We start from the raw sequence: 144,179 nt of genomic DNA, 5'->3' as shown, positions 1-144,179 counted from the left end.
GCTGCGTCTTAGAAAAAATAATTTGTGTGAAGTGCTTGGCTGGATTTTTCTCAGGATGTGATACGACACTACAAAAATGCAAAATTTTTTGTTGCTTTTTGCAAGTATTTGACTTGCTCACCTGCATGCTTTGAATATGCTGATTGTTGGGAAGTGGGAAATGGGAGTTCCGTGAAGCCTTTGGGACACGGTCTGCTCACAGTCTAAAAATGAGAACAAATCATGTGCAGTGATGATTTGTCTTATACATAAATACGCAGAAGTTACAGTTAGGAACAGGTCATTCACCACAACCACTCTATGCTGCCTTTTACCCTCCATGTAAGAGTTCAAATCACATTTTGTTGAATTGCAGATAATGTAAGACAGAAGGAGGTTGTTGGTCCTAATGTGCATGTGCCATTTCTTTGAAAGACATATCCAATTGGTTCCATTGACCACTTATTTCTCATTACCCAACATTTTTTCTACTGCAAGTAATTATCCAATTTTCTGTTGGGAGTTATTACTGAATCTGCTTCCACTGCTCTTGCTGGTGTCCCTTCCTTTCCTGATATGATGGAAAACTTTCTATCATGTCACACCCATAATCTGTGTTATTCTAATGAAAGAAATCTACATTTTTCAATTCTTGTTATTTATATTTCTTCCTACCAGGCAGTGTCCTCGTGAATCTATGATTGATTGTTCTCTTCATTTATTGCCTAGTTGATGTGTTCCAACTCATAAGAGGGTTTCATCACTTAATTAAATCAGGCCACACAGATAAAAGCAGGTGAGGTAATCATATAGCCCATCTAATTCATCCTTCCACTGAAACCTGCAGATGCCCCATTACAGCAACAAACAACTATATCACCTTGCATTCATATTGCATCTTTATTGTAGAAAACTGTCCCAAGGGTTTCACAGAACTGTAATCAGACAAAAGTGACTGGCAAATCAAAGAGGGAGATATTATGATCTTTGGATCCTAATGAAGTCAATGGAAATAAAGATCAGGAGAGTTGTAAAACTGGCTGCTGACTTGCCAGTATCCATCCACACAATCACATAGTCAAAATGTAAGCTATCAATATTTAATCTGCAGACTGCAGCTGCCCTTGACGTTCATTGTAACCAGATTTCACCCATATAAAAACGTCAGGGAGAGCCCACACTGTGTGATTTGCACCAGGCTTCATATCCGCCCCTTAGGGACAGCACTGGCCACAGTCACAAAGCAAATGTTTCACCGCAGCTGAATCAAGCACATTTCTGTATCGGTTTCCCTAGCACTATGAGCAGGTTGATTTGGATGGGAATCAAGCCAGCACTATGATGATCCACAGGACATCAATTCATTTATTTATGGGATTCTTTAAAGAAGAAACTGAGAGAGGCATTAGCTGGTTCTCTTTGTAATCCTGTGGGAGATCAAAGTTTTCTTGTTAAATTGGCCCAGAGAAGGAGATTAACATTCCTCCAAATGGTTCGGAAATGAGCTTCATCTTCACAGATGGCTATCGATGAAGTCAAATTATTCAGTTTTTGAGAGAATTGGAGTAGGTATCAAATAATAAATTCCTTGCCCTTAGATCAGAAATTCAAAGATACAGACCACCAAAGGAGTATAATTGCTGTTTTGTTCAGGAAGCTTTCTTGAATCCAAAGTAGCAGGTCCATGAGAATAGGGACCAAATCATTCTCAGCCATATATTCACCCAGTAGTCTCACAATGTTGCATTCTACCAGCTCTTTTGCACTCATGACATGCTGCCATTCATGACTTGACTGCCTGTCTATTTGGGTGTCAGTTTTGGATTAGTCTCTTGTCAGAGTCAAAATGCTGCGGGTTCAAGTCCCACTCCCGAAACTTGAACACATAACCTAGGCCATCACTTCATTCGCCTACTAAAGACATTTTACACTGTCAGTGTTGCCAACTTTCAGATGAGATATTAAACTAATGCTCTAATTGTCTGCCCTCTCGGGTCAATGTAAAAGCTTCTGTGTTACTATTTGAAGAGCAAGGGAGTTTTCCTGGCCAACATTTAAACTTCAACTAATATCATTTAAACAGGTTATCTAGTCATTTACCCTATTGCTGCCTGTGGGATCAAAGTGCTCACAAATAGCCTCTCGATTTGCATTGGTCGAAATCTTCTGATCAGCATTGGAAACCCTGTGTCCAGTGCTGATCAGGTGGAAAGCTACCCACTAACCTGGATACATTGTAAAGGCTCCGGCTTCTGATCCAACATGCAGGAGAAACTCTGTCAGCACAGGAATCCTCACAGAATGCAGCAAAGATAATCAGTGCAGAAGACATACCCTGTGTTTATAGCACTAGCTGCTGTAAGGTAAATGCAAGTGTCCAGCATGAATGTTAGTGAATGGGTGAATGGGTGAGTGGGTACATGAGTGAATAGTAGGTAGGGAAGGTGGGTGAGGAAAGTGGGTAGGGTGGGTAAGGTAAATGGGTAAGTGGATAGGATGGCGGGTGGGTAAGGTGGCAGGGGTGTAGTTTGGCAGGTGGGTAGGGTGTCAAGATGGCAGGTGGGTAAGGCAGCAGGTGGCAGCTGAGTAGGGTAACAGATGGGCAGGGTAGCAGGTGGGTGAGATTATAGGGTGGCAGGTGGGTGAAGTGGTAAAGTGGCAAGTGGGTGGGATGGTTGGGTAGCAGATGGGTAGGGTCAACATCCTTGGGATTACCATTGACCAGAAACTGAAGTGGTCCAGTCATATAAATACTGTGGCCGCAAGTGCAGGTAAGAGGCTGGGAATCCTGTGGCAAGTAACTCACCTCCTGACACCCCAAAGCCTGTCCACCATCTATGAGGCACAAGTCAGGAGTGTGATGGAATACCCTCCACTTGCCTGGATGAGTGCAGCTCCCACAACACTCAAGAAGCTCATCACCATCCAGGGTAAAGCAGCCCACTTGACTGGCACCACACCCACAAACATTCACTCCCTCCACCACCAATACACAGTGGCAGCAGTGTGTACCATCTACAAAATGCACTGCAGCTACTCACCAAGGCTCCTTTGACATCACTTTCCAAATCTGCGACCTCTAGCATCAAGAAGGACAAGGGCAGCAGATAGATGGGAACACCACCACCTGGAAATTCCCCTCCAGTCACACACCATCCTGACTTGGAAATATATCGGCCGTTCCTTCACTGTCGCTGGGTAAAAATCCTAGAACTCCTCCCCTAACAGCAGTGTGGGTGTACTACACCACAGGGACTGCAGCGGTACAAGAAGGCAGCTCACCACCACCTTCTCAAGGGCAGTTAAATTTGGGCAATAAAAATGCTGGCTTAGCCAGCGATGCCCATACCTCGTGAAAGAATTAAAAAAAGGGTGGCAGATGAGTAGGGTGGTAGGTGGGTGAGGTGGTAGGTGGGTGACTGGGTAGTTGTGTCAGGGATAGTCAAGTTGGGTTCGGAGGGGTTGTCAGGTTGGGGGATAGTCAGGTCGGGTCGGTGGGGGGAGTCGTGTCAGGGCTAATTGGCAGGTCAGTGGTTTATATATTGGTGGGGGATAGTCAGATTGGGTTCGGAGGGGTTGTTAGGTTGGGGGGCTGTCGGTATTTTGGGAGGGGGGGGTCGGGCTGTGAGGCATAGTCAGGTTGGGTTGGGGGGGGTCAGGGGAGGAGTGGTGGGGGTTGGGGTGATAGTTGGATGGTGGGGCTCAGGCAGGTCAGGTCAGTGAGAGTCAGGGGTCGGGTGGAGACAATGGGGGTGGTGGGGGAGGGGTGGTGTTTGTCAGTTGATCAATTTGATCAAGGGGGGAGTCAGGTGGTCAGTGTAAGTGACTAGGGGTGCAGTTTCATAGATACTCGGGATTTTGACTAGGATTTTTCTGTCTAACATTTCATGGGTGACTGTCCAGGTAAGTAAATTGGAACTGCCTGAAGTCTCTGACTCGAACTCAGAGTCAGAGACATTTTTGGAAGGCTCTGGGGAGCAGGGCAATTGCTCATTGGAAGTTCAAACCTCCTGGACAATTGCAGAGTCAGTGAATTGGGAGTTCTGCAGGGTTCCAATTATTTACGTCAGGTCCCTGACAGTCCAGAGACCAGAGACCTGGGCTAATATCAACAGCGACTCTATTTCAGAAGCATTTCGTTGGCCATAAAGCGCTATGAGATGTTATGAAGGTCATTGTAAAATCTGAAGCTTGCTTTATTTTCTCCGCCTACTATCTGCTATACCGAAGTCTGATTAGTTGCACAGATTTATGAGAATTGATCATATCCACTTAGCTCACATGTCTACAATTAGACAGCATTCTGCTGTGCTTTAACTGATCTGATAGACTCACTAACCCTAGTATTTCTACAGAAGCAGGGAAGGAGGAGATGGTGTTGAGGTGGGGGGATGGGTGTAACTGGCGTCTGTGGTAACCAGGAAATTGGGAAATTCGGGTAATGTGGATATCCAGCCAAGTGGAGGACAGCAGATCCTCATTGGATTAGCTTTGTCTTCACTTCCCAGCTAGCAGCCAGCCAGATTTTAGAGGCCAACAAGCTCTGAAGTGGGAAGGCCTAGGGTGACAGGCTGGGATGGAGAAGTGGGAGGGAGAAGCCAGGTCTTGGGGCAGGGGAGGGGGAGTTGAAGTGATTGCGGGTCATGGGGGTATATTGGTTTGGCCGGGAGTCTGTTGAGGCGGTGGGGGAGAATGGGGATCATTGCAGGGGGAGGATCATGGATTCCATATGGAGAGCTGAGAGACTTCAGAATTGGAGGAGGAGACTGGGGGAAGGGAAGCCAATCAGTGTAGAGTAGCTTGAAAGTGCTCCTACTCTCCTTGGCCCACAAGAAGTGCTGGAAAGGCACTTGCTGGACCTGGCTGTTCTTGTCGCCTTCCAGATCGTTTTTCCCCCCACTTAGCCAGTGTTGTGTTCCCTGAGGCCTGGGAAGCCCCACCTGTGGCCATTAGGTGTAAATGTATTTTGTACTTTGAGGCCCGCAGCCTCATTATGTTGTGAAAATGTTTCACTTCATGATCCATGGGCAGGATTTTCGGGTCATCGGTCAGGCGCGACGGGTGGGCCCGAGAGCGGCCGGGAAACAGCCTGACACTCCCGGTCAGCCCCCACCCGCCGGTTTCACGCTGGCTGGCCAATCAGTGGCCACGTGTGCGTGGATGAGGTTTCCTAAAAAAATCCAAAGGCCGCCTGGCCGATTTGCCCGCCCGCCAACTGTAAGGTTGGACGGGCAGCGAAAAATGGCGGAGAATTGAAACTCGAACGGTATTAGTTGGCCTTTTAATCGTCGGCGGGCGCGCTGCCAACACTCGCAAGTGCCTGCAGACTGCAACAAATCGCAAAGTCGGGTGAGTGCGGGGTGATGTCGGGACGCTCGCCTGACATCACCGTGCGCTAAATCACGCTTGGGCAGGTCAGGTATGTGCTGAAAATCCTGCCCCATATGCTGCAGGAAGGTAACTTCTAGCTTTGAGAAACTTAAGCAAGGATCAGAAGTTGCCAAATCACATAAAGTGTTGACACATCAATGATTTTCCCTTGTGTACGGACAAGGTCAAAGTTAGATGTGTGAAAACGTTAAGCGATAGGCGCCCCTTTTGGAGTCTTGGTAGAGACAAGATGCCTACAGTTGACTTTGTAAAGGGTTTAATTTATTCCTGTGCTTACCAGCTCAAGGAAAAGTTGAAAGCAAAGTATAAATGATGAAGAATCTTCACGTCTCCATATACTTTCAGATCAAAAGGCAAGTTTGGAAATGGAAGTCAATGAATTGAAACCTCTACCTGGGACATCCCAAGTGTGCCAGGTTGCCGTGGAGATAGGTTGCAGAGAGATTTCTTGTGCTTTGGGTTTATCTGTGTGCTTTCTCACCGAAACCGTGGCTGGAATTTTCCTGCTCCCCCCATGCCCCCCGGTAGCAGATTTCCCTGTGGCCGAGCCAGCGAGATCTCACCGGCCTGAGGGGCTGGAAAATTCCGGTCCGTGAGTCAGCTTGGAAGGCTGGGAGAAAGCCGTTGTATATCTGCCACAACCAGAAAAAGAAGTAGAGAGGCCAATAGGAACCAGCGGTGTTCCTAAGTTGGAGTCACTAAGCAGAAATTGTGAGGTTTTTTTATTCATTCGCAGGATTTGGGTGTCGCTGGCTGGGCCAGCATTTATTGCCCATCTCTAATTGCCCTCGGGAAGGTGGTGGTGAGCTGCCTTCTTGAACCGCTGCAGTCCATGTGGTGTAGGTACACCCACAGTGCTGTTAGGGAGGGAGTTCCAAGATTTTGGCCCAGCGACAGTGAAGGAACGGCGATATATTTCCAAGCCAGGATGGTGAGTGGCTTGGAGGGGAACTTCCAGGTGGTGGTGTTCCCATGTGTCTGTTGCCCTTGTCCTTCTAGATGGTAGTTGTCATGGGTTTGGAAGGTGCTGTCTAAGGGGCCTTGGAGAATTTCTGCAGTGCATTTTGTAGATGGTACACACTGCTGCTACTGTGCGTCAGTGGTGGAGTGAGTGAATGTTTGTGGATGTGGAGCCCATCAAGCGGGCTGCTTTGTCCTGGATGGTGTTAAGCTTCTTGAGTGTTGTGGGAGTTGCACTCATCCAGGCAAGTGGGGAGTTTTCCATTACACTCCTGACTTGTGCCTTGTAGATGGTGGACAGGATGGGTGAGTGACTTGTTGTAGGATTCCTAGTGTGAATGTGAGCCAGAGTATTTATTATTTTTTTAATTCCTTCATGGGATGTGGGCACCATTGGCTAGGCCAGCAGTTATTGCCCATCCCTAATTGCCCTTGTTCAGAGGGCAGTTAAGAGTCAAGCACATTGCTGTGGGTCTGGAGTCACATGTAGGCCAGGTAAGGAAGGCAGATTTCCTTCCCTGAAGGGCATTAGTGAACCAGGTGGGTTTTTACAATAATAGTTTTGTGGTTATCATCAGATTATCAATTCCAGATTTTTACTGAATTCAAATTTCACCAGCTGCAATTTGAACCCGGGTCCCCAGACCATTACCCTGGGTCTCTGGATTACTAGTCCAGTCACAATGTCACGCTTCCCCCAGTTCAGTTTCTGGTCAATGGTAACCCCCAGGATGTTGATCGTGGGGGATTCAGTGATGGTAACGCCATTGAATGTCAAGGGGCGATGGTTAGATTCTCTCTTGTTGGAGATGGTCATTGCCTGGCACTTGTGTGGCGCAACTGTTACTTGCCACTTGTCAGCCCAAGTCTGGAATTAAAAACAGAAGGGGGAGTGGTCTATTTAATTTTTAAAAATGTTGTTTAATTCTTTTACCATAAAAGTTCTTGTTTAAAACACGAAATCTTGTGGTATTGCTCTTTCAGGTGATACCTGAGAGTTTTAATTTTTTTAAAAAAAGTTAATGATCTCTCTCGAGGTCATAACAACTAACTTAAAATAGTTACTAGTCCACCCCACCAGAGCAGGTTAATAGACCCAGCCATACCCCTCCCCCAGTGGGTTGAGGCAAAGTTTCAGATTTTAACACCTCCCTCTGATCCTGACCCCTTATCCTGGGGAGTTAAATTTCTCCAATATTAGGTGCCCACCTTTTTAAATAAGGACCAGCTTGACATGGTCCATTTTGCTTGGCCAGGCCTCACTGTGCCTCCCCTCCAATGACTTTTGACACACTTGTGGCTGTATTAGTTTCAGTGGGTGCTGTAGCAATCCTTTGTGTCCTATTTATGCTTCAAATCTTACAGGCCTTAAAACGTGAAGCTTGCAGATCTGTTTGTGTGGAGAGGTGAGGCACAATATTTTCTGGCTGAGGTGGAAAATTGTTGAAGCTAACTTGGAATTGAGCAAGTGATGTCTTGCTTATCCTGGGCCACTGGGACAGAAAAGGCTCAGCCAATGGGTATATATATTCATAGAGTAGTGAATGGAGCCAGTCTGCAATCTAACAATGCATATCAAAGGTGAGAGTGACCTTTGTAGTCTTTAATTTGGAGATAACCTAGCTATTCTATTGTTTCTCTGAGACAGTCTCACCTTTATTCATAAAAACAAAAAAACTGCGGATGCTGGAAATCCAAAACAAAAACAAAAACAGAATTACCTGGAAAAACTCAGCAGGTCTGGCAGCATCGGCGGAGAAGAAAAGAGTTGACGTTTCGAGTCCTCATGACCCTTCGACAGGTTTTTGTTTCTCACCTTTATTCATGTCAATACACAGACAAGAGCAGGATAAGAGGTGAGATTGGGAGGGCTGGGGGAAGGGTGGGATAGAGAGTGGTGGAGAGAGATGGGATTGGGAGAGGCGGTGAGAGATGCGTTTGGGTGAGGAGGAGTAGGGATGGGATTAGAAGTGGATTTGGGTTGGGGGCTGGGGAGATGGAGTCTGTGTGTTGACATGAATAAAGGTGAGACTGTCTCAGGGAAACAATAGAATAACTAGGTTGTCTTCACAGCTGGAGCAAGGACAGGAACAGGGAATGGGGCACAGTGACAGAATTGGGATAGCACATTGGGAGTCTAGCCTCAGTGCTCTGTTTTGCCAGAGAGGAAAAATGATTGGAAATTTTAACAACATCAACAGGTTGAGAACCAGAGGACACTGATTTAAGGTGAACGACAAAAAAAAAAACAAAGCCAACATGAGGAAAAGCTTTCTTATGCAGCGAGTGGTAAGGGTCTGGAATGCACTGCCTGAGAGTGCAGAGCCAATTGTAGCTTTCAAAAGGAAATTAGATAACTATCTGAAGAAAAAAATATTTCCAAGACTATGGGGAAAGGGTGGGGGAGTGGCACTAGCTGATTTATTCTTGCAGTGAGCTAGCACGAACATAACAGGGTGAATGGCCTCTTTCTGTGCTGTAACCATTCAATGATTCTACCAGAACATCCAATGCCTGTGCATTCAGAAAGACAGATAATGGCCCCATATTTCTTATAACGACTGCTTCGTTTTAATGACCATTTCAGAGCTATTTGTGAAATTGGAGAGACTCTTTGGAAGTGCTGAAGATACTTTGTTAATTGAGGTAACTTCCATTGTTGCTAAGTAAAGAAAACAGAAATGTAACATAAGAAAATTGCTTATATTCTGATTAGAAATTACATTGATGAGGGTTTCAGCAGGACGTGGGCTGAGAGAGGGTCAGAGACTGCTGATGTTATTGAGATGGAAGTAGGCAGATTTTGTGACGGGGGGATATGGGTTTTGAACCTCAGCTCAGGATCAGAGGCAATCCCGAGGTTGCGAGCGATATGGGTCAATCTGCGAATAAGTGGCAAGGGGATGAAGGGGACTGGAGATGGTGGTCTTTCCCAATATTCAAACCAGAGGATATTGTGTCACATCTGAGACTGGGTGTTGGACAGGTACCCTGATGAAACTGAGGCAGCGGAGGGATTGAAAGAGTTGGAGACAGAGTTGAATGCTGTCAGCATACACGTGGTTGGAAGGGGATAACAGGATGTGGGGTGCTAAGAGATCCAAGCGGTTAAAGATCAAGTTCTCAGGAGACGATATGAGATGATAAGGTCTGGGGAGTTGTGGTCAATTTGGATAACAGGTTATATGGAGGGGGAGGAGATGAAAGCGATGTAAATAAAGGAGAGATAGCAAGATGAGATGAAATGGAATAAAAACAGAAAATGCTGGTAAAAGTCAGCAGGTCTGGCAGTATCTGTGGAGAGATAAACAGAGTTAAGGCTTCAAGTCCATTTGAAGCTTCCTCAGAGCTAAAGATGCCACTCATTAGCTCTGAAGAAGAGTCACCAGACTCGAAACATGAACTGTTTCTGTTTTACTTCAGATTTCCAGCATCCGCAGTATTTGGCTTTTATCGGAGATGAAATGAAGTTGCTCCATGCAGAGGCCAAGGGAAGAAAGGAAGGTGCAAACCTGGGGAGGAGCTTGGTTGCTCTCACTCGCTTGTGCTGAGTGAATTATCATGTGCAAACTGCTCCAACTTACTATACTATTGGTCATCAGGAAGTGGGTGGCTGGGTGGGTGTGGGGTTGTGGCCTTTGCACTGATGCTTGCCATCATATGAGTGAGTGGCAGCAGATGTTCAGAAGGGCTTGCCTTCCCCTTCTATGTGGTCATAAAACTAAGGTATCAAAAGGACCTGGAAAAAGGGACAGCAACAAGTTAGGCAAGGGGAAGCTGTAACAGATGCAAGGAAATGCAATTAAGCCCCAGGGTACTAAGCTGTGCCTTGTATATGCTGAAGACCGAAGTAGAAAGAGGAAAAAGGAAAAATTGTCATCGTTCTTTAACCTTCAGTCTCACCATCTTGGATACTGTGTCTCCTCTCTGTTAATGATGCTGATTGTGTTATAATATAGGTTCTTTAGAACCCAGTATTGCTAACTTTTAACTATTTACAGATGACAGGTTAATGTCATGCATGATGCTGTTACCTTCATGCAGGCTGGTTCCAGGGTGTTCTTTCTAGGCTGTTCTATCAGTCTGTTGCCATGTGACTCTATACATCATACCATGGGTGGTTCTATTCCCCAGTCCCACATTAATCCTTTCCCTGCTGCGCACCTTTGCATTACAATGGCTTGAAGGCACAACATACAATAGATTGGACTGAGAGTTGGTGACGTGGCTACCCTTCTCTGAGTTCCACCCATTTCTACTCTGTGCCAGCTGGTCCTGGAAGAGGGGGAGTGGCTTCCTATGTCTCCCTATGTAAGAGGATTACAATGTGTGGGGCAGCTTAGCATAGTCTGAATGCTGAGTGAAGAAAGCAAAAGCGTTTGCAAGTGTGTCGTTGATTGAAAGAAAATGTGTGCAGTGCGAGATGTCAAAGAATTTATCAGAAATGTGAAACTTATCCAAGGCCCAAGAAAATAAAAGTAGAATGTCCTTCATGCTAATTTTGGAGACTGTGACAGGAATTGAGTATGAGTTTGAGCAGAAGGTGGAATGTCCAGTTATGTTTGGAGGAGGGGGACATGTAGTGATCCTGGCAAGCCGTCTGCGCATCTTAATATTTTTTAACTCCAAATTTGTGCACGGTAAACAGGAAGGAAAAGTAACATACGACATGAGTCCTGCAACTTCCGGCCATGCTTGCTAATTCCTTTTATTGGGTTGTAACTGATGACTTCTAATCCTTGTAGAAACAGATGATTTCTCTTTTGAAAGCTAACAGCTCAACAGATACAAACACAAAAAATAATAGTAACATTGACAGACAGTTATAAACCCTCTGGTTTATTCAGCCTGTTCCACACAACTGCGATGCCTGGTGCATTACAGTTGAAATTCTTTACCCACACGAGCTATGCATGCTCAGTTGTTGAACATATTCAGTGCTGAGATGATTGATTTTCGGGCAAAAGGAAAGCAAGGACTTTGGGGATAGCAGGGGAAAATGGAGTTGATTTGAAGGTTCAGCCATAAGCTTGTTGAATGCTGGAACAGACTCAAGCACTGAACGGACTACCCCAGCTCCAAATTCGTAAATTCTCATACCCTCTCCAACCTACTGAAAAGCCACATAACCTCCTGGGACTTTACTTCATTCAGAGGTACTCGAGCCTGGTTTGCTCTGCCACTGGTTTGTCTTAGTAATCCCAATTGGGCTTAGTAAAGTTTTATTGTAACAATTGCAGAATCAGTTATACATTCGGTATTCAGGCAAAAATGAACAGACTCAAGTCTGGTACCACTGGGTTTGAGCTTTGTCAGCAGTGCAGCCTGGTTGGTCTTGTACCAATCTGCTGTGCTTCATTCTGTTTGTGTTCATTTATTCATTCATTCATTCATACCCCTTCTATTATGGCACTGTTGTGCATGTGTACCATCCCCTGTATCAGCCACATCATTCTCTCATATGAATTATTATGTCCTATTTTGCTGGAAATTAGATGTGAGTTCCCTTCAATGAACTGTCAAAGGACCAGTAAGTTAATGAGTTTAAAGCCATCTAACAGTTAACAAGTCATCCTGAATGGGTGGCTCTATTCTGTCTAGATCCTATCTAGTCTCAACCATCTAGTAAATGAAGTATCATATCCATATGAGAGGGGGTGGTAGTAATGTCTCCGGACTAGTAATCCAGAGGCCCAGGCTAATGTTCTGGGGACATGGGTTCAAATCCCACCATGACAGCTGGTGGAATTTGAATTCAAGTAATAAATCTGGAATTGAAAAGCTAGTCTCGGTCTCAGTAATGATGACCATGAAATGGTCAATGGTTGTTGTAAAAGCCCACCTGGTTCACTAATGCCCCTTTAGGGAAAGAAATCTGCTGTCCTTACCTGGTCTGACCTACATATGACTCCAGACCCACAGCAATGTGATTGACTCTTAGCTGCCCTCTGCAATGGCCTAGCAAGCTAATCAGTTCAAGGGCAATTAGGGATGGGCAACAAATGCTGGCCTTGTCAGCCTCCCACAAAAGACTACATTTAAAAATAACTGGAAGTAATATTTTAACCAAGGCCTGACAGACCAAATCTGTTATATTATTTCCTCCTTTAATTTGTGACTGATGTAGGAGCCACAAAAATAGAAATAATATATGACAAATAAGTAGGTTATTTATTGTAAGTTGCACTGGAGCCTATACACACAGGAGCACATTTTACACACCTCTTACTCTGTCAGTCTACACCCACAATTCCTGGGGTCTTGTGAGAAATGACATCACTTTCTTCAGTGACTTCACTTTCAGTCTCTTAATGTGATCCCTCAACATTCCCCTTATTTCCAAAGATGAAAACATATCCCATTAGTCAGAAAACATATGTACAATGTACATTGGGATTCCAGTTCAAGTTAATTGTACAGAAATAAAATAAAATGAAGTTTACAATTGTACAAAACTAAGAATCTCACAAATGTAGAGGAGGCCTTCTTATATGACCAGATCTTGTGATTGTAAACCTCTGCTCAGAACTGTGATCATCATCACACCTCCTCTGATTCACTGATAATTCAGAACTTTTGTCAACCTGTTCTCCAACTGTACACATGGCATCCATGTCTTTGCCATCAAACCTTGTCATCTGACTTTGTCTGTGGCAGAACAGGGGTATGTGATGTGATAAAATTGTATAACTCTCTGAGTTGGCTTTGGTTCCATAATATGTGTGAGAGTTGAACCATCTAGTGTTTTGACCTCATACGACCTGGGTTGGTCACACACTCTAGCAACCTCTGCAGGATGTCAAGTTCCCAATGAATGATTGATAACTCTGGTCTCCTGTCTTACTTGCAATTGAGCCAATTATGGTCTTGCTTGCCTGTGATATGGTGCCTTCGCTTTCCCTTGTTTAGAAAGAAGTACATCTCATACTGTTGAAAATGTAGAAACGTGATGGCCAAGCAGATAGTTCTTACTTGCCTCCCAAACATCAGCTCTACAGGTGATGGTACACCCATGTCCAAAGGAGTAGCTTAGAGGTGTAGTGTTGGAACCTTAATATCTTGTCCTGTCTGCCTACACTTTAAAATTAATGACTTGATGGTATGAACCTTGTATTCAACCAGACCATTAGGCTTGGTTAATGTGGCGATGATGCCACGTGATGGACTCCCCACCTGGTACACCGGTCTTGAAAAGGCCTGCCAGCATTTTGCAGTCCTTTATTGGAGATAATTTGTCCTGGCACGCCAAATAAGCTGAAAAGAGCACTTGGTGTAGGAGATAACATATTGGTATGGATAGAAGATTGGCTAGCTAACAGGAAGCAGAGAGTAGGCATAAATGGGTCATTTTCTGGTTGGCAAGATGTAATGAATGGTGTGCCACAGGGATCAGTGCTGGGGCCTCAACTTTTTACAATTTATATAAATGACTTGAATGAAGGGACTGAAGGTACGGATGCTAAATTTCCTGATAAGTTGGGAAAGGGACATAAGGAGGTTACAAAGGGACAGGGATAGGTTAAGTGAGTGGGCAAATGTCTGGTTAGTGGAGTATAATGGGAAAATATGAAATTGTTCATTTTGCAGGAAGAATAAAAAAGAAGCATATTATCTAAATGGTGAGAGATTGCAGAGCTCTGAGATGCAGAGGTGCCTGTGTGTCCTAGTGTATGAATCGCAACAGGTCAGTCTGCAGGTATAGCAGGTAATTAGGAAAACTAACAGAATCTTATCAGTTATTGCGAGGGGAATTTAATACAAGAGTAGGGAGGTTATGCTTCAGTTTTACAGGGTATTGGTGAGACCACATTTGGAGTACAGTGTATGGTATTGGTCATCTTATTTAAGGATGTAAATGCATTGGAGGCAGTTCAGAGAAGTTTTACTAGACTAATGCTTGGAATGAGAAGGTTGTTTTATGAGAAAAGGTTGGACAACCTAGGCTTGTATCTGTTGGAGTTTAGAAGAGTAAGAGGCGACTTGATTGAAACACGTAAGATCCTAAAGGGACTTGACAGGGTGGATGTGAAAAGGATGTTTCTCCTCTTGTGGGAGAATTTAGAACTAGGGATTACTGTTGAAAAATAAGGGATCGCCCTTTTAAAACAGAGATTAGGAATTTATTTTCTCTCAGAGGGTTGTGAATCCTTGGAATTCTCTTCCTCAAAAGGCAGTGGAGGTAGATAGATTCTTGATAAATGAGAGGGTGAAAGGTTACCGGGGGTAGACGGGAATGTGGAGTTGAGGTTACAGTTAGATCAGCCATGATCTTATTGAATGACGGAACAGGCTTGAGGGGCTGAGTGGCCTACTCCTGCTCCTAATTCATATGTTTGTATGTATGTTCGTATGTATGTCCATAGAACATTGATATGTTTGTGAGGGTTAAAAGTGAATGTTAGTGCTGATCTGCCTAGTTTGGGTTATTGCTGTAAGTTAGCATTGGTGTCAATTTTCCAGTCCAATGGATTAATCCAAAGGGCCCAATGGATGCTTCTATTCATGTGAAAAGCAGAACAGCAGGCATTCTCCCTTCTGAAGAATGGGTGACCAACAATTCAAAATAAACTGGCTTTTATTAAAATATCCAGGGCAAAGGAAGATCCATTCCAGGATCAAAAACTTGGACTCTGCATATTACTAATGTGCTCTGAGGGCTTAGTCAACATTGTAATAATCACATAAGGTGATGCTGACCTCTGTATTCTTTCATTCTGAGACAACTTGAATCATGATTGTTCCACTGGATGAAATTATTATCATTTCCATCTAATCTTATCCCTCAACTGGACAAGGGTAGAATAGGCTTTGGATGTGACTGAATTGAGATCCTGGTTCAGCTCTAATACTTGCTTCTCCATTCACTCGAAACCTTGGCAAATAATTCCAAATAAATCACAAGACATAGAACAAGAAGGAAACAAGGGACTACTTTGTTGTCAACTAGACTTTCAACACCTGGGGTCTTCTGTTATTGAGGATACAAAAAACATCCCAGTAATAGCCGTGAATCAGGAGGTGGAAGGGAGAGGGGAACTTGGTAAAATTACAATCACCGGGGAAGCGGTACTGAGTGAACCAATGGAGCTGCCGGGTGACAAGTCTCCGGGTCCTGATGGACTTCATCCTAAGGCCTTAATAGAGGTGACTAATGAGGGAGGAGATGCGTTGGTGTTAACTTCCCAAAATTCCCTAGATTCTGGAAAAGTTCCATCAGGCTGTAAAATAGCAAATATAGCTCCTCTATTCAAGAAGGGAGGGAGGCAGAAAACAGGAAACTGTAGGCCAGTTAGCTTGATGTCTGTTGTAGGGAAGGTGTTAGAATCGATCATTAAGGAGGTTATAGCTGGGCTCTTAGAAAAACTCAAGCTAATCGGGAAAAGTCAGAAAGGAACATCAGGTTTAACCAAGTTATTGGAGTTCTTAGAAAGAACATATGCTGTAGATAAAAGGAGAGCCTATAGGTGTGCTGTACTTGGATATCCAGAAGGCATCTGATAAGGTGTCACATCAAAGGTTATTGTGAAAAAAAAGCTCATGGTGCAGGGGGTAACACATTAGTATGGATAAAAGATTGGCTGGCTGGCTGGCAGAAAGCTGAGTATGCATAAACCGGTCTTTTTCTGACTGGTAGGATGTGACTAGCTGAGTCCCACTGGGATTTGTGCACAGGGGTCTCAACTTTTTACAATTTATATTAATGACTTTGGTGGGAATGAAGGCATGATAGCTAAATTTGCAGATGACACAAAGGTGGGTAGTAAAGTATGTTGTGAAGAGGACATAAGGAGGTTGCAGACGGATATAGATAGGTTGAGTGAGTGGGCAAAAATCTGGCAGATGGAATATAATGTGGGAATGTCTGCAGGTACAGCAAGTAATAATATGGCAAGTACAGCAAGAAGGCTAATGGAATGCTATCCTTTATAACGAGAGGTATTAAATGTAAAAGTAAGGATGTTATACTTCAGTTATACAGGGCATATCTCGAATACTGTGTGCAGTTTCAGTCTCCTTATTTAAGAAAGGATGAAAATACATTGGAACGCTTCAGAGGAGGTTTACTAGATTGATACCTGGAACGAGGAAAGGTTGGACAGACTGGGCTTGTTTCCACTGGAGTTTAGAAGAGTGAAGGGTGACTTGATTGAAGTAAATAAGATCCTGAATGGTGTTGGCAAGGTGGATGTAGAAAGGATATTTCCTCTTTTGGGTGAATCCAGAACTAGGGGGCACTGTTTTAGGACAGAGAAGTGAAGAATTTTTTTCTCTTGGAGGGCTGTGTGTCCTTGGAACTCTCGGCCTCAGAAGGTGGTGGAGGCGGGGTCATTGTATATTTTTAAGGCGGAGGTAGATAGATTCTTGTTAGGCAAGGGAATCAAATGTAAACAGGGGTAGATGGAAATTCGGAATTCGAAACACAAACAGATTAGCCATGACCTTAATTAATGGTGAAGCAGGCTTGAGTGTCTGAATGGCCTACTTCTGCTCCTATTTCATATGTTCGAATGCAGAATCTCAATGTATCTTCCCAAGAGATAAGAGAACCTGTCCCTGGTTGGATAAGTCCGGTGGGGGGCATTAACCTGAGAGGCTGGCTACTCCTGGCTTTAAAAAAGTGGAGTGAACATCTTTACTGAGGGAACTCTAGTCACCCCTTAGAGGACTGCTGGTTAGATCATTGGTTAGACTGCTGACGGCAAGGGAATGAGCTATTGATAGACAGAGAATAAGGCTTTTTTTGTTCTTTCACAGGATGCGAGTGACGCTGGCTAGGCCAGCATTTTTATTGCCCGTCCCTAATTGCCCTTGAGAAGGTGGTGTTGAGCTGCCTTCTTGAACTGCTGCAGTCCATGTGGTGTACGTACACCCACAGTGCTGTTAGGGAGGGAGTTCCAGGATTTTGACCCAGCGACAGAGAAGGAACGGTGATATATTTCCAAGTCAGGTGTGGCTTGGAGGGAAACTTGCAGGTGCTAATGTTTCCATGGATCTGCTGTTCTTGTCCTTCTAGATGGTAGTGGTTGTGGATTTGGAAGGTGCTGTTGAAGGAAACATATAAAGGGAGCACACTTAGAGAGAGAGAGAGACACGCACATGCATATATTCAGAGTGAGAGTGAAAGGAGTTTTCATTTTCAAATATGGGTTGATTGGTAGGTAAGCATTTTTCAAATTTCACACCTGAACCCAAACCACCTCAAACCCAACCACTTTTGCTTTTAATGAAATGGGATATGGAGCAGGCAGCAAACCCACTCTCGGGAGGCAAGCTGGTCATTTAACTATTTCAAAGAGATGGTGTGACTCAGATTTGACCTGCATTTTAAATTAAACCCTGATCGGCTTTGTTTCCAGGAACTCAGGAAACTTGAAACAAACACAGAAAATGCTTGGAAAAACTCAGCAGGTCTGACAGCAGAGAGGAACAGAATTGACCTTTCAAGTCCATATGACGCTTCTCAGGAAACCCAGCAGCCAAAGTTACGATTTATGCTCGGAACAGGTACATTTCCAGCACTGCTAGTCAGTCAGGAGGAGCAGGATTGCTTTTTCCTGGCACACACTCTCCCCCTAAGCAAACTTGCTTCCCACCATACAATTGGACTCCGCCCACAAATCTGCTATCACTGATCTACCATCGACCATCCCACCTCTACCCAAGATCTGTCTCTGATATCCCCCCATGATCACACTCTAACCCTACAAGCCTCTTTGTACGTACACCCCATCCTTCATGATCTCTATGAACTGGTGTGTGTGTGTATGTGTGTGCCTGTGTGTGTGTGTGTGTGTGTGTGTGTGTGTGTGTGTGTCTGTGTGTGTGTCTGTGTGTATGTGTCTGTGTCTGCGTCTGTGTGTGTGTGTCTGTGTGTGTGTCTGTGTATGTGTCTGTGTGTCTGTATCTGTGTGTGTGTGTCTGTGTGTGTGTGTGTGTATGAGTGTCTGTGTGTCTGTGTCTGTGTCTGTGTGTGTGTGTCTGTGTGTCTGTCTGTGTCTATCTGTGTCTGTGTGTGTATGTAGTTGCCATGACCATCCCCCAGCCTTGAATGTATGAGTAAACAATACTCCTGATTTAATGCTAAAGAGAGTTTGATGCAAGTCAATTCAAAATTGACTTCACAAACAGGGGCTTTGGGGAAACACGCCACAGTCTATTTCAAAAATTAAAACACCTCTGCTTATGGGCAGACGGTGAGGTAAATAAAAGCGTTCAGTTTGCCTCATTGCCCTGTCCAGAACAGGCACATGGATTGATACCATGATCCACCTGCTCTGCATACCTCTGGTAGAAGCTAATTATGCACATTCACTAATGCCCTCACCAAGGTGGCATCCACCACAAGCTGCAGCAAAGTGTACATGTGTGCATCAGGCACCATTTTGGTTCCCAGATGGCACCAGTTCCACCCAAACAATGAGTGCTACTGAGCCAGGCTTCATGCCCAGCATATCTTAGTCCCAGTCCCTGCATAGTCGTATCTTGCATATCTCTGTCTCACTTTTACTCTATTTGTGCCTGATTTCCTGGATAACTTTGTCTTACTGACTGTAGGTCTGGCCGTGCTTTTTACTGGGGCAGGTTTCCCAAGCAGGAGGGAGGAATTCTGGTCAGGAAAACTGGAAGGCTCAATTTCCCCAAATGCTGTGGGTTTTTGACACCAGATTGACAGGCTTGTCCCCCTGTTGGGAGGGGCTGCAGCAGAGGCTGCAGGCCAGGCACTGGGAAAGTAAGGACAACTTAGGCCGGAATTTTCTGGCCCCTCTCAATAGCAGGAAGCTTCAGCCGTCTCCAAGTCAATGGACGTTTGAATGACTCACCGCCCCGCACACGCAAGGAAGATAGGAAGGGAGACAGGAGTTTTACAACAAGGAAAAACTTAGAACAAAATAAACAAAGATCAGAATATTAATTCACATGAATGTTAGAGTCCACAATGTCAGAGTCCAGTGAGGTTTCCTTTACATAGGAGTTAAAGTTCAGGCGGGTTCAGCTAGCTGAAAGCAGGGAGTTGCCGAATTCCTTAAGAGTTGGTGCTGACGCAGCAGGATGAGATTGGTACACAGATACTTGGTCCGCTCTACAGAGATCCAAGCTTCGAAGTTTAGACTTGAGGCAGGCTTTTTTAACAGCCTGGAGTCCTGCTTTGGTGTTGACAGGCTGGATGTTAACAGCAGACGGCCCTGGGGTCCAAAAGTCAAAGGAGTTAGGTCACATGGTGTTGCCCACGTTGATGAGTCAGTTTCAGGCAAACAATCATTTTCTATGTCTCTGGTCAAAATCCATAGTTCACCTAAGGACAAAGATGGTGGCTATTCGGGCCTTTGCTGGTATAACAAGTTTCAGTGGCTCCCTTTCTTTGTTATAAGTCCAGACTGGGAAAACAGACCGTTTGCTACTAGCTTGTTTCATTGGTTGTAATGGGTCCACAAATGATAGGTACGAGATTCCACAAGGATGAAAGTTGACCTTTATCCTGCAATTACTGTTGGAAGTTTCCAGAACTGTAGCCAACTTGCAAATAGAGGAGGTGGTGGCTTAGTGGTATTGTCACTGGACTAGTAATCCAGAGGCCCAGGGTAATGCCCTGGGGACCTGGGTTCAAATCCCACCATGGCAAATAATCAATGCCCCATCATGTTGAACACCATTTGGAAGAAGCACTGAGGGTGGAAAGGGCACAGAATATACTCTGGGTGGGGGACTTCGATGTTCATCACCAAGGATGATTGGGTAGCACAACTACTGATTGAGCTGGGCTGAGTCCTAAATGACATAGCTGCTAGACTGGGTGTGAGGCAGGTGGTGAGGGAACTTAGAGGGAAAAACCTACTTGACCTCATCCTCACCAACCTGCCTGCCACAGATGCATCTGTCCATGGCAGGAGTGACCACCAGTCCTTGTGGAGATTGAAGGCCTGTCTTTACATTGAGGATACCCTCCATCATGTTGTGTAGCACAACCATTGTGCGAAATGGGATAAATTTTAAACAGATCCAGCAACTCAAGACTGGGCATCCATGAGGCGCTGTGGGTCATCAGCAGCAACAGAATTGTACTCAACCACAATCTGTAACCTCATGGCCCAGCATATCCCCCACTCTACCATTACCATCAAGCTAGGAGATCAACCCTGCTTCAATGAAGAGTGAGGTGGGCATGCCAGAAGCAGCACCAGGCAAACCTAAAAATGAGGTGTCAGCCTGTTGATGCTATAACACAGGATTACTTGGATGCCAAACAGAGAAAGCAGCAAGTGATAGGCAGAGCTAAATGATCCCACAACCAACAGCTCAGATCTAAGTTCTGCAGTCCTGCAACATCCAGTCATGAATCATGGTGGACAATTAAACAACTAGAGAAGGAGCCTCCACAAATATCCCCATCCTCAATGATGGGGGAGCCCAGCACATCAGTGCAAAAGATAAGGCTGAAGCATTTGCAACAATCTTCAGCCAGAAGTGCTGAGTGGATGATCCATCTTGGCCTCCTCCGGAGGTCCCCAGCATCATAGATGCCAGTCCTCAGCCAATTCAATTCACTCCATGTGATATCAAGAAAAGTCTGAAGGCACTGGATAGTGCAAAGGCAATGGGCCCCGACAATATTCCAACAATAGTACTGAAGACTTGTGCTCCAGAACTTGCTGTGCCCCTAGCCAAGCTGTTCCAGTACAGCTACAACACTGGCATCTACTCAGATATGTGGAAAATTGCCCAGGTATGTCCTGTACACAAAAAGCAGGACAAATTCAACCCGGCCAATTACCGCCCCATCAGTCTGCTCTTGATCATCAGTAAAGTAATGGAAGGGATCATGAACAGTGCTATTAAGTGGCACTTGCTTAGCAATAACCTAGTCACTGATGCTCCATTTGGACTCTGCCAGGGGTGAGGTGAGATGGCCAGAGGTGATGTGAGAGTTACTGCCCTGGACATCAAAGCCGTAGTTGACCAGGATTGGCATCAAGGAGCCCCAGCAAAACTGGAATCAGGGGGAAACTCTCCACTGGTTGGGGTCATACTGAGCACAAAGGAAGATGGTTACAGTTGTTGGAGGTCAGTCACCTCAGCTCCAGGACATCACTGCAGGAGTTCCTCAGGGTAGTGTCCTAGGCCCAACCATCTTCAGCTGCTTCATCAATGACCTCCACTTCCATCAGAAGGTCAGAAGTGGGGATGTTCGCTGATGTTTGCCCAATGTTCAGCACCATTTGCGACTCCTCAGATACTGAAGCAGTCCATGTCCAAATGCAGCAAGACCTGGACAATATCCAGGTTTGGGCTGACAAGTGGCAAGTAACATTCACGTCACACAAGCATCAGGCAATGGCCATCTCCAACAAGAGATAATCCAACCATCACCCCTTGACATTCAATGGCATTACCACCACTGAATCCCCACTATCAACATCCTGGGGACTTACCATTGACCAGAAACTGAACTGGACTAGCCATATAAATAATGTGGATACAAGAGCAGGTCAGAGGCTGGGAATCCTGTGGTGAGTAAGTCACCTCTTGATTCCCCAAAGCCTGTCCACCATTTACAAGGCACAAGTCAGGAGTGTGATGGAATACTCCCCACTTGCCTGGACGAGTGCAGCTCCCACAACACTCTAGAAGCTTGACACCATCCAGGGCAAAGCAGCCCGCTTGATAGGCACCCCATCCACAAACATTCACTCCCTCCACCACTGATGCACAGTAGCAGCAGTGTGTACCAGCTACAAGATGCACTGCAGGAACTCACCAAGGCTCCTTAGCAGCACCTTCCAAACAACTACCATCTAGAAGGGCAAGGGCAGCAGACGCATGGTAACACAACCACCTGGAAGTTCCCCTCCAAGCCACTCACCATCCTGACTTGGAAATATATCTCCATTCCTTCACTGTCACTGGGTCAAAATCCTGGAACTCCCTCCCTAACAGCACTGTGGGTGTACCTACACCACATGGACTGCAGCGGTTCAAGGTGACAGCTCACCACCACCTTCTCAAGGGCAATTAGGGATGGGCAATAAATGCTGGCCCAGCCAGTGACGACCTATGAGTAAATAAAAAAAGATAAAATATCATGTGACCTGCAGCAGCCATGTGTTTTGGTCCAGCAGAGTCCATTTTCAAAGAAGCAGAAAGTGAGGCTTGATTTAAACTGTTTATGATCTCTTTCATATCTTATGGAAATGACAGCGCCATGCTGCTTTGATGCCAGCTGTGCCATTTTGGAACTCCACACCTCCTGCCGCTGCCCTCTCTTAACCTCACACAGCTGAAAATGAATTAATCAGCCTGGAGGACCCTCCCCTTCCATCACCCCCACCACCACCAGTATTATTTAAAGGGATGACCACATGCTTACACATGACTTGCTGGGTGATTTCCTCTGGCTGTTGGCACAATTCTACAAGTGATTGGTGCTTTCCATAGTTACTTCAAGTTGCAAAAGTCTACAGGGAGTGGTGTGCCAGGAGATTCCTATGATTCCAAGGCTTCTGCACAAGCCAGTTACTCCCAGAGCAGCCCGCTATGGCTTCCTTGTGGCACTGTGCATGACTGGGAGAATGAGAAGAGGTCACGCAGAGCAGGACAAGCTGCTAGAAGAATGAAGAGGTGGGGGGGGTAAGGGCTCTCAGCAAGAGGCCACATCTACAGAAGGTCTTTGGAAAGCAGATCTGTTGAAGAATAGATTACAGGAGGGCTGTAATGTGCTTCAAGCCCTTTTCTACAGTGATATCCAGAGCCACAATGGCAGCAGTCAGATCTTCCACTCCAACACCCGGACCTTGGGGTGCTGATGATTGGGTAGCTGCTGCAATGGAAACAGAGCCATCGACCATCAGACGCTCCATCTCAGTTGGCTCTACCAGTTTGTTCATGGAGTTGGCCACTGCTTCCATGCTGGAAAGTATGTGCTCCAAGCGCCGCACAAATCTTGGTGTCAAATTGGTGTTGGACACCTCCCTGCTCCTTGACATTGAAGAAAGGCTTTCTGGCACCAAGCATTATGATGTGGCGTACACCCAGCAGCCTTGTCCTGTAGCTTGCCCCATCGACACGAGTCCGGTCTAGCTGAACTCATGTGTGACCTCACCCCTTGGTGAGCTGGCACCCAGGCTATCCTTGCCCCCTGGTCTGGCTGTAGGCCACATATGTCGGGTGTCTCATCACCTGCAGATCCCACTTCCAGTCTATCCGCTAAGACGCATGCAGTATCAGTGTCCGAGATGGTGGCTGTGAGTGTGAAATCATCATCGCTGTCTTCACCATCACTGTCTTCTTGGTGTTCCTTCCATGCCTGGCCAAGTTACACATCTTGAGCATCTGAAAGGAAAAAGGCACAAGGGTAAGGTTGCGGTGAGGGGAGTGGGGGAGGAAAGTAAGATTTGCATAGTTACCCCTTCTACAACGTGTAAGTCAGAAGAGTGTGTGTGGGGTGAGGGTGAGATGTGAGAAGGAGGATTAGCTATGGGGATACCATCATCTTCAATAGTTTCAGCCCTGCCGCTATGTCTCCACTGTGGGAGTTAGGATACCTAGGCATGTCTTGTACCCCTCTGTTGATTCCTACTACCTCCAGTTGGGCACAATCTTCTCCTGTAAGAGAGACGGAAGTTTGTCAATGTGTGTTGCAGACTCTGTTTGGGTGATGAAGCTGTCATGGTTGAATAGCTGGCAGTGGGTGCAAACTTTGAGATGTGAATTGAAGCAGCAGGTGAATTGAAGGTATGAATGTTAGCTATGTGTCCTGATTGATAGAGATTGTTAGTAGGTGAGTGATGGGTGTGTGATGGATTGAGGATTGTCCAAGGTTAGTGATGCACTTGGTAAAATATGGCTTCTGAAGTTGCATTGACTGCCCTTGGCCAGTCCATTGAGGACATTGCATTTTTTGCCTCAGCTTCCAGGTTCTTAGGGTTTGGCTCCTGGGCTCGGATTTTACGGGGCCTCAAGGACTGGGCCAAAAAATCGGGGGGGGATGGTGTGGTCATTGCCTTCGCACCACTGCTGACCTTTACCAGAGATGGGGAAGGTGGCAGACGGCTTTCCTGCCCAGAGGCCAACTGAGGTCCTTACGTTGCCTGTGAAGGCCTCTTCCCACCACCACTGACATTTTGCCAGTGGTGGGTGGGCACTCTGCCACTTAAACTCTGCCAGGTAAACCCAGGTGGTCTCCCTATGGGCTGGTGGGTGCAGTCCTGATCAGGCCTGTGATCCATGGAAGCCCCCCTCACAAACCCCTTGGCAATGACCACCTCCATGGCAACACCACCACACCCCCCCCACCCCTTCACCAACTACCACCCACCCTCACTCGCTGTGGGCCTGCCTGACTGGCCCCGATAACCCTGACCCCTCTTACCTTGGTCCCTACCTTGGGGAGGGTGGGGTGGGGCATCCATGCTGCATCTCCAGGCTGGCTGCAGTCCAATCGGTGACCACTGTTCCCAATGGTTCGTAGCTCTTGGGGTGGGGTTGGTCTGTTAGAAACCCACCCCTTTAAGGGGATGGGGGCCCCTGAAGCAGCTCATTAGCCACCTGATGGATGCAAAGTTCAGCCAGGGCTCCCAGAAACAGTCAGGGCAGGGTTGCATAGACAGGTCCACGTAAAATCCTGGCCCTAGCGCTGACTTCCACCACCTGCTCTCACTAGCTTCTCACGGTGTGTTTGGAGGATCTCGTGGGCCGATGTAGAACATTTGTCCTCTTTTCTACCTCCTCCACCAAGACCTCCAGCATTGGAAAACATTGGAACCCTTTTTCTCCCAATGTTAAATCATTCTTCACCATCTCCCAGCTAAGATTCACTTCCTTCACCACTACTGCTATCTGCTGCAGCCACATAAGTGCCTCCTCTTTAACAGTGACAGGCAAGTTAGTCTTTGGAATTCTGTTTGGCAGAGAACACTGGAGGCCGGGTCATTGAATATATTCAATGCTGAGTTAGACAGGTTTTCGATTGACAATGGCGTCACAAGTTATGGGGGTGGGGTGGGGGCAGGAAAGTGAAGTTAAGGCAACAATCAGATCAGCCATGATCTTATCGAATGGTGAAGCAGGCTTGATGGGCTGGAAGTCCCACTTTGGCTCCTATTTCTCAGGACCTTAAGCGTTGAGAAACTATGATTCTGGGCGCTCTGCCAATGCTTTCAGCCAATGAACAGCGCAGTTAGTGTTGGCAGCAAGTAGAAACTCTAATGAGCCAGTAGCCATGAGGTTGGAGTCCTGCCTGCGTTTCAATCAATGGGCGTGGGTTAATCACACATCATGATTCTTGCAGGCATTTTTTAGGGCTACACAAATTTAGCCCCTGCGGCACTTGGGACACAGATCATTCGGCCCATCAAGCCGATGGTAGCTCTTTGAAACAGCTGCCCAATTTTGTCCAGCTTTCTCCCCATTGCCCCACAATTTATTTATTTGCCACCACCTATTCAAATTGCCTTTTGAAAGTCCCCCTGGAACCTGATTCTGCCACGTTTTCAGTTGGTGAAATAATTTCTCGCTCTTTTGTCGATTATTTTAAGCCTACGATCTCTGGCTTTTGGCCTACTTGCAAGAGGAAACTGTTTCTCTTTCTTGCTCCATCAAAACCCCTCGCAATTTTTGGATAATTCCATTAGTTCTCCCCTTAAAAGATGCAGACAGTGAGCCAGAGAGGGATATTGCCAAATCAGCTGGTAGCACAGCTTTGAGCAGCGGGAATAAGGATCAGAAAATTGGGATTGCAGGGCAAAACTTATTTCTTGCAAGCCCTTGCGAGTCGGGTGCATTAGAATTATTTTCAAGGCCAGGCATGTCCTTGCTGAGCTGCTGAAAATGTTTAAATCTGCTAGTTTCTTGCTGGGAATGTGCCGAGTGCGCCCAAAACCTTTTCCGACTTCAGCTTCCCACGGGTCACCCAGTGCAGTTCGAGAGGTCATGGCAGATGTCAACACTCGACACTGGGTTTTTGACCCCCACCCCTGGAGTCACTGTTGGGATCATCGGTGTGATTAATGATGGGCTGGAATACTCACCGCTCCCTCAGTGTCAGCCTAGCTCTTGTGCACAAGCCTTTGGAGTGGGACTTGACCTGAGCAACCTCAGGGGTGAGAGTGTTACTAACTGAACCAAGGCTGACATTTTTTGGCCAGGAGTGCGCCTCATTAAAACTGCCGATCGCTACTCGCTACCGTTCATTCCCAAAATGGATGGCGCACTGCCTCTTGGGGTATGACTGGCATCATACTACATCTTAGAACGTGCAATTGGCATCACACTATCTCTTTTGGGTGTGACTGGCAATACATTTTTTCTTGGGGACTGGAATCGCATGGCCTGTTTGGGTGCGACTGGCATTCTTGTAGATCATTGCTCATTTAAGACAGAGGTGAGGAGAATTTTTTTCTCTCAGAGGGTTGTGAGTTTTTGGAACTCTCTTCCTCAAAAGGTGGTGGAAGCAGAGTCTTTGAATATTTTTAAGGCAGAGCTAGATAGATTCTTGATTAAAAAGGGGATGAAAGGTTATTGGGGGTAGGCGGGACTGTGGGGTTGAGGTTACAATCAGATTAGCCATGATCTAATTGAATGGTGGAACAGGCTCGAGGGGCCGAGTGGCCTACTCCCGCTCCGAGTCTGTATGTTCATATTTGCATTCCAATGTCACTGAAAGAACAATGTTTTGTGGTCCCTACACTCACTGGATTTGATGCACCACTGGCCCTTGTACCTGAATTTGCAAGTTGTGTCTGCAAAGCACACTGTCCTCAGAAGGGTACTCGCAGATTGGATGTTGAAGGATTCACTCAACGTCAGAACTCGGGTGTCAGTGTCTCTGCCTTTCAAAATTCCAACATCCATACATCTTACATCTGCTGACAGCTCTTTGATGGGCGCACTCCTCCTTTAAGACTCTACTTAAAACCCACCTCTTTGTCCAGGCATATGGCCACTCCTCCCACTATCTCCTTTTTGGCTCTGTACCTGTTGCCTTCTCATTACATCCCCCTGCAGCACCTTGGGATGTACTTCCATGTTAAAGGCTGTGCATAAGTGTAAGTGGCCAATCTGTATGGCTCTACCGTGACCTGACAAAACCGTTGTTTGACACGGCACCCACCCCCTGATTCCGTTCATGTGAAAGGAGCGCAGGCCTTCATACCAATTCATAAAGTAACTGCCAACATAGCACCCCTCTCATACAGCAGTCCATCTGGAGCCTTGGGTCTCTTTTGCTTCTCAGGTGAGGCAGGACCCAAAGGAGAGTTTCAGACATAAGGTTTCTCCCCCTTCCCATGCTCAGCCTCCACCGCCAATCAGTTTTTGCCCACCCGTGCTTTGTGAAACCTCTAGTGTGCCAACAGCTAGCCATGACTGAAGGGCTCCATCCGGGTGAAGGTATCTGAGTTGAAGCTTCGGTGAAGAGAGATCATTGACGCTGGGGGCTGGGGGGTGGGTAATAGGGCAGTTGCTTTGCAAAATTCTTTGTGCCTCCAGTCAGATAATGAAAAAAAGATGTCCCCGTGGTTGAATTGCCTGTAAGCCAAGCCACAAGAGAATTCGATCTGCATTCTCGTGCTGGTGTGTGCATGCAGTGAGTAAGTAAAGTGAGATCAGAGATGATAATTATGTACCTGTGTTCAACAGCCCATTCAGAAGGTACAGCTGATCTTTTCATTGACTTGGCCTCACACTTAGACCATAAGACCATAAGACATAGGAGCGGAAATTAGGCCATTCGGCCCATCGAGTCTGCTCCGCCATTCAATCATGGCTGATAAGTTTCTCAACCCCCATTCTCCCGCCTTCTCCCCGTAACCTTTGATCCCCTTACCAATCAAGAACCTATCTATCTCCGTCTTAAATACACTCAATGACTTGGCCTCCACAGCTTTCTGTGGCAATGAATTCCATAGATTCACCACTCTCTGGCTAAAGAAGTTTCTCCTCATCTCTGATCTAAAAGGTCTTCCCTTTACTCTGAAGCTGTGCCCTTGGGTCCTAGTCTCTCCCACTAATGGAAACACCTTCCCCACGTCCACTCTATCCAGGAACCAAACGGTTTCTGATGACTGCCCACAAGAACTGTCTGAATGTCACACACTGTTACTGAAATATTTCCTCCTGAGGGATTAGCAGTTAATGAGTTCATCTCCAGCTTGGGCATATGGTTTGTTTTTGGTTACCTACTTTGTCAGGGAGGGTGAGATTGTTGATAAAGACTACATTTACTGTTTCTCAGACAAAATCTTCCACCCAGTAGTTTATTGTTAGCCCTTTGGCCCCGCCAGTCTTCACAGGTTGATCATTATTAAGGAGCTTCGTATATAATTCCATAATGTGAGCTACTCTTAGCACGTCTGCAACTTTCTTAGGCTGAGGCCTTTCTCCCCTCAGTTCCCCTCCAAGCCACTCACATCCGGACTTGGAAATATATCGCTGTTCCTTTACTGTCACTGGGTCAAAATCCTGGAACTCCCTCCCTAACAGCACTGTGGGTGTACCTACACCACAGGGACTGTAGCGGTTCAAGAAGGCAGCTCACCACCAGCTTCTCAAGGGCAATTAGGGATGGGCAATAAATGCTGGCCCAGCCAGCGAAGCCCACATCCCTTGAATGGATAAAAAAAAAGATTTCACGTGGCTGGCTTGAACTTCAACACAACTCGATCATGAATCAGTGACTCTTTCCCTCTACCCAAATCAGGCATTCTCTGTATAGTTCTGAAACATTTTAATGCGGCTTCAGACACCAGGTTTTCTCATTGTTTTCGCACCAATTGATAACTCTTACTCCCTCTTCACCAATCCCCTCCAAACCTCTTGAATCCTTGAATTAAGTGCTCATGCATATGTAGTGTCTTCTCCTGCCCAATACAAATGATCAGGCCTTTCTGGAATTTATTGGAATCCTTCTCATAACTGTATGAGTTTCCCGCTTATTTCCAGCTGCCCTGCAGTTGCTCTGAGCAGTTGGGAGTCCTATATGAACCAATATCTGTTCTTTATATGCCTCATGTACAAGCTCATGTCATTTAATATTGAAGACAATGCAGCACATTTCTCACTTGACAATATGTGGGATCAATATGTGGGGTCATATTTTCCGATCACACCGGCAGGTGAAGAATAACAACTTGCCAGCCTAAGGCATAGAGATTAAATTACTGAGTCGGATTTATTTACGGATGAGAAAGTATACAGACATAAAATTAGCCAATGGGGTATAAACACAATGCAGTAACCCAAAGGTACACAATGCACAAACTCTTTAAAAAAAAAAATCCAAAGCTTTCCGATTTGTTTCCAGTAAGTTTTTTGTAACAGTATCAACTGCTGATCGTGAGAGGAGATCTTTCCGGGAGTTCAAATGCTGGCTAGATGACACTGAGGACTGACAAGGATGGAACTGCCCTACATTTCTATATGTTCTTCCTTTGAGGATCCAATGTAATGGAGAATTGGATGGGGGTATAAAACAGGGAGCCAATTGCTGTGCTGCATTTCCTATCTGACAGGACAAATTAATGTTGATCCCTATGAGTACTTTCTCCCACCTCAGATGAATTCCAAGGTTTAACTGCTGAAGATACATGTTTCCATTCTCCAACCCCACCCTGAATTCCAGTTCCTTTCAGATTGTGGTTTTCTGCTCGTTTCCAATTCCAGGAGGAAAACTTGCATTTCAGAAGAGTTCACGTTTACACAACACCTCAGGATGCCTCCAATGTACTTCACCACCAACGCAGCACTGAAGCACGGTCACTGCTGTAATTGAGAAAAACGTAGCAGCCAATCGGCGCACAGCAGTGAGTGATCTTGATTTCGGTTGTGGGTGAAATATTGGCTGGGCCGCTAGATTCATAGAACGTTACAGGCAGAAGGAGGCCATTTGGCCCGTTGTGCCTGTGCTGGCTGAGAGTTAGCTCCACCACTCTGCTCTTTCCCTATATACTCATGTAAACATATGAATTAGGGCCAGGAGTAGGCCACTCGGCCCCTCGAGCCTGTTCTGCCATTCAATAAGATCTTGGCTGATCTGATTGTAACCTCCCGCCTCCCCCTGATAACATTTCACCCCCTTGTTTATCAAGAATCTATCTACCTCTGCCTTAAAAATATTCAATTACTTTGCTTCCATTGCCTTTTGATGAAAGGGGTTCCAAAAACTTGCTGTCTCCTCTGAGAGAAAACATTTCTCCTCATCTCTGAATATTTTTTCAGAATATATTTTCTTTTCAAGTAAATATTTAATTCCCTGTAGAAGTTACTATTGAATCTGCTTCACAATCCTTTTACACAGTGCAATTCAGGTCATAACAACTCACTGCATTAAAATATTTCTCCTCATCTCTTCTGGTTGCTTGGCCAGTTACCTTGGATTCCTGTCCTTTGGTGACCTATCTTCCTGCCAGTGAAAACAATTTCTTTTTATTTATTTTGTCAAAAATCCTTCAAAGTTTGGAACGCCTCTATTAAATTTTACCTTAGCCTTCTCTGCTCTGAAGCTTCTCCGGTCTCTGCTTGTGAGTGAAGACCCACTTCCCCGGTACCATTTAACTAACTCTTTTCTGCATCTTTTCTAAAGCCTTGACATCCCTCCTAAAGTGTGGTGCCCAGAAATGGGCACAATGGTGCAGCTGAGACGTGACCACATTGGTCACAACTTCGAAAAAGCAAAATACTGCCGATGCTGGAAAGCCGAAATTAAAAAAAAACAGGAAATGCTGGAAAAACTCAGCAGGTCTGACAGCGTCTGTGGAGAGAGGAACAGAGTTAACGTTTCGAGTCCGTATGACTCTTCTTCAGAGCTGAAGCATCATACAGATTCGAAACGTTAACTGTTTCTCTCCCCACAGATGCTGTCAGACCTGCTGAGTTTCTCCAGCATTTCCTGTTTTTCTTCTTTTTTTTTAATTATTTGTCATAATTTCCTTCCTTTTGTGATCTTATGCTTCCATATACAAAGTTCAGGAGCCCTGCTGCTTTTTGACAGCCATACTAACTTGATCTGCAAACTTTGTCTATGTGAACCCCACTCCCCAAAATCCCCACCCCAGGTCTGTCTGTTTTTTACACCCCGTTTTAACATCGTATCATTTATTTTGGATTGTTTCTCCTCTTCTTTCCAAATGTATGTAAAATTTCATCTGCCATGTGTTCATTCATTTCCCCAGCCTATGTCCTCCTGAAGTCTGTACTATCCTCCCTAACTGTGTACTAGAGCTTTGTTTCATCTGCAAACTGTGGAATGTCCTACATTCCCAGGTCTGGGTGATCAATACATCAGTCTGGGGTAGTGGTGAACAATCCTTATCGACTGGCAGGAAGTAAACAGTGGTGACCCCTCAGGGTCAGTATTAGGGCCATTGCTCTTATTAATAGCAAGGGGGGGATGGTGGCATAGTAGTAATGTCACTGGGCTGTTAATCCAAAGGCCAAGGCTGATGCTCTGGGTGCATGGGCTCAAATCCCACTAGGGCAGCAGGTGAAATTTGAATCCAATTTTTAAATATATGGAATTTGAAAAAAAAACAGAACTAGTCTACTGGTGATCGTGAAACCATTGTTGATTGTTATAAAACCCATCTGGTTCACTAATGCCCTTTAGAGAGGGAAGTCTGACACCCTTACTGGTCTGACTTACATGTGACTCCAGACCCACAGTGATGTGGTTGACTCTAAACTGCCCTCTGAAATGGCCCTGCAAGCCACTCAGTTTAAGGGTAATTAGGGATGGGCAACAGATGCTGGCCTTGTCAGGTGTAGATGTGAAGGAGGGAGGCAAGAGTGTGTGAGAGAGGGATCAAGGTAAGGGGGAAGAGTCAGGGTGTAGGTGTTGTGGAGGGGGCTGGAGTGTGTGGGTGAGGGTGTGTTTGTGTGGTGGAGGAGGGGTGAGAGTGTGTTTGTGTGGTGGAGGAGAGGTGAGGGTGTGTTTGTGTGATGGAGGGGGCTGGATTGTGTGGGGGAAGGTTCAGGGTATGCTTGTTGGGGGGAGGGGGCAGGGTGTGGACATGGGCTGGATAGAGTTTACTTGTCTTCTTTGACGCTGCTGATTATTAGTATAAACATTAATAATAATGCGGATGAATAACTGACCATATCAAAACAGATTGTGAAAGAGGATTTCTTTTCTTGCAATCTCCATCTGCCATCTGATTTAGACTTTCAAAATTTCTGGATGTGAAACAAATCAAAAGAGGCAGAGCCCAACTTTCATTGGAAAATCCTTCCTGCTGAAGGGATTGAGGAACTTCCATGATTGGGCGCTGAACAGGAGTCCCAGTACAAAGAAAGATGTGAAAATTACACCTATTTGTCCTCAGAATAGCACAGATTATAGGTTAATTGGATAAAAGAGGTTAACATTGTGAAGGAAACTGGGTGGACTACAGCGAGTTGTTTCCAGTAGTTGAGGGATCTAGAGCAAACGGCGCGAAGCACAAGATTAAATGCATGGAGTTTGGAACAAGGGGGCAGGAGAAACTTCCCCACACAGAGAGTTGTGAGGTGGAACCTACGTCAACATTCAACTTTAGATGGTAGAAGTGGATGAAGGAAAATGAGGTTGTAGGGATATTGTGATCAGGACTGTTTGCTATGTGGAGGCTAAATGCCAACATGGAGTGGTTGGCCAGAATGGTCTATTCCCATGTTGTGATTCCTACTTATATTAATGTGTGATTCAATCCACTACCAATCACTGGATCCAAGACTCAGCCTATGGTCTCAATTACCTCCAGGCCAGGAAGGGGTGGAGGGTTGCAGGGGGGAAGAGGGATAAAATATCCTGGGTTTTCGCTGCTGATTGCCACCTATTGAACCCCTTCCTCCCTCTCCCCAACAACCCATGAAAATATTCCCCCTGGATGCAGACATGACAGGGATTGATTAATACAGGACTTAAGAGCAGGATATGATCTCAGAAGTTGCAATGGGCATTAGCACCTCTTTAGAGATAACAAGGTGTCTGCTGTTTCTGACGTCCAGGAATTCCTTTTGTGTGAGTCAGAGCCAGTCATGGCTTCAGTCATTTTAAAGCCTTTGTCCAGTTTGTTTTTTAAAATAATTTTACAGATTAGCCAGGATGATATATATTTTTAAATATTGTGTGAGGTCTTAGCCCCCTGACTCCTCCATAACCTTTGACTCCCTGATTGATCAAAATATAACTCAACCTTGAATATATTCATTGACCAAGCCTCCATTTGTCTCTGATTCTCTGAGTAAATAAATTTTCCCTCATCTCCACCTTAAATATCCCCATCTGAAGGCAGATTTGAGTGAGATGTACAAAATTATGAGGGGCCTGGATAGAGTGGATGGGAAGGGCCTTTTTACTTTAGCCAAGAGGTTAGTGACTTGGGGGCATAGATTTAAAGTGATTGGTAGAAGGATTAGGGGTGAGATGAGGAAAAATATTTCACCCAGAGAGTTGTAAGGGTCTGAAACTCACTGCCTGGAAGGGTGGTAGAGGCAGAAACACTCAATTCATTTAAAAGGTGTCTGGATGTGCACCTCAAGTACTGTAACCTGCAGGGCTACGCACCAAATGCTGGAAAGCGGGGTGAGGCTGGGTGACTTGTTTTTGACCAGCGTACCAGGTTGTATCCTCTTGACTGGTACTCTGTCACAGTGTACCAGGTTGTATCCTCGATGGGCCAAGTGACCTCTTTCTGTGCCCTAAACATTCTGTGATTCTATGAAACATTTTCCCAGCATCTACCCTGCCAAACCCCTTCGGAATATTATTTCAATAAAATCATCTCTCATTCTTGTAAACTCCAATGAGATTACACCCAAACTGCTCAAACTTTCTTCTTAAGAGAAATCCCTTGAGCCCAGGAATCAGCCTAGTGAACCTTCTCTGAAGTGCCTGCAATGCAACTATGTCCCTCCTTAAGTAAGGTGACCAGAACTGCACACAGTACTCCAGGTGTGGGTTCACCAATGTCCTGCACAGTTCATGCTACCCTGGTTGAAGGGCCCTTCCGAAATCTCCACACGCCCTCGCAGACATCCACCATCGGACAGCATTCCTGCTCCCCCAATGTTGGGTGTGAGTTGGCAGTGAAGACTGTGCCTATGAGTGGCTGACTGCACATTGAAGAGTAATGATAGTTAGGGTACAAGGGGATATGTAAAAAAAAATGGAACTTACTCCCTCAAAATGTCCCACAATGTTTCACAGCCAATGAGGTAATTTGGAACTGTGGCATTGTCGAAGTTGGAAAGGAGATGGATAATTTGTGCACAGCAAGCTCCCATAAACAGAAATATGACAATGGCCAGGTAATGTGGTTTTGCGAGTAAATATTGGCCAGAACACCAGGGATAACTTCGTTGCTCTTCTTCCAATAGTGCCAGGGGATCTTCTACCTCAGAGGGCAGACAATTTAAAGTCTCAACCCAAAGAATGCACCTCTGACTGTACAGCTCCCCTCAGTAGTGCAGTGGAGTGCCAACTGGATTATTTTCTGTGCATTTAAACCTACGACCTTCTGACTCGGTGGTGTGAGTGTAACCCACTTGACTAGTACCAGCTTTGTATGCTCCTCCTCTTGACTGGTACTCTGCCACTGTGTACCAGGTTGTATTCTCTTGACTGTTACTCTACCACAGTAAACCAAGTTGTATTCTCTTGACTGGTACTCTGCCACAGTATACCAGGTTGTATTCTCTTGACTGTTACTCTACCACAGTATACCAGGTTGTATTCTCTTGACTGGTACTCTGCCACAGTATACCAGGTTGTATTCTCTTGACTGTTACTCTACCACAGTATACCAGGTTGTATTCTCTTGACTGTTACTCTACCACAGTGTACCAGGTTGTATTCTCTTGACTGGTACTCTGCCACAGTATACCAGGTTGTATTCTCCTGACTGGTACTCTGCCACAGTGTGCCAGGTTGTATTCTCCTGACTGGTACTCTGCCACAGTGTACCAGGTTGTATTCTCCTGACTGGCATTCCGCCCTTCTACGGAAATTTCGTACCGTGCGGGGCGGGGTGGGCTGGTGACGGCCCCTCCCCTCTAAAATCCAGGATGTATCCCAGCAGTCGTATCACAGGCTCTTGGAGACCGATTTGAGAAGGGGGTGGGGGGGGCGGAGGCTGGACCACAATCGGACCAGGCGCCCGCCCCGCCCGTATTTAACCGCAGCCCCCGTAGAAACTGACGCCAGTGGGAGTTTCATTCATCACTTGGTGAGCTGTGCAGTGACTTTGTGCAAAATTCCCTCCCCTCTCTCTCTCTCTCTCTCTGTCCCTCCCTACCCACACCCCCCACCACCTCCCCCCTCCTCTCGGGGGTGGATCGAGTCATCACGATGCCTACAGAAAAGAAGGCATTTGAAATCCCAGAGTTGCACCGAATCTCTCGCCTGTTGATCTGAGGCTGATCTTGCCCGCCTTCGCCTATCTAGATCCCAATCTCTTTTGTGTGTGTGTGTGTGAGCGTGAGTGTTTAAAATCGATCTACTCCGGTGGAAGAGACAAGGGGACGTGTGATCTTTGCCGGAGTGGATGCAATGTGCAGCCCTTGGCTCCGGGTAGGTATCTATCCTAATGTACACATTCTCCTACACAGAGCTGAAATGGTAGAGAGGGGAAGGGGGAGGGGGGTTATTTCTGGAAGAGATGTTTCTAATGCTTTTTTTCTCTCTCTCTCTGTCTCTTCCCCCCCCCCCCCTCCCCACACACCAACATCCAGGAATTTTCTCTTTTTAAAAAAAAATATCCACAATCTGGTGGTCTTCAAAAGAAAAGGCTTCCTCGAACATAGGCTGGGATAAAAATATTGCAGCCGCAGGAACTATGTTGTGTCTGATGTGCTCTAAAGTTTTCTTTTTTTTTAAGCAGAGGAATAGAAGTTGTGGGAGATTTTCAAAGGATGTCTTGTTGGGAAAGGGGGTGCCTGGGTGGGGGGGATGGGTAGGAGCGGTTCTGTTAATCCGATTGTTGGTCCTGGTGTAACTTTTTGCTGTTCTGTCTTTTGCGGGAATGTTTTCTGTCTGGATACTTCCCTCGCTGTTGGGCAGATAAAGATAGCATCAAATAAGCCCCGTTATTGAACGTATCACTTTTATGTTTCAAGGCATAGGCACTGGGGGCGAGGGCAAGCTTCGTTTGAACGAGTTTGAGACAGTTCTGCCACAGAGAGAGAGAGAGGGTGGGGGAAGCCTGCCTTGGAAAAGGAGAGACTTCAATCTATAATGAGACGCGTATGTACTTGGATTACGCTTCATCAAAGGGTTTGTTTTATAGACTGTTTAACAGAGCAGGGATATTCTCGCAGCCCACATTTAGAGGTTTCAGCCGCTTTGAATTTTTTTTTGTGTTTCTCTCGGTTATTGTCCCAGGGAAGCCAGTAGATTCCAGAGAATTGAAGTTCAGCCCTTTTTAATTGGGGGGGGGGGGAAATTGTGTCTTTATTTTTCGTCGAACAAACTACATAATTGTTCCTATAAACTTTTGATTTACAGGCACTAAATCAAGTTATGTTTTTTTTAAATTAAATTGGATGCCTGGGTTTTTACTGGAGTTTTGGGCTGATTTAGCCTGTTTACAATCAGGTCAGCCTGTGGTAATTACAGCCCAATCTTATTTCCAGGGCATGAAATTGCTGGATTTTAACCAGTGTTCCAGGGCTCATGTTCAATGTCTCTGTCCTTTCTCCTTAAAAAGTGTAAATCAGTGATTTTCCACACCATCTGTCATCGCTTGTTCAGAGGTGAGGATGGCTTATTGCTGCAGTTTTTCCAACATAAGACTGTTTGAATATGTACAAAACAAATGCTCATTTGTGAAGCTGGACTTTGTGTAAGAGTTCACTGCCAAGAGGCAGGAGCCTCGTGATTAGTGTTGGTTTTTCTGCCTCCGTCAGGAGGTGCAGGGGTTAAACTACCCCCCCCCCCCCCACCTCGACTTCTAGGCAGTCCCATCGAGCGGAGACTGGGTCTGGCTCTGAATTCCATCTGACGTTCGGTGGGAAACCAATGGGTGAGGGTGCCCTCAGCCCCTCTCATTGCATGGGGTTGTGGGAGCCCATTAATCCCACTCACCAAGTAGAACAGACCCTCTATTGACTAGTATGAAGATGGTTATGGCCACAGAAGAAGCACTGGCATCTTATCATGTTGTCAATCTGTCTGCAAACCCTTCCACAGTTTTAGTTATAGCTCAGTTGTTAGTTCTCTTCCCTCTGAACTGTGGGTTCAAGCCCCACTCCATACACTTGAACATATAATCCAGACTTCTGGTGCATTACTGAGGGAGCGCAGCACTGTCAGAGGTGCCGTCTTTCAGATTAGATGTTAAACTGAGGCCCTATTTGCCCAGTCGGATGGACTTAAAATATCCCATGGCTCTGTTTCGAAGAGTCACTGGAAAATTTGACTCTGGTGTCCTGGCCAACATGACAAAATCCCTCAACCAACATGACAAAAATAGGTTGCCTGGCCAATGTCCCATAGCTGTTTGTGGGATCTTGCTGTGCGCAAATTGGCTGCCATGTCTCCTGCCTTGCAATGACAACACTTCAAAAGTGCTTCATTGGCTGTAAAGCGCTTTGGGATGTCATGGAAGATGCCATATAAAATGCAAGTATTTTCTATTTTCATTCTGTTGTCCAAGGGAAAGAGTGTGAAGCTTTGAAAAAAAAAGCACTGTCTGAACAGACTATTAATCGGTCTGCGGAGCCTTCCACTAATTCAGAATGACTGTGAAGATACGAAAACCAATAGTTGCTGCTTGGTCCCATGAATTGGGATCGTCTCTGGGATTCATGTGTAGATCTGTCACTATGGAGTAAATATTTGAAAAGCCTGTTCCTAATCCAGAACCTTGATTGAGGGGCCCTTAGAACTTTGAAGTAAAAACAATGTGCTGGAAAAACTCAGCGGGTCTGGCATTATCTGTGGAGAGAGAAACAGAGTTAAAGTTTTGAGTCGAATGTGACCCATTTTTTTGGAACCCAAACAGTCCTGAAGAAGACTCATTTTGGGCTTGAAATGTTAACTCTTTCTCTCTCCACCGATGCTGCCAGACCTGCTGAGTTTTTCCAACACTTTTTTTCTGTTTTTATTTCAGATTTCCAGCATCCGCAGTATTTTATTTTTATATTAGCGTAGAGCTTCGAGTTGGGTATGAAGGTCAGTCTGACTGAACTGAGATGCTGTAATTATTTGATGAGCTGTAAATGGGGAGTCATGTGATGGCATTGCCCAGAGGCAGGTTCTTGCCTCATTGTCTGATGGTGATTCATCTTGAGCCAGTTTATTGGTCCTCTTTGTCAGTGATGATTTTCCATTGTCTTCCACTCTCAAGGGAAAGGAGGCAAATTGCAAGTCTTTCTCATCTGGAACAGGGATTAAACCTGTACTGTTGACATGCTTTTGGACCGCTATGCACAAGCGTATGGGGACAAAGCAGGAGAATGGCACCAAGTCATGATGCTCATTTGGAGAGCCGGTGCAGGCGCAATGGGCTGAATGGCCTCATTTTGCGCTGTAATGATTCTGTGACATTAGCTAGCCATCTAGGCAAGTGAGCTAACTGTCGCCTTTAAAACCCGGGGCACTGTACTGCAAAGCAGGTGAGCTGACCTGTTGCTTGTTTTTCCAGTCTGTACTTTCCTTGACATGGGGGAGGTATGGGGTGGTGTACTCTCCAAAAATTCACCCTTATATCTAAGTCTGCCATGTTTCACTTTTGCTGGCTACGGTTGTCACTGCTTACTTTTTCAGTGGCCAGGTGACCATTAATTTCCTGCTCTGTAATTGTGTAATATACATGGCAGGAAAATCCCAGGCAATCTGTGCAATATTAAGGGGTGTGGCAATGCATTACTCCTCTGCACCACCAACACCCCCCCCCCCCCCCCCCCCCCCCCCCCCCCCAACTACCACCACCACCAAACTGTAGGATAGGAAGAAAATACAGCCTTTAAATAGCACCAAACGTGACTTCAGGGTGTTCAGGGTGTCCCAAAGCACTTTACAGCCAGTGAAGAACCTTTGAAGTGTCATCTCTGTTGCAATGTAGGAAACGAGGCAGCCGATTTGCACACAGCAAGCTCCCACAAACAGCAAGGAGATAAAATGATCAGGTTGCCCTGTTGGTTTAGCGATGTTGGTTGAGGGATGAATATTGGCCAGGGCATGGGATCAGCTCTTCTGCTCTCCTTCGAATAGTGCTCTGGGATGTGTTAATGTTTGGTTAGTTATGTTGTTAGATACACAGGCAGTGAAAAAGTCAAACTAGGCTTGCAAAGTGGGCAGTTGATAAAACTCGCTCCAAACTATTGTGTGTGGGTGGGCTCGATTTCAAATCCACAGTTACAGGGTTCAAGAGGCTGTGGCTTAATGGACCAGACTTCCAAATGACAGCCAAGTATTACAAAATAAGTGTAATGCGAAAAAGATAGTTATGCCCCTTAATTCCAATAGTAAACATTTTTGAATGTGTTGGCACCTCAGTTTAAAACGTCACCCGAAAGGCAATTGTGCAGTGCTCCTGCAGCACTGCACTGAGGTGTCCGGCTAGGCATTGTGCCTCAGCCTCTGGAACCTCCAGCCTTCTGACGCTGGGACGAGAGAGTAGCTGCTAAGCTGCAGCAGTGAGGACACAACTTGTGCTTAGACGTGACGCTGCGCATGGCATTACCGGCCTGCTGTGCACTGCCTCTGTACACAAGGACAGTGAGCACTTAAGCAGCATTCCCAAGACTTCAGGAGGAGGAAAGGGAAGGAAAGTGATGGGGTGGGGGGAGGGGGGTGTGTGCAAATGATTCCTGTGACTTGCCAAAACTGACTATCTACCGCGATCAAGCAAATACGAGCAGCTTGAGGTGGATCAATTAAATATTGCAATATCAGAATACAAAATTCTGGTCTTAGTACAGGAATTACCTGCACGTTCCTTCGACCTAACTCTCAAACTCCGAGCCCATGTTCGAGTTCTTTGGTAAGCAGCTGCCTCGCAGAATGGGGCGTATTTCCTTTAGAAATTTAAGACTGACGGAATTTGATAGAATAACTGCTTTAGTCCCAGGAAAGGCTGTTAATCGCGCCTTGGCTCCCAATCCAAGTCGCTTAGAACAGGGCTCTTGAACAAGCAGCCTTTTCTGAATTCTTTGCACCTTATGTGGAATGGGCTTAAAAGATGGAACAGGATCAGGCCATTCAGCCCCTTGAGCCTGCCCCACCATTCAATCAGATCATGACAGATCTCCACCTTAATTCCATTTATTGGCTTTTAATTCACAACTCTGGAAATCGATCTTTAGGATTGTTCCCCAACATACGCTGGATTTTTAGGGAGAGAATTTTAGGTTTCCACAATCCTTTGTGGGGAAAATGTGCTCCGTGCCTACATATTGTGTTCTTATATTGTGATTTATTGTCTATAAATCAAATGTTTTTTAAAAATTAAATCCCTGGATTTTTACTTGTGTTTGAGGCTCGTATTCCCTGAATTTGCTGGTTTACAATCAGGACAGGCCTGTGGTAATTAAAGTCAAATCTTATTTCTATGGCATGAAATTGCTGGATTTTTATCTGTGTTTTGGGGCTCGTGTTCAATGTCCCTGTCCTTCTCTCCCCCTAATAAGGTGTAAATCAGTGATTTTCCACAACATCTGTCACTGCGTGCTCAGAGGTTTTGGGGTTTTGCAGTTTCCCTGGGCAGATGGTTTATTACTGCAGCTTTTCCAACATAAGACGGTTTGAATATGTACAAAGCAAGTGCTCAGTTGTGAAGCTGGACTTTGTGGAAGAATTCACTGCAAGGAGATGTGAGGCTTGTGATCAGTATTGACTTGCCCTGCCTCCCAGGCAGAGTTATTTGTTGGGGTTGGGGAGGGGGCTCTGACACTGAGGCTGTTTTGGGGGTGTGAAACTTTACCTCTTTGGTGATGGCCGTGCGAGTTTGATAAAGGTGGTTACATCCTCGCGTGGCTGGAATGTAGATGTTCTGTTTATAAAACCGGACATTTTAAATAATTACGCAAAAGCAAATTTCTGCTACATCAGTGGCAAACATTTGCCTGTGTAATGCTCGCTGCACTCCACAAATAATTCATCGTGTGACGTGCCATGAGATGCTTTAATGTAACAGATGGCACTATAGAAATGCACAAATTAGTAATGTCATTAGTAACCTTCTCCCTTCCAAAATTGAGTTGTTCACTGAGGGGCTGAATGACCTCCCCTCTTCCTGTACCCACGTAGCTAGAGTTACATCTTTTAGATTTGTTATACATACAGTGCTAAGGATTCAGAAGAAGTTGCTGGTACTAGCTCACTGTGCTGAATAACTTAAACTGGGAGCCTGAGTACAGTTGGCATCCTTCCCTTAAAAACTAATTTCAATACATAGGAGCAGGAGTAGGCCATTCAGCCCCTCGAGCCTGCTCTGCCATTTAATAAGATCATGACTGATCTGATAGCAACCTTAAATCTGCATCTCACCTACCCCCGATAACCGATCATCCACTTGCTTACCAAGAATCTGTCCCCCCTGCCTTAAAAATGTTCAAAGACCCTGCTTCCACCACCTTTCCAGGAAGAGAGTTCCAAAGACTCACAACCCTCTGGGAGAAAAAAAATTCGCCTCATCTCTGCTTTAAATGGGCAACCCCTTATTTTTAAACAGTTGTAGATTCTCCCACAGGAGGAAACACCCCTCTCTACAGCCACCCTGTCAAGATCCCTCAGGATCTTATGTTTCAATCAAGTTGCTTCTTACTCTTCTAAACTCCAGTGGATACAAGCCTAGTCTGTCCAACCTTTCCTCATCAGACAACCCACCCTTTCCAGGTATTAGTCTAGTAAACTTGCATTTATATGGCACTTTTCATGATCGCCAGATGCCTCTAAGTGCTTTAAAGCTAGTGAAATACATTTGAAGTGTAGTCACTGTTGGAATGTAGGAAATGCAGCAGCCAATTTGCACACAGCAAGATCCCACAAACAGCAATGTGATAATAACTAGATAGGCCGTTTTTCTGATATTGATTGAGGGATAAATATTGGCCAGGATGCTGGGTTCACTCTCCTGCTCCTCTTTGAAGTAATGCCATGGGATCTTTTACATCCACCTGAGCAGGCCGCTGGGGCCTTGGTTTAACACCTCCTGTAAAAACCAGCACCTCCTACAGAGCTGCATTGGATTGTCAACCTTGGACTTTTACTTTGAGCAGTAAAACCCTGCAGTGGGGCTTGAACCTGGAATGTTGTGACACAGAAAGCATGAGAAATACCAACAAAGAAGGGGCGGCAATGGCATAGCGGTAATGTCACTGGGCTATTAATCCAAGTGCCAGGTTAATGCTTTGTGAATCTGCGTTCAAATCCCACCATGGCAGCTGATGGTATTTTAAATTCAATTAATTATTCTGGAATATAAAGCTAGTCCCGGTAATGGTGACCATGACAACTATCTTTTGATTGTCGTTAAACGCCCACCTAGTTTGGTAATGTCCCGTAGAGTTGGAAATTGGCCACCCTTACCCGGTCTGGCCTATTTGTGACTCCAGACCCACAGCACTGTGGCTGACTCTTAACTTCCCTCCGAAATGGCCTAGCAAGCCCCTCAGTTGTACCATACTGCTACAGAAAAGTAAGAAGGAAAGAAACCAGACTAACCACCTGACACCGGCATCGGAAATGACAATGGTGCACCCAGCCCTGTTGTCCCTGCAGAGTCCTTCTTGCTAACACCTGTGGGCTTGTGTCCTACCCCCAGCCATCATCTGCTTCACCAATGACCTCTCCATCATCAGGTCAGAAGTGTGAATGCTTGCTGATGATTGCACATTGTTCAGCACCGTTTGTGACTGCTCATACTGAAGCAGTCCATGTCCAAATGCAGCAAGACTTGGACAATATCCAGGCTTGGGCTGATAAATGTCAAGTAATATTTGCGCCACACAAGTGAGAGGCAATGACCATCTCCAACAAGAGAGAATCTAACCATCGCCCCATGACATTCAATGGCTTAACCATTGATGAGTACCACACTACCAATATCCTGGGGTTACCATTGACCAGAAACTGAACTGGATTAGCCATATAAATACTGTGTCTACAAGAGCAGGTCAGAGGCTAGGAACCCTGCTGTGAGTAACTCAACTTCTGACTCCCAAAGCCTGTCCATCATCTACAAGGCACAATTCAGGAGTGTGATGAAATACTCCCTACTTTCCAGGATGAGTGCAGCTCCTACAACACTCAAGAAGTTAAATCCCATCAAGGACAAAGCAGCCCACTTGATTAGCATCCCATTCACTTCCTTCAACATTCACTCCCTCCACCACTGACACACAGTTGCAGCAGTGTGTACCATCTACAAGATATATCGACATTCCTTCACTGTCGCTGGGTCAAAATCCTGGAACTCCCTCCCTAAAAGTGCTGTGAGTGTACCTACACCACAGGGTCGGCAGCAGTTCCTCACCACGTTCTTAAGGGCAATTAGAGGATGGGCAATAAATGCTGACCTAGCCAGTGATGCCTATAGCCTGTGAATGCATAAATAAAAGAAAAACTGAGCTACAACTGACACTGAGCAGGAGATGAGTATGGGGAACTACTTGTGAGTAAAGGCTGAATGTGAGTAAATGTCACTGGTTGTGGGGCTGAGCAGCTCAAGATGATAGAGTAAGAGTTCCATGTAAGATCATCTGCAGTACATTCAGATTCTGTGTATTCTTACACTCTTGTATAAATAATGGCATGGACCAGGTGGGCTGAATGGCCTGTTCCTGTGTTGTACGTTCTCTGTATATCTAAGTGCTTTTCCATTTAGTGTACTGATATCTAATATATTGCTACCAATAGATGGTCTCATGTCAGTGGTAGGGAAACTATTGGAGAAAGTTCTGAAGGAGAGTATCTATCTCCACTTGGAGAGGCAAGGTTTGATCAGGGATCGTCAGCATGCCTTTGTCAGAGGGAAGTTATGCCTAACAAATTTGATTGAATTTTTTGAGGAGGTGACCAGGTTTGTAGATGAGGGTGGTGCAGTTGATGTAGTTTATATGGATTTCAGCAAAGCCTTTGACAACGTCCCACATGGGAGACTTATAAAGAAGGCAAATGTACATGGGATACAGGGTAATTTGATAAGGTGGATTCAAAATTGGCTTAGTTGTAGGAGACAGAGGGTGATGACAGAAGGATGCTTTAGTGACTGGAAGCCAGTGTCCAGTAGCGTACCACAGGGATCTGTGCTGAGTCCCCTATTATTTGTCATTTATATAAACGACATAGATGACTATGTGGGGGGTAGGATTAGTAAATTTGTGGATGACACAAAGATTGGCCGGGTAGTTTACAGTGAGGTTGAGTGTCTTGGGCTGCAGGAAGATGTAGATGGGATGGTCAAATGGGCAGATAAGTGGCAGATGGAATTTAACCCTGAAAAGTGTGAGGTGATACACTTTGGAAGGAGTAATTTGACAAGGAAGTATTCAATGAACGGCATGACATAGGAAGTTCTGAGGAACAAAGGGACCTTGACATGTGTGTCCATAGATCTCTGAAGGCAGAGGGGCACATTAGTGGGGTGGTGAAAAAGGCATCTGGAACACTTGCCTTTATCAATCAAGGCATAAATTACAAAAGTAAGGAAGTCATGTTGGAGTTGTACAGAACCTTAGTGTGGCCACAGCTGGAGTACTGTGGGCAGTTCTGGTCGCCACATTATAGGAAGGATGTGATTGCACTGGATGGGGAGCAGAGGAGATTCACCAGGATGTTGCCTGGCATGAAACATTTAAGTTATTGGGTTAAGAGGTTGGATAGACTTGGGTTGTTTTTGTTGGAGCAGAGAAGACTGAGGGGCGACCTGATCGAGGTGTACAAGATTATGAGGGGCATGGACAGGGTGGGTAGGGAGCAGCTGTTCCCTTTAGTTGAAGGGTCAGTCACAAGGGGACATAAGTTCAAGGTGAGGGGCAGGAGTTTTAGGGGGGATGTGAGGAAAAACTTTTTACCCAGAAGGTGGTGACGGTCTGGAATGCGATGCCTGGGAGGATGGTGGAGGCGGGTTGCCTCACATCCTTTAAAAAGTACCCTAATGAGCACTTGGCACGTCATAACATTCAATGCTATGGGCCAAGTGCTGGTAAATGGGATTATGTAGGTAGGTCAGGTGTTTCTCACGTGTTGGTGCAGACTCGATGGGCCGAAGGGCCTCTTCTGCGCTGTGTGACTCTGTGAATATGCTAAATAAGCCTAGTGACCAAACTGCCTCAATTGGTTAGTTGGCACATTGCAGATTTCATCACCAGAGTGACCAGCCAGATTTTGGCAAAGGGAATGTTTATAGCCATGAAATCTTGCCTCACACAGCAGGCAGTGATTGCAGGCAGCAGCGCATTGAGAAATTATTTTGCGGCAACATAATTAGGAGAACATGTTCAAATCGCAGCAACAGAAGCAATAAACATTAAAACCAAATGCAGGCCGATTAAACGACACTGCAGTCCTAATTCCTCTCCAAGGAAATAACCAAATCACTTAATGTGTTGCTGGGCGTTTGTATAAATCAATTTGATATCTTTTTATCTGGTTTGATAAGCTTCCTTTTCTGGCTCCTCAGCCCAGATTAGCCCCGTTTCTGACAGACCTGAACCCACCGTTCACTTCAGGCCAGTGTATTCAATTCAGATCGATGTCTTCAGCTGCAACTTTCCCGACCAAGTTTGAAAGGACGGAGCTTGTAATTGTTAAAATGGGCGCAGTCCCAAAACCCCACCCCCCCTTCTCCTCACTGCAGTAGACTCGTACCAACATAGCCCGATTACGGAATGGCCACCCTCTGCTGGAGAGGGGCAGCACCTCACTGCTCCAGAGTTGCAGGGTGCTATCGACAGAGTAGATGGGCAGAAACTGTTCCCATCGGCAGAAGGGGCGAGAACCGGAAGAAAAAGATTTCAGGCGATTGGCAGAAGAATCTGAGGCGACATGAGGAAAAGGCTTTTACTTTTGCGCAGCAAGTGGTTAAGATCTGGAACGTAGCGCCTGAGAATGAGGTGGAGGCAGATTCCATTGTGGCTTTCAAAACAGAATTGGATAATTATCTGGAGAGAAAAAATAAACGCAGGGGTATGAGGAGAATGTGGTGGTGGGGGGAGGGTGGTTGGGATTACTTAAACTGCTCTTGTAGAGAGCTGGCACTGACATGATGGGATGAATGGCCTCCTTCGACTTTTCTTTTATTCAGTCATGGGATGTGGGCGTTGCTGGCTGAGCCATCATTTATTGCCCATCCCTAATTGCCGTTGAGAAGGTGGTGGTGAGCTGCCTTCTTGAACCGCTGCACTCGATGAGCTTGCTGCAACCATTCTGTGATTTTTACAGGAGTATGTTGGGGTCCGAGAGCAAACTCAAGATAGTCATTGAGATATCGATGAGGCTCCTTTTACTGAAGACCATGACCACAGGATGACAGTGAGTCCAAAGCTTGTCTTAGTGCATTGAATCAGGTCTTTGTGTGACACAGAAAGGGACGCCAATTATTATCACATGATTGGAGCCATGGAGTTAGATGCTTAATGACAAATGTTTGAAGAAAAGCTTCAGGGTATCTGGTTCTGATCTGGTCACCCCTGCAGCTGTGAGTCTTAAAAGAGTACAATAGGTTCAGTGTGAGACACAAGTAAGACACAGACACTGGTTCATATGCTTTCACAATATCAATTGTGCTATCAATGGTAGGTACTTCTGTCACTTTACTGACACACTGAGATGAAGCAGAATTCATGAGTCAGTATGATTCTGAGACCCAGCTTTTAGTGGGTCTTGAGATTAGAGATTGGCAGCATGGACATCCAGGTGGTCTGGTTACTGACCCTCAGTAACAGTCAATGTAAAAAAAAAAGGCTCCTTGTTAAGAGGCCTCTCTTGAGGTTTAGTGGCTCAGTGGGAGCACTCCTGAGTTAACAGGCTTGTGACTTCAAACCCCACTCCAGAGACTTGAACATAGAATTGATGCTGACACTCCTGGTGCAGTACTGAGGGAGTGCTGCACTGTTGGATGTGACGTCTTTCACAGGAGAGGTTAAATCGAGGCTCCCAGGCAGGCATAAAAATTCTTATCACACCATTTCGAAGATGAGCAGGGGAGTGTCCTGGCCAATGTTTATCCAAGAACCAATATCATTTAAAAAGAAGATGATCTGGTCATGATTGCGTTGTTTGGGGATCTTGCTGTGCGTAAATTGGCTTCTGCGTTTCCTGTCTTACAACAGTGACCTCACATCAAAAGCACTTTACTTTATCTAGAACACATCGGGTCCTGAGGTCAGGAAGGGCTTGATGTAAATTGGGGTTGTCTTCCTTGAGCGTAAAGGTGCCATTACACAGGGGCCGGAATCTTTCTCTCGTCGGGCGGGCTTAGCGGGAGTGGGCGGGGCAAGTCGGGAAGCCGACCACTGCCCACGATTGGCTCCGCCCTGCGATTTCACGCGAGCGGGTGGGCCAGTTAAGGCCGGCTCTGCGTGGATCGCGAGCGGCAGCACTGAACGCTACCTGTGCAGGGGGTGAGGGGGGGGGCTGGTGGGTGGGAGGAGGGAGAGTTGGGGCCTTGGGGCCTGCCGCGCAGTTCCCACTTGCGCGCGAGAGAGCGCCTCGATCTGCCCGAGGCACGGAGCCGCCTCAGGGAGATTCCAGCGCTTTTAAAAAAATTAATAAAGGCGTTAAAAAACGGAATGAAACGTGTCCCCTCGTGGGACTGTGTCATCTGAGGTGGGGCACGTTTTTAATTTCAAAATAATGTTTTCATTTAATTTGTAACAGCTTCAGGAAACCTCAGCCGGCTGGTGGAAGAGGTATCCTAAAAAAATGCAGAGGCGGTTTGGCCTGTTTGCCTGCCCTGCCAGCTGTAAGGTTGGACGGGCAGCGTAAATTTCAATTTAATTAGCTCGTTAACAGCCTCAATAGGCCTTTCGATTATCGGCGGGCCGCAGCCGACTCTGGTGCACACTCGACGAGCAAAATATGGCGTTGGGGTGCATGCCCGCATGCCAAACATAACATTCGGGCCATGACCTGTGTGGTTTTCTGCCCTGAAAATGTATTATTTCTCCATAGCGTGTGAACCCCTTTTTTTCCCCCAATGGCTCGGAGGTGGGTGAAAGAGTTGCTTAAATTGCTCCAGAGCTACGTAAGGTTGCACTGAAAGACTGTCTCCATTCCAATGGGAGTGGATCCAGGTTGACTACGCTCCCTTGGTGATTGCATTCAGCTCAGCCCATATTGAGAGTGATCTCCCTGGGGTTCTGTGCGGGGCAATATTAAATATCCAGGAGTGTGAACTGCTGCTGGTGTGAGCACAGAGCTACCCTTCCCCGTAGCAAATGGCCAGCAGCCTCTTTCAGTTTCTCATAGCGGCTTGAAACAAATCTGCTCCTTCTGGCTCTAATTTCCTGGTTGGATTTCCAGGAGAGTGTGCAGAGGAGTGCTTAATGGACCCTTTTGTACTGCAAGTACTGGTTGGAGACCAGAATTTATTTCAGTGCAGCCCTGAGCTGTACTGCTTGATTCATTTTTGGATGAGGTGGAATTCTGCACACGGATGTATGAATGCTGGCCTTGATTTTAAATCAATTATAGCAACAGCGGCTTGCATTTATATAGCACCTATTCATGAAGCAAAATGTCCCCAGTGTGTATGGCTGACATTGCCATTCTTAATTGTGCTCAAATTGAGAGGCTTGCTGGGCCATTTCAGAGGGCAGTTAAGAGTCAACCACCTTGCTGTGGGTCTGGAGTCATGTGTAGGCCAGACCAGGTAAGGACAGCAGATTTCCTTTCTTAAAGGACATTAGTGAACCAGATGGGTTTTTATAGATACAAACATATGAATTAGGAGCAGCCACTCAGCCCTGCTCCAGCATTCAACTATGGCTGACCTGATTTCAGCCTCAACTCCATATTCCTGCCTACTTCTGATAACCTTTCACCATGCTTATCAAGAATCTATTGCTGTCTGTCTTATACAAGCATAGGAATTAGGAGCAGGCCACTCCTGAGCCCTGATAGTTATCATGGTAACAATTACTGAGATAAAGCTTTCAATTTCAGTTTTATTAATTGAATTTCAATTCCACCAGGTGCCATGGTGGGATTTGAACCTGTGCCCTTAATGGATTAGCTTGGGCTTTTGGATTATTAGCCCCGAGACATTACCACTATGCCACCATCTCCCCCTAGTTGTACTAGTGGGTTTATTGTGGCTCTGAAGTCAGACAGTGATGTCAGACCATCTTCCCCCAGATGAACTTGCACAGCTTGTCAGAGTTGAATGCCATAACTCAACTTCACCTGTACCCATTAGTTGCCCTTCATTTAATATCAGTGGGGATGAATTTATATTGACTCAAAAGCCGCCGTGTGACATTTTGGAGAAGCTGGTTTATGCTGACTGACTAAGAGCATGGACCAAAAGCTGTGTTAACCTGTAAACAAGACGTAGGGAGAAAACATCCTTTTACTCATTCCGTTGATTCTTGCCTTTTGTTTCATTGCTTGTTTCGTTAAAGCTACAATTGAGTTACTTCCCCACTGCTGTTTGGACAGATTACAAAGTGTGGAATAAATGTATCTTGAACAGGTAATGGATGAAGTTTCATCCATAACCTTGACCATGAATGGACAACCACCTTCTGCTTTCCCTGGTCATATTGAGGAGCTAGGCTGACAGCAGCCTTGCAGGAGACCTGGATGGTTCAGTTCAACAGGGTTCAAACTACGGTCCCTGAGCACTGGTTTGCCCAGTTTGAGTTCTCTTGGGCCTTAAGGTTTGGCAAGGGCCGCTCTTAACATTGTTATCTCATTGATGGATAAATTGTAAACTAACATAGAGAGCAGTGAGACCGTGGATGTACGTGCCCCAAGGCTTCGTGGTGCAGTTCTCTACAACCCATGGAGACAAAGTTTGGACTGTCCACGTTGAAGTTGGGTGTGTACAATTTAGACAGTTTTCACAGACAAGACGAAAGCTCAGAGACTTTAGTTCAGCAGTTCAGGAGAATTAATATGTAACAAAAAGAAACAAACCAGACAGAAGTTTACAGGTCCCTACAGATTTTACTTTCCACCATGGCCATGGATGGTGGAGTACGCTTGGACTGATCATGTGGTTTTCAGTCACTTATGGTTTTGCACTGCGGTGAGGCTGTTCTTTGCGATGGTCTGTATCTCCGCTCCAGTGAGGGCTTTTCCACTCACTCCTTTTTATGCAATCTCCAGAGTCTGGTCTCCTTGGTGCGATTTGTCCTTGACGTGATTAAGTTAGTTAAGTTGCGTCTCGAGTGAAGTCCACCTAGCTTCTTGAGAATTACAGTTAAAATCAAGAGGCAGTGAGGTTTGCGGTCAGACTTTAGCAATTGTAGCTCAGACCGGTTCTTTGTCCTGAATTCGTTGTACAGACATGGGCTGTTACAACACCATTGGCGGGATCTTCCAATCCTGCCAGTCGGTGGGATTTACCGCCAAAGTCAATGGACTTTTGGTTGGCTCACCGCATCCGCTACCCTGGCCATAACATTAATCACCAGGAGAATCCTTGGTGGCCTCAGTATTTATAAAGTAATGTATGCTTAATATGGTTCTCAGTATTTGCAAAATGCAATGTTAACGTGATTAAACACCAACTAGAATTGAAGATCGACCCTTCGAATGTTAACACAATTAGTACAATTGAATACCAAGCATAATTCCCTTACAGGTGGGAGGAAACCTCTTCCTGACTATATCAGTAATTCCTACTTTGACAGTCAGATGTTTTTCCAGCTCAGTAAGGAGGAACAAGACGGCGCTGTTTGCTGTGTACACGTAGTAAGAAAGGATGTATTCATACAGCATCTTTCAGGACCTCAGCACATTCCCCGGCACTTTGTAACCCAGTTGCCACAGCAAGGTCCAACAAAGGTATAATGACTAGATTATCTGTTGGCTGGGGTAGATATATTGACCAGGTTACCAGGTAGAACCCCCTCTGCTCCTCAACGCAGAATGGTAAGGGATCTTGTACACCCAACCGACAGGGCAGAGAGGAGCCTTGGTGTAATGTCTCATCTGAAAGACAGCACCCGCGACAGTGCTGCACTGGAGTATCAGCCTGGATTTGGCGCTCAAATCTCTGGAGTGGGATCTTAAAACCCACAACCTTCTGACCCTGACGTTAGTGTGTTACCGGATGAGCCATGGCTAATACCTTGGAAGTGCAAGTGTAATGACTCTGTTAACCCTTCAGTTGCCTGCAGGTTAGGGGAGGTGGCGGTTTAGTGGTATTGTCACTGGGCTGGTATTTCAGTAAACCCAGGGTAATGTTCTAGGGACCTGTGTTCAAATCCCACCATGACAAATGGTGGAATTTAACTTCAATAAAAATCTAGAATTAAAATCCTCATGATGACCATGAAGCTATTGTTGGTAAAAGCCCATCTGGTTCACTTATCCCCCTTTAGGGAAGGAAACCTGCCATCCTTACTGTGGCCTAATGTGACTCCAGACCCACAGCAATGTGGCTGAGCCTTAACTGCCCTCTGAGCAAGGGCAATTAGGGAATGGGCTGGCCTAGCCAGCAATGCCCACACCCCATGAACGAATAGCAATAGTTTAGATTGGCACTTCCTGTGTAGTTCTGAGGGAGCGTGTTTTAGGTGAAATGTGAAACTAAGGCCCGGTTCATCATCTCAGGTGGTCATGAAAGATCCTCCAACACTATTCAAAGAAGGAGAGAGTCTTCCGAATGTCCTGGCCAACATTTATCCCTCGCCCAATACTTAAAGCTAAAGCAGCTCATGTATTTCATCACTGTTTTTGAGATCTCCCTCTGCACCAATTGGTTGCTGTGTTTCCTACATTAAAGCAGTGGTGGTGCTTCAAAAATACTTGATGGATTGGCAGTACTGGCCTACAGGACATCCTGCTGCCATGAGCGATGCTGCATTAATACATCTCTCTCTCTCTCTTTTTTCCCTTTCCTGGCTCTTCTGGTCTGAATTTCTTTGTTTCCAGCTCACTCACACAAACCAGGTTATCACCGATCAGGAAGCGCCAACCACAGGGTTAGCCCTAAGCTGCAGCTTAAACACCTAAAGAGCAGTTTAACATGCAAATTTAAAAAAAAAAGTGCCAATACTCACCAGCTCCTATCTTCTATTTCCTTCCTCATTCGCACTCTCGGTTTTTATTTGGTTATTTTTGTGCGTGGAAGTTTATAACAAAGAGGAAACTGTTTGGCCCATTGTGGTGGTTCTGGCTCTTTGCCAGAACACTTGAAACCTAATCCCATCGATCTGACCTCTGCCCCTTTTTTCTGCCTATTTAATCTCTATTCCTACTTGTTGTAACTTGTTTCTCTTATTTATTTTGTGAAATATTGAAATCATCTCTGTTCTTCTGCCTCCTAGTTCCTCATGTCCGTTTTGGTGATGGAGGTGTTGGAGGGGGTGGTGGAGGGGAAGGTAGGTATATTGAGATAGGGTTTTCATTGGCTAAAAGCCTGGCTGGTTTGTTAGCCAATGAAGAGCCAAAATTTGGAAGATTAGGGGTTGCGTCCAAGATGTGATCAGGTTCTTGGTGTGACAATTCCATTCAATCTGGAAGCTTTGCAAGGGAACTGACATGTCTGTAAATTGTGGGGTGCTTAGAGGTTGAGTTTTTAAAAAAAATTTACTCCTCGATGGGACGTGATGGTTTCTGGCAAGGCCAGCTTTTGTTGCCCATCTCCAATTGCTTTGAACTGAGTGGCTTGCTGGGCAGAGGGCAGTTAAGAGTCAACCACATTGCTGTGGATCTGGAGTCACATGTAGGCCAGACTGGGTAAGAGCAGCTGATTTCCTCTCCTCCCCCGAAAGGGCCTTAGTGAACCAGCTGGTATTTTTTTTCAAAACAGCAATTGGCTCATGGTAACCAATAGACTAGCTTTTAATTTCAGATTTATTATTTGAACCCACTGTGGTGGTGCAGTTTGAACCTGTGTCCCCACTATATTATCCTGGGCCTATTGGGTTACTAAAACACCATCTTTCCTAAAGGCTCTAGTTGTTCACTGCATTATGCTCCTTTCTCCTGAAAGGGATAATGTGCAGGCAAGAGTTAACGCTGCTAGAACCTTCCAGAGACTTAAATAATTTGTATCAGCTAGTTTGAAGTATTGGTCGAGTTTGAGGGACGGGATAATTACTGGAATACTTCCTTGAATCAGAACAATAGCACAGCACCAGTACACTTGCTTCCTGTTATATGGTGAACAGGTCAGGATTTCCCTGAGTCCCAGCGCTTCTGTCAGATGTGTGAAGCCTTGACAAGTCAGTGCTGGAAATAGGCTAATATTAGTCCAGAGATCATTTTGCAAGTTTGAGGAAACCAGCACTTATTTGCTACATTAATTTTACTGAAACATTTGATGGAGAGAGGGCACCTCTCCCTTGAAGCACCTTCTCTTTCTCTTACCTTCCAACCCAGACTGCTGCTCCTTTTAAACTGGAAGCCATCTGATTGGCCCTCCAGCTGCGAGAGTCCACCCACTGTCCTTCATTAGATGGCAAACCTGTCCTCTGGCTTCTAATTGGCTCCTCTGGGGCAAATTACAGGTTACTAGAGGCAGGTTCAGGACCCAGAAACAGTCCCGACCTTTCTTTCCCACCCAGAGGGAAAATCTAGCTTTTCTCTATAGTTAGCGACCGTGCCTTCTCAGTAAGGTTCCCAGCTGCCAGTCACCCCCTGTGATCTGAGAGGCAAAGTGTTTAGTGAGGGACTGTCAGAAACCCACTGAGATTTCCCCCATCACCTTTGCTCAGAGTGTGCTCCTCATGAATAACCTCTACGGGTGATGCTGAGCAGCATCAGTACCAACAAGTCCAATGAACAAGTGGGCTGGGTAAAGAAAGGTGGAGAAGTGGTGGGATTGTACCAAGGACGCATCTTTGGCTTGACTTGTTGTAGCCTTGGCATTGACTTAGCATTGGTGTGAGCAAGGCGTTGTGTTTTCACCAGCTATGCACACCCCTGAGCAGCTGAGAGAAGGCGGAGTTCTGAATATTGCACGCTCGCACTCCCCAGCTGTTGGCCACTTCCCAATGGATGAAGCAAAATGGCAGAACTGTGAGGTCCTTGGACTGACTGTTTTTTTGAAAATCGAGCTTGTTTTGGTGCGCGTCTGGCACTGGCAACCGTTGCACATCCTGAATATTCAGGCAAGGAAGCCTGTGCAAATAGACACCAGAAATATCCTAGCAGGGCTGTTGAGTAATGGATGCGAAAAGCTTCTAAGAAGTTCGTCGACACTTCACGTATCAGGGAACAGTCACTGACCTGGATCCTTTTGGATATATAAACACTGATGTGAATTTGGCAAAGTTCAGAAGCAGAGCAACTGTGAGATCCTTTGATCTGCTTGCTGATAGGTAAACTTATTTATCAGAAAATGTACCCAAAATATAACAATTGTCTCGTCAGATAATGGCAATAATCCCAGTACCCTGCACGTCAACATTAAAGGTTACCTCTTCCGCCCCTGATCGGACAGAGGAATGGCATGAATGTCGATTAGAGATGATGTGCCACATTTCTTCATGCCAAGTCACACAGCACATCAAGAGGAGCAGAAATACTGGAGTTGAGGTACAAATAACTATAATGGCTGCAAGCTTAGGATCCTGAATGACCTACTCATGTTCCAACATGAGGAGCCTCACCCGGCAAGTGCCAACCTTTCAACCAGAGCGGGTAAGGGGAGACTATCCTGACAGGGAAGAGGGGTAAAGTGTTGGGGTATGTGCAGCAAGAGCTAGTACTGGCATTAGAGTGTCATAACATGTCGGTGATAGCTTGAGAATTTTCAGTGTTGGTTAAGTTTGAGGGAGGGGAATATTACTGGAATATCCAGTTGCACAATGCCAATATTCTCGTTTTCTGCTGTGTGGTGAATGGATCAGGGTCTTCCTGTGCGCCAGCGCAGTCCAAGGAAGCTGGCACTTGCGTGCAATGCGAATTATGCCGAGAGAAACGTGATTCATTTGCAACAGGAGAATCCCTTGCTTTGCGGGAACTTAATTTTAACATTTCCTTAGTAACATCTGTCCAAATTTTGTGTCCTGTCACCTCCTCACTCATTTTTGTTTGAAGCTTGGATTTTTCAAAACTCTTACATAGGATTCAATTAACTTTCACCCGCTAGTTGAGAGGGGTAGTGACTTGTAAAAATGTTGACTGTAAAATTATAGTCAGTAAAATTGTCTCAGGACAAGGGGGCCAACCATTTAGGACTGAAATGAGGAGATGTTTCTTCACTCAAAGGATTGTGAATCTTTGGAATTCTCTACTCCACAGGGTCATGGGTGCTCCATCGTTGAACACATTTTAAGGCTGGGATTGGCAGATTTTAGGTCTGTCAGGGAATTAAAGGATATGGGGAGTGGGCGGGAAAATGGAGTGGAAATCCAAGATCAGCTATGATTGCATTGAATGGTGGAGCAGGCTTGCTGGGCTGTATGGTTTACTCTAGCTCCTATTTCTTGTGTTCCTGTGAGATCCCATAATTTCAGTGTTACAGGGCCAAATTTTCAGCCTTGCAAATGTGCCTTATCGCTAATTCAAATCACTCACTGCCGGAGAAGGACTTGGTGAGGAACTTTTAAAAACACGTTTAGATTTAGGTATTGGGTTAAGAGTTTGCAATGGTCAGGCCATATGCAAAACTTGGCAGCAAATTTCCTGATTGCTATACTTTCTTCGAATTGATCAATAGATGCACTTAAATGCCATAATCTGTCACTTAGAGAGCTGTAAATTCTTCTTAACTGCTTGTACGTTGTGGACGCTGCTAAACTCTGAACCCAAGAAGGATTTATTTCCAATGTTTTGTGTGGTGTGACACGGAGAGAGAACGGCAGGCTGAGTTTTTAAAAAAAAAAAATGTTCTCATTCATTGATCTATCAAATTGGTGATTGGCTGTAGACGATGTTGTTGATGTGCTGACCCACACACTGGAGGACATCATTTACAGGCACAGTCACTCCTCCACCTGAGTCCACATGTGTGCTTTTTTTGCAGGAATTATCCAGCAGCTACCCTGGGCTAATGCTTGGGTGGTACTAGCCTGGCTGGATTTTCCATTCTCTAGTTCTGGAGAATGGAGGCTAATTGTAGCTCCCCAAATGGTGCCTGGGGCTGAGATTGGACTTGACTATAGGGCCTACCTTCCCACACTCGGTGTTGCCTTTGCCCCCTGAGCTACTGGAAGAAGCTATGGCTGGAATTGTACGCTTGCCCGGGAGTGGGTTGGCAGGCAGGGTGTGAGTAAAGTTTGGGCGCCATGGTAGTGGAACTGTTGCCCACCATCACAGTCCCCCACCCACCCATCCACCTCCACAGGTATTTAACCCATGATGGGGAGGCATCAGGTGGTCAGCTCTCCAATGGGCCAATTGTAAGCCTGAAGTAGCCAATTAATGGTCACTTAAGGGTATCTCCACCGCCGCTGGGATTTTATCGCCGGTCAGGGATGCTAGAGGTAAGTGTCGAGCCAAATAGTGAAACCTGACAGTATCGTGGCTGGACTGGGGGGAGGGAGAGTGGTGGGGGTGCCCCATGGAGGCCATTCCCCTAATCCCCAACACACACCCCACCCCATTTCCTCTATCCCCACTCTGCCAAACCAGGCTCCCACGCCAGTCGCTGGGGCCTGCCAACCTGGACCTGGCTGGGACTTGGACTTATCTCTTAAGTCTGGACACCTGGTTCCTCAGAGTGGTTTACTGCCTGCAGTCCTAGCAGTGGCCACTGCTCCCTGTGGCGTTCTTGGGGCACGAGTGTTGCTGGCAGCTCTTAGAGGCGGAACCTCCTCCCCAATGGAGGCAGAACCCTGCCTCAAACCAATTAATGGCTGTAAAATGAGTGCGGGGTGAGTTAGCCAAGCGGAGGTGGGCTTGCCCCCAACTCTTTCTTAAGGGACCTGGGGACTGCGCTCCCCAGTTCACACTTTAGCCCTGTGTGCAATTTTGTAATTACCCATCATTCAGCCTATGTGAGGCTCTCAATATCTGTCAACCTTTCAACTTTGGCTCAATGGGAAGGTTCTGAGACCTTCCCATAATTCTCACTGTTCATGATTGCTTGGGAGGATCACAAGGAAAGATGACCACTGACCAGCTAAAACGTAAAGGTATCAGCAGTGGGTAGCACTCTGAGTCAGGAGGTTGTTGGTTCAAGTCACTCTCCTGAAACCTAAGCGCTGGATGGAGGCTGACACACCCAGTGCAGTAGTGAGAGGGTTGCACTGTCAGAGGGAGATTCTTTCAGATGAGAGGCTTAACTGAGGCCCCCACCTGTGCTCTCAGGTGTGTGTGAAACACCCAGGGTGCTATTTTGAGGAATAGAAGGGCAACTTTCCCTGGCCAATATTTCTTCTCAATGATCTGCTCATTTTTATCTCTTTGCAGTTTGTGGGAGTTTGCAATGAGCAACTTGACTACAATGTTCCCTCCATTACAGCAGTGACTACACGTCACTGTAAAGCATTTTGTGATATTCTAAGGTCGTGAAAGGTGCTATATAAATGCAAGGTCTATTTTGCTTCCTAACTGTGGACTGCGAATAATATAAATGTATTTAAGGGGAAACTAGACAAGCATATGAGCGAGAAGGGAACAGAGGGTTACGATGGTGGATTTAGATGAGGAAAGATGGGAGGAGCCTCGAGTGGAGCACAAATGCTGGCACAGACTGTTTGGGCCGAATGGTCTATTTCTGTTCTGTATATCCTGATACCAAACTAATATGTGTGATTGAAAACTTGTAAATAAAACTCATGTCAGAACTGGAGCATTGACAAAACAAGACCCATAATAGACTGGGCTACTCTCTATAATTACTTGTTTCTGCCACTGTTTATGGATTTAGAGTCATTCTGGGCTCACTAATCCAAACACACACTACAGATATTGCAACATAGTGCTGCTTGTATTCCCCTCAGCCAGCATCTTGCTACACTTGATCAAGGTTATGTGTCGCCAATTAAAATGTTTCACCGTCTCCAGTGAATGAATGGCCCTTTCTTAGTGCTTGGCTCTGCACTGTGGAAGTCCAAGACTGGGTTATTGTACATCATTGCAAAGATCTGTTTACCCTCAATGGTTCAGAGAGTACCACTTTTGCCTCTGAGTTTGTGGATTCGCACTCTAGAGACGAGCACAAAGTTTAGGCTGATACTCTGGTGCAGCGCAGAGGGCTGCTGCATTGTTGAATATACTGTCTACCAGATGAGATGTTAAGCTGAGGCCTGTATTCCCTCTGTTACAACTGGGTGAGAAAGGGTGAACTGGCTTCCTTGTATTCAGCCTCCTTGGTTGGTCACAACAAAGATTTAAGTTTCATTTTCATGAGGATGTGCCTTTTCTGAATCCAAATGTTTTTATCCAGCGAGCAATAAGGAGCCAATCAAACAAGGTTTTCTTGAGGTAAAGAAAGAGCAAATTTATTAACCGCTAAACTCGAGGTAAAAAATGATAGCAGTGCAATGTCACACACACAGGTATCAGAAATAAGGCAAGTTAGAGTCCAGTAAAAAAAGAATTTAAATAATTTATATGGTTAAGTGTCCTTTTGATTTACCTTGAGGCTCAGATTTTAACTGTTGCGGCCGATTTGGATTAGCTAGTTTCTTGGATTCGGTCAGATACGGACGTTGCAATTATTACAAGATCTCGGTTTGCTGGTAGGTTTCTGATGGCTAATTTCTCGAACACACACTTTTTTTCCAAAAGAGAGAGAGGGAGAGAGCACAGCTTGTCAGCCTATTTCCTTTGCTGAAAACTGTCTTGACACTCCCTGTGTCACTTGCAATCTCCCTGCAGCGGCTGCAGCCTGGCCTGTTATATTTCATCCAATGTGCATCTCCAAGGAGTTTTGGGTAGTTCTGTCTGGTGCAGCCATTGTTTCAATACCTAGCACTTTGCGTTTTAGTGTCTCTTCCTTAGACAGTGATGAGTTTCAATGGTTCCTAGAATTATATGCAATGTCTCCCTCTTCACAATCACCTGAAGGTTTCTTGTTTGCTTTTTCACCTTCATCTCGGAAGCTGGCCTTGCATTTTTGTGGTTTGTCCTGTCACAATTCAAATTGTAAAATTTACGGCTGGTTGAAAGTTGAGAAGTCCTATTTTCAAAAATAAAGGGTCATAGCCTCGTGACAATCTCAAGCGCACATTAAAGAACCTGTGGCAGCCTTGAAGTGCAGAGAATTTTTGGCTTGCACTTATCCCTTAACAAACATTGTTAAAGCAATCCATCTTTTCTTGTCATTATCACATTGCTGTTTATTAGGGTTGCGAACCCTCAGGACATGAAAAAAGATTCTTTATTTCTTTGACCATTTCTCTTTACCAGATGTAAGAATATTGAAAATTGGACAAAAAAAAAGACTGTTTGGCTGGTGGTCAGGCATCCTCCAATTGGGTAATGAATCTTTTTGCTTTCCAATTGGCGTAGGAAGGCAGTATGTCACAAGGACAGATGTGTTGGCTGACTAATGGCTGGAGCGTGGGGGCAAGTCAGGTGATGAAACCTCCAGGAATACACTTAATCACAGCTGGCAACCTGACTGTTTGTGGGAGCTAGCTGTGTGCAAATTGGCTGCGGTCTTTCCAAATTACAACAGTCGCTGCATTTCAAAAGCACTTAATTGGTGGTAATGCGCTTTGGACATCCTGTGGAGGCTGTGAAAGATGCTATATAAATGCAAGTCGCATTTTCATGCACCCTTGAAGCAGTGCAGCTCCCATTGTGGATCCTGTCACAGTTGAAGAGCTGCATGCTTCAGAGCCAGGGTCTCCTGGAACTGTAATTTTTTTTATTGTTTGTGCTCCTGGTAGACAACCATGTATAGTCCTGCCAAAGACCAGTTCAACATAAAGCTTTCCTCCGCCCATTGTGCATCTGCACAGTTAGGGGAGCTGATTGGAAGCCCCATACAGTCCGGCCTTGCGCATGAAGAATGATCATTTTGTTGAGGTGTTGGGTTGTCAGTGCAGGCAGAAGCCCATGAGCTGAGCCAGAGTTAACACTGATAGGCAAGGAAATAAATTGTAAAAAGCACTGGCCTGGAACCAGTGGTGAAATGCACAAGAGATGCAATGAAACTTTCACTGCAAATGGTATCACTACTGTATCTTCATGTGGAAGGGCTCAAGTTGCCAGTGGTGACACACTGGCCTCCATTTTCCTCTTGCTCGGAGCAGAAACTATCTTGTTGTTTTGCTGGTTGTCCACCAACGCTTTGAAATTGCATCTTTTCAGGGTTTTGCTTTTGCAATGAGCTGAGACCATCAAAGTCTCATTCATTCTTATGGGGAGATGGTGGTGTCGTGGTTACGTTACTTAACTAGTAATTTAGAGGTCCAGCTAATGCTCTGGGAGCATGGATTCAAATCCCCCCATGGCAGCTAGGAATATAAAGCTAGTCACAGTAATGGTGACCATGACAACTATCATTGATTGTTGTAAAACACATCTGGTTTGTAAATATATGAATTAGGGGCAGGAATTGGCCCCTCAAGTCTGCTCCACTGTTCAATAAGAACATTTCATCTCCTTGTTAGTTAAGAATCTATCTAACTCTGCCTTAAAAATATTCAAAGGCTCTGCTTCCATTGCTTTTTCAGGAAGAGAGTTCCAAAGACTCAGGACCCTCTGAGAGAAAAAAAAATTCTCCTCATCTCTGTCTTAAATAGTGACCCCTTGTTCTAGATTCTCCCACAAGAGGAAACATCCTCTCCACATCCACCCTGTCAAAACCCTCAGGCTCTTAAAGGTTTCGATCAAGTCACCTCTTACTCTTCTAAACTCCAGTGGATACAAGCCTGGCCTGTCCAGCCTTTCCTTCATAAGACAACCCGTCCATTCCTGGTATTAGTCTAGTAAACCTTCTCTGAACTGCTTCTAACACATTTATATCTTTCCTTAAATAAGGAGACCAATACTGTACACAGTACTCCAGATGTGGTCTCACCAGTGCCCTGTACAACTGAAGCATAACCTCTCAACTTTTGTAGTCAGTTCCCCTCACAATAAACGATAACATTCTTATTATCTTCCCTAATTACTTGCTGTACCTGCATACTAGCCTTTAGTCATTCCTGCACTAAGACACCCAATCCCTCTGAATCTCAGAGCTCTGCAATCTCTCACCATTTATATAATAAGCTTTTTTATTCTTCCTGCCAAAGTGGACAATTTCAAATTTGCCAGATCGTTGCCCACTCACTTAACCTATCTATGTCCCTTTGTAGCCTCCTTATCTCCTCTTCACAATTTACTTTCCAACCTATCTTTGTGTCATCAGCAAATTTACCAACCATACCTTCCCTTAATCCAAGTCACTTATATAAATTGTAACATGTTGAGGCCCCAGCACTGATCTCTGTAGCACACCACTCATCACATCCTGCCAACCAGAAAAGGCTCATTTATGCCTACTCTGTTTCCAGTTAGCTAGCCCACGTTCACCTTTGAAGATCTCTCCTTGGAATTCTATCCAAAAGTCACTCCCACTGGGATGGCTTTAACAATGGCCCACCTCAGAGTTGCAATCTCGCCTTCTGAGATTCCTTCTCACTGGATTCCTGAGTACACTCAACACTAGCTTACAAGCACACTTTCAGATCTATGGTTGTGCCAAGCAGAATACCGCTGCTCCAAAGAGGTACCCCTGCCCGAGTGGCCCTCCTTACTTTAAGTCTGCTCCTCACAGATTGATTTAACTTAACTGGGAAATGTTTCTGTCCCCTTAGTCTTTGTGACACTTGTTGGCTGACAGACTGCCTCATGGAGAGCTGGCCACTGACCCTTGAACTGACCTGGTGACCTATCAAAACACTCTGAGGGTCCGACCCCTGTTACAATGCAGGAACCAATGTAACAAGCATTGGAACATTCTGTACCTTAAATATTACAATCCCCCAGACTTCTAATTTAACACCCAGGGCCAAACGGACCAACGGGTTTAGTCATTTGGCACTCCAGAAATTGAGTATTGCTGAAAAAAGAGATATTTTTGGTCAAAGCTTTTCATCTTGCACTCATTAGGACAATTCACAAGGAAATATCAATGCCAGGGGAACAACATATATATATATATATATATACTGTATAAGGAGAAAGTGCTGATTGGTTGGTGCGTGGACTCTGATTGGTAGAGGCATTGTCATGGAGAATGTACCAATTGATGGTGACTGACATTTGACAACCAAGCATTGTTTGAAATTTAAACCAGGCAGCTTGACTCTGATAGGTCACGACATTGCCCCGGGGGATAAACCAATGAATGGCTGTCACTTATTTTGTTTAGCTGAAACAGGTGCAATGTGTATATATTTTCAGAATACTTGGAAGTGCATGGTAAAATAGGGCAAAGTCAGCATGGTTTCATCCAGGGGAGGTCATGCCTGACAAATCTGTTAGAATTCTTTGAGGAGGTAATGAGTAGGTTAGACAAAGGAGAGCCAATGGATGTTATCTACTTGGACTTCCAGAAGGCCTTTGACAAGGTGCCGCACAGGAGGCTGCTCAGTGAGATAGGAGCCCATGGGGTTAGAGGCAAGGTACTAGCATGGATAGAAGATTGGCCGTCTGGCAGGAGGCAGAGAGTGGAGATAAGGGGGTCCTTCTCAGGATGGCAGCTGGTGACTAGTGGAGTTCCGCAGAGTCACTGTTGGGATCACAACTTTTCACTTTATACATTAATGATCTAGATGAAGGAACTGAGGGCATCCTGGCTAAGTTTGCAGATGATACAAAGATAGGTGGAAGGACAGGTAGTATTGAGGAGGCAGCAAGGCTGCAGAAGGATTTGGACAGATTAGGAGAATGGGCAAAGAAGTGGCAGATGGAATTGAGAGGAAGGAGGTGTTGGAAAGGTTATCTTTACTTAAGGTAGACAAAGTACCAGGATTGGATGGGATACACGTGGGAAGTGTGAGGTCATGCACTTTGGTAGGAAGAATAGAGGCATAGACTATTTTCTAAATGGGGAGAGAATTCAGAAATCTGGAGTGCAAAGGGACTTGGGAGTCCTAGTTCAGGATTCTCTTAAGGTTAACTTGCAGGTTGAGTCGGTAGTTAGGAAGGCAAAAGCAATGTTGGCATTTATTTATTTCGAGAGGACTAGAATATAAAAGCAGGGATGTGCTGCTGAGGCTTTATAAGGCTCTGGTCAGACCACATTTACAATATTGTGAGCAATTTTGGGCCCCGTATCTCAGGAAGGATGTGCTGGCCCTGGAGAGGGTCCAGAGGAGGTTCATGAGAATGATCCCAGGAATGAAAGGCTTAACATATGAGGAACATTTGAGGACTCTGGGTCTATACTCGATGGAGTTTAGAAGGATGAGGGGGGATCTGATTGAAACTTACAGAATACTGAAAGGCCTGGATAGAGTGGGGAAGATGTTTTCATTAGTAGGAGAGACTAGGACCCGAGGGCACAGCCTCAGAGTAAAGGGAAGACCTTTTAGAACAGGATGAGGAGAAACTTCTTTAGCCAGAGAGTGGTGAATCTATGGAATTCATTGCCACAGAAGGCTGTGGAGGCCAGGTCATTGAGTGTATTTAAGACCAAGATAGATAGGCTCTTGATTGGTAAGGGGATCAAAGGTTACGGGGAGAAGGCGGGAGAATGGGGTTGAGAAACTTATCAGCCATGATTGAATGGCGGAGCAGACTCGATGGGCCGAAATGGCCTAATTTCTGCTCCTATGTCTTATGGTCTTATATATTCTTTCTGTCTCCAAAGAACAGGGCCCTGTGTATTAATATATGAAGCTTCCAGAATGTGCAAATGCGCCAATTGCAAGCCTGACTGACAATCTTAAATTGGTTGCCAGCGTAATTCTTAGCACACTGAGAATTATTTAGCAAATGTTGTCCAATCACGGAATTACACCTAATGTTGGACACTGTGCTTTGAGTTTTACAAGCATGGACTGGTTGGGTATGGTCTGTACCTTGCCCATTGCAAACAATGGCTGGGACATGCTGTTTGATATGATCCACCAGTCTTTGTGATGAATGGCCTACATACCTAGCATCATACTGATGCTGAAATTCATATACCACATTATTCATTTGTGTGATAGGCAGAACGTCTTTTTGGCTTAATGGCAGCATCCTGTAAGTGGTGAATACCGTGTTGCTACTGCATAGTAGCAGCGTGAAACAGGTAGCTTCGCCTGTTGCTCAAAGTTTTGAGATATCTTGCCCTACCAGGGCAATCTGAGGTAGACTGGGGGAGCACTCTGGATGACGAGGGAGATAGAGGTGAAGATGAAAAGGAAGACGTGTGTATGACACATGTCAGGTGGAAAATACAATGGAGAATCAGGCTGAATACAGAAGGACCAATGTGGAAGTGAAAAGACTAATCAGAAAAGCAAAGAGAGAACATGAAAAGAGACTGGCAGCAAACATGAAAAGGAACCCCAAGGTCTTCTATAAGCATGTAAATAATAAAATGGTCGGAAAAGAAAATGGATTAGGGATAAAAAAGGGGACTTGCATGTGGAGGCAGGAGACATAGCAGAGGTATTTAATGAGCACTTTGCATCTGTCTTCACAAAGGAAGAAGGTGCTACCCTGGCCGAGGTGAGCTGGTACACCAGAAGAATTTGCAATTGAGAGGAAGGAGGTGTTGGAAAGGTTATCTTTACTTAAGGTAGACAAAGTACCAGGATTGGATGGGATACACTCAAGTGTACTGAGGGAAGTGAGAGTGGAAATTGCAGAGGCACTAGCAATAATCTTCCAGCCTTCCTTAGACACAGGGGAGGTGCCAGAGGACTGAAGAATTGCAAATGTCACACCCTTGTTCAAAAGGGGGTGCAGGGATAGAGCCGACAACTACAGGCCAATCAGTTTGACTTCAGTGGTAGTGAAACCTCTGGAAACTATAGTTTGGGACCAAATCAATAGTCACTTAGACAAGTGCACGATAATTAAGGAAAGCCAGCATGGATTCATTAAGGGGAAATCATGTTTAACTAACTTGCTGGAGTTTTTTGAGGAGACAACAGAGAAGGTTGATAAGGGGCAACACTGTTGATGTATATATGGATTTTCAAAAGGCATTTGATACAGTGCCACACAACAGACTTGTGAGCAAAATTCTAGCTCATGGAATAAAAGGGAAAGTCAGCATTTGGATAAAAAATTGGCTGAGTGACAGCAAACAGAGTAGTGATAAATATTTGTTTTTCAGATTGGAGGAAAGTTTGTCGTGGAGTTTCCCAGGGGTCATTGTTGGGACCTTTGCTCTTCTTGATATACATTAATGACCTAGACTGTGGTGTTCAGGGCATGGTTTCAAAAAATTTACAGGATCGTACAAAGATTGGAAGTGTTGTCAACTGTGATGGGGATAGTCTTGAATTTCAAAAGGACATAGACATGTTGACAGATTGGACGGACAAGTGGAAGATGAGATTCAATGCAGAGAAGAGTGATATGATTCATTTGGCAGGAAGAGTATGGAGAGACAGTATAAAACAAAGGGAAAAACTCTAAAGGAGGTGCAAGAACAGAGGGACCTCAGTGTATATGTACATAGGCCATTGAAGATGGCAGGGCATGTTGAGAGAGCAGTTAATAAAGCATATAGCATCTTAGGCTTTATTATTAATCGGGGCATTGAGTACAAGAGTAAGGGCCTCATCCGGAGCACTGCATCCAGTTCTGGGCGCCATTCTTGAGGAAGGATGTGAAGGCATTGGGGAGAGTACAGAGGAGATTCACAAGAACGATTCCAGGGATAAAGAACAGTAACTATGAGGATAAATTGGAGAGGTTAGGACTATTTTCCTTGGAGAAAAGAAGGCTGAGAGGAGACTTGATAGAGGTATTCACAAACCTGAGGGGTATGAACAGCATAAATAGTGAGAAACTTCCCACTGAGCAGAGCGTCAAGAGCTAGAGAGCAGAGATTCAACATAATTGGAAAAAAGAGTAAAAGTGATGTGAGGAAAAATTGTTTCACCCAGAGGGGCTGATCTGTGGCAAACGGAATTTGATCCGGATAAATATTTGTTTTTCGGATTGGAGGAAGGTTTGTCGTGGAGTTTCCCAGGGATCACTGTTGGGATCTTTGCTCTTCCTGATATACATTAATGACCTAGACTGTGGTGTTCAGGACATGATTTCAAAATTGTGAGGTGATGCACTTGGGCAGGACAAACAAGGCACAGGAATACATGATGAATGGTAGGACCCTGGGAAGTACCGAGGATCAGAGGGACCTTGGTGTGCATGTCCACCGGTTCCTTAAGGCAGCGGGACAGGTAGATAAGGTGGTTAAGAAGGCATATGGGGTACTTGCCTTTATTAGATGCAGCATAGAATATAAGAGCAGAGAGGTTATGCTGGAACTGTATAAAACGTTGATTAGGCCACAGCGAGAATATTGCATGCAGTTCTGGAATTCACATTATAGGAAGGATGTGATTGCACTAGAGAGAGTGCAGAGGAGATTCACCAGGATGTTGCCTGGGCTGGAGAGTTTTAGTTATGAGGAGAGATTGGATAGACTGGGGTAATTTTCCTTAGAGCAGAGGAGATTGAGGGGGCACATGATTGAGGTGCATAAAATTATGAGGGGCATAGATAAGGTAGACAGGAAGGAACTTTTCCCCTTGGTAGAGGGATCAATAACTGGGGGCATAGATTTAAGGTAAGGGGTGGGAGGTTTAGAGGGGATGTGAGGAAGAATTTTTCTACCCAGAGGGAATCTGGAACTCACTGCCTGAAAGGGTGATAGAGGCAGAAACCCTCATAACATTTAAAAACTACTTGGATGTGCATTTGCAATGCCATGCTATACAAGGCTACAGGCCTAGTGCTGGAAAATGGGATTAGAATAGTTAGGTATTTATTTGACTGGTGCAGACTCGATGGGCCGAAGGGTCTTTTTCTGTGCTGTAGACCTCTATGACTCTATGATAGGGTGGTTGGAGTCTGGATGAACTTTTTGAGCGGCAGGTTTGATCGGGGATTGGATTGCAATCTGAAAAGAGAGAATGTGCAGGGTTAAGGGGATAAGGCAGGGGAGTGGGACTAGGTGGAATGCTCTTTCAGAGAGCCAGTGCAGGTTCGCTGGGCCAAATGGCCTCCATCTGCGTTGTCAAGATTCTGTGACTCTGTGACTTTCGGATCTATAGCTGTGCCAAGCAGAACACCACTGCTCCATCGGGTTAGGCTTACCCCAGTGACCCACTTCATTTAAAAGCTGCTTCCCGCAGCCCTTCCCTTAACTCAACTGGGACCTGCTTCTGTCCCTGTCTCGGTGTCACATGCAGGCTGGCTTCCCAAAACTGACTTTCTGAAGGAGAGCTGGTTCACTGCCCCTTGAACTGATCTGGTGACCTATCAAAACACTCCACGGGGAGGCGGGGGGGTGGTGGGGGTGGGGGTGGGGGTGGGTGTTCCCACCCTTGTTGCTGGGCAGGAACCAAGGTAACAAGCATTGAAACATCCTGTTCTTTAAATATCACAATCTCCACAGACCTGTGACTTAGCACCTGGGGTCACACAGATCAATGGATTTCATGACAGTCTAAGGAAGGAGACAGTACAGTGAATTGGTTCCCTGGATTAGAAGATTGTTGTATGATGGAAGGCTGAGTGAAATGGGCCTCTCCGGAATTTAGAAGAATGAGAGGTAATGTTATTGAAATACACAAGTTTCTGAGGCAGCCTGTTAGGGTAGATATTGTTTCCCCTGGCTGGGGGATGTAGAACACAGGAGGCAACAGTCTCAGGGTAAGGGGTCGATCACTTAGGATTGAGAGGAAGGGAAATTTCTTTACTCAAAAGGATTGGGAATCTTTGGAATTCTCCAAATTTCAAGCGTTCCGGAAGCTCCATTATCTAAAGCTGGGAAGGGTAGATTTCTGATCTTTCGGGGGAACCAAGGGATATGTGGGAGCAGGCGGCAAAGAGTTGAGGTAAAAGGTCAGCCGTGATCGTATCGAATGGCAGAGCAGGCTGGAGGGACTGTATGCCCATTCCTCCTCTCCCTTATGTTCTTACGCATTTTAGAGACCTGGAATTTCCCCTGTGGGCACAGCCAGAAGTTAGACCTGAAAATGTGCTTATCCCTGTGCCCATTCTGCCAGTGTCAAGTTCTACTCCTGGTTCATACCAGTCTAATTCGAATATGCCCAAATGGGCATAAATCAGTCTAATCAGGACCTAAGGAAAGTGCTGAATTCACAGCATATATTGCTCTAAATATAAAATTAAATTTTCAACTCATGCAAGCATCATTTGCACACAGCATGTGTACGATGCTGTTATCTCCCAGGAGATGTGGGGAAACATATTATAAAAACAGTCCAATAATGGGGGAAAACCCTGGAAAATTATCTCTTAACTATGGTGATCTCTGCCCCACTCAGAACCAGGCCCATGCCTCACTTGAGGTAATTTAGTGAATCAGCATGTACCACATCAGCCTTTGCCAAGCATCTACTATTCACTGGGAGAAGAATTGCTGCCTTATATCAAGTCTAGGCCTGCACTGGTATAACTTGTGGCTGCTTCTCCCTGTGCCGTTGAACCAATTTGTTTACTGAAAGGTAATCGAATTCCTTCCATCATCATAAAGCTCTTGATCAATTCATACCCAAATCAATAGGAGATGTGGTTGTGCAGCGGTAATGTCCAGTAGCACAGTAACCCCCCCCCCACCCTCACAAGGCTCAGGCTAATGCCCTGGGGACATTGATTCAAGTCCCATCCTGGTAGCTGCTGGTATTTCAATTCAATTAATAAATCTGGAATATAGAGCTAGCCTCAGTGATGGTGACCATGGCAACTATCATCAATTGCTGTCAAAATCCATCTGCTTCACTAATTCCCTTTAGTGAAGGAAATCTGCCATTCTCACCTGGTCTGGCCTACATGTGACTCCAGACTCACAGAGATGTGGTTGACACTTAACTGCCCTCTGAAACGGCCACTCAGTTCAAGGGCAGTTAGGGATGGGCAACAAATGCTGGCCTTGCCAGCAACGCCCACATCCCATGAAATAGTAAAAGAAAACAAAGCTTCTCTCAAGTGTACCGAACTTTCAACCTATCTGGGTAACTAATATTTTAAAAATGGGAATTAATCTTGTGGCCTCCCTCTACACCTTTTCTAAAGCCTCAATATCTCCCACCATACAAGCAGCGCAAAATTGGTCCCAATATTCCAACTGAGGCCTAACCATGTTCTTGTGCAAGGAAAAGATGGCTGGATGGATTTTCACTACTGAGGTGGGTTACTAGAGTTGGGGAATTTCCTGACTCGGCTGACCCGCCCTAATAGAAAGAACCCCTCCAGACCCAACTTTCCCTCTGGGGGTGATTGGGTGTGGGATAGAGTCAAGCCCACTGTCCCACCAGAAGCAGATTGGGGATGACAACAGGGCCAGCTGAGTGTCGGGGCGTGCTACTTAAAAGGTCCGCCTCAGTTCTCTAGGGCTTTGTCCCAGTTGTTTTGTTTAAATTTTAGGCCCCCAAGCCCTCACCCATCACCATCCCCCATCTACTCCCATGCCACCCCTAGTGGCACTTCATTTCCTCTGTGCCAACTCATGCCATTCCACCACACCCATGGCCTCTTATAGCCCCGTGCCAACTTAATGCCAACCCATGTCCCCACCCACATTCAGGTATAGTGAAGTTCCTTATCCTGCAATAACAAATTACAACTATAGCTTAATACAACACCACTGGGTGGATTTACAGAGGGAAACGTAATTTGAAGCAGGGATTGGACGGTGGTAGATTGATTGCTGAAAGCTTGGTTAGAAGCTCCTATTTAGAAGAAATTTTTAAAAAAATTCAGTCATGGGATGTAGGCGTCGCTGGCTGGGCCAGCATTTATTGCCCATCCCTAATTGCCCTTGAGAAGATAGTGAGCCGCATTCTTGAACAGCTGCAGTCCCATGTGGTATAGGTACACCTACAGAATGTTAAACCTTTGAGAGAGAGAGAGATAGAGAGAAAGATGAATCATTCTGGAGAGGGAGTTGCAGAAAGTGAGAGAGCAGCTCAGGGAGCTGAAAGTAGCGTCATGAGTGATGGGCTGAAGGGAAGGAGGAGGGTGTGCAGAGGGTGCAAGTTGGACAGCTTGAAAGGTATAGGGTGGGAGGTTCCATGGCCTGTTGAGACCATGAAGAGTTTGCAGGGCAAGGATTGAAAGTTCGATGTGTTTGAGCACAGGGACTCCAGGCTGGTCAATGAGGCTGTGGGCATAGTTCAGTGAGGCTGGGGTGTAAGATGGGGTGGAGTGGGGGGAATAACACATGCACTTGTGTGGGACAAGATACCCGCCTTCAGCCCCACAATTTACACACACACACCACTGTACCGGCCTGAACATATTCAATATTTCCATTTACAAAGATGACCAGTATTTGTTCCATATGGTCTCCGTTGGAGGAAAATCCTTTCCAGCTGTGTAATGTCTACACTTATGCAGCTCAGGCGGCTAACGTAATCACACCAATGGTAGAACTAGTTACCAGCTAGTTAATGCGCTAACTGAATTCTTATTTCTCCTGGCGAAGTTTATTTTTCGCTTGACCCTTCTGGTTATGTCTGAGGGGCCAGCCTGTTTTGAGGTTTTGTTTTCGACCACCAGTTTCGGAACGCCCAGTTCCCAGCTCCGTTCCATCCTAGGCCACCCATTCCTCCCCTGGACTCTGGAAAGCCGGGATTAGGAATCTTCCTAACCGAGTGCGGCTTCTGGCGCAAGCTCACAGCCGCCTTCCCCACAAGCTGAAACAAGCTCAGTCTCTGGGGGGAGGGGGGGCCTTACAGTTGGTTCACTGAGAGCCAAAAGCATCTTTGCGAAAAGGTGCTGATGTTTCAGATTCTGGTCCCGACTGGTTGACATTTCCATACTTCGTGGACTGAGTATCTGGACGTACTGTTTGGACGTACTTGGCCTGTTAACATAAATTATTTCTGAAAATGTTACTCCTTTGCCATTTTGGTGCTTAAAATAACTTTGTTTAGGAGCTTTAACTGTTTATTAATCCTGCTAGCAAAACAAATATTTTTATTATTAAAACAAAAATACCTGGAAAAACTCAGCAGGTCTGACAGCATCTGCGGAGAGGGATACAGTTGACGTTTCGAGTCCGTATGACTCTTCATCAGAACTGAGACATATAGAAATGAGATGAAATATAAGCTGGTAGAAAGGGGTGGGGCAAGAGAGCTCGATAGGGGGCCAGTGATAGGTGGAGGCCAAGAAGAGACTGTCAAAGATGTCATAGACAAAAGGACAAAGGGGTGTTGATGGTGGTGATATTAGCTAAAGGATGTGCTAACAGGGACATTAAGGGAAGCAAGCTAGTGGCAGATGGCCCTAATGTGGGTGGGGTGGGGGGAAGGGATCGAAATGGGCTGAAAGGTGGAGATGAAATAATAGATCGAAATAAATTTTAAAATAGGAGGGAAAAGAAAAACATAGTTGTAAAAAAAAAAATTATAAATTATTGGAAAAAGGGGGATCGGAAAGGGGATGGGGATGGAGGAGAGAGTTGATGGTCTAAAATTGTTGAATGTTTTTATTCTTTCTTTAGGATCTGATTGCTCAGATTAAACAGGAACTAAGTGATTCATTAGGCTAACGTTCAAGCAAGCTGAGTATCGATTCAACTCAGACTGATCAGGTGAGTTTCTTGTGATCCTATGTCCAATGCGTTTGATTTGGTCTCGATCCAATTCTAGGTGGCCAATCCACAGCTTAACATGGCTCCAAATTCAGCTCAACAGAATCATAGGAGGCTTTAAATAGGGTTGGTTTGATCTCTCAAAAAGCCATATGTCCTTGGCATACAGACAGAAGAACTAGAGAGGGAGTAGGAGCTAGATTTCAATATAGAATAATCCCATGTGCAATGGCATGACGCATAAACCGATGCAGGGACACGGGCTGGTACAGGGACACGGGCTGGTACAGGGACGTGAGCTGGTACAGGGACGCGAGCTGGTACAGGGACGCGAGCTGGTACAGGGACACGGGCTGGTACAGGGACACGGGCTGGTACAGGGACACGGGCTGGTACAGGGACGCGAGCTGGTACAGGGATGCGGGCTGGTACAGGGACCCACACTAGTACAGGGACGCGAGCTGGTACAGGGACATAGTCTGGTACAGCTGGCTGCTGCCTGGAATATTTTCCCATGTGACCTCGGCACAGTACCATGTCTGAGTGGTAGCGGGCGGCCTCCCCCTGTTGTATCCAGGATTGTCCTGGAGTCTCCGCAAGCTAAAATCTAATCTTTGCTCCTAGCAACTTAGCAGAAAATTCCTAGGAATGTTGAAAAAAGGTTGTGTGTTTTCTTTTGGAATGTCTGACAGTCAATGATGCAACTTTGGAGGCAGGAGTGGCAGGCTTGGGGTAGGGGAAGGTAAAGCTCTCCTCTTTACTCACTTACCCGGCAAGTTAAAGGGGAGCATCTACTAAGATAGAGGAGTCAAAATGATCTTTGGTGATGGAAATGCCTGGGGATGTGGCAGGGCAACATTTATTGATGAAATAAAACTGGGCAGCAATGTTAAACCAATAATGGTTAGCTGGCCTTATTAAAATCTGATGCTTCAATGGCTGTATTGGGTGTGGTGGTGTCCTGTGTTTGTAAAAAATGTTCTCTTTGAGGCCAATTTGTGCAGCTGTGGGCAGCCTTGAGACTCCACCTGTGCCTTTGGCAAGGAAGTGAGAGGGACAACAGAGGATGCAGCTGTTAGCACCCATTTAGATTGCTGCATCTAGTTTTATTTATAGCAGTACCCACTGTGTGGCTAAAGGCATAACTGTACCTTCCAAAGAACACTATGGGGTAACACAGCTTCACAAACCCGGGACACCCCAAACCACTTCGCAGTCATTGTGCTCGTTATTTAAGTTATCTGTTCAGCTACACGTGCTGGTGTCCATTTTCTTCTGCCCTGAAGTCGATTAGAAATTGCTCTTTGAATGTAGATCTGGTGGTTTGCTTCCACCTGTTTAATTCATGGACCATTTGTAACCGGGAGCTGTCAGCCTCCCTCTGGACTGTGCTGTGAGCTGACAAAGACTAAGCTCAAAAGCCACAGCACTCCCTTGGGTTGCCATTCCTGTGGGGATTCTCCGGAGAGATTGTTGGAAAACTAGGAGAAATGGCCCAAATGATATTTGAAGACATTTGAGGGCATTTTGACAGAGGTATTGCCACGGATGGGGCGATAAATTGAAAGATGCCTCCCTAACCTGGCAAAAAATTGTAGGGACATGTTCTTTAGTGATGTAACATTGCCAATCTGCCATTTTTCTGTCTCCCTCGCCTGAAGGACTTTGACTCTTGCTGGGGTAAAGTCCCATCACTTGCACCCCATTGACACCCCCAAGCACCTGGTCTTTCGCCCGCAAGCCTAAGCATTGGAACGTTGGTGGGATTTTGTGCTTTAGGGTGCATCACAGTCAAACTGAATGCTGTTCTCCTCCCCCCGACCTTCCACTCAGTGGGCCGCTCTGGGCGATGCTGACCTGAGATTTGAGTGCGCGCGGCACATGCTGCGGGTGTTTTGGGCTCCACGGCGGAGAGGGCAAAGCTGGAAGATGGCACCCCCTCCCCCTCAGGTTCCGTGCCCTCATTGACACGAGGCTCTGTCCATGCCCCTCACTCTGGGGTATAAGACAGTTCAAGAGCCGGCTGTTGAGCAGGTTGAATGGAGGCACGTGCCATGGTAATGACCCCATTATGGTTGAGGCTGCACAAGGGAAGAGTGGGTGACCATCTTCAAGAGTGTCGTTATCTCTGAGCGGTCGTGAATGAGGGTATGATGTGTGTGCTGGTGTAACCGGAAGGTAGGAACAGGAGGAGGCCATTCAACTCCTCATTACCTGTTCCAGGGAGTTTCAGATGGATAAAGTGACTAAAATGCGTCATTTTTGCCTGGGTTTGATTTTTTGTGTAAATTTGACACACGCCCATTTGTAACAGGTTTCAATTGCAAATTACATTTGGAGCATTCTAAAATGTGGCCAAGTATGATGTAAGACGGAGTAAAAAATATCATGCGGGGAACAAAAGTGGGCGATTGCAAAACTGTAGGCATTTTACACACCATATGATCTTCTTAACCACCATAAAACAACACTAGTGGAGTGTAGAATGTCATCTAAAGATAGCTCACATCACTACAGGGAGGATATGCACATCCTGGCTGTTCACCCACTCCCTAAGTGGGGGGAGATTGGTGACTGTAATCTCAGTCACTTGAATATTTTTTCCTTTTAAGAGTAAAGCTCCTGACCTGAGGGCGATTCCCTGTTCCCCACATGCTTTCCCCCAATGGGAATGAACTGGGTTTTCATGGTCTTGACAGTTGGGTTTCGGTGCTCTTCAAAGTGCCGCTCCATTGCCAGAGTCAATGGCGGTGATCACTTTGAGAGACAGCAGTTCAAATAAGCTTATAGAGATAAAGGAGAAGAGGGCAAATAGCCGTTTGGTAGTACAGAACTTGAGTATTGCTGAAAAACAGAGACATGTTGAAGCTTTTCATTTTGCACTCATCAGGACACTTTGCAAGAATATCAATAGAAGGGGAAAACAACAATTTATACTACATGAGAAGAGAGTGTTGATTGGTTGGCAACTAGACTCTGATTCGTAGCGGAGCTTCCATGGCAAATGCACCATAAATGGAATACAAAGTTAAATCACACGTTCGTGCAAGTGAGTGAGTTTGTTAGTGTGTGTGGTGTGTGTGACTGTGGGCCGAATTTTCATTGTCCCAATTAGGGACCAAATGGAGGCGGGTCAGAAACAAAATGGCTGTTGAGTGGCTGGCAGGAGGCCCCGTGTCCATTCCCACCTTTGGTCAATTTCATGAGGGCTGGGGAGGGAGTGGGTCCAATCCTGGAACCTGCCCGCTCCTACAAAGGATGAAGCTTACAGTGTTGTGGGCTCAGTGAGAGCCTAACCCAGCGAGGGAGGGGGCTGACTTTAGCAGCTGTTGGGTTTTACATCAGCGACATGAAGGTTTGAGCCATGGATTGAAGACGAGAAGAGTTTAAAAGGTAAGTGAAGTGATTTTTCCTCCTTTACAGTTCATCATGAAACACTGTAGCAGGAGTTGTATCTGTGTGCATTAGACTGAGTGTGACAGCCCTGTGATTGGATGATGTGACTACTCATTAAACAATGTGTATGCCAGATTGTCACTTTTGCTAACTGATAACCTGTCAAGTAAAAGATCAATATTGTAAACGTGGAAAAATCTTCAGAGGGGTTGCAAAAATGTATCTAATGGATAAGAAGGTAGAGTACATGTCACACAATTTAACGGGTAGCCTAGTCTGATACCAATGTGTCAATGTTTCATCTTTTCTCATTGGTTTTATGTATTCAGTCTAAATATCTTTTTGGATAGCAGCTTTGAAGTCTGGCTGTTTACTCAGGAAATTTTATAGGCTCTGAGCTGAAATTCTACTGCCTCATCATCTTACAAGAGCTTGACTTTGTTTACACAGAGTTTGAAGTGTCAGTTTGTTTACTCGAGGAGCTTTATAGGCGATTCAATGGCTTCCAACTGTTATAATAAGGCTTCTGAGTTCTGTCAATAAGGTGGATAATGGGCAAAGGGGTGAGGGGGTGAGGGAAGTGAGGGGGGGTTAAAGCGAGGGGGCTGAGGACATTGATAGTGAGCGGAGGGTATAAAGTGGTCAAGAGGTTCAACGTGATATAACTGAACTGCTGACTGCCTGAGAGGTACTGGACTCTGGAATGGAGGTGGGTCTTTTAACATGCCTGCTCCAGACTTGACCTGTCATCGTGCCCACCATGGCTTCCTCTGGCGACAGGCTTGCTTCCAGACCACACGGCCCAGACCCCTGGATTTCCAACAGCAGACTCCACTTCCAATATGGAGCATAAACACTGGTGTAGAGCAGTTAAGCAGAATGGCTTATTCCTGTGCTAGAAATTTTAAGAAATTCTGTGGAAGCCTGATTGGATCTGGCCCTCGGAGATTGCTGGCCAAGGAATGGCGGGACGCGCGGGTGTAGCTTTGCTAGGCTCCAGCTCTTATTTAAAGGGATGCGCAGCGATGGTTGCTTTGAGTAACAGAGGCTTTGACGGGGACAAGGAACCTGTGTGCTCCGTGTTCATTGCCTCTTCAGGGGTTCCCATGTGGATCCGTCATGAGGGTCGCTCAGCTTCTTTGACATGCCCGGGGCAGCCTCCTGTGCTCAGAAATGTCTGGGCTTCTTGACGGGAGGTCGAGTCAAGTGGAGCGTTCACTATCCAGAGGGTCAGGAGATGGCTGCAGGGCAATAGCTTCATGAAGCCAGCCAGCACTGCATTCTGTCAGGCAGCTAGGGTAAAGCATCGGTTACTATCTGTTTCCTCACCTCATCCCACTCTGCCTGAGTCTGTGTGCTCTGGCCTCAGAAAGCAGCTCTTCCTGAGCTTTACAACTCCCGACTGCAGAAGGACCCATTCAGTAACCATATCTATTGGCAGGTGACTATTTGGAAAGATGATCCCATGAACCAGAGTTCATTCCACACTGATTCATATGAAGTGTGGCTACGGGGACCCCATGTCCTTCTCATTGACCGAATTTCTCTCCTGGCTTCCACTGCTTGTTATTTACAGGAATAATTGGAACGCCACCGCCACCTTAACCATCCACTCCCCCCACCACCGACACACAGTGCCACCAGTGTGCACCATCTACAAGATGCACTGCAGCAACTCAGCAAGCACCTTTTAAACCCGCCACCTCTACCACCTAGAAGGATAAGGGCAACAGACAATTGGGAACATCATGACCACCAGGTTCCCCTTCAAGTTATACATGATCCTGTTTGGAAATATATCCCAATTCCTCCTGCGTCAAAAGTGGGGAGGTTGTGTTTCATTTATATATGGCACTGGTGAGGCCACATCTGGATTATCATATACAGTATTGGTCTCCTTATTTGAAGAAGGATGTAAATGCATTGGAAGCAGTTCAGAGAAGGTTTACCAGTCTAATACCTGGAATGGGTGGGTTGTCTTATGAGGAAGGGTTGGACAGACTAGGCTTGTATCCGCTGCAGTTTAGAAGAGTAAGAGGCAACTTGATTGAAACATATAAGATCCTGAAGGGTCTTGACAGGTTGGATGTGGAGAAGATGTTTCCTCTTGTGGAAGAATCTAGAACTCTGTCACCATTTAAGACAGAGATGAGGAGCAATTCTTTTCTGTCAGAGGGTTGTGAGTCTTTGGAATGCTTCCTCAAAAGGTGGCGGAAATAGAGTCTTTGAATATTTTTAAGGCAGCGCGAGATGGATAAGCAAGAGGTGAAAGGTTATCGGGGGTAGGCGGTAATGTGGAGTTGAGGTTACAAACGAATCAGCCATGACTTTATCGAATGGCAGTGCAGGCTTCAGGGGCCAAGTAACCTACTCCTGCTCCTAATTCCTATGTTTGTCTGTTTCTATCAATTGTATTGTGCCCAATTGATTTTTAAATGTTTCCATGTTTTTTGCCTCCAATTTTCTATCAGAGAAACCATTGCCCATGTTAATCACTCTTTGTGTGAATAAGGGCTTTCTGATATCTGTCCTAAATTTGCCTCTTAGCAGTTTGACCCTGTTCCTGCAATTTATTCTAAAATATGATTCTACATGTACATTTTCCATTGCCTGAATTATTATATAACCCTCACTTATCCTCCTCATTGGAAACCCGCACACAGATAATTTCCGGTTTCCAATCCCACGCCACAATAGTGTTGTTTGCATGATGCTATCTTGAAAGGTAAACACCCTTTTTGGGCTGGAGCAGGTTTGCCCCAATTAGTGGCACTGGGTGTAGCCAGGAAGTGGGAGCTGCCTGCAGAGCATAAGTGGCAAAGGCAGACAGCGGCCATGATGGGGAGTGCCACTGTCTTGCAGAGGAGAAGAGGCAGCACCTCGGAGGGTTATTAGCCTCACCGAGCTCATAAGTGGCCAAATGCAAGGTAAAGCACGTGATCCGGTGTAAGATCCCTCAGCTCCCAAAATCGTTCAACTTCAAAAAGAGCAACTTCTGCCCACTTTGAACCTAATAGCCTTATACTAATGTGCTCATGTACACCGATGTTCACGTTGAAAATTGCCTTCTTTCCCCCTATACCCCCCTCCAGCTCTTAACAAGCTCATCAATGAGCTTAATGGGCCATTAATTGGAGATGAGTGGCCTCCCTGTTTTCCCTCATCCATTTGAACATCACCTCACATTCTGGAGGTGGTGGGATCCTGGAGTCGATTGTATCAAATCAAACCAGCACCCCTTCCCAACTCCACCACATTTGAAAATCCTGGCCCACCTCAGAATGAATAACCCAAGTTTCTCCATTTTTCTTCTTAACTCAGTCCCTTGACGCTGTCGATCAGTCTTGTGGTTCTTCTCTGCCCTGTCATCAGCACTAAAATGTTTCCCTTGTGTCTCAGTGACTGGACCTGGACCCAGTGTTCAAGGTGCAGACTGACCAGAACGGGACCCAGTGTTCAAGGTGCAGAATGACTGGAACAGGACCCAGTGCTCAAGGTGCAGACTGACCAGAACTGGACCCAGTGCTCAAGGTACAGACTGACCAGAACTGGACCCAGTGCTCAAGGTGCAGATTGATCAGAACTGAACCCAGTGCTCAAGGTGGAGACTGACCAGAACTGGACACAGTGCTCAAGGTGCAGATTGATCAGAACTGGACACAGTGCTCAAGGTGCAGACTGACCGGAACAGGACCCAGTGCTCAAGGTGCAGACTGACCAGAACTGGACCCAGTGCTCAAGGTGCAGACTGACCAGAACTGGACCCAGTGCTCAAGGTGCAGACTGACCAGAACGGGACCCAGACATTGAAAGCTGTGATAAAATTGTAAGCTCCTTCCACTTACCTGTTACCATGAGGAAGGAAATTCGAGGGGGTGTGATTGACATAAGCAGGAATGATAGGCAGAATTTTCCTTTTTAGAATATCTGCATCTGATTATTGTTGGCTGAAGGAAAGGATTTCTTGTTTAATGTGTAACCGAACCCCGTGTAAGGTTTCATTGAGCAAACTCTCACACAAGAACCATTTATATAACGTGTACAATTAATGTTTATTTAATTCCTCTAAAGTACTGTCTCCCTGCCAGCTTCACTTTGCTCTAACATATGCCCACAGAAAAATATGCTAAGTTGCCAACAACGTATATTTGGGAGAAATGGCTGTTTCGCAGAAGTGATCAATCATCAACTTTACTAGTCACTGAGGAATGAGTTTTTGGATTTATTATTTGTCCCTTTGACTGTTTTATTTATCTTCCAATCAATTAACATCTGATTAAGTGCACTCCCTTAGGAACAAGCACTCAGCTCCAATGGATTGGTGATGCAGTGGCAATCTCACTGGGCTAGTAATCCAACAGTCCAGGCTAATGCTCTGGGGACAGGGGTTCAAATCCCACCACAGCAGCTGGTGGAATTTAAATTCAGTTAATTTTTAAAGAAATCTGGAATTGAAAGCTAGTCTCAGCCATTATGACTGTGAAACTATCATTAGTTGTAAAAATCTATCTGGTTCACTAACGTCCTTTAGGGAAGGAAATCTGCCATCTTTACCCTGTCTGGCCTATGGGTGACTGCAGACCCACAGCAATGTGGTTAGCTCTTAAATTTCCCCTGAAGTGGCCTAGCGAGACACTCAGTTCAGGGGTAATTAGGGATGGGCAACAAATGTTGGCATGAAAGAGTAAATGATCAAGAAATGTCTTCTCACCATCTCGCCCACCAACCCGGTCTTTACCAGATCACTCTCTCTCTCCTCTTCAGCGGTTGCTCAAAGTGGAAGAAAGGAAAGAAAATTTGTGGATTTGCTTAAAACATTTGACTTTTATCCATTGCTCCTGATTGCAACTCAGCCTGTACTGACAGAAAGTTCACTTCTCTATAAGGGTTGCAAGTGAAATGAATTTGGCCAGTCCCAGTCTTGCTACTGGTTCATTGCCGGCCCACATCGCAGAAGTGCTTACATCTGGCAATGAGTTAACACCAAACTGTCCCTCCCATTCATAGCAGTGCTCATTCAAGATCAAAGGCTAAGGCACATTGCTTGAGTGGAATAGAAAGAGTTTTGTGCCCCATAGCTGACATCTTGTGATGAGCGAGCTCCACGTGGATGTTGAATATCAGTTATGGGCGAGCGCCACATTTGCCAGCAGTTTCATCCTGAATACCACCCAAAAACCCTGTTCGCCCTCTTCTTTCCTGACCCCCATTCCTGATGCACTGTTCCCTGAAAAGTGAGATAGACATCGGTAAATAGATAAGCTCTTTTTAGAAGTCAAAGTAGTGTTTTAAGTGGCTGTGTCAGTGATTGTGAACCAGTTGTAGCAATGGCTTAATCCCTCCTGTTGTCAGGATGACCTGCTGCTCTCTTTCCATCCCCCACAAGAATTGTCAAAGTTTAAAGTGAGAAGCCCATTCAGCCCCCTCGAACCAAGCCCCCTCTCGTACCTTAACTCTCCCGTTACAGCGTCCAGCTGCATTCCCAGGCTCCCTGATGTCTTGCTTCCACTAATCCCTTTTAAATTTAATATTGACAAGGGGAATGTATGGCTCCAGATGCTATTCTTCTGCTTTTAGACAGAGTAGTATTTTGGATTCTCCCTGTTGATAAAGAGCGATATGAGGTCAGAGTCAAAGAAAGTACAGCACAGGAACAGGCCCTTCGGCCCTCCCAGCCTGCGCCGATCATATTACCTGTCAACTAAAACATTTTGCAATTCCGGGGTCTGTATCCCTCTATTCCCATCCTATTCGTGTATTTGTCAAGCTGCCTCTTAAACACCACTATCGTACCTGCTTCCACCACCTCCTCTGGCAGCGAATTCCAGACACTTACTACCCTCTGTGTAAAAAAAAAAACTTGCCCCACACATCTCCTCTAAAGTTTTCTCCTCTCATCTTAAATCTATGTCCCCTAGTAATTGACTCTTCCACCCTGGAAAAAAGCTTCTGACTATCTACTCTGTCCATGCCACTCATAATTTTGTAAACTTCTATCAAGTCGCCCCGCAATCTCCGTCACTCTAGTGAGGACAATCCGAGTTCCTCCAACCTCTCCTCGTAGCTAATAACCTCCAGACCAGGCAGCATCCTGGTTAACCTCCTCTGCACCCTCTCCAATGCCTCCATATCCTTCTGGTAATGTGGCGACCAGAATTGCACGCAATAAAGGTATCTCCAGGCTGAATTTCATCTTGGCTCTTTCGGAGTAACTCTCTGACATTGCATTCCAGTGGAAAACATGGCCAGCTGGGAGCATACATGGGAAAATCTGAGCATGTGCCAACTTGAACATCTGATATGTTTTCTCAAAGGATAAGGCTCCTTGCCAGTAACACAAAAATGGAAAAGGATCCCAAAGAGATCGACATAGAGTCATGGAATCATGGAACCATAGAGTGCTAAAGGAGGCCATTCAGCCTGTTTTGTCTGCTCCGGCTCTCTGGCACATCTATCTAATTACTACCACTCCCATACAAACGTATGAATTAGGAGCAGGAGTAGGCCACTCGGCCCCTCGAGCCTGCTCCATCATTCAATAAGATCATGGGCAGAATTCTCCCCCCGTTCGGAGGGGGGGAAGTTTAGGAGCAGGCGTGTGGAGGTGTGCCTCCGATTGGGTGGGGGAGGGGGGGGTGCGCAACGCCATTTTATGTGGGCAGGCCAATTAAGGCCCGCCCAGCATGACGTCCGCAAGGAAGTGCTTCTGTGCTCCCTGTGCGGGAGGGGTGAATCCCTGAGCCGAGAGTGCGCTCTTTCATACATGCGCTTGAAGAAGCCCACTCGTCTCCCTGAGGCTAAGTGCTGCCTCAGGGAGATCAGCTCCATGATAAAAAATCTTAAAAACAGAGAAAAAAAAATTCCCCTGACGTCCCCTCATGTGACGCTGTCACATGAGTTGGGACATGTCTATCACTTTTAAATACACTTTAATTACATTTTTTAAAACCTACATGAAACCTCATCCCACCCGTGGATGAGGTTTGATGCTTTTTCCAATGCCCTCCAGGGCTCCCAGCCTGCCCGCCAACCTTAAGGTTGGACGGGCAGGTCCATTAATTACTTTAATGACTTTATCAATGGCCTCAATTGGCCATTGACAGGTCAGTGGGCACGCAGCTGATTCTGCTGAGCCTCCGCCTACCTGAAAATTGAAATGGGGCGCGGTGATGTCGAGAGTTCCTGCGTCATTTTACGCCAACCTGGAAATCTTGGTCCAAGTCTGATCTGAACATAACCTCAACTCCACCTTCCTGCCTTCCCCTGATAACCTTTCACCCCCTTGCTTATCAAGAATCTAACTACCTCTGTCTTAAAAATATTCAGACACTGATTCTACCTCCTTTTGAGGAAGAGAGTTCCAAAGACTCACTACTCGCTGAGAGAAAAAAATTTCTCCTCACCTCTGTCTTAAATGGGTGACCCCTTATTTTTAAACAGTGAACCCTCGTTCTAGATTCTCCCACAAGAGGAAACATCTTCTCCACATCCACCCTGTCAAGACCCCTCAGGATCTTAAAGGCTTCAAATAAGTCGCCTCTTACTCTTCTAATTTCCAGTGGAGACAAGCCTAGCCTGTCCAGGTATTAGTCTAGTAAACATTCCCTGAACTGCTTCCAATGCATTTACATCCTTTCTTAAATAAGAAGACCAGTACTGTACACAGTGCTCCAGATGTGGTCTCACCAATGCCCTGTATAACTAAAGCATAACCTCCCTACTTTTGTAATCTTTTCCCCTCGTAATTAATGATAACATTCTATTGGCTTTCCTAATTACTTGCTGTACCTGCATATTAGATTTTGTGATTCATGTACCAGGATACCCAAATCCTTCTGCATCTCAGAGCCCTGCAATCTCTCACCATTTATATAATATGCTTTTTTGTTCTCCCTGCCAAAATGAATGATTTCACATTTTCCCACATTATACTCCATTTGCTGGATCCTTGCCCACTCACTTAACCTATCCAAATCCTTTTGTAGTCTCCTTAGTCCTCTTCACAACTTACTATCCTACCTATCTTTGTGCCAGTTGCAAATTTAGCATCCGTACCTTCGGTCCCTTCATCCAAGTCATTTATATAAATTGTAAAAAGTTGAGGCCCCAGCACTGATCCCTGTGACACACCACTCATTACATCCTGCCAACCAGAAAATGACCCATTTATGCCTACTCTCTGTTTCCTGTTAGCCAGCCAATCTTCTATCCATGCCAATATGTTACCTCCTACACCATGAACTTTTATTTTTGGCAGTAACCTTTAATGTGGCACCTTTTCAAATGCCTTCTGGAAATCTAAGTACATGACATCCACCAGTTCCCCTTTATCCACAGCACATCTTACTTGTTCCCCTGCTCTTTCCCCCCCTTTCAAACATTTTACCCAATTCCCTCTCATCTCATTTTTCCTTCTAGCTCATCCCCGGTGCAGCTAAAGACCGATTTACCAAATAAGGCACATATCTTGACCACCATTTGCCAGTAGATGTTCCCAGTGAGTGGCAGCCATTCCGAAAATTGGCCCTTCAAGGCCAGTCTTGCAGTTTTTCTCAATCCAGTATCCCATTTTATTGTGTCACATAGTTCTCAGGGTCAGTGGGTAGCACTCTCCCCTCAGGTCAGAAGGTAGTAAGCAGAAGCCCCTGTTCAGAGACTTGAGTATGCTTTCTAGGCTGCCACTTCAGTGCAGTACTGAGGGTGTGCCCCACTGTCGGTGGTGCCAACTTTCCAGTGAGATGATAAACTGAGGCCTCAAGAATGTGAAAGGTCCCATTGTACTGTTTTAAAGAAAAGCAGGGGGTTTGTCCCTGGTGCAGCCTGGCTAATTACTTACCTCTCACATAACATCACTAAAACAGACTATATGGTCATGACCTCATCATTGTTTATGGGAGCTTGCTGTGCAGTGTCCCCACATTAGAACAGTGACGACAATTTGAGAACATGTAATTGGCTGCAAAGTACTTTGTCCTGGAGTCATGAAAAGTGTTCTTTAAATGTAAGCCTTTCTAGTAGAAGTTAAAAATTTCCTTAAATGCAGCAACATATTATATCAGACTCCTGGGTTGTAGCGAACTGCATTGCAATTGCAAAGTTTGTGAGATTAACGCTGGAAGCACTTCTGCATTTGCACAATGAGATTGAGATGTAGATGTGGTCCCTTTAGTAGCCACTGTCCCCTTTAACAATACTAGTCAGGCAAACACAATACAGTGTCGTGTCAAGCTGTGTATAATTAGAATGTAACTCTATTCATTAAATTAGCCTTCATAGCTTAGGTGAATCCTGGTAACTGGTAGTGAGAAGCTGCCACATATTTGGTTATTTAGAGGTTGTAATTGCATATCCAGTGGTAAAGCTGACACCGTGAAAGGTTTGAATAACCTCTGAAGAAGGGTCAAACGGACTCCAAACGTTAACTGTTTTTCTCTCCACAGAAGCTGTCAGACCTGCTGAGTTTTTCCAGAATTTTGTTTTTTATTACCGTTAAAGCTTTGCTGTGTTGTGTGCGTGGCGTATTGTATCAGCTTGCCACCTCTTGCTAGCTCACTGCTGCTGGCAGTGCGACCATTTGTTTACACCGCAGAGTCTTAGGGCATCACTGTGCCCTGCCAGTGAGTTGAAGGCCGGCTGGGATTTGTGGCAGGTCTCGGAGCCAGGGTGTTGCACAGCGAATCAAAAAGCCCGTTTACTCAGCAAAGTCCCCTTTAATCAGTGCGGCTGCACCAGGCTACAGAATCCATTGAGAAAGAGTCTCGACAAACTCCAGCAAAAAAGAACCCATGCTCAAAATGACAGCAAAGTCTCCAGTTAAATGTAAGGTTATTTCACCAGGAACGTGCACGGGGTGGGGGATGGTTACGGATAAATGATGTGCATAAAATCAATCCCATCACTGAAAGGGGTGAGGTCTCTGGGCGCGATTGGCTGGGGAATTAACAAAACACCTCCAGTCTGGTCAGGGGTAGCGGTGCAGCTGCAGAAGGTAAGACCCAGAGAGAGAGAGGTCATCCTTATTGGTGATGTGCCACCAACTGTAGGAAACCTGAGGGTCGGTGCCCAATACATATCAAACTTAGGAGAATCCCTCCTCTGTGTAAGGAAGGGCCATCCCACACAGACCTGGGCAATTACAGCTCTGATTCTCAGTCATTCATTGAAGCCTTTCTGAACGCCAAAATGGTGGATTTCTCATCAGAGTAAATTAACACAGGCACTGAAACCTGCCCAAGTTTAATTCCTGTTTTTTTTTTCTGCTTTATAATGGACAGGCTGGATACTATAAAGAATGAGTTCTTTCTCTTCCTCCTCCGCCCTACTTTTTAACACACTGTAATGATCCATGCAAAAGGCTGGAAATACTCGGCAGGTCAGGCAGTCACTGTGTAGCAAGAAACAGAGTTAATGCTTTAGGTCGACGACCTTTAGTCAGAACAGGAAATTGTTAAAGATGTCACAGGTTTTAAGCAAGAACAGGCACAGGGAAAGGAGGGAGGGAGGGAAAGAACAAAACATGATAGAGTGGAGGGCAGGAGAGATTAAATGACAAAAGGATTGATCACAGAATTTTAATGGCACAGAAGAAGGCCATTCGGTCCATTGTGTCTGCACCAGCTCTCCAAATGAGCTTTATGACCTAGTGCCATTGCCCTGCCTTTTCTCCGTACCCTTGAACATTGCTTCGATTCAAATAATCATCTGATGCCCTCTTGAATGCCTCAATTGAACCTGCCTCCACCACACTTCCAGACAGTGAATTCCAGACCTGAACCACTCGCTGTGTTTCTCATGTCACATTTGCATGGTGCAAGGGCAAAAGGGGAATGGTAATGGGGCAAGTGAAGAAACAAAAGATGAGTCTAGAGGAGGGGTAAATAGGGATAGAACAATCATCACCAAAAGCTACTGTCTGGAAAAAATGGGGAGGAAAGAGGTTATGGTCTGAAATTGTTGAACTCATTATTGAGCCTAGAAGTCTGTGAAGTGTCCAATCGGAAGGTGAGGTGCTGTTCCTCAAGCTTCTATTGGGTTTTATCAGAACAGTGCAGCAGGCCGAGGACAAAGAGCCAAGATCGTCTGGTCCTGCCAAAAGTCAGTGGGCTTCTGGCTAGGCTGCCGCAATCCCACCCGCGACAGGGCCGGAAAATCCCAGCCCGGAAGCGGAGAATTAAAGCGACAGGCAACCGGAAACTCAGGGCCCCGATTGTGAGCTGAATGGAGGTGTTCCATAAAGCGGTTACCCAATCTGCACATTTCCAGTGTTTTCTGTTTGCATTTCACATTTCTAGCATCCAGAGTATTTTGATTGTGAAACCTATCCACGTTGCTCCTTGTTTGGTGTTGACCGTTGGCCATGGAACTAATTAGTAGACAGACTTGTCCTTGTGATGTCGGCATCCCACAGGACTCATAGTGTAAATGTTATGCTGGCAGCTAGTGGAAATCTGCCAGTAATGGGGCTGGATAGCTGCCTGCAGTTGGAGTCCAGGAGTTGATGCCTGGGACCGCTTCATGCTTAAGAGATGCACTGTAAAATGGTCAGCCTATCAATGACAGGTTATTTTTCTCCCTAAAATATTATGGCTCCAAAGCGTAATGAAGCTACATCATGTGGCCTTCAGCACAAGACTCACCTCATAACCCTGAGCACCTGTCAAGTGTAGGGCATTGCCCAATTAGATGAGATGAGCATCTTAGTCTCCCTTGGGTAGAAACACAAGAGTTTCAAAATTCTTGGGGCGGCATTTTGGGGACAGCGGGTATGGAGTTGTGGGGGGGGCTGCGGATTGATGGATGACCAAGTAGAATATGGATAACTCTGACCCTTGAGGAAAACGCATCTCAGGACAACTCATGTGGCATCACCGGCCCTCCTGAGGCAGCTGACCAGAGGGGGAGAGGACCTGGGTCCTCGATGGTGAATCATCTCCCAGGTGCCAGTGGCACCACAGAGCAGATTTGAAAGAATTTGGAAGCGAGACAGGGAAATGACTGGACATCATGGCTAGAATCGACAACAAAGGTTGGGCAGAGGGAGATAGGTTAAAGAGTGGGACATCCAGGTTAGTAAACTTAGCGTTGCTACCAATGCCACAATCTAATCAACACAGAAATAGGAAGAGAAGAGAGTTAAATACATGGTTGGAAAAATTTAGGGGGGAAAGGGTTCAAGTCCCTCTTAACTTGGACTGGTTCTACAATAACAGTGCTTTGCATTAGATAGATGGACATCGCCTGAATACATTGCACTGAGTGTAAGTGCGGAGCACTGAGTGTAAGTGCGGAGCACTGAGTGTAAGTGCGGAGCACTGAGTGTAAGTGCGGAGCACTGAGCGACACCACCAGCAGGTTAAAATCACTTTGTGGTACTTTTCACAGGCAGTTTTCATTATAAATGTGACTGTGGCAATTTGTAGTGAAAATGTAAAAATAAGGATGGAATTATGATTTTAATGTTTGACTGAATTGCATAAGTTCACCCTGGGGCGATTATTTCGTGCCCTCTGACCCTGCTTACCCGAAAACTACGAGTGATATTGACTCGCACCCTGAGTTTGATCAGTCAAGGTATTAAAACCTAGCCGAAATCTAAAATGGAGGCATCTAATAAGGGATATAGAAAGTGTTGTAGGGGAATGAAAAGAGAGATTAGAAGAGTCAGGAGGATAAACTGTAAAATCAGGGGGTAATATAAAAAGGGAGCAGGAAGGAATTTTAACAAACTGCTCATGATTCCACGCTTTCGGCTTCGTGGCAACCACTGGGCCACAATCATCAGTGGCTATGCTCCTGCACTCAATCCTACTGATGGAACCAAGGGCTCTTTTATGCAGATTTGGACTCTGTACTGGCAGCCATCCCAAAACAAAACAAATTGATTCTACTGGGAGACTTTAATGCCAGAGTTGAACACAACCACACTAAGGAAGGGCACGGTTAGGAATTACTTTTTTATTCATTCATGGGATGTGGGCTTCACTGGCTAGGCCAGCATTTATTGCCCATTCCTAGTTGCCCTTGAGAAGGTGGTGGTGAGCTGCCTTCTTGAACCGCTGCAGTCTATGTGATGTAGGTACACCCACAGTGCTGTTACGGAGGGAGTTCCAGGATTTTGACCCAGTGACAGTGAAGGAATATTTCTAAGCCAGGATGGTGAGTGACTTGGAGGGGAACTTCCAGGTGGTGTTGTTACCATATATCTGCTGCTGTTGTCCTTCCAGATGGTAGTCATGGGTTTGGAAGGCGTTGTCTAAGGAGCCTTGGAGTTCCTGCAGTGCATCTTGTAGATGGTACACTCTGCTGCTACTGTATGTCGCTGGTGGAGGGAGTGAATGTGGATGTGGTGCCAATCAAGTGGGCTGCTTTGTCCTGGATGATGTTGAGCTTCTTGAGTGTTGTGGGAGCTGCACTCATCCAGGCAAATGGGGAGTATTCCATCACACTCCTGACTTGTGCCTTGTAGATGGTGGACAGGCTTTGGGGAGGCAGGAGGTGAGTCACCCGCTGCAGGACTCCGAGCCTCTGACCTGCTCTTGTAGCCACAGTGTTTATATGGCTAGTCCAGTTCAATTTCTGGTCAATGGTAACCCCCAGGATGTTGATAGTAGGGGATTCAGTGATGGTAATGCCATGTACATCAAGGGGCGATGGTTGGATTCTCTCTTGTTGGAGATGGCCATTGCCTGACGCTTGTGTGGTACGAATGTTACTTGCCACTTGTCAGTCCAAACCTGGATATTGTCCAGGTTTTGCTGCATTTCAACATGGACTGCTTCAGTATCTGAGGAGTCACAAATGGTGCTGAACATTGTGCAATCATCAGCGAACATCCCCACTTCTGACCTTGTGATAGAAGGAAGGTCATTGATGAAGCAGCTGAAGATGGCTGGGCCGAGGACACTACCCTGAGGAACTCCTGCAGTGATGTCCTAGAGCTGAGATGACTGACCTCCAACAACCACAACCATTTTTCTTTGTGCTAGGTATGACTCCAACCAGCAGAGAGCTTTCCTCCTGCTTCCCATTGACTCCAGTTTTGCAAGGGCTCCTTGATGCCACACTCGGTCAAATGCTACCTTGATGTTAAGGGCAGTCACTTTCACCTCACTTCAGGAGTTCAGCTCTTTTGTCCATGCTTGAACCAAGGCTGTAATGAGTTCAGGAGCTGAGCTGTCCTGGCGGAACCCAAATTGGGCATCAGTGAGCAGGTTATTGCTAAACAAGTGCCACTTGTTAGCACTGTTTATGATCCCTTCCATCACTTTACTGATGATCGAGAGAAGACTGATGGGGTGGTAATTGATAGAGTTGGATTTGTCCTGCTTTCTGTGTACAGGACATACCTGGGCAATTTTCCACATAGCTGGGTAGGTGCCAGTGTTGTAGCTGTAATGGAACAGCTTGGCTAGTTCTGGAACACAAGTCTTCAGTACTACTGCTGGAATATTGTCAGAACCCATAGACTTTGCACTATCCAGAGCCTTCAGCCTTTTCTTGATATCACGTGGAATAAATAGAATTGGCTGAAGACTGGCATCTGTGATGCTGGGGACCTCTGGAGGAGGCTGAGATGGATCATCCACTCGGCATTCTGGCTCAAGATTGTTGCGAATGCTTCAGCCTTAACTTTTACACTGATGTGCTGGGCTCCCCAATCATTGAGAATGGGGATATTTGTGGAGCCTCCTCCTCCAGTGAGTTGTTTAATCATCCACCACCATTCACAACTTAGATCTGACCAGTTGGTTGTGGGATCGCTTAGCTCTGTCTAACCCTAGCACCCCCCTCCCCCCCACCCCCACCCCCATGGGTGAGGTTTCCAAAAAATGCAAAGGCTGCTTGGCCTTTTCGCCAACTGTTAGGTTGGACGGGCAGCGAAAGCTTTACGTTAATTGGTAACTGAATGGCTTTAACAGACATTTTAATTGTGGGTGGGTGCACTGCTGGCGCGTGCCCGCCAATCGAACTATCACGTGACTGCGCATTGACGTCAGCACACTCGGCCGACGATTTCACACTCGAGCGGGTTGGGCGCGTGCCCGCCTGCCAAGCAAATATTTCTGCTCTATGTCCCTCACCAATCTCCTCAGTCTGGGCTGATTACCATGTCAAGCTGGAAATTTATTTGCTTGAACCTCTTTTAGTCTGCCTGGGACTCTCCTTCCATTTCGAAGGCATTTAACTTTACTTGAGATTTCTGTGTTTGGCAATAGCTAGTTGCTCATGCTTTCCATTAAGGAAGTAATCATTCAGAATATCCATAAAGCCATCAAAGGGGCCTAGAGGTGCAGAATAACAATACATCCTGACTGAACATTAGTTAGGCCGCACACAATTAGAGGAACTTTGGACACACGTTAACACCATGTCGTGGATTTGCCAGGATAATGCTGGCAGTGGGAAATATAATTTTGAGGAGACACTTGAAATACTGGGACTATTTCCACTGCAGCAGGGGAGAGTGTGAGGAGATTTGTTCGAGATAGGAATGTCAGCCTCGACTCAGTGACTCTCAGCTGAGTCAGGACTGTCGGTTCAACTCCCACTACAGAGACCCGAGCACAAAAACCCGGCTGACGCTCCACCGAAGCACTGAGGGAGTGCTGCACTGTTGGAGGTGCCATCTTTTGGATGCGAAGTTAAACTGAGGCCCTGTTTTGTCTCCTTGGATGGATGTGAAAGATTCCATGACATTATTTTGAAGAAGAGCAGGGGAGTTCTAAGCAATGCCTCAGCCAATATTTATTCCTCAACAAAAGCCTAAGAAATTACTTGCTCATGGGATGTTGGCATCACTGGCTCAGCCAGCATTTATTGTCCATCCCTAATTGTCCTTGAGAACTGAGTGGCTTGATAACCCATTTCAGGGTCAACCAAAATGCTGTGGAGTCACATATAGCCCAGACCAGGTAAGAACAGCAGGTTGCCTTCCCTAAGGGGCATTGCTGAATCAGATGGTTTTTAATAACAATTGTTTCATGGTCATCATTAGCCTAATTCCAGATTTTTTTTTTTTTTTATTGAATTCAAATTTCACGCCTGCTCTGGTGGGATTACCCTTGACCAGTCCAATGGCAATACCACTACACCCCCATCTCCCCAGTTGTTGTCAGATTTCCATTTGTGGGACCCTTGGCTGGGCGGGCAGGACCAGTCATTCCTGTCCGAAGTCAACGGACCTTTAGCTGGTCCGTCAAATTTTCCTTCCCCACCCACGTCGACTCCCGTGAAATTCCTGGCCCTTGCTCTCTGCTAATTGACCGCTGTACTTCCAACCGTAACCGTGATTCCATCACTAAACAAAAGTTCTCAATTTGGCGTATAGCGTTTTGGGACATCCTGAGGCTGTGAAAGGTGCTATATAGATGCAAGCCTTTTAGAACTGAATAAAGCGTATGCCCTCTGCTTGGGCGTCAATGAAGAGGGGTCACAAATGTGAAAACATCACTGGGAAAATGAGGTGAGAGTCTGGGAGAATTTTCTCTGGGAAGGGGACCTGTCAGAACAGTAAAGCTTTAGCACAGGGAGTGGAGCAGAGCATCTTTTACGGAAGAATTAGATAAACATTTCAGGCAGACTTATGATCCTGGGCTCCAGGGAGAGAGCACAGCAGTGGGATTAGTTTTAGATTGTCCTAGCGAAGAGTTAGCAGAAATGAAATGGGCTGAATGGACTCCTAGAGAATAAACATCGATGATTATATTGTAACCAACGTCAGATATCAGATACACTGACTTCAATTTGCATTTATATTGTGCCTTTAATGTAATTGATTACCCCATAGTCATGGTGACAAGTTTATTATCCAGAAAAAAATACTGACAACCATCCACATTAGGAGATACCAGGACAGATAACCAACAGCTTAGTCAAAGAGATAGGTGCTATGGCTGTTTGTGTATGTTTTCATGCTCTGTGTTTTTACATTGGTCCTCTTGCCCCACAGCTATGCTATTCTTGTGTGTAATAGCATCACTGGTTCAGTTCCTGCCAGCTCATTAACTCAACGCTCTTTGTCTGGCTTAAGTTGCGTTACTCTAGAAACCGATACACAAACCTGTGCAACTCAATCCACGGGTTGAACTGTCAGGTCAACTACTACAATCCTGATCTTCTGACACTATCCGAGGCTTCAGCTCTATCTTTGTTACTTAACTCGCCTCCTCATTTTGGGAATCAGGGTTCACCATGCTGCCTAAACTTACCTCCTTTTCAAAGACCCAGGGATCTCCTGCTATAAACCTGACAGACTTTGCTATAATCTCTTGGATTTCTGTCTGATTATGCTCCTGTGAGGTGCCTTGGGATGTTTTGCTACATTAAAGGTGCTATATAAATACAAGCTGTTGTTGGTTTATTAGCATGCAATTTCTATAGTGTTAGTAGTCTCCTTGGGCCTACAGAGGCTGCCATCTGCAGCCATTTCATTTAACCGTTTTACTTCACCCTCATCACAGTGTTTCTGTCTCTTCATGATGTCAACCCCGCACCCCCCCCCGCCCCCCCTCACCCCCTTCACCTCGCTCAGCACTCACATGCCCTATAACGTGCCCTGGGACATGTTTGAGCGCATTCAACACTGTAGAAATAGGAGTTAGTACACTGTTCAAACATTCACTCTTGTGGCATTGTTCAAACTTTCTCAATGCACTGCCAACCCCAAAACCAAACATTCAATTTCAAATTCTTTAAAGTGTAGCTATTGATTCTCAAAGTGTGAGCTAAATGGGCGAGGTTGACATTTATTGCCCTTCCCTAACTTTATTGCTTATTGCAAGGAGAATTAGTCGGCCAATGCATCCATCCTTGTCACGCAATGTCTTCCTACACCAATTGGAAAGCAGAAGGACTCATTACCTAATTGGCTGATGCTCAACTGTGGTAAAGAGAAAGGTTCAAAGAATGTGACAAAAGAATCTTATCTTTTTAATGTCCCGATGATCTTTGTCCAGGGTTGTATGCAGCAGTGTCCAGGGGATTGATCTTCAATTCCTGGGGTCTCCCTGGAAGGTTGGCAAACCCAACCAGAGGGTTGTGGATACTCCATTGTTGAATACACTCAAGACTGAGATGGACAGATTTTCGATCTCTCGTGGAATCCAGGGTACTGAGGAGTGGGCAGGAAAGTGGAGTTGAGGCAGAAGATTAACCATGATCTTCATAAATAACGGAGCAGGCTCGAGTCACGTGGTCTACTTCTGATCCTATTTCGTCTGTTCTTACATGGTTCGATGTCAAATTTTGGAGAATAATGCTCCAGTGCAAGAGCTTGGGATGTGCCTTGGGCAAACTATGGGTTCAATATTTGGCCTTCTCAAGGATGCTTTAATTGTGATTACAATTTTTAAAAATTATGTGGAATTCATTTTTCATGAAACCTCATCCACGGGCGGGATGAGGTTTCCGTTGTTAAAGGGAAGGAAAATGAAAGTCTATGGACAGCTGTTTTATCATGTCAGTGTTCCGGTGACACATCTCCTGTGAGGCTTGCACATTTTTTTGCCTTGATATTTTAAGAGCTTTATTTAATGCTTTTCAGGTATTCAGCTCCCTCAGGCAGCTCTCTGCCCTCACGGAGCTTTCTGCCAGCGTTTGCCCGTGCCCACGCTGACGTCAGCACCCACCCTCCTCTCACCTCCCCCACACCGCCACCCCCCTCCCCCTCCATGGCAGCGCTGAGCTTCTCAGTACCCACCTCACGCTGGTCGGCCGTTAATTGGCCAGCCAGCGTGAAACCACGGCCGGGGGGAGCTGATTGCGGTGGGCGAATGGTTTCCCGGCTACTCCCGGGCCCACCAATCGCGCCTGCCCGCAGACCTAAAACTTCAGGTCAACATGTTGAGGGTAAACGTGGGGCAGTGGCAAGGACATTAGTTGGTCAACGCCAGTTGGCTCGGATTGCAAAAGGCCGTGTCAACCTTTTTAAAACTCTTTGAAGAAATATTGGAGATGGGAGATGAAGGAAATACAGTAAATACTGTTTATATGAATTTTAGGAAAGCATTTGTTAAAGAACCACAAAAGGATTATGGCTCATGCGATTCAGGGAAATGGGACCACATCAATAAAGGACTGGATGGTGGACTGAAAGCAAAGGATAAGGCTCAAGGAAAGTTTCTCAGACTAATAGGATGTGGAGGATGGTGTTCCATAGGGGTCTGTAGTGGGACTGCTCTTATTTACTTCACACATAAATAATGTAGGTTTTGAAATTGAGGGAATAATGTTTAATCTTGGGTATACCAATAGCTGTTTGATGGTACAGAACTTGAGTATCGCTGAAAAAAGAGACAATACCAAATTGGAGAGCAGGGCAAATCCAAGGTAACGATTGTGAATAACTGCAGGAGAGAATAGATAGGTAAGCAGATAGGGGGAAGGTGCAGTTTAGTGCACAAAAATATAAATGAATACGTTTTGTAGGCAAGGCTGAAGGAGGAAATGCACCTTAAATAGCGTGGAATTAAATAGGGTGTTGTTTATCACCAATCTAATGTCTGTACAGAAGCAATGATCAATCACAGTATTGCAGTACCTTGACAGTGCAGAAGGAGGCCATTCAGCCCATCGAGTCTACACTAGCTCTCTAAAAGAGCATTCCACCGAGTCCCACTCCCCTGCTTTATCCCCATAACCTTGAACAGTCTCTATTTTCAGGTAGCAATCCAATTCCTTTTATGAATACCTTGATCGAACCGGCCTCCAGCGCCCTTTTAGGAAGTTTGTTCCAGGCCCCAACCACGCCCTGGATGAAAAAAATATATTCTCACATTTACCCCTTTTGATAATCATTTTAAACCTGTGCCCTCTATTTTTCACCCCGTCCATACCCCTCAGGATCTTGAATACCTCTACCAAGTCTCTTCTCAGCCTTCTTTTCTCCAAGGAAAACAGTCCCAACCTCCAATCTATCCTCATAGCTACAGTTCTTCATCCCGGGAATCATTCTTGTTATCTCCTCTGTACTCTCCCCAATGCCTTCACATCCTTTCCCTAGTATGGTGCCCAGAACTGGACGCAGTGCTCCTGATGAGGACTAACTAGTGCCTTATACAAGCTCAACATGACCTTCTTACTCTTGTACTCAATGCCCCTATTATAAAGCCTAAGATACTATATGCTTTATTAACTGCTCTCTCAATGTGCCCTACCATCTTCAATGACCTATGTACATATACAGCAAGGTCCCTCTGTTCTTGCACCTTCTTCAGAGGCTCTCCTTTTATTTTATATTGTCTCACCATATTTTTCTTGCCAAAATGAACCACCTCACACTTCTCTGCATGGAACTTCATCTGCCACATGTCTATGTTCTTTTGAAGTTCAAGACTATCCCCATCACAGTTGACAACATTTTCAATCTTTGTATCATTTGCAATTTTTGAAATCATGCTCTGAGCACCACAGCCTAGGTTATTAACATATGTCAGGAAGAGCAAGGATCCCAACACTGACCCCTGGGGAACTACACTACAAACCTTCCTCCAATCTGAAAAACAACCATTTATCACTACTCTCTGTTTCCTGCCACTCATCCAATTCCTTATCCAAGTGCCTACTTTCCCTTTTATTCCATGACCTAGAATTTTGCTCACAAGTCTGTTGTGTGGCACTGTATCAAATGCCTTTTGAAAATCCAGATACATCACATCAACAACGTTTCTCTTATCAACCTTCTCTGTTACCTACTCATAAAATTCCATCAAGTTAGTTAAATGTGATTTTCCCTTAATGATTCCATGCTGGCTTCCTTTAATTACCCTGCACTTGTCTAAGTGATTATTGATTTTATCCCATACTATAGTTTCCAGAAGTTTCCCTACCACTGAGGCCATACTGATTGGCCTGTAGTTATCGGCTCTATCCCTGCACCCCCTTTTTGAACAAGGGTGTAACATATGCAATTCTCCAGTCCTCTGGCTCCTTCTCTGTGTCTAAAGAAGACTGGGAGATTATCGCTAGTGCCTCTGCAATTTCCACTCTCACTTCCCTCAGCACCCTTGGATGTATCTGGTCCTGGTCCTTATCTATTTTAAGTAAAGATAGACTTTCCAACATCTACCTCCTCTCAATTGTAGGTTCTTCTAGTATACCAGTTGCCTCCTGTCTCACCTTGGCCTGCGTAGGATCCTCCTCCTTTGTAAAGACAGATGCAAAGCACTTGTTCAACACCTGCGCTGTTTCCTCAGCCTCCACATGCAAGTCCCCTTATTTATCCTTAACTGGTTCTACTATCTTTTCCTTACTGTCTTTTACCACCCTTCTATCATTTGCATGCTTTTGGAAGACCTTGGGATTCCCTTTTATGTTTGCTGCCAGTCTCTTTTCATGCTCTCTCCTCGCTTTTCTTATTAGTTTCTTCACTTTCCCTCTGGTCCTTCTGTATTCAGCTTGATTCTCCATTGTATTTTCTACCTGACATCTGTTGGATGCACATGTCTTCCTTTTCACCTTTAACTCTATCTCTCTTTTCATCCAGGGTGCTCTGGATTTATTCGTCCTGCCTTTCCCCTTCAAGGGAATATACCTCGACATCGCCTGCGATACTGTTTTTTTGAAAGTGGCCCGTTGTTCAGCCACCGTCTTTTCTGCCAACATTTGATTCCAACTCACTTGACTCAGATGCATGCTCATCCCATCGATGTTGGCTTGCCCCCAATTAATTATCCCCGCTCTGGATTGTTCCCTGTCCTTTTCCATGATTAACTTAAACTTTATGATACAATGGTCACTGTCCCCGAGAGGCTCTCCCGCTGATAGTTGGCCCACTTGGGACACTCATTCCCCAGAACCAAGTCCAAAAGCGCATGTCCTCTTGTTGGACTGGAAACATACTGCTGCAGAAAATGATCTTGTATGCATTCCAGGAACTCTGGCCCCTCTTGTCCTCTTGTACTATGACTATCACAGTCTATATTTGGATAATTGAAGTCCCTCATTATGATTACTATATAATTCTTGCACCTCTCTGTAATTTGAAGACATGGGATCTAGCATTAAGATTGGGGGGGGGAGTGGTGGTGGAATGATAACATCAGTTACATTTGCAGATGACAAAACACAGAACACAGAAGAAGAGATTAAAATGTTGTAATATGCCTTTAAGGGATAGCAGCATGACATCAGTAGAAGGGAAGTGTGTCATGTGATCTAGTCTTAGTTTCAGTTTTCCTTTGGGCAGAGCACACACATGCACAGCTCTGATGCCTTCAGGTTTTATACCTATGTGTAACTGTTTTCATGTGCCTCGTCTTTATAAATGAACCCACAACATGTTTACCCTATCCCTAATGAGCAGTTGGTATCTTGTGTCTTATACAGTAAATAAGCTCAAGGATTTATATCATTATAAGAACACGAAACTTTGGAATGAAAATGAACATCAGTAAAACCAACATGATGCATATCTCAAAATCACCAAGAAATATTCATATATTCATAGAAGGAAGAGAGCTAGAACAGGAAGGTGCAAAAAATTAAATGTGCTGGAAGCACATTATCAGCAGATGGAAGGTGTAACAAAGAAATAAGAACAGAATCTAGCATTAAGATTGGGGGGGTAGTGGTGGTTGATGATAACATCAGTTATATTTGCAGATGACAAAACACTTATAGCAAGCACAGAAGAAGAGATTAAAATGTTGTAATATGCTTTTAAGGGATAGCAGCATGACATCAGTAGAAGGGAAGTGTGTCCTGTGATCCAGTTTTAGTTTCACTTTTCCTTTGGGCAGAGCACACACGCACAGCTCTGATCCAATGGGAAAGGCCGTAATTGGTAAGAAGAGACAACTGCTAACTGGAAAGTTGAATAAGCAACTCAAGAAGCAACTCGTAAGATGTTTGATTTGGAGTGTTGTTTTGTATGGATGTGAGATTTGGACCTTATGGAAAGAGGAGGCCAACTTGCTAAATAACTTTGAAATGTGGGTTTGGAGGAGAATGGATGAGCTGGGCAGGAAAAGTAAAAGACAAAGTGCTGAGGAGAGTGAACAAAGAAAGAAATTTGACGAATGTAATTAGGAACAGGCAGACTGGGTCAGATATATCTTAGGAGTTAAAAGGTGTTGAGAAGGGAAGATTTTCAGGAAACAGAGGAAGAGGATATCGACGCTGGATGGCTTGGAAATTGAAATCAAGTTGTTGGAAAATGAAAAGACTGGTACAGGGTAGAGAGCCAAAGACTTACCCTCAGGTAGAGCACACACAATGATCACTTTGGTGAGAGGAGGTGAACAGATACTCGGCCATTTAGGGGGGGGAAGGCATAACTAATCTGTAATCTTACATCTAGAAGCATCTGAAATCCAAAAAGAAGGGCTAATGTTGAAACGAAAGCAGAAAACTCTAGAAATACTCAGGTCAGGGAACATCTTAGAAGAGAGAAACAGAGCCCACATTTCCGATCAATGATCTGAAATTCTGATCTGAAACGTTAACTCTGTCTCTCTCCAGAGTTGCTGCCTGATCTGCTGAGCATTTCCAGTATTTTCCGTTTCTATTTCAGATTTCCAGCATCTACCACAACAACAACAAATTATATTTATATAGTGCCTTTAATGTAATCCCATAGGACCATTGTAAAACAAAGTATGACATTGAATCACATAAGGACTATCAGTTGAAATGATGGAAAGCTTGGCCAAAGAGGTAGTTTTAATTGGGGGGGGGGGCAAGGTAGTGAGGCAGAGGGGTGTGGGAGGGAATTCCAGGACTTGAGGCCTTGGCAACTGAAGGCACAGCCACCAGTGGTGGAGCATTTATAATTGGGAATGCACAAAAGGCTGGAATTAGAGGAGTGCAGATATCTTGGAGGGCTGTGCGTTGGAGGAGATTAAGAGGGGCAAGACCATGGAGGGATTTGTAAACAATGATAAGAATTTCAAAATCATAACATTGCTTAGCTGGGAGCCTATGTAGGTCAGCGAGCACTGGATGATAGGAGAATGAGACCTGGTTCGGCTAAGGACATGTTTTCGTATATTTAACTAGTTTGGAAGCATCAAGACCTTTGACTTTAGGAGAACTGGAAATGAACTTTTTCCTGTCAAGTGGGATTATTCAAGTGTGTGTTTGCAAGAGGGCTCGTGGTTCACCCTGTACAACACAGAGAAATTCATAAGGCTGGAGGACGTGGGTTGGTAGGATGGGCATGATGGTATAGTTGAGCAGGAAGATGGTGCGTGAGTGAGAGAGAGAGAAGTAGGTCAAGTAAGAAAGACAAACATGTGAGGAAGGCTGGATTTGTTGGTGGATTACGACTTGCTGTTTGTTGGAAGGGTGTGCTCTGGGGGAAGGAGATACTGAGCAACAACCTAAACAAACAATAACATTGGATTTAGAGCTGAGAGGTTTACTGAAAAGATGTTTTGTTTTTTGCCACTTTCTGCATAATGAATACCAGCCCCCACGTGCCCATGCTAGCAGTGAAGAGCTACATGATGCCTCAGTGGGTGTCTTTACTATTTTCCCCCTCTCTCAGGAACTGAGTTCTCCCCTGCCAAGAAGCATTGTGTGCAGCTTTAGTGCTTACATGGGAAAGTTCCCCTTGAATGACAGAGGACTTAACCCATGACAAGTGCTATTGATTACCAAGGTGACCGTTGCCTGCACTGGCACTTAGATTTATTGTCCTCTTTCTTCCGTCTTCAAGTTGAGCCCTGTTGGATACCCAGAGGGGGATGGGCGGTGAGGTGGAGAAATACGACAATTGAAGTAAAGGATGTCTCCTGATCTATTCAGAATAGTGGTCAGTGTTGGACATGTTGCTCTGGAGCCTCTGGCTCTGCTTGTCTCCTGGACTTGCCTGACTTATTCCAAATGAATCAAGCATCCATAATCTAAGGATAAGGCTTTCAATTAGTAACCCCAAAGCAACTGGCACTTGTATAGCACCTTTAGTGAACTGTATAGTTAAGTCCTTGGGACTTTGAAGGCGTGTTCAAGGTGGGTCAATCTCCTCAACGAACAATGCCAGGAAGCCCTTGTACACGCATGCTTATTAAAAGGCCATCTTGCTGGAATTAAGTTCCCCCCCGCCAAATTAAACACCCCCTCAGCGAGAAATTAGAACGTTCGCTTTTACGACTGTGTGCAAGTGGTGTGCATCTGGTGAGGTAGACCTCTTCCCCGATTAACGGAAAAGCACTGGCTTGTGCGGTTTTGGGGAGCATCTGTAAATGCCAGTCTGCGCTGGGGACTGGATGGTGGCAGTGCCAAGTGGTGCGGAGGATGACCAGGGTGGAGAGGAAGGGTGAGCGGGGGAGGGTGGAGCAGTGCCGGGCAAAGGTGGAAGGGGCAGTGCGAGCTGCCTGGGTTCCCCTTAAATAATGGCGCGCGGCCATTCAACCCCATGAGGTAACAGCGGGGATGGCGAATTCCTGCCGGACCCTGCCACAAGAATCAGCGTGCCCCTCGTGGATGCATATTTAATGAGCTGAACAGCGCAAGGTCGCCAGTGGTTAACAGTTCCCTCCCACCCCCTCCGCAAGTGGGAATCAGCCTCAAGTGAGCACCCACCGCTGAGCCTATACTCCAGAATGGAAGATTCCACCCTGGGTAACTGAAACTATGACTTCCTGTGATGGAGTAATTAAAACTAGGGATGCACCAGAGGCCAGAAATAGGTGAAGGTGGGAGTTTCGGGCTGGAGGAGGTTACAGAGATAGGGGCAAAGCAATAGACAGATTCAAACACAACAATGAGAAATTTAAAGCTAAGGGACTAGATTAGCAGAAAGCAAAGCATCAGACACATAGTGCCCGATTTTAACTCACTTGAAACACATTCAATTACACAGAAATCGGGCCCATAAAGTACCTCACTTGCTATATGTACCTTTGTAACTCCCACAAGACATAGGTCAGGAGTGTGATGGAATGCTCTGCACTTGCCTGGATGAGTGCAGCTCCAACAACACTCAAGAAGCTCGACACTACCCAGTATAAAGTAGCCTGGTTGATTGGCAGCCCATCCACCACCTTCAACATTCACTCTCTTCACTGCAGTGTCAAGCAGTGTGCACCATCTACAAGCTGTGCTGCAGTTACTTGACAAGGGTCCTTTGACAGCACCTTCCAAACCCGCGACTTCTACTGGCTAGAAGGACGAGGGTAGCAGACACATGGGAACACCGCCACCTGCAAGTTCCCCTCCAAGCCACACACCATCCTGACTTGGAAATATACTGTCGCTGGGTCAAAATCCTGGAATTCTGCCCCCAAAAGCACATGGACTGCAGCGGTTCAAGGAGGTGCCTTATTGCTATCTTCTCAGGCAATTAGGGGTAGAAAATAAATGTCGGCGCTGCCAATTTTGCACACATCCCAGCAATGAATGGAAAAGTTACAAAATACACTCAAGTAATACAAATAATTAATGTGCCACTGGGCTATTAATTGATGGACAATCCTTATCAAACATCCCAGGAGATCATTGGAGTGAAGCCTGCTATTCATTATTCAAGTAAAGTTCCTTTGTTTCTGAGTCTGACTCCCCAAAGGCAAGACTTCATTTCAAAGGTTTATATTAATAAATGAATATGTTTTTAATGTGCCAATTAGTTCCAGTTCTACCCTTGTGATATAGAAAAGCTGATTCATTGCGAGTGCTCCCAGCTCCAAGAAAGGCTGTGATCAGCAGACATCAGATGGTAACACCCTGGGAGTCATGGGGTCATTATGGCACAGAAGGAAGCCATTCGGCCCATTGAGTCCATGCTTTCCAAGATGTGTTTCTGCACCTACCTATATGAAGGCCTCCAAACTAAGGCAATCAAAGGAACTCAACTGATGCATTTTTCTATTCAATATTTACATGAGCTGATTTAAAACTTATTTGCAGATTTAAAGTGTTAGTTGCAAAACTCACTGTCTACTTGAACATTGCTGAAAAGGGAGACCTTTTACCAAAGCTTTTCATCCTGCACTCTGGACAAATGTAAGAACAGGAAATGTCAAATGATCACAGCATTTTATACTACAGGAGGAAAGGATGCTGATTGGTTGCCCAGCTGATTCTCATTGGCTGGGGCGTGGCAATGGAAAAATCAACAGGGAGCTATAGGTTCCTCAATCTTCCAGGCATCTCAAAAATAGTGCAAGGCTTGAACGTATTTCTTTTGTTTGCAGAGAACGGGTTTCTGTGTGTCTATGTATGTTGCTTGGGGTGCACAGTCTACATGCCTTGCATCCCACCAACACTGAAATTTATCCATTCTGCTTGACAACAGTCATTGTCACTGTGTATCATGCAAACTTGCAAAGAGGCCAAAGGCCATCACTTTCAGACCCGAAACATGCCAGGTCTACCTCAAATTACGCTGGATTGGGGAAGTATGTCAAAAATTTGAACAGCAGGTTAAGCAAGCCATTTCACACTGCTACCATGCAGTGGCTATACAATAGTTCCACTAACAGAATGCTGTCAGCAGTCCAGAAAGACATTCTGCCTACCACACAATTGAATGACATTGTGTATGAATTTCTAAATGTCTTTTTGTTGTGATTCCAGGATTGGGCAGCACTTGCTAAACAATCCTGAGTGTGCTATCAGCTACACCAACAACCAGTTTAATCAGCTGAGCTTGTAACATAGCTCATATAAGCTTGCTGTATAGTTTTTGGTCTTATAACTCTAATTCTGTGAGTTAGCACAATTGTGTGGCAACACCTCCGCTAAGGAGAGCTGACTGGCCAACCAATCAGCACCTTTTCTCCAGTCGAGTAAATGATTGTGATTGTTTGAAATTTGGCATTCTTGTTTTTGTCCTGATGAGTACAAGGTGAAAAGTTTTGACAATATAGAACAAGAACAAAGAAAGTACAGCATAAGAACAGGCCCTTCGGCCTTCCAAGCCTTCGCCGATCATATTGCCTGTCAAACTAAAACATTTTGCACTTCCGGGATCCGTATTCCTCTATTCCCATTCTATTTGTGTATTTGTCAAACTGCCTCTTAAACACCACTATCGTACCTGCTTCCATCACCTCCTCTGGCAGCAAATTCCAGACACTCACTACCCTCTGTGTAAAAAAACTTGCCCCGCACGTCCCCTCTATAGTTTTCTCCTCTCACCTTAAATTTATGTCCCCTAGTAATTGACTCTTCCACCCTGGGAAAAAGCTTCTGACTATCTACTCTGTCCATGCCACTCATAATTTTGTAAACTTCTATCAAGTTGCCCCTCAATCTCTGTCACTCTAGTGAGGACAATCCGAGTTTCTCCAACCTCTCCTCATAGCTAATAACCTCCAGACCAGGCAGCATCCTGATAAACCTCCTCTGCACCCTCTCCAACGTCTCCATATCCTTCTGGTAATGTGGTGACCAGAATTGCCCGCAATATTCCAAGTGTGGCCTAACCAAGATTCTATACAGCTGCAGCATGACTTCCCAGCTTTTATACTCAATACCCCTGCCAATGAAGGCAAGCATGCCATATGCCTTCCTGACTACCTTATCCACCTGCGTTGCCACTTTCAGTGACCTGTGGATCTGTACACCCAGATCCCTCTGCCTGTTGATGCACTTAAGGGTTCTGCCATTTACTGTATAATTCCTGCCTGTATTAGACCTTCCAAAATGCATTACCTCGCATTTGTCCAGATTAAACTCCATCTGCCATTTCTCCACCCAAGTCTCCAACCGATCTATATCCCGTTGTATCCTTTGACAATCCTCTTCACTATCTGCACCTCCTCCAACCTTAGTGTCGTCTGCAAACTTACTAATTAGCCCAGTTACATTTTCCTCCAAATCATTTACATATACTACAAACAGCAAAGGTCCCAGCACTGATCCCTGCGGAACTCCACTGATCACAGCTCTCCAATCAGAAAATCACCCTTCCACTGCTACCCTCTGTCTTCCATGACCAAGCCAATTCTGTATCCATCTTGTCAGCTCACTGCTGATCCTGTGTGACTTTACCTTCTGTACCAGTCTGCCATGAAGGACCTTACTGAAATCCATGTAGATAACATCCACTGCCCTTCCATCATCGATCATCTTTGTCACTTCCTCGAAAAACTCCATCAAGTTAGTGAGACATGACCTCCCCTTCACAAAACCATGCTGCCTCTCACTGATACGCCCATTTACTTCCAAATGGTAGTAAATCCTGTCACAAAGAATCTTCTCCAATAATTTCCCTACCACTGACGTAAGGCTCACCGGCCTGTAATTTCCTGGATTATCCCTGCTACCCTTCTTAAACAATGGAACAACATTGGCCATTCTCCAGTCCTCTGGGACCTCACCCGTAGCCAGTGAGGATAAAAAGATTTCTGTCAAGGCCCCAGCAATCTCCTCCCTTGCCTCCCTCAGTACTTTGGGGTAGATCCCATCTGGTCCTGGGGACTTATCCACCTTAATATTCTTCAAGACACCTAACACCTCCTCTTTTTTGATCTCAACATGATCCAGGCTGTCTACACACTCTTCCCTAGACAAATCGACCGCTAAGTCCTTTTCTTTGGTGAATACTGATGAGAAGTACTCATTTAGTGTATCTCTCATTTCTTCTGGCTCCACACACAGATTCCCACCTCTGTCCCTGAGTGGGCCGACCCTTTCCCTGGCTACCCTCTTGCTTTTTACATATGTATAAAAGGCCTTGGGATTTTCCTTAATCCTGGTTGTCAATAACTTTTCATGACCCCTTTTAGCCCTCCTGACTCCTTGCTTAAGTTTCTTCCTACTCTCTTTATATTCTCCACAGACTTCATCTGTTCCCAGCCTTCTAGCCCTTACGAATGCTTCCCTTTTCTTTTTGACTAATCTCACAATATCCTTCGTTATCCAAGGTTCCTGAAACTTGCCATACTTATCCTTCATCCTAGCAGGAACAAACCGGTCCTGAATTCTTATCAACTGACGTTTGAAAGCCCCCCACATGTCAGTTGTTGATTTGCCCTCAAACATCTGCCTCCAGTCTAGATTCCTCAGTTCCTGCCTGATATTGTTATAATTAGCCTTCCCCCAATTAAGCACCTTAACCCGAGGACTCCTGTTATCCTTATCCACCAGTATCTTGAAACTTACTGAATTATGGTCACTTTTCCTGAAATGCTCCCCTACTGAAACTTCTACCAACTGGCCGGGTTCATTCCCTAATACCAGGTCCAGTATTGCCCCTTCCCTAGTTGGACTATCTACATACTGTCTCAGGAAGCCGTCCTGGATGCACCTTACAAATTCTGCACCATCAAAACCACTAGCACTAAGTGATTCCCAGTCAATATAGGGAAAGTTAAAATCACCCACCACAACAACCCTATTGCTTTTACATCTTTCCAAAATTTGCCTACATAACTGTTCCTCAATCTCCCGCCGGTAATTGGGAGGCCTATAGTAAACCCCCAACATTGTGACTGCACCCTTCCTATTCTGGAGCTCTACCCATATTGCCTCGCTGCATGAGCCCTCTGAGGTGTCCTCTTTTCCGCAAGATTCAAGTTCTGTATTACCAAGGAACTATTTGTTACTGCTTGCTTCTGTAACTAACTTATATGTGAATACACTGGCTTGATATTTTACTTTGGTACAAAAATGTCTGACGTGAGTAGTCCTCTGGACCATGGAATGTTAAGGGAAGATTTAATGGAGGTGTTAAAATTTGTGAAGGGCTTTGATAGGGTAAGTAAGGAGGAACTGGCAGGAAAGTTGGTAACCAGAAAACACAGATTTAGAGTAACTCACAATGAACTGGAGAAGAAATGAGGAGAGATGTTTGTAAACTACATGATATGATATGATGGTGTGCAATGCACTGGCTGAAATGGTGGGTGAAGCAGATTCAACAGTAACATAAAAAAATTGGATTGTGAATTTAATGCATAAACCTTGCAGGGCTATGGGAAAAGAGCAGAGGACTAAGATCAATTGGATAGGCCTTTACAACAGTGACTACATTTCAAAAAGTACTTCATTAGCTGTGAAGTGCTTTGTGATGTCCTGTGCTGGGGAAATGCATGTCTTTCTCCCTCCCTTCTCTCCTTTAAATGGGTGGCACAGGCCCAAAATGCAGAATGGCTCCTTCTGTGCCATAAGATTCTATGATTCTATGTATGCAGGGGGAAGCGAGGGGCTGAATGGCTTACTCCTGCTCCTATCAGTCAGTCGTCTAATGGGCTTTTCCTGTTCTTCTGGTCTGGGGATAAATCACAGCCTAAAGGGCTTGCAGAGCACCACAAAACCCATCATTTAAAAAAAAGGAAGAGCTTGCATTTACATACCGCCTTTCACAATCTCAGGACATCCTAAAGCACTTCATAGTCAATGAAGACCTCTGGAGTGTAGTAACTTCTGGAATTTAGGAAAGAGATAGATGGATAGATTATAGATAGATCGATGCTGGATATGTATTGGTGACAGAATTAGCTCACAAAGCCTTATTGGGTTCATGTTGCATAAGTACATAGTGTGTACATGAAGGCAAATGCACAGTGAATGCACTGAGTGTCACGTGGGACTTGCACAGAGGCTTGGGAAATGCTGGGCCATGATTTTGCAGGGCGAGACCGTGAATTGGGAGAGCAGGGCCAGCATATCGTGTCCGCACGCAGTTCTAGTTGTTGTTCTGGTCAAGACTGAATCTGCATTGTCTGATCCTGATCTCTTGTGACATCGCTCAGTGTTAATCTGGGGTTAACAGCAAGCTTGCAATGTTTAATTGCTGAGATTGAGTTGCATTCAAGAAAAGTAGAAAAATAAAGACTTGCATTTATACAGGGATTCTCATGATCAGTGGAAATCTCAAAGCACTTTACAGCCTGTGAAGTACTTTTTGAAGTGTAGTCGCTGTTGTAATGTAGGAAACACAGCAGCCAATTTGTGCACAGCCAGCACTGCAATACGATAATGATCAGATAATCTGCTTTCAACGATAAAAGCAAAATGCTGCAGATGCTGGAAATCTGAAATAAGAGCAGAAAATGCTGGAAAAACTCAACAGGTCTGGCAGCATCTGTGGAGAGAGAGGCAGAGTTAATGTTTCAAGTCCAGATGGTTCTTTTTCAGAGCTGCTTCGAAGAGTCATAGGGACTCCAAACGTTAACTCTGTTTCTCTCTCCACAGATGCTGCTAGGCCTGTTGAGCTTTTCCAACAATTTCTGTTTTCCGTGGTGTTGATTGAGGGATTAATATTGTCCAGCACGTAGGGGGAGAACTCCCCCGCACTTCCTCAAGCTAGTGCCATGGGATCTTTTACACCCACTCGATCAGGCAGATGGGGTCTTGGTATAACATCTCATCTGAAAAACGACGCCTCTAACAGTGCAACACTCCCTCAGTGCTGCACTGCAGTGTCAGCCTTGATTAACCTGAACTGTTGCTTGAAAGCCTGTCTGTGTGACTAAAAAGGACACCTCCTCAAGGAGGCTAATTACCAAAGGGAATTTCCTGTAAATTAACGGACATTTATGAACGCTCAGCTCTTGCCTCTGAGGGAAATAGCAGGAATTAAAATTCAGGAAAACCATTAGGAACTGAATGGAATTCTTCCTTTTGGTTTTTATAAGCATGTGATTTCATAGCTGAAGTAGGACAGAGCTAAAAACTTGTTCTTTGTGCATCTCCTGTGGTTGTCCTTGGACTGAGTCAGAGGATGTGCTGTTTTACTGAGGGGCGCATAGTCATGTAGCAGCCAGCCATTACCAGGGCAACTGATTTAGTCATGACACACTAAATGTTGTCTTTGTTTGAAAAAAAGAACCTCCTAAAGCATTTTACAGCCAATTTAAAAAAAAAAATAATTGTTGTGACATAGGAACTGCATCGCATCCTGGGCCTTATAACTGTTTTGAGATACCCATCTGAGGTAAAGCATTTGGGCCTTGATAACCAGGCTTCTGCAAAGACGAGGGAAAGTCATTATGGAATGACTCACTCACCTCCGCCCTCCTGGTCAGCAGCTCCCCCAGTAATGAGGCTTGACAACTGTTAATGATAAGGTCCTGTTTCACTCCCTCCATCATTGCTCTTGGTCATTATAACCCTGAGCTGCACTCTCCAGAAATGAAGTCCCACTTGAATTGACATGCTACCTGATTCAGCCATCTTGTAGACCTTTAGTGGCAAACGTAGAGTTTCAAATTAACATTGGAGCTAGACTGTTCAGCAGTGATTTCAGGAACCTCTTCTTCATGCAGAGGGTAATGGAAATTTGGAATTCTCTCCCTCAAAGCACTGTTAAGGCTGGGGGAGGTCAATGGAAATGTCAAAAACTAAGATTTTTTTGTTAATATTAAGGCTCATGGAGCCAAGGAAGGTGGATGGAGTAAAGTTACAGGTTGACCATGATCTAACTGAACATGTTCAAGGGGCTGAATGGCCACCTCCCATTCCTATGATGCCTATCATAAGGGGACAAGCAAAGCCCAAAAGGGGTTAAGGGTCCAAAACATCACATTCTCAGCAGAGGGAATTAAAATAATAACGTTCCAAAATCCCTCACTGTGCTATTGTGTGGAATTTACTGAAGAAGTGCAGGTTCCAAAACTGAAATGGGCTATTTTCTAAAATCGCAATGAGATTTTTTTAAGCCTGCCTTCATTTATAAATAAATCTCTGCTTCTTCACCTCCATCCTGGAATAAAGTGATGGAGAGCCTCTCCAAGACGCTTTCGATATGGGCCTCACCACATCCTGCCCGCCCCAACCTCCCCCACCCCACCAGTTGGACCATAAACCACAGCTCAGTCCCACAGCTGGTGACCTGCATCCAAGCGACGATGGAACCAATCGCTAAGAAGATGGCTGACTTGAAGTTGGAACAGAAGTAACTTGGTCGCCATGGAAATTAAGCCCTCAATGGATTTGTTTAGACAGATGCGCATAACCATAAGAATTAATTCTTGGCTGACAATCTAGCAATGGAAGCTTATAGCGAAGAAAGCACTGAGCTGGAAATAATTAATGTCCACTTGTGTTGCCAAGTAGTCCAGGAAGGTTTGGGTAGGGCCCTGTAACATGGGCCCAAAGGCAGGTTCATATCTCGCTCTCCCCTGTGTGAGCCGCAACGAATTAAATATCTCATACATTTATATTACCCTTAGATTGTGTAGCGCAGAGACAAAACTATTCATCACCTAATCCACACTATAACTGATCCAGGAGCTAATAATGGGACAGTGCACAGAGAGTGTCCAAAATCCTGCTGCCATGTCTTAACCCGCATCAAATCCCATATTCACCTATCGCCCCTGCGCTCGTTGACTTACATTGGCTGCTCGTAAAACAACATCTTGATTTTAAAATTCCCATCCTAATTTTCAATTCCCTCCCTGGGTATAGATGGGATGGTCAAATGGGCAGATAAGTGGCAGATGGAATTTAACCCTGAAAAGTGTGAGGTGATACACTTTGGAAGGAGTAATTTGACAAGAAAGTATTCAATGAATGGTGTGACATTAGGAAGTTCTGAGGAACAAAGGGACCTTGGCGTGTGTGTCCATAGATCTCTGAAGGCAGAGGGGCATGTTAGTGGAGTGGTGAAAAAGGCATATGGGACACTTGACTTTATCAGTCGAGGCATAGATTACAAAAGTAGGGAGGTCATGTTGGGGTTGTATAGAACCTTGGTGAGGCCACAGCTGGAGTACTGTGTGCAGTTCTGGTCACCACATTATAGGAAGGATGTGATTGCACTGGAGGGGGTGCAGAGGAGATTCACCAGGATGTTGCCTGGGATGAAACATTTAAGTTATGAAGAGAGGTTGGATAGACTTGGGTTGTTTTCATTGGAGCAGAGAAGACTGAGGGGTGACCTGATTGAGGTGTACAAGATTATGAGGGGCATGGACCAGGGTGGATAGGGAGCAGCTGTTCCCCTTAGTTGAAGGGTCAGTCACAAGGGGGCATAAGTTCAAGGTGAGGGGCAGGAGGTTTAGGGGGGATGTGAGGAAAAACTTTTTTACCCAGAGGGTGGTGAGGGTCTGGAATGCGCTGCCTGGGAGGGTGGTGGAGGCGGGTTGCCTCACATCCTTTAAAAAGTACCTGGATGAGCTCTTGCCACATCATAGCATTCAAGGCTATGGGCCAAGTGCTGGTAAATGGGGTTAGGTTGGTAGGTCAGGTGTTTCTCACGTGTCGGTGCAGACTCAATGGGCCGAAGGGCCTCTTCTGCGCTGTGATTCTGTGATGGTGTCTTCCTTCCCGATCTCCGTAATCTCCTCCAGCCTCACGACCCTCCGAGATATCTGCGCCCATCCGATTTTGGCCTCGTAAGCATCCCCGATTCTAACCGCCCCGCCATGGGTGGCCGTGCCTTCAGTGGCCTCGGCCCCAAGCTGTGGGATTCCTTCCCCTCACCTCTCCGCCTCCCTACCTCACGTTCCTCCTTTCAGACACTCCTTCCGACCTGACGCCTCCTTAAGTGGCCTGGTGTCGGGCTTTGGTTTTATAACGCTCGTGTGAAGCGCGTTGGGACGTTTTATTACATGAAAGCTGCTACACAAATGTAATTTGTTGTTGTTGTTGTAGAGAGCTTTGCTCCAAACTTTGCTCGGTAGCTGACTTGGGAGTGCACGGTGAAGCAGTGGAGAGGGAGCTTCGCTATTCACAGCACCCGTGACCCAATATGTCCTGTAACCCTTCGCACAGTGTGAACACGCGTAAAGTTATCCAGTCCCTCTTGCTCAGGCATCCCATTACCTCCATGAGGCACTGACTAAAAGGAAGGCAACACAACTTTGTTGAAGAAATGTTCTGGAAGGGTTAATGACTCTCGGAGAGAATGTGACTCGCGAAGCATCTAATCATTGTTATGTTCTACTATCAATCTTTTAAGGAAGAGTATATTATTACAGTTGAGTTTAACTGCCATGCCAGCCTGTCTACGTGTCAGTATGCCTCGCTGTTGCAGCAATTACAATCCCAAGGGGTTATTGCTGGGAGAAGATTAGGGTCTTCTGTTTCAAGATCTCCATGTTAGTTGTAAATACAGTTTTTTTTTCATTGTGCATTGCTGTAGGCACCAGAATTAGCAGCCTCTTTATCTCAAAGTCCCAGCAGCTTTGGAAACGTTCCATATGTCAGTCGGTAGCGCTGGGAAACCAGCTGGACTGGGCTGAGGAAACTAGGCCGGGTTAGCTATCGTCCAGAGTGAACTCCACATCGAATGAGAATTCATCTCCAGCACTGGACGGGGTGCGGGGAAGGAGCATCGAGGCTGATCCCTTCTCCCATCGTTCCATCAGGGGTTCTCCCAGTCATTGTGGCTCATTGTCAGAAACACAGAGCCTTTAACCCTTCCAGAATGTTCTTTTTTGAACTTACAACAACAACTTGCATTTAGATAGCGCCTTTGATGGAATGAAACTCCCCCAAGGTGCTTCGCTGGGGCATTCACCAAAGTTATGGTGGCCAATCGGGAGACTTTGTGGCCTGGGTTATAAGGAAAGATTGAAAAAATCTGGGCTGGAAAGGGCAGGCGATCTTACAGAGAGGTGAAGAAAGGAGGAACTCGCATTTATGTAGCGCCTTCCATAACCTCAGCACATATCAAAATGTTTTACAGCCAATGAAGTGCAATCACTGCTGTAATGTAGGAAACATGGCAGCCATTTTGTGCACAGTAAGCTCCCACAAGCAGCAATATGATAATGACCCAATAACCTACTTTTTAGCAGTCTTGAGAACTGAACCTGAAACCCTTTGGCTCAGAGGCAAGAGTGGTCCTGCTGACCCATGGCTAACATATGACATCTTTAAGGGGTTGATTAAGATAAACGAAAATCATTACTTTCAGATGAAATGGTGGAAATGTGATAGAAGTCACTGGTTCAAACTAGTCGAGGGTAATTGATATCTGGAAACTGTTCTTTGTACAGAAAGGCATCAATGTGTGGACTGAACATCCAGATTGAGCAGAGGAGGTTAAAACCCTGGAACAATTTCAAAAAAACAATCGGAGAAAGAAATGGTGGGATCTGTTGAATCTTTCTGAATCACTGAATTGTAATGACCTTCTTCATCTGGAATGACCTTGTGATGTTCTTTAGCAATTTCAGCCCTTCCTGTTGAATGCTAAAGATGCATCTGTTTACACTACATCTACTGCACTGTGTACAGTTCTGGGCACCACACCTTAGTAAGGACTTGACCTTGGAAGAAATGCAGTGCAGATTCATCATAATGTCACCAGGGCTCCAAGGGAGGAGAGATTACAGAAAATAGCCTTGCATCCCTTGGAATATCGAAGGTTAAGGGGGATGATTTGATTGAAGTTTTTAGGATCTTGATAGGGTAGATAGGAAGAAACTTTTTTTTCCGCTGATGGGGGAGTTTAGGACAAGCTAAAACAGCAATAATATTTAGAGCAAAGGCATTCAGAAGCAAAATTAGGAAACAGTTCTTCATGCAAAGAGTGGCAGCAGCTTGGAATTCTTTCCCACAAAAAGCAGTAGATGCTTGTTACAGGATCCACGTCGATTGGTGAAATCAAAATGAGGACAAAGAGCCTTTCTTTGCCGAGGGTTTAGTGAGCTTGTTCAAAGCCAACACTCCTCACCCACGCCCAGTGTCCCAGCCTCCCCTATTTATATGTGTTCAAAAATCCATCACCTGTTTCCGTTAACAATGTAATTGACATTAAAAAAGCCTTAAAAACGTAATAGATGGCAGCTTAATTAATAATTTTATTGCTAAAACAGATCGATACATTTTTGCTAACCAGGGATATCACAAAATGGTTATAGCGCAAGAGGAGGCCATTTGGCTCATTGTGTCTGTTCTGGCTCTACGAAGGAGCAATTGAACGAGTGCCATTCCTCCGCCTTCTCCCTGTAACCCTACACATTCTTCCCTTTCCGATAATAATCCACTTCCCTCTTGACTGGCTCAATTTAACCTGCTTCCACCACACTCTCTCAGGCAAGCATTCTAGATCTTAAAGCACTCGCTGAGTGAAAAAGCTTTTCCTCACCTCGTCGTTGCTTCTTTCGGCTAATTGCCTCAAACCTGTGCCCCCTTTGTTTGTGGCCTTTCCACCAGTGGAAACAGCTTCTCCTTATCCACTCCATCCAGACCCCTCATGATTTTGAATGCCTCCGTTGAATCTCCTCTCAACCTTTGGGGGCAGCTCTCGCCATTTAACTCACCGGCTGCTTCCGTAAACCGTGTGTGTGTGTGAGACCCTACCCCTCCAGCCTGACTCCAGTTCCGCCCCCCGCAAAAAATAAGGAATGCCAGATACAGGGGCAGAATTCCCAGCCATTTCTGGGATTTCCACCACGGCAGAGAGCCCCTCCGCTCTGGTGAAAATCTGGGCCTGATTGTACCTCTCCGGTTCCCATGTCCCTATGCTCTACCTCTTTGATGCGTGATCTCAATGTGTGAATCAGACACCTAAACGGCGTCGGCAAAATTGTATTTCAAACATTCTGTGAATGTTTGATAGTTGCTAGAATTGAAAAAAATTAAAACCTGGGATTCACACCACACTTCTTTTTTAATGAATACCCTAATATTAGCTAGCTCGAAACTTTTATTTACAACCCACGTCAGCCTGGTAAATAGCTGTAGCACTGTGATAGATGTCTCTGAGCTGGGAGGGGATCGGCAAGGTGTGCTGCCCCTAATTGCTATCCACTTTGCCCCTGCTGGAATGTGTGTGGATGTGGTGATTGGACAAGGTATATGATATTGAGGTAATGGTAAAAGTAAACCTGGAATAGTATTTTAAGTTGTGCAAGTAGTTCAAGGTAGTGGAAGATGCTAGGGCCAGGGCTTGGCTTTGTTTGACTAACCAGAAAACGCTCCCCAAATGGTGATGAGTGCCTACTTGAGTGAGATAATACAGCTCCGCCGATTCCTATGGGAAAGACCCTCCATCGACTATAGAAGCAGGCCCTTCGGCTCATGCTGATGTGAATGCTCCCTCTCTTTATCTCACTCTATCGACATATACTTCTATTACTTTCTCCCTCATGTACTTAGCTAGTTTCCCCAAAGCATTCATTGGGAGAGAAACTCAGCAACTCAATTCAGCAATCAGTGCTTTAAAAATCTAACTCCTGGTGCAGCAAGTGAAATGGAGTGGTATGTTAATGGATAGCTAATTGGGTCTCTTTCTCAGCTCTCATTATCTGGTGACTTGTTCCCCTTTCTGCTTCTTTCTGCTTGCTGTCCAGCCCTGAGTGCCAAGTTCCATTTTTTTGAGAGGCACATGTGGGAGGAGAAAGGAATGATTTCCCCCAATAATGTTGGTGTGATTGGTGACAGGAGCAGTTGTGCGCTCCTTGGGCAAGTACTAATTGTTCCTCAGTTATTTTTCCCAGTATTTGACAGTGTAAAGCAGAAGGATTCGAGGGCTTTATAAGGGGTGAGAAATCTATAGATTGGCAGTATTATTCTCCAACTATTGAATTTTAACCCAGGATAAGTCAGGATTTCAGTAAGCCGAACAAAACCCATGTAAGATTGGGATAGAACATTTTTAAAATGTATTACTGGAGTAAGTACGGAAGAACAAACTGAAACTATGACATCTACAAACAATGGGCTTTTCAAATAAAATTCTCTGCTCCTTTCAGAGATTTTCAACTTGAGCTAATTCGTACAAAAAGCCTTTAGTCATCAGTGCTCCTGAGAACTCTATGCTCTGCCATGTTTGGATTGACAGGCCAGAAATGAATTCTTGAATACAGTAAATAGTTTACAGCGAAGTACATGGGATTCTTGCCATCTCTTGTTGCTCCAGCTAGCAGCAAACACCATGTCATATTACACCCATGGAACAGGCTAAAAGACTGTTTTGTATTTATATACAACTATAACAATGCACAGAAACAACATGACATTGGCAAGTCACTAAACAATATAGTGCTTAGATAAGACTGTGTGTTTAAATATGCTATTCAGTGAATTAGCTGAGATTTCATTTGGCCCAGTCAGGAGTTGAAGTGCACCTCATCACAGACCGTAATAAAAGCAAAATACTGCGGATGCTGGAAATCCAAAACAAAAACAGAAAATGCTGGAAAAAACTCAACAGGTCTAACAGCATCAATGGAGAGAAAGACAGAGTTAACGTTTCGAGTCCGTATGACTCTTAGAAGAGTCATACGGACTCGAAACATTAACTCTGCCTTTCTCTCCACAGATGCTATTAGACCCCATCACAGGCTGTTTCCCCTAGCTGGAGAGCCTAGAACTATCAGGTATGGTGCCTAGTTTTGCGGGACAAGCATGGAGCAGGGAATTAGAAATACATGGCTGCAGAGCAACGAAGGCTATTTTCAGTGGAGTGGGAAAGGGGGGCGGGGCAGGATCCCTGTCCACTGCTGTTTAAAAGTTGCCATCACCATCTGGAAGTGGGCATTTCAGAACTTCTGAAATCTCAGTGGGGCAGCACATTTTGGAAGCCCTCTTAAATCACACCTGCATTGTAGAGGCATGAACCATGAATTGGAGGTGGGAAGAGTATAAAAGGTGAGTAAAGAGGCTGTTGCCTCCTTTATAGTTCATCGTGAGATGTTGTAGCTTGAGTTATACCTGTTTTTACTAAAGTGAGCAGTGATAGTGCTGTGATTGCAAAAGGTAAGTGATCATTAGATAATGTTTGCCAGGTTGTTACTTCTGACCTCTGACAAGCTGTCAAGTGAAAGAACAGCATTGAAAAAGTGGAAAAATCTTGCATTAGATGCATTAGAATAGATTATCCATTAGATAAAGTGCCATTCTGCATTGCACAATATTGAAAGGTCAGCCCGGTCCAGAGCTAATTGTTCAAACTCTCCCCATTGCTGTCATTTAGTCTTTTCAGAAAAGCTCAACCATTTTTTTAACTGTTTGAAAGCTTTGACAGATGCACGGACGTTCATTCATTCTTTGTAAAACAGCTCAGCCATCTGTTTGACTGTTTGAAAGGTTTGACAGATTTATGAGCTTTTCAATGATTTCCTTTTTTGGGGCTTGTGAATGCTGTTTAATAAGTGGGTTGGATGGGAGGCTGGGTGTGGGGTATAGGAATGTGGCAGTGAAAGAGGGGGGTGAGGGGATGAATGGGGTGGAGGGGTTGAGGATAACTCTTCCTTCCAAAAGAAAGAGTCTCCATTTCAAACCTGAGTTTCTTAAAACTGCAAAAACTGAAAGAAAACACAATTTTCATCACAAAACTTCACTGCCCTTCTTCAAAATTGTGCCATTGGACCTTGTTTATCCACCTGAAAGGACATTCAGGGCCTTGGTTTAGCATCTCATCCTGAAGTCATCACCTCTAACAATGCAGCAGTCCCTCAGTGCATAACTGGAATGTTAGTCTAGATTTTGTGCTACCACAGCCTTCTGACTCAGAGGTGAGAGTGCTGCTACTACTGAGCCATGACTGACTTACTACTTTAAGCTGAACATGTTTGGACAGTTGTTAAGACTTGGATCGTAGTTTTACACCTGTCTCCATGAAAAGGAGAAAACTGTATCTCAGTGCATTTCGCTAAATAGCTGTGAATCTTTGTAAATCTCTACCCAGAGAGCTGTGTGTTGTAGGCTGTTGTGTGTGCTTGCATGCCACTGTAATGTAAAGGTGCTTGGCAGAGCAAAGGTTAATGTGGGACTGGAGAATAGGTCCACCCATGGTATGATGTATATAGTCACATGGTAACAGACTCAGAGAAAACCTGGAAGTAGCCGGTAAATAGTTAAAGACTAACAATAAATAGCTCATGTTTAAATATACAAGTCTCAAGATCTCGTCAGTGAGGGACACCACAGTTGGCACCATAACACAATATGGTGATCAGTGGTGATAATACAACACTGTGGATGCTCAGTCATTGAGTTTATTCAGGAGAGAGGTTGATAGATTTTTGGGTACTAAGGGAATTAAGGGATACAAGGATAGTGCAGGAAGTTGGAGTTGATGTGGAAGATCAGCCATGATTTTGTTGAAAAGGCAGAACAGGCTTGATGGACTGATTGGCCTACTTCAGTTCCTATTTCTTACCTACTTAAGCGGAAGTATGTTCACCAGCTGTGCTGCGCTTGGTGTTTCTCTGTTTTGTTTTCAGTGAACATTTGAGCTATTAGAGGAAGCACAATGCTAGTTTTAATAGGTGCTTATTTGATTGTGGATGTTTAAACAGAGACAAGATGCTTCCAGCTTGGCTGGTGGAAGATGGAGGGGGTGGGTTAAGGTTCTTACCAGTGTAACACTAATTCATGCAGGCGAGAGGTTTAATCAGCATTTTGTGCGAAGCTAGCTGATGTCAGTCAGCAGAGGTGCTGTGAAATGGCTCCAGTGCCCTTGAGCTAGGAAAGAATCACAGAATCACACAGCGCAGGGAAGATTGCTGGACCTCCTGCGGCCAGAGCGGGGGGTGGAGTACATCCTGATGGGGCCTGCTCGACGTCCAAAAGGCATTCCAGGAATGGGTAGCTGAATCGGGGGGGGAATGAAGTCTTTTTGCTGTGTCTTCTGTGCAGCTGTCCAGGGCTGGAAGCGTTGAGAGGTGTGCGCGCGGCTGCACTTTAAACACGGCGCCCGGCATGATGAAGCAGTGAGGTGATAGCGAGGCGGGCGAGTGACAGCCCACCGGCCTTCGGAACGGCGTGTTCCCTGGGAACGCACGCTTAACAAGGTGGGATTGGGACGATGCGGCGTGAGAAGCCGCCATTGCTGCCGCCGGGTAGAACGTTCTTTTCCCTGGCCGCTACCACACTTAGTGCAAACCTGGGATGATGTGGTCTTTAGTTTCATGGTCTCCAATATTGAGACTATCATTGACTGTCATTAGTTCATCAATGCCCTTTAGGGGAGGAAATCTGCCACCTTTACCCGGTCTGGCCTACATGTGACTCCAGACCAGACCCACAACAATGTGGTTGAATCTTAAATACCATGTGAAATGGCTTAACATGCCACTCAGTTCAAGGACAACTAGGAATGGGCAAGAAATGCTAGTCTTCCTATTGGTACCCACATCCTGAAAGAATATTAAAAGTAGACTGTTTTTTGTTCTTTTCTTTCCGACTGAAAATTCACCAAGTTCTGCCTGCATTTTTGCTCTGATATTTGATCAGCCACACTGGTTTTCCTCTCTCTCCCCCCTCTCTCTCTCTCTCTCTCTCTCTCTCTCTCTCTCTCTCTCTCTCTCTCTGTCTCTGTCTCTCCCTTTGTCTATATTTTTCCTTATAAGCTTCTGTTTGGATCGGTATCTTTTCCACCGCCACCATTGGCCCATTCTGCCCCTCTCTCACTGACGATATTTTAGATCATCTGGCATTCTTCCAATAAACAGTTTGCAGGTCATTTAACCCACTTGTTGGCTTTTTAACCCCTTCCTTCCCCCCCCTCCCTGTTCCAACTCTGGCCCACTACCCACCCCCCCCCAACCCCCATTTCTCCCAACTTTTATTAAAACGCCTCCTTATCATTCTTTACACTTGTAAAAGTTTACAGGTTTGATGTGTCACAATCTGTGCCTATTGCAGGGAGCAGATTCTGACTCAAACTGAGCAGCTGCTCATGTCCATCATGTTCCTTTTTTTTTCCAATTTCAGGTTCCCCAACATATTTTTTTCCTTTTGCTTTCCCTTTTATTAAAAATCGTTTTACTTGTGGAACTCCAGCAAGATCAGTGCGGGGGTTGAGGGTTGGGTTGGGGGGGGTGTTGGGGGGAGTGTTGTGGGGGGGTGGGGTAGGGGAAAGGGAAAGGGGAGTCAAACTGGACTGGCTGAGGGGAAGGGAGGGATGGCGGCTGACTGGATGAGTGGACTGTGGCTCAGGATTGATAACTAATCGTGGGACCCTGCCATTGTAGGCCTGAGCTCCCCCAAAATAATGAATGGGCTTTTTGCAAATTGCCAGCACATGGGCATACCTTTGCACTGTAGTGTGTTAATCATTAACAATTCAGCACCCCTGCCCCGAAGGGTGTGTGACCTCTTAGCCATGAACCGCCATAAATTGAACGGGTGCTGTAATGCGCCGCTCAGCCTGCGGCTTCCGCATTGCCTCGACTGTTGAGGGTTTTATTTTGGCCAGAGAAAGAAGGGTTTTTTTTAGCCGAATTACTTTGACAGCAGCGCGGTCCACTTGGCAATCAGAACATTTCGCAAACGGTGTGGGGTCACTGACGGCTTGGTTCCTCCTCGCTCGCTGCCGATTGGTCCGTGTCGGCCCTGCCCGAAAATTTGAGGAAAACGGTGGGCTTGACGTTTTTTTGCGGCGTGTCCGCTCACAGCGCGGGCAAGCAATCAACAAAAGCGACAGCTAGAGCTCACGTCACCCCCAAGGCCCCTCACAGAATAGGGGAGCAAAGAACGGCCAGCAGGCCTGGGACGAGCTGCACAAGGTCTGTTTTGGTGGAGAGAATAAGGAAGTTACCCACTCCTCACAAAGCAAGTGTCTAAATGGGGTTGAGGAGCAGAGGCTGGTACAGACTTGGAAACCATTAAAGGCAGCAAAGCAGGCTAATAAGGCAAAGAAAATAAAAAGTGTAGAACTGTTGAGGAATAAACTTGAAACGCAGAAAAAGTTACATTAAACGTACATAGAACATGTACTAGACCCACACTTGTACTGGTCTCCACATTATAAAAAAGGGACATAGGGGCAGTGGTGCGGAAGGATGTTTAAGAATAATCCCAGGAGTGAGGGGTCAGGAAATCAGGAAATATTGAACTGGGTCTCTTTTCTTTGGAAGAGAGAAGGCTGGAGAGCGAACTGACGGAGGTTGTTAAAATTATGAAAGGGTTTGACAAGAGAAGATGTTTTCGCTCGTGTGCGGGTGGTTAAATGGAGTAGGTTGGGAAGAGGCTTGTGTGGAGATGAATGCTGGCACAGAGCTGTTGGGCTGAATGGCCTGTGCTCTGTAAATCCGATGCAATGATATGAGGTGATCGCAAAGTTGCTTGAAACGTTAGGTTTTCAGAAGGCTTTTATTTAAAGGTAGGCTGAGAAATGAAGCACAGGATTTTCCGTTTTGTGTTGGGACCCAGATGTCAGAGTCCAATGGGGGTACTCACCATGGGAGCAGTCGGCTGAAATCGATTTTTTTTTTTCCTGGATTGGCCAATTCGAGACCAGAGGGCAGCTTGCCGTCCAATGGCGGGCGGGCTCCTGCAGATGGAGGGCCAATAGGCTATGATGCCTCATAGGCTGTCCCACTGACCAAGATGGGAGCTGCCAATGGCTGCAGGGAGAGAGGGGGCACCTGGTAATGGAGGTGCCCCCTGAACATGGATGCTAGTGAAGTGAGTGTGCTGTTCCTTCCCGTTGGAAAGCCGCATTGTTTAAGTAGCCATGTTTTCACTGCGGGAGAGGGACCTTAATAGGCCTCTCAATTACCTCAGTTGACTACTTGCCACTTGTGGGCAGGTAGCCATTCCGCCTCTGATTTGGGCTTCCCAAAGATGGCTTGGGGGTGGGGGATAGTGTCGGCAAACTGGCCCACCAGCTGGCGAAGCTAAATTGCGTGCCCAGCTCCCTCAGTTCCCACCCGCACTGGCCTTGGAAAATGCTGCCCAGAGAGTCAGTGAGATTTATGGAGAGACTTTCAGTCAGGGTTAGGGTGTGTTACAATTGGCGGGGGAAGAAAAGGGGACTAGGCGGAAGGCCAGGAGGGGAGGTCTGGAGGGTGAGGGAGGAGATGTGAGAGTAGGCTAGGATGGAGCGAGGTTGTGGGGATGCTTGAAAAGCAGGATGAAGGTTTTAATTCAATACGTCCAATAGTGGATTCTGTTCTTTCAGATTTTAAGTTGTATTTCTTGGAGTATGTCAGGCAATCAACTAAAAGCTCCTGTATTATTCAATAGTCGTTAGCACCTTGGGACTTATTATTATGTTAAAGGTGCTATATAAATGTAAAGTTTGTCCATGTTGTTGTGGGAACAAGTTGAGATGGTAGATTAAAACATGTTGCATGAAACATAGATTCAAGATAAGTGGCAGAAGGTGTAGGGGGGACATGAGGAAGAACCTTTTTACGCAGAGGGTAGTGGGTGTCTGGAATTTGCTGCCCAAGTTGGTGGTAGAGGCAGAAACTCTAAACTCTTTTAAAAAGTACCTGGATCTGCACCTTAAGTGCTGTAAGCTGCAGGTCTATGGGCCAGGTGCAGGAAGGTGGGATTAGAAAGGGCATCTGGGTGTCCTTGGGCTGGCATGGACAAGATGAGCCAAATGGCCTCCTTCTGTGCTGTACCTTTTCTATGGTTTCTATGGTTTCTATGGAAACCTGTAAGGGCACAACACTGCGGTGTGTAATTAAGTGCAGTTAGTCATCTGGTAGATTGCCAACACCATGGGACACAATGTCATTGGTTTACGTCTCAATGCAAGGAGGCTCAATTATATAAAAGTCCTTCTGACATGTGGACAGATTCCAATTCTCACTTATTGAAGGCTTTCCTAAGGTGTGATAACCAGGCAGTTCGGGGAAGGGAAGCAACTGTGTAGGACGCGCTTTTCATTAAAGTGCGTGCTTTGCTCTGTCCGGATGTGTGGCGTGGACTAGCGAGATGGCGAAGAGGAGAAAGATTGCAATTTGGTAAGTGGTTGGGGTCAAAGGACAGGCTTAAACCTCTTGGTGAATTCCACCAGTTAATCAGCGTTGACACTGATCCAGCTTGTTTTTTTGGCAATTTCTGTGTTGTACTTTTATATTTAAATGTGCAAGAGAGAGAGCGAGAGCTCACAAATGGTGACTGGATCGAGTTGCCAACTCTCTAGCATTAGACTGGAGTCTGCAGCAATTGAAGATTAATCTCCAGGGCAGTGCTGTGAGCAACAATCAGGTGGGGGCGGGGGCTGGTGGGGGAAGATAGCTTTTTTTTTAAATTGCGTGACCTTTTTCGCTTCTTTGACCTTTCAGCTAATTAGGGAGCCGGGAAAGAGGGTTTTTCTTTTCACTGATACCCGAGGGTCATCCAATTTGGGAATGAAGAGGTTTCTTGCTTTCCAATGGGAATGATTGCTGAGTGATCGCGGGTGGATTTGTCAGACAGCCAATGACATGGCTGCATGGGTGGAGGCGGGGTGGGGGGGGGGGGGCGGTTGCGGCTTGAGGCTGGAGGTCATGTGATGAAACCTCCAGGATTGCGCTCAATCGGAGTTGGCAACCGGATGTAAGCACGGGGCCAGGTTTGCCCTGTCTGATGACAAGGGGGCGCAATGCTAAAACTGCTTCTCTCTGTTATCTTTGCAGCACAGTCTGCTGGGAAGAGGTGGAAGCCTACACGACAGATGCCTTCGCTGGTCGGCTGGCATTGCCCTGGCACTGAAGCTGGCATTGCAGAATCACTGAGGGACCACTGAGGACTTCACTTCAGGACACAGGGACTCCCCATGCAGTGACTGCACCAGGATTGCAGACTCTCAGCCAGTAGCGATGAGAATGAGAAGCAAATATGCAATTATTCTGTTTTTTGTTGCTGCTCTTGTGATCATTGAGAAGGAAAACAATATAATTTCAAGGTAAAGGCTTTTCCTGTCACTTTTTGTATTCTACATCTCCCTGAAATGGCTGGGTTAGACAAAGAGACTTGTGTGGGGCATGAACAAGAGTCGGGCTGAATGGGCTGGTTCAGTGCGCGAGACTCAATATAACTCCGTGTAAATCTAGTCTGTTTAGTCGTCTGCTGTTCCTCAACAATTCTGGTCAGGTGTCAATCCCAGTGTAAAAGTTGGAGTTGGGAGAGACCTGGTGGATGGGTTCAGTGTAGTGAACAAAATCTCTTTGGGGCTTGAATGGAACTCCAGCCTAGCGAGAAGGAAGGATATTGTAATCTCGTGGTGCAGGTCCTGTGTGAGATGGACTGAGACTGTCCAATTGCTGGCTATCCCTGATGTGACTTTAGTTAAAATTAAACAGGCAATCTCCCCCAAGAATCTTGTATGTCTGCTGAAGGGGGGGTTGGGGAGGGATGGTGTGAAATGGAAGGGGGTGTGATACAGGATGGGGGTGGTTGGTTACAAGAGCAGGTCAGATGCTGGGAATCCTGTGGCAAGTAACTCATCTCTTGACTCCCCAAAGCCTGTCCACCATCTACAAGGCACAATTGATGGAATACTCCCCAATTGCCTGGATGAATGCGTTTCCCACAACACTCAAGAAGCTTGACATCATCCAGGGCAAAGCTTGATAGGCACCCCATCCACAAACGTTCACTCCCTCCACCCACCGATGCACAGTAACAGCAGTGTGTACCATCTACAAGATGCACTGCAGCAATTCACCAAGGCTCCTTGGACAGCATCTTCCAAACCTGTGACGACTACCATCTAGAAGGACAAGGGCAGCAGATAGATGGGAACACCACCACCTGGAAGTTCCCTTCCAAACCACTGACTATCCTGACTTGGAAATATATCGGCCGTTCCTTCACTGTCGCTGGGTCAAAGCACTAGAACTTTCCTTTCAGCACTGTGCAGTCCACAGGTTCAAGAAGGCGGCTCACAACCACATTCTCAAGGGCAATTAGGGATGGACAATAAACTCTGGCCCAGCCAGCGATGCCCACATCCCTTGAACGAATTTAAAAACATGGTGGGGGTGCGGTGAGACACAGGAGGGGCTTTGACACTGGACGGGGTGAGATACGAGGAGAAATGTAATCCCCTTTTTATCTCAAGCTGCTCTTAACAAAGATCATTCACAATCTGTGGAGTCAGGACTCTCGTTGCCAATGGTGAGAGGACTGACTCTTTATTTCCACTTTGAAATGGAGAACTAACCAGCAGCTTGTGAGACTCCAAAAACTCCCTCTCCCCCTGCAGCAATAACTGTTTTATTAATATTAATTAATATTGAATTGGAATTATGATGTTCTTCAGCACCAAGACCCAACACCTAGGTCAACATGAAATTCCACTAGCAAGAGAATTCGTGGAAATATATGGTGCAGATGGAGGCCATTCAGCCCATCCTAACTGTGCTGGTCAATAAAGAGCCAACCAGCCCACTTTCCACCCCTTGGCCTTTACGTCACTTCAGGTGCATATCCAAATCTTTTTTAAAGGCAGTGAATTTTCCTGCCTCCACCATCCTTTCAGGCAGTGAGTTCCAGATCCCCATCGCCCTCTGGGTGAAAACATTTCTCCTCAACTCCCTACTAATTCGCCCACCGATTAATTTAAATCTATGTCCCCTGGTTAATGTCCTCTCTGCGAAGGGGAATAGATAATTCCCATCCACACTATCTAGGCCCCTCATGATTTTAAACACGTCAATTAAACATCAGCCTCCTCTGTTCTAAGGAAAGCAACTCCGCCCCATTAAATCTTTCCTCAGAATTAAAATTCTCCCTTCATGGCGACAGCTTTGTAACTCTCCTCTCTATGATCGTTAGTGTAATCACATTCTTCCTGTAATTCAGTGACCAAACATGCACCGGGTGCTCTGTCTACAGGATCCCCTAGAGTTTTGAAGAGTGAGGGGTGACCTCATTGAAACTTAGAAAATTCTTATGGGTCGTGACAGGGTAGATGTGGATAGGATGTGGTGAGTCTAGAACCAGGGGACACAGTCTCTGAATAAGGGGCAGGCCACTGAAGACTGCGATGAGGAGGAATTTCTTCACCCAGAGGGTGGTGAGTCTTTGGAATTCGCTACCCCAGAGGGATGTGGGAGCTCAATCATTGAGCATATTCAAGACAGAAATCAACAGATTTCTGGAGACTAATGACGTCAAGGGATATGGAGATAGTGCGGGGAAAGTGGCATTGAGGTAGATGATCAGCCATGATCTAACTGAATGGCGGAGCAGGTTCGATGGGCCAATGGGCCTACTTCTGTTCCCATGGGCACAATTTTTACCTCGGTGGGCGGGCGGGTGCCTGACCCGCTTGAGCATAAGATGACACGTGATGACATTGGGCGAGAGTCCCGACATCAGCACGTTATTCGCGAGATATTTCCAGGGGCGGGATGAGGTATCCTGAAGCAAATAAGAACAGAATAAACATTTTTGAATTGAATTAAGAACGTGACAGAGTAACATTTTTAATTTCTCTATTTAATTTTAGAAGCTCTTCACCTCGGCAGTTGTGTGCCTCAGGGAGATTACCAGGCGCGCTCTGGCGTGCAAGCGCCAAGGTCGAGCTCGCCCTCCTGTCCCCCCCACCCCCCCACCCCGCGCCTGTACAGGCAGCTTCCACTACCTTCAGAGACCTGTGGATGTTCACCCCAAGGCCTCTCTGTTCCTCTGCACTTCTTGCGACCCTATTGTGCATTCCCTTCCTTGTTTGTCTTCCTTAAACGTGTCACCTCTTTGAACTGAATTTCATTTGCCACTGTCCATTGATATCTCCCTGGAATCTACATCTTTATTCCTCAATATCAGCCACACGGCCAAGTTTTGAATCGTTTGCAAAATTTTAAATAATTCCTCCTCCTTTTAAGCCTCAATCATTGATAGTGTCATGAGAAACAACGATCTGAGTCCTGAGTCCTGTGAACGGTCATTGGAGGCTCCAGCCACAAAAACGCCCTGTTGACCATTACACTTTACCTCCTGCCTCTCGGCCAACTTGCCCCTTTCTCCTAGATCCCATGGGTTTTTAATTTTCTGACCGGTTTGCCATGTGGGACCTTGGCAATAGCCTTGCTAAAATCCATGTACATCCATGACATCAAAAATGCTATCCTCAACAACCCTTCAAAATTGTCTGAAAAATGCAGCTTAACACGTCCTGAGGTCATGAAGTGCGTTGTAACTGCGCATCGTTCTTTTAGTCTGTGGAGATTGGGTACACTGGTGGAGCGTGCTGCATAGGCAAAAAGCTTGCATGAACCAGTTTGATGGGTGGTGATGACCTTTGTCCTGAGCCGCCAGGAGGAAAAGGTGGCATCCGATTGGACAGTATTCGTGCCCCTTTCCTAAATGATGCTGCAATCTGGGTGGGTGGGAGTGGAATGTAGAGTGGCCCACCTGGAAAATTCACAAATGTTTGGCAAAGCCCCCTGAATACTCTCCATTAGCCTGGATGAGTGCAGCTTCAACAACACTCGAGAAGCTTGACACCATCCAGGACTAAGTAGCCCACTTGATTGGCACCCCATCCACAAATATCCACTCCCTCCACAGTGGCAGCAGTTTCTATCATCTAGAAGATGCAATGCAGCAACTCACCAAGGCTCCTTAGACAGCACCTTCCAAACCCACGGCCACTACCATCTAGAAGGACAACGGCAGCAGATACATGAACACATCACCACCTGGAAGTACCCCTCCAAGCCACTCACCACCCTGATTTGGAAATATGTCACCTTTCCTTCACTGTCACTGGGTCAAAATCCTGGAACTCCCTCCCTAACAGCACTGTGGGTGTACCTACACCGCATAGACTGCAGCAGTTCAGGAAGATGGCTCACCACCACCTTCCCAAGGGTAATTAGGGATGGGCAATAATACTGGCCCAGTCTGCGACACCCACATCCCATGAAAGAATTTTAAAAAAAGTCTGGCCACTTAAAAATCAGCTCAGAATGTGGGTTTTTTGCGACAAGGAGACAGAGAGTTAGACTGAAAGTGCAGGGTGACCTTGGCTTGGTGCAACTTAAGCTGCATAGTCAAGAGGGCCAATGGCCCAACATTGGATAACCTTGCTCATTGGCTGCAGCCTTTGGCCCTATGTTGTTGCCATCCTCCAACAGATGGAAGATGATGGGGGGCATACAGTCGAATATGGTGCGGCTGAGGGAGGCTTTCTGCCTCTCTGCTTGAACTTAGACAGCCGGCACTAACAGTCCATCACCTTTACTGTGGAAAAGAGAAAGTAAAAGCCAATTTTGCAGTGTTGTTGGTGGAGAAACACAGAGCGGGGGGGACAATGTAAAGCATTGAAGGAATGGCTGAGGTTTCCTGGCCCCGTCGCGGTGGGTTTGGAGATGGGGGGAATCGGGAAGGTTGTGGAAAATCCCTGTTGGGGAGCTCCCCGCTGCTGTCCTGCCTCCTGGCAAGGTTCCAAGAGACTGAGATAGGCAACCCTCTCCTCAGAGACACAAAGGTAATTAAGGTAACTGGGCCTCAGTTAATGGCTATTTTCTGAGAGTGATACTGGGCTGCCGGTTTCGCACAGGCCCTCCATCACGTCAGAGGCCCAGCAACATTTCAGAGGCAGTGACCCGGCAGGGAAATTCAGAGAACCATCAGCGGCTAGTGCAAACACTGGTTCCTTCTCCAAACTGAGGACCCCCTCAGTTCCACGCTTTGTTTATCCCGACTCCCTTGGGGACCCTCTCGTGAGGGCCTCCAGTTTGAGGCACCCCTTTAGGCCTCCTCTTTCTCAGCGATGCTCAGCTCTCCCAGTCGGGTTGCCAGTCAGCCATCGCTTTGGCGCTTCCCATTGGCCCTCCCCCACCCCTGTTCCACCTGCCATCCTTAACTGGATGAAGAGCGCAGAGACAGCCAATTAGTTGGCCGCCTCCCATAAACTTGCGCCGGTGGGTCCACTGCTGAGACCTTCAAAGGGTTTGACTGTCGGAGGTTCCTGATGCCTGCAGTAAAATTCAGCCCAATGAGATTCAGCTTCCAAGAAGATTTTGTGGGGGGGGTGGGGGTATGTTCTCTGATCCCCCTCCCCTCAAGGAAACATTTGCTTTCGTAACTTAGTTTGCAGACACTTTGGTGCACTCTGTAATTTTTGCCTTCAAGCCAAAAATGTTTTCTCTTAAAAGCGGGATAAATGACTTAAACATGAACATAAGATAATTGCGTGGGATTCGACGCAATTGCAAACATAATGTTCCTTGCGTTGGAAATCCAAACTCGGATAAACTTCAAAAGATTAAGGGGCGATCTAATTGAGACGTTTAAAATTTCATAGGGTATGAAGGATTATAGAACCAAGGCAGGCAGATGTAGTTACGTACAGCTCAGCTATTATCCAATCAAAGGTATAACAGGCTCAAGAGGCTGAATGGCCTAATGTTCTTCCTAAGGTAAATTGAAACCTTTTATGGCACCTACCTACATTATTTTCTGCTGCCAATGGCTCCTTGACATCGTGACCTCCACAAGCATGATAAGCCACAGTCAGGGGAATTACCTGGCCAAAGATTATGTTGATAATCAAGTTCTGTTTCAAATAGTTTCAACAGGATAAATGCGAGCCCAAAATCATCAAAAGATCTGGTAGAAGATATGCCCAAACATGAATCTCAACTCTTCCTCTTTCAGATGTCAGTGGAAGGGTTGTTCATTTCAACATTTTATGGTGTATAAACCTTAAGACATGCAAGGCTAGGCGACACCAATGGACGTTCTGCTAGCATTAACTGTGAACAAACGTTTAATGTAAATCTATCACTCGTTTCTATGGTTAATGTTGTTCCATCAATCGATTCTATTTATAACCTGCATTAATCTGTTCAAAATTTTTTCCACACAATTAATTCTCAGGGTGTGGGTGTCATTGGCAAGGCCAGCATTCATTGCCCGTTGTGCTGCTGGCTTCTTTGTTCTCGATGGCATTGACCTCCTTGAGTGCTGTTCCCATTTAGAGTGTTCAGTCCCTCCTTGACTTGTTCCTTGTAGCTGGGGGAGAGACTTTGGGGAGTTAGGAGATGAACCCACAGGCTGCAGAATATACAGCTTCTGACGTGCTTTAGTAGCCATGGAACTTATATGGCTGGTTCTGGTTAGTTTCTGGTCCGTGGTGATCTTGACATTGATGGTGGGGGATTGTCCTGTTGCATATAGACATGAACTGTTTGATTATCTGTTATCATATTCTTAAACAATCATGGTAGAGTTTGTGCCAACTAGATTACTGGTCACATTAGCATAGCCACTATACCACCACACCCTCAAAGGTCCAGTAATAGATTCTGTAATGCCAACTTAATTCTATTTATGATCCAGATTCATTCACAGATTCTATTTATAATATTGGTCTATTGATAGATTCTAATTCTTCCCCTGAGCCATCAGTTGATTGTATTTATGATATCCAACGATTCTTTAATATTAACACTGAGTTTTTCTTTCTCCCCATTCAGGGTGTCTGACAAGTTAACATTGAAATTCCCACAGGCGGAATTTGTGGGGTTGAACAACACAATTTCTGCCCGAGCGTTGACTGAGAATGACTCCCTTCTCATTGGCACGAGCTCCTCCCTCTTGAACTGCGTCTCACCACAGGCTGGGACCAAGCGGGAAGATACGAGGGACCCTCACGGCAGGAAGCACTTGATATTGATGGCGACCACGAGGACAGGCTCATCCTTCGTGGGCGAGTTCTTCAATCAGAACAGCAACATATTCTACCTGTTTGAGCCGCTGTGGCACGTGGAAAGGACGGTCACCTTTGAACCGAAGGGCGCCAACGCGGTGGCCTCCTCCATCGTCTATCGGGACGTGGTGCAGCAGCTGATGCTGTGCGACATGTACGTCTTGGAGAACTTCCTGCTGCCAATGCCCGACCAGCACATCACCGCCTTCCTGTTTCGCCGTGGCTCGAGCAAGTCGCTGTGCGAGAGGCCCGTGTGCACGCCACCTTCGCTAACCAAGCGAGGGTGGAGCGAGAGGTTCCCCTGTCGGCTCCATCGGTGCGGGCTGCTCAACATGACCCTGGCCATGCAAGCCTGCCTCCAGAAGCAGCACGTGGCCATGAAGACTGTCCGCCTACGGCAGCTGGAGTTCCTTCGCCCGCTGGTGGAGGACTTCAGGATCAACCTGAAGGTCATTCAGCTGGTCCGCGATCCCAGGGCGGTGTTAGCTTCCCGGATGGTGGCCTTCCCAAGCAAATACGAAGCCTGGAAGAAGTGGGCCAGCCAGGGAATAGTGCCGGACGACGAAGAGGTTGGGAAGCTCCGGGGGAACTGTGAAAACCTGCGCGCCTCTGCACAGCTCGGCCTGAGTCAACCTGCTTGGCTCAAGGATCGCTTCATGCTGATGCGTTACGAGGATGTGGCTCTGGAGCCCATGAAGAAGGCGTATGAGATGTACCACTTTGCGGGCATCCCCATCACGCCAGAGGTGGAAAAGTGGATTTACATAAACACCCAAACCGCGCAGGGCAGTGACAATCTATACTCCACACACAAGAACTCATCAGAGCAGTTCGAGAAATGGCGGCTCGCCCTCCCCTTCAAAATCGCCGAGGTTGTTCAAAAGGTGTGCGAGCCGACGATGAAACTGTTTGGCTACAAGCTGGCCAAGGACGCGGAAACGCTTGCAAACCGATCGGCCAGCCTGCTCGAGGATAGAGGAAGCCTTGGAATTGTCTAACCGAGGGAGGGAGCTGCAGTCACCTGGAAAGGGCGGAAAGTAACGCCTTTGTTTTGCGGCCTGAGAGATGAACCTCGAAGCTCAATCGTTGCAAATTCCTGTTTGGCCCTTCTGCAAAAGATGCAAAACAAATCCTGCATCTCACAGATGGGTGAGCAACGGCCTTGGAAGGCACTGCAAGGGGCAAGAGCAGCGGATAATAGGAACACAGATATATTAAACACACACAAAATGAGAGATTTATTTATTCAGGAAAAAGATTATTTTTATGACTTGATTTTATAAAGATTTAGCGTGATGTTAGGGCTAGGTTGGGAGACAGGGTTAAAGAGGAACTTAATCTTATTTGTATTGAATTTAGGCTTTAGACTGAAATATCAAATTATAGGAGAGGGCTTGAATTCATTTTGACTTTAAGTTATAGAAATTTTTTACATAGAATTTCAGAGTTTTTTTTTCATCCCGATTATAGAGTTGGCTTTTGGACTTGAAGATTCTATTTTTGACAGTAAATATTGGCATTTGGGGCTAAATTTGAGGGGGTTGAAGTCTATGTTTGAGGCTTTAAAGGTACATTTTAGATAATTAGTGCCAAACTTTTGTTTTATGGGGAGGGAAGTGGAATTTGTTTTCCTTCTAGATGGTTCTAGGCGAGAATTTTCTATTTGTGTCTGAGCTGGCTAACTCTGGAATGCGTTCTACTCAGACACCTAAATAAGTCTAGGTGATATTGTAATCTATGTAGAAGAGCAAATGCTGGTCCAAGAATGAATTGGCTATACTGACACATTGACAAAACATTTCATTTCAATTTATGAGAATATAGTGAGAAGGTGTTCATTCTCAAGGGGTATTAAGGTGCACAGTAGAATATGAAAGATAGCTGCACCCCCAAGAAGCAGTAGCAAGCTTGTGGGGGCGCACAATAGGGATTTTACACCACCCACACATTTCCACTCAGTATATTGCAATACAGGAACAACTGATTGGCAATTGGTGAGGAACTTGCCAGCTCACTCTCTCTGGTTGAGCAACGAATTTGTTCACTCTAGTGTGGGAAACTGGTCCTAGAAACTCCTATTGGCCATGCTAGCATATAGCAGCAATCGGGGGGGGGGGGGGGGGGGGGAGATGGTGGTGTAGTGGTAATGCCACTGGGCTAATAATCCAGAGGCCCAGGCTAATGTTCTGGGGTCTTGGGTTGAACACTCCACAGTAGCTGGTAGAATGAGTTCTGTTAATAAATGTGGAATACGTAAAGCTAGACTCAGTTATGGTGACCATGACAGCTATCATCAGCTGTTGTTAAAAACACATCTGGTTCACTAATGTCCTTTAGGGAAGGAAACCTGCCGGCCTGGCCTACATGTGACTCCAGATCCACAGCAATATGGTTGACTCTTAACCACCCTTTGGAATTACCTAGCAAGCTGCTCAGTTCAAGGGCAATTAGGGATGGGCAACAAATGCTGGCCTTGCCAATGATGCCCACATCCCAAACCAACTGGAGCCAATGAGATCTGGAGCAATACCTTGCCCGTTTTTTTCCCCTCCATTGAAGACAATATTGGGAGGAGTGTAAAAGCCAAGTTCCAACTGATCACATGGCTTTGCAATCCAGCAAGTTAAGTTGGAATTAATGCTCACTGCTGCCTCCTTGAAGCCCAAGTGGATTGGATGTTCCGCATTTGGACAAAGAACTTCGACGTGGCTCTATCCATTATTTTAAAGGAACGCCAATCCTCCCAGAATGTAACCTGTACCGTGTATCTATGATACTTAATGTGAAATGGTGGTGATATTACTTAATGGGTGAATTTTAGTTTTACTCATGGGATGTAGGCATCACTGGCTAGGCCGCCATTTCTTACCCATCCCTAAATGCCCTTGAGAGTGGCGGTGAGCTGCCTTCCTTTATACAGCTCAGCGTGTTGCTAGGCCATTTCAGCTAAGTTAAGAGTCAACCACGTTGCTGTGGGTCTGGAATTGCATGTAGGCCAGACTGGGTAAAAATGGCGGATTTCCTTCCCTAAAAGGGACATTAGTGAACCAGATGGGCTTTTTTTCATGGTCATCATTACTGAGACTAGTGCCTAAATTCCAGGTGTATTTAGTTAGATGAATTTAAATTCCCCAGATGCCATGGTGGGATTTGACCTCCTGTCTTCAGATCATTAGCCAGGCCTCTGAATTACTAGCCCAGTAGCACAGCTATTAGGCTAGCGCTCTGTACCATGCATGACGCAGAGTGTTGATGTAGTCGGTCAGATGGTGCCTGTCGGGTTTGGATTTATTTGTCAGTTCAGACAGACTAGTACAGATGCAGGAATAAACAGACAAACCTACAAATTAGGAGCAGAAGTAGGCCATTTGGCCCCTCCAGCCTGCTCCACTGTTCAATAAGATCAAGGCTGATCTAGTTATGGCCTCAGTTCCACATTCCGCCTACCCCCGATAACCTTTAACTCCTTGTTAGTCAAGAGTCTATCTAACTCTGTGTGAAAAATATTCATTGACCCAGCCTCCACTGCTCCCTAGGGAGGAGACTTCCAAAGATTCACAACTCTGAGAGAAAAAATTTCTTTAATCTCTGTCACACCTCGGAGACCCTTATTTGTAAACTGTCCCGTAGTTCTAGTCTCTCCCACAAGATAAGCATCCTTTCACGACCCCGCAGACCTCTCAATCTTCTAAACCAGGCCCAACCTGTCCAACCTCGTAAGATAACCGCCCCCCATCTAAGGTATCAGTTAAGTGAAGCTTCTCTGAACTGCTTTTGATGCATTTAAATGCATTATTTAAGTGTTCCTAATGCAATTAAATAGGGAGAGCAAAACTGTACACAGTACTCTAGATGTAGTGTCACCAACACCCTGTACAGCTGTAGCAAAACATCCCTACATTTATATTCCATTCTCCTTGCAATAAATGACAGCATTTATTTGCCTTCCGAATCACATGCTGTACCTGCGGCTGACTTTTTGTGATTTGTGTGCCAGGACACCCAGGTCCCTCTGTACCTCAAGAGTTTTGCAAACCCCCTCCATTTAAATACTATGCTGTTTCCCTGTTCTTCCTGTCAAAGTTCACATCTTCCCACGTTATACTCGCATTGGCCAAATTTTTTGCCGGACACAGTTGGGAGTGAGCAGTAATTCTAGTCGAAATGCACAATATTGGTCAGGTTGGTTTGCTGAATCATTCTTTGGGGGTCCAGTTTGGTGTCTGACACACAGGAGAAACATGGCATTGGATTTTAGGACTGGCCATATCTCTGTTGTTGGCTTGAGAGTGTGGAGGGGGGTGTGGGGTCTGGTGCCACATGGTGGAATAAGCTTATTCCCTTGGCAGCTCCTGCCAAGGCGGACGAGTGGGTAGGGCAGCAGTCACTTGGAACCCCTACACCAACAAGCCTTGAAGGTTGCATCGAGCGCTCAGAACCAGTTGACTGAAAGCATGGAGGACCAAAAGAAAATGGCCACAGATTAAGACCTCTGTATTCATTCTTGGACCAGCCGAGTTATCAGCTTAGTGAGTAGGGAAAGGAGCATTTTAGTTACACAAGGCTTCATCTATTTAAAACGGTGCTTGTTTTTTTTTTTCTTAGCTGTAACTATTTAAGCCTTCACAGGTCTTCATGCCCCACCTCTTGACGCAGCACTTTACTTGGAGTGCCTCAAAGCTGTGTTCTTTTTGAAATGTACTTCTAGTTGACTCTGGAGAGGTTTTCTCCCGGTGAACTCTGACCTGCTGATCCAACGGCTCCTGGCGGCGCGTGGGGACAGGCTGGAGCTTTGTTGTCGTGCTGTCCTCCCGAGGCTCGGAGGATGGATCCAGTCGGCTCCGCGAGTGCAGCCCCTGGGCACGGCGACAGGAGGGAGGCTGGCGAGCTTGCTGAGTTTCCCGGCTCGTTTTCATTTTTGGGTAAGTGGCTCAGGACCACCCGAGTGACCACGGCAGCGCAACGCTGAACATTCCAAGTCAGTGCGAAGCACCCAGGAGTCTTTATCTTCAACCGTTCGAAGTTCAGACCCGTTCTTACTGTGAGAGGACGCACATTTTACCTCAAGTTTGTCTCAGCTCTAGTTTCTTCGCAAAGAGTGTTGAGGATTCACTCTGCAGCTGGCTTGCAGAGAATTGGTTATTGAGGAAATTGTGGATGTAGGAGTGTGATGTTGGCGTTAGCCGCTGAGACTGTTTCTTTGTACTGTACCTGCAGTCGGGAATGCCTTTGTACCATGGTTGGTAAGTCATTAAACGACTGGTATTACATGGCTATACATGTGCTCTTGTTGCTGGTCTAAGGTCCTGCCCAGTGCTCTTATCCTTCATATTCCTGAGAATGCCCCAGTCGTTTGTTGTTGGTTAACCTCAATTAAACTCTCAAGTGTTCATACCAGAGACTAGTGGCTGCACTGTTATTTCCCCTGAGATAAATCAGGGTCACTGGTTTGGCTCTAGTTCAGTCCAACACAATCCCCCTAAAGCCAAGCTTTCACATCAGAATTCTAACCATGGAATTCGTGGCCACCCATTTTCTTATCAGTCAAAGCTGCAAAGCAGGGAAAGCGTAGCCCATGGCTGTGAAAATACCTAGAGGATAGTGCCAATTAATTCTGCAACAAAATGTTTCGGGCAGTCCGAGGGCAGATTGGAGTCATGCTGCTAGTCACCCAATTGTCTGCTTCTATCACGACTGTGAAAGGACACCTGTTAGTGCAGTAAAATCCTACAGAGTGTGGCTGTATGGGAGGCGATTGACATAAAAACAGACAACCTTTATCAACTTTGGTAGGCAGGGCTGAGCTCTCGTTATGTGGGAAGACACGGAACAAGATGAGGCCATTTGCCCCTTTAAACTCGCTCTTTCCCAGCACACACTTCCCACTTCCCCCAGTTTACCTAAGAGCAACAACAACTTGCATTTATATGCCACCTTTAACATCCCATGGTGCTCCACAAAGGCGTGAACACACCCGACACGTATGCAATCACAGCCAAGAGGTTCAGTGAAATTCCTCCCTCACCTATAAGCATGATTCCAGGTTAACTTGTTAAGTTGACGCTTAATATGCTAACTAAAATATTCATTCAGCTCCGTTGCACAACATTGCTAATATTCCAATCAAGGTTGGAAAGTCTAGCATCTTAAGGTAGGGGAAGATGATGGCATATGGGTCATGTCACTCGACTGGTAGTTAGGATGCCCAGGCTTATGTTCTGGGGGCAAGGGTTGAAATCCCACCACTGTAGCTGGTTGAATTTAAATTCAATTAATAATCTGAAATTGAAAAGCTAGTCTCAGTGATGGTGACCATGAAAGCGTTAGTGCAATGAACCCAGTTTGTTCACTAATGTCCTCTATTCCTCACCTGGTCTGCCAAATGTGTGACTCCAGACCCACAGCAATGTGGTTGACTCTTAACTGTCCTTTGAAATGGCCAACAAGTTACTCAGACCAAGGCCAATTAGGGATGGGCCACACGTACTGGTCTTGCCAGTGATGCCCACAAGTGGGGAATAATATATTTCATACCAAAATGAAGCATTTCTTTTTCAAATTACAGTATTTACAAATAATTTATCTGGGCCATTGATATTACTACATTGGCCATTGAACTAGTTCCATTTCTAACTTTCCAAGTGAAATAATCCCGCTTCCCTGCTGTTTTCCAGCATCCTGTCACCTTTATTTCCTATCCAATTCCCTATTATATGCTGCATAACCCCAGCTTCAGTAGCCACTTGTGATAAAATTTATAGCTAGCAGAATATTTTCTTACTGTCATATACTTCCCCAGCTTATTTTAGATGAGTTAAGCAACAGCTTTAAGCACTTTTGATGAGAATCTATTCCACGTATTTATTAATCAGAGGGGAAAACAGTTCAAATCTTTGCCCTTTCTCAAGACTGGCTCATGTTGTGCTTGTATCCACCAGCCCAGTTAACTTTCCTGCTGTGTCTACATCACCTTGCCTTGCAATGTCTTCTAGAAAATGGATCATGCTCCCTGTCAATCATTGTCCGATGCCAATGAATTCCAAAGAGTGAGATTCTATTCATCAATGGGAGTTTTTAATGTTGAAATCACTGACTCGGTCTTCACTGAATCCTCTTCAATAGGCCGGTCTCCTTTTAAAAGGAAGTGCTCATGATCCCACAGTGCTCAGTGCTCCAGAGCCAAGGCTGTCTGTCATGCATTGTGGTCAATGCAAATGACGATCAGGTTATCTCTTAAGAAGATAAGAAATAGGAGCAGGAATGGCCATTCAGCCCTTCGAGTCCATTCCGCCATTCAATGAGGTCATTGCTGATCTTCTACTTCAACCCCATTTTCCTGCACTATCCCCGTATCCCTGGATGTTTTTAATATGTAGAAATCTATCGATCTCAGTCTTGAACATACTCAATGACTGAGCCCCCACAGCTCTCTGGAGCAGAGAATTCCAAAGATTCACCACTCTTGGTGTGAAGAAATTCCTCCTCATTCTCAGTCCTAAATGACCTGCCCCTTACTCTGAGACTGTGTCCCCTGGTTGTAAACCCTCCTCCCTCCCCCCCCAGCCAGAGGAAACATCCTTCCTGCATCTACCCTGTCGAGTCTTGTGAGAATTTTGTACGTTTGAATGAGATCACCTCTCATTCTTCTAAACTTCAGAGAATAAAGGCCCAGTCTACTTAATCTTTCCTCATAGGACAATCCCCCCATCCCAGGAATTAAGTTACTGAACCTTTGTTGCAATCCCTCTATGGCAAGTATATCTTTCCTTAGCTAAGGAGACCAAAACTGCACACAATTCTCCAGGTGCTGTGCATTAATGGGCATTGGCAAAAATTACACTTAGGGCAAAGGTAGTTGGAATGTTTGGAATTGTCGCTCCAGCAATAACAGTGGGGTATTTCAAAATGAAGCTAAAGGGCAGAATGACCTGTCTGCGCTCCAGGAGAATGAAGCCTGCACTGGGTAACTAGGGGCAGAATATTTACCATCCCATTGCCACTTCACTCCTGTCAGTCACTATTCCAAGTCCCGAGTTTCTGAAGGATGCCAACTCTGCTCCGACGTGTTCCTCGAGGTTGAATCATGTGCCCTTTGACCCCCACGCTCCTGCCGTTAGTTGGCCAACAGCACACATCCTTGCTGTGCACCGATTTCCCATGACAACTGGATGATTCTCGGCTGTCCGTCAGCTTCCTTTCCCCGTTTCCGATCTTTTTTATTAGCTAATAAATGAACGTGTTCAAAGAAAGTGAAAACAAAATGCCATCACGTTGAGTGCCCTATGGATTTGCACCCCTGTGTTGAGGCAGAGGCAGTGTTCTGGAGGTTAACCTTCCAATTCCTGGAGGCTCCAGGACACCCCTGGAGGGTTGGCCACCCTTGGGTTTTGTAGGCATGTCCGGTTTCCTCCACAAATGGGTGAGGGCCTCATGAATATTCAAAAGTTGAGGTACAATGATGCTGTTTGGACCACAACCCGTATGCCTTGTCCTGACTGCAGCTTGGGATTTTGCCAAATCTCGGATCAGGGACCAGCAAAGGCCCACTTAGTGAAACATTTTTGTAAGTTTTACGTGTGGCCAAGGAGTGGTGCTTCTGCTCCTGGAGGCCTCGTAATGGACCCTTCAGAACCCCCTCCTAACCACTTCAAGTGATTATCGGCTCTACCATCTCTCCCCAACACTCGCCTTACGCCATCGGCCATTTCCTTGGGTCCCAGCAGTGACATGGTCTTGCTCCATTTCTCATTCCTGCCCAGTGGCCACCTTGTCACTCCTGTTGGAACCAGGCCGGAATCCAAACTGCAAAACTAAAAGGAGGCCCGGGAGACAACCATGCCCGCTTGTCAGCGCTTGTCGCTCACCCTGCACTCACCACCCCCTCTCTCCCCAGGCCTCGCTCTATTCCGAGTTAATATAGGAAATGGGACAGAAAAACACTTGCATTTATAAAGGGCTTTTCATGACCTCAGGATGTCCCAAAATGCTTTACAGCCACTTGAAGGATTTTGAAGTGTAGTCACTGTTGTATTGTAGGGAACACAGCAGTCGATTTGGGCACAGCAAGATCCCACAAGCAGCAATGTGGTACCTGCTTTTAGTGATGTTGTCTGAGGGATAAATATTGACGGGGACACCAGAAGATCTTCCTTCTCAAGCAGGATGGGCTTCAGTAGGCCAAATGATTTTGTCTCGTCGCCAACGGTGACATTTTGTCAACTGTTGATTAACTGGACACTCAAGGTGAATGATGTGTCCCATCTCTCCTGGCTTTCTCTCCCCCCAAAGATAATACCAAGGCTTCCCAGGCTCCATTGCTATCCAGTCACCAGAGATGCACAGTCAGGATGGTCAAGATTGGACTTGACAGCGATGGCTCTATAGTTGAATAGGCAGCCTGATACTTGCTTTCTTGGCTTATAATGCAGAATGAATCTGTGGTTAACATACTGTATAGCCCTATAACCCCCTGATCAAGCCCGGTAATACATCAGTGGTACTTCAGTGAGAAGTCAGCACCTGCATCAAATAGTAGAAAATTACAAGCACTGCAATTCCTTTTCATAATAACTTACCACACAGAAGGAGGCCATTCAGCTAATCATGCCTGGTACTAGCTCTTGTCAGAATAACCCAATTCTATCCCATTGTCTGCATCGGCACTACATCTTCCTCTGATTCAAGTATATACTAAGTGTTCCTTTAAATAAAAGTGGTCTCTCTCTACTCCCTGTGCTAAAGCTTTCAAATGCTCCTGCAATTCTGTCTAAGGAGATTTCTCTTACAATCTTTCAGTAGTTCCTTAGTAACATCCTCCCACAAGTTTTGTAACCTCCTCCAGCCCTAAAATCCTTTGAGATCTTTGTGCTGCTCCATTTCTGGTCTCTTGTGCGTCCCCAATTTTCATTGCCCTACCATTGATGGCCTTGCCTTGAGCTATCTAGGCCCTAAGCTCTGGAATTGCCTCCCTAAATCTCTCCACCTTTCTACCTCCCTCCTTTTAAGATGCTGCTCCAAGCATCCCTCCTTGACCTGTCCTAATAGCTTTCTATTTGCCTTGGTGTCAAACACTGTTCCATGATGCTTGTGTGAAAGGCGCTATATGAAGGTAAGTTGATGTTGTTCTCGTTCGTGAGTACAGCTTCTGTGTGCCTGCCCCTAAAGGAGATTCTTAAACCTGTTCAAGGACAGCCTCATCCTACCTCACTGCTTGTGACCTATCAGGTGCGCTTCATACAGTAAATGACTCCTTTATCTGTTCAGACAGTGTTATTCCAACTGGTAATCAACTTAGATTCATGAAAAAGGAAATAAAAAGCAGAAAATAATTGAAAGGTGCAGCAGGTCTATAATCATCTGAAGAGAAAAACAAATTAGACATGTGTTTCAGAGACACTGGTGCCCTTAAAGGGAAAGTCGTTTTAGATTTTTTTTACAGAACTCCCTTTATTACAGGTGTTTTCAATGTTTCTATAAGTTTTATTAACATGCATTCTTCAGAATAACTTTTTGGGGATGCTTCTTATTCACTCATCAGGCCGTCGGTGGAAGCATACAGCATTGAAGAAGGCCATTTGGTCCATCATGTCTGTGCAGGCCCACTGTTAGAGCATTAAAGAAATGAATCACATCACCCCACACTCACCTATAATTCTATTGTGTCGGGAAGCATTGCCTTTATGGGAGATTTAGGGAAGCGGGGAATTAGAGAGAAGGAGTCTTGCCGAGCTGAATTTGCATTCCTATTACCAATAGATTTGAGTGTGACAGTGGCAGATCACTGAGTAAATTGTTTGCTGATCTTCTGAGCTTTAGATATCTAAGAAAAGGAGAAGCAAATACTCCGCATAATCAACGAAAGAGATCGTTCTACCCCTGAGGGTTACGGGGATAGTGCAGGAAGGTGGTGTTGAAGTAGATGATCAGCCATGATCTCATTGAATGGTGGAGTGGGTTCGAGGGTCTGAATGGCCATTCCTGCTCCTATTTCTTATGCTCTTATGAGTCATATGGACCAAAGTGGTCTCTGGCTCAATTAAGAGGGGAGATGATGGCATAGTGGTAATACCACTATACCAGTAATTGAAATACCGAGGTCTAGGGCATGGGTTCAAATCCCACCATGGCAAATGGTGGTGTAATTTGAACTGCATTAATAAGTCTGAAATTGAAAGCTAGTCTCAGTAATGGTGACTGTGAAGCTGTTGTTAATTGATATTAAAAGCCCATCTGGTTCACTAATGTGCTTTGAGGGAGGAAATGGCTTAAATGTGACTCCAGACCCACAGCAATTACTGTGGCCACAAGTGCAGGTCAGAGGCTAGGAATCGTGGTGAGTAACTCACTCCTGACTCTCCAAAGCCTGTCCACCATCTACACGGCACAGGTCAGGTGTGTGATGGAATACTCTCCACTTGCCTGGATGAGTGCAACTCCAACAGCACTCAGGAAGCTTGACACCATCCAGGACAAAGCACACTTGATTGGCACCACATCCCCAAATATTCACTCCCTCTGTCACTGATGCACATTGACAGCAGTGTGTACCGTCAACAAGATGCACTGCAGGAATTCACCAATGCTCCTTCCAAACCCATGACCACTACCATCTAGAAGGACAAGGGCAGCAGATAGATGGGAACACCTGGAATTTCCCCTCCAAGTCACTTACCATCCTGATTTGGAAATATATTCCCGTCCCTTCACTGTCACTGGGTCAAAAACTTGGAACTCCCTCCCTAACAGCACTGTGGGTGTACCTACATCACTTGGACTGCAGCAGTTCAAGAAGGCAGCTCATCACCACCTTCTCAAGGGCAATTAGGGATGGGCAGTAAATGCTAGCCTACCCAGCGACACCCACACCCCATGAATGAATAAAAAAAAATATCACCAGTAATTAAAGATTGAATTCCTGGAGCAAACAAGGAAGAAAAAGCTCAGGAGTATTTATAAACAATTCTTCCATCACCAACTTTCACGACAGCTTGGCGTACTACAAGGTTTCTAGGTACAAGGTGCAGAATCTAATAGTGGGCAACAAATGGGGTGCTGGGAGTTTGTCTGAATGAACACCAAAAAACAGTATTGGGCTGCTGAAATGGTATTAGACGAAAGAAGGCATTGCCATGGAGATCAGCAGGCTGCCATTGTGCCAATAATCACATCCACAGACCTTGGCATATCTACCTACCAGTGATGAAGGGCAATGCCTCCATAGGTTTCAGGTCAGCAGGGAGCCATTGGAAGAGCCTTGACAATCTGATGGGAAGTCACCTACGGCCAACATACAACTGCAGCTAGTGGTATTCAAAGGTACCATTGTAGCCAACTCATTTCAGGCTAGAAGCTCATGTATCAAACAGGTATGGACCATACATCAGTAAGCCCGGTTGGCACTTCCATCCCCTGTTTACAATAACAGGAGCCTGAGATGAAAGTCAAAGTTCACTGGACTGCTGCATTTGAGAAAATATGAAGCATTCGTGGTGGCAAACTTAAGCAGAATTATCCTGCTCAATCTTGTCTGTCCACCGCTATCTGTGCACTCTGAGTCACCCAGTGCTTCTTCCTGTAACCCACTCTGTGCTGGCACATACAGAAACAGAGGGATAGAGGGGGCCATGTGGCATTGGTAGATTGCTTTCCCTGACCCACAATGACAGAAATGGATTAAGCCTTAGAACGCAGGCCCGAAAGTCCCCTTTAACCAGAGCGAGATTTGCAATATAGCAGCCTGTTTCTGTGGCTGTATATAATTCTGAGGCAAGGGACACGCAACAAAATTAGGACTATAAGAACTTAACAAAAGAAATAGGAACAGGAGTCGACCAAACGGCCCCTCGAGCCTGCTCTGCCATTCAATACTATCATGGTTGATCATTGGCCTCAACTCGCCATATCCTTTGATTCCCTGAGAGACCAAAAATCTGTCTATCCCAGCCTTAAATACATTCAACGATGGAGCATCCACAATTCTCTGGGATAGAGAATTCCAAAGAAAACTTGGTGGTGTTCCAAAGGTTCGCAACCCTTTGAAGAATTTTTCTCCACATCTCAGTCCTAAATGATCCACCCCTTATCCTGAGGCTGTGCCCCTGTGTTTTAGATTCCCCAGGCAGGGGAAAAAACCCCTCAGTGTCTACCCTGTGAAGCCCCTTCAGCATCTTGTATGTTTCAATGAGGCTAAACTCCAGAGGATGTAGCTCCAATTTACTCATCGTAGGACAACCCTCTAACCCCAGGATCCAATCTAGTGAACTATTGTTGTAGCCTTGACCTTGTGGAATACCTGTGCCTCATTTTCCTCTACGCCCTTCATGGTCTTCAATGCCCAGGGTACCCTCCAAGTATTCAGGGCATGAGATTACTGGGCCCTTTTCCAGTCTACTCCCATTTGGTTTTTTTGAAGAAGTTTTATATTAATTGTGGTGAAGTAGCCTTTGAGATGTTACAGGAGCAGATAGAGAGTGAAAGACACGTCTTACACTGAATTATGGGTAAAATTCTTTGGTGAACATTAATGTGGCCCGCCTTCTTACCCTCACACACCCCACACCAGCTGACATTGTAAATTGTTCTTTTTGCTCAGGTAAATTGTTCCCCTCCTTTTAAAAACCATTTTCATTGGTCATTATCCTCAGGAAACCCAACTGTGAGCCCTCCAACCTTGCAAACTACTTGTCCATCTCCAAACCTTCCTCCTAACAGTGCTTGAAGGTGTTGCCTCCCATAATGATATAAATTTCTCTTGTAATTCCCTGTTTAAATCCCTCCATTTGGGTTTCTGCCCATTCTACAGGACCAGCATAGATTTAAACAAAGTTACGGTTAATATCCTTACAGATTGTAAACATAGTTCCTTAATCCTCTGTGATTTCACAGAGTTGGTCACACCATTGTCCTCCAATGCCTCTCTTCAGATACCCAACTTGGAGGAACTGCCCTCTCCTGGTTCCACATACACTTAGCCAATCAAAGATGGATATTCACTAGCAATGGCTTCTCTTCCCAATTTTGAATAGTCACTTTGGAGTTCCCCAAGGATTCCTCCTTGGCCTCCGTTTCATGCTGTCCATTGGCAACATCCTCCTCAAGCATGGGTTCAGGTTCCACTAAGCTGCCAATGGCACACGTGTCAATCTCCAGCAGCCTCCTCAGCTCCTTCACTGCGTCTGTGTGGTCAGACAGCTAGCCTGGCATTGATTGTTAGATGATCTGCAATATCCTGCAGTTAAACATTGAGAAACTGAAACCATAATTTTTAGCCCCTGCCACAATCCTGTATCTTCAGCATTGACTCAATTCCCCTTCTCTGTCTCAGGCTGAACCTAACAGTTCCCACCCTCAGCATCTATGTAAGCATGGACCGAACTTCCAACCCCTTATCGTCTCCCGTCACAAAAGCAGCCATTATACTACCTGCCTCTACTCCTCCCACAGCCCAACTGCTGTTCCAACTATTTATGCCCTTACTATATTCAGACTTAACTATTCCAATGCTTTCTTGGCTAGTCTTTCCATCTTTCATCAACTTCAGATCCTGTATATTTCTGTTGCCCACA

General features: G+C 45.6%; 1 protein-coding gene across 3 annotated transcripts; it reads left to right on the top strand.

The window, feature by feature from the left end:
• The first annotated feature begins 35,461 nt into the window (after positions 1-35,461).
• On the top strand, positions 35,462-131,710 carry LOC121270857 (carbohydrate sulfotransferase 3-like). 3 transcript variants are annotated; one of them, XM_041176398.1, is made up of 5 exons: positions 35,487-35,522; positions 54,791-54,955; positions 71,955-72,044; positions 122,588-122,856; positions 129,383-131,710. In XM_041176398.1, exons 4-5 carry the CDS (start codon positions 122,771-122,773, stop codon positions 130,611-130,613), a joined length of 1,317 nt encoding a protein of 438 aa, XP_041032332.1. In that variant the 5' UTR covers positions 35,487-35,522; positions 54,791-54,955; positions 71,955-72,044; positions 122,588-122,770; the 3' UTR covers positions 130,614-131,710. The 3 variants fall into 3 exon arrangements, with proteins under 3 accessions (XP_041032331.1, XP_041032332.1, XP_041032330.1); XM_041176397.1 differs by lacking the exon at positions 54,791-54,955 and having other exon boundaries at positions 35,462-35,522; XM_041176396.1 differs by lacking the exons at positions 35,487-35,522; positions 54,791-54,955 and adding an exon at positions 35,673-35,866.
• The last annotated feature ends 12,469 nt before the right edge of the window (positions 131,711-144,179 follow it).

The sequence above is a fragment of the Carcharodon carcharias genome, chromosome 28, assembly GCF_017639515.1.
Source record: "Carcharodon carcharias isolate sCarCar2 chromosome 28, sCarCar2.pri, whole genome shotgun sequence".
Lineage (NCBI taxonomy): Eukaryota > Metazoa > Chordata > Chondrichthyes > Lamniformes > Lamnidae > Carcharodon > Carcharodon carcharias.
The sequence above is the reverse complement of the archived record's forward strand: the minus strand, read 5'-3'. Positions and strand labels throughout refer to the sequence as shown.

Coding starts and splice junctions, on each gene's coding strand:
- LOC121270857 (XM_041176397.1), top strand. CDS start 122,771: ATGAGAATGAGAAGCAAATATGCAATTATTCTGTTTTTTGTTGCTGCT. Junction 122,857..129,382: donor GAAAACAATATAATTTCAAG/GTAAAGGCTTTT, acceptor CTCCCCATTCAG/GGTGTCTGACAAGTTAACAT.